Source organism: Oncorhynchus mykiss, chromosome 26 (assembly GCF_057628025.1).
Source record: "Oncorhynchus mykiss isolate SJ-2025 chromosome 26, ASM5762802v1, whole genome shotgun sequence".
Classification (NCBI taxonomy): domain Eukaryota; kingdom Metazoa; phylum Chordata; class Actinopteri; order Salmoniformes; family Salmonidae; genus Oncorhynchus; species Oncorhynchus mykiss.
This window is the reverse complement of record NC_143047.1, coordinates 16,059,976-16,177,310: the sequence shown is the minus strand read 5'-3', so window position 1 is coordinate 16,177,310 and position 117,335 is coordinate 16,059,976. Positions and strand designations below refer to the sequence as shown.

Below are 117,335 nucleotides of genomic sequence, written 5' to 3'. Positions count from 1 at the left end.
CCATCTCTGCCTTGGGTGAAATGTTACACTTTTTTTTTTGTACATTTTGTGTGCAGCAGGAAAGGTGCACATAGTGATGTTACTGCCTGGTGGGTAGGGAGAGAAGCAGGAGGAGTGAGTGTTAGTCAGGGCCATACCTGAGAGGACTGGTCCGTCTGGGTGTTGGAGGTATGGAGGGGAGGATTGGGCCTGGTGGCACTGTGGCAGTGCCAGCTGATAGGACAAGAGAAAGAACCTAGAGCCTCAGGTGGTCTGCTGTGGAAGTTCTGGACAGGGCTGGCGCAGAGAAGAAGCCAGGTACTGGGACCCAACTTTCTCCCTCCAAGCAGTGACACTGCCAGCCATTAGAGGGAATGAAAAGTCAAACTTTCTTTGCTAAGACTCATTAAGACATCTTTCTCTGTTTCCAGCATGGCCCTCAAGGTCAAGAAGAGGGCATGCGTGCCTCTGAACTGAAGACTAATCAGGCAGGCTCACAGATCTGACAGAGATGTGCTGAAGGACACGAGGGTTGGCATAGTGTGGGATGGGACCAGGGGCCCTGGGGGGATTGCGTTTGAGATTGGAAGACGTCATTCAGTAAAGAGACTGTTGATGAGATGAGCCGAGTCAGGACGTTGGCATGCAGGAAGCCAGGCGGGGGCTTCATTAATTCACCACGGCCAGGACGTTGGCATGCAGGAAGCCAGGCGGGGGCTTCATTAATTCACCACGGCCAGGACGATTGCCTTCCATTCCTATCACTTCTCACTGAGTGCTTATTTGATTAAAATTTCATGCATCATCTCTGTCTGACTGTGTCCCTGGCTTTGTCACTGACAGAGCTGGGGGAGTGTTGGGGGCTGGGTGGCTATCAGAGATGTCACCGTGGTTGGTTTCCATGGAGCCATGTTGTTGTTGTTGTTGTGTGAAGGTGGCTGATCACAACAGACACTTTTGTCTTTGCACTCCGTCGCATCACTTCATCTTAGCTTTCAGCTGTCAGTAGAAGTGCCCTACTTATGGAGCTGCAATAGCTGTGCATTTCATCCTACAAAACAACATTTCATCTCTGACTTGAGCTTAATGGGAAATACAAATGTCCATGCAGGGAGAGACTGTATAATCCTGTTTTGATTTAGAGGGTTTCTATTTCCTCTTAGACACAGCTGTCCATAAGTGAAATATACTGTGTATCTAGAGCTGAGTGTATTTGGGGGGACTAGTATCACTGTATTAAAGGAGCCACCATACCTCCATCTGTAACTCAAGGTCACTGCAGAGGGAGGAGGGGTGACAGCCAGGCGAGGAGAGGGAGGTGAGCGCCGGGCTGGTGAGGAGAGGAGGTGCCGAGGACAGGGGAGTTTGAGGGAGGCTGGGAGGAGAGCTTGATGAATGTGGGGGAGAGCAAAGTGGGCATGGGACCAATACGTAATTTTGTCAATGGAACGGGATGTACTGACGACTGGGGGCTGCAGTTTTTTCTTTCCATTAAAAAAAGTGTGATAGAGCAGAAGGATAGAGCTGAGGAAGAGACGAGCTAGAAGGCTTTAATGGCAGTCTTTGACCTTCTGCATTGTGCCAACCCTTTGGGAGTCCTATCTGTGTCTGCAGCACATACCATTGGATGAGACTATACCGTAGCTCACTTAGCAGCCCTTCAGTCAGCAGGGAAAGAAAAGGTACAGCCAGCCATAGAGAGAGAGAGAAGGACAATGTATTCAACCTGCACACCATAATTGACAAACAAACAAACAAACCAAAACAAAGGAAAAGTGTTCTCATGATTTGTTGATTTCAAAATAGCTTTTGACTCAATTTGGCATGAGAGTCTGCTATACAAATGGATGGAAAGCGGTGTTGAGGAAAAAACATACGACATTATAAAATCCATGTACATAAACAACAACTATGCAGTTCAAATGGGCAAAAAACACACATTTTGGCCTCCTGGGTGGCGCAGCAGTCTAAGTCACTGCACCGCAGTGCTAGAGGCGTCACTACAGACCTGGGTTTGATCCTAGGCACCGGGTTAGGGGAAGGATTGGCCGGGGGGGCTTAACTTGGCTCATCGCACTCTAGCAACTCCTTGTGGTAGGACGGGCGCCTGCAGGCTGACCTCGGTCATCAGGTGAACGGTGTTTCCTCCGACACATTATGCGGTCGGGTGTTAAGAAGCGAAGTTTGGCGGTCCTGTTTCGGAGGACACATCACTTGACCTTCCATTCCCGAGCACGTTGGGGAGTTACAGCGATGAGATGATTGAAATTGGGGAGAAAAAGGGGGTAAAAAAAAATTTAAACACACATATTGCTTTCCACAGGGCCGTGGGGGATGTGGCTTGAGCCCCACCCTCTTCAACATACTGTATATATCAACAAATTGGTGAGGGCACTAGAATAGTCTGCAGCACCCTACTAGAATCTGAAGTCAAATGTCTACTGTTTGCTGATGATCTGGTGCTTCTGTCACCAACCAAGGAGGGCATACAGCAGCACCTAGATCATCTACACAGATTCTGTCAGACCTGGGCCCTGACAGTAAATCTCAGTAAGACAAAAATAATGGTGTTCCACAAAAGGTCCAGTTGCCAGGACCACAAATACAAATTTCATCTAGACACCGTTGCCCTAGAGCACACAAAAAACTAAACCTACCTCAGGCCAAAACATCAGCACCACAGGTAACTTCCACAAAGCTGTGAACGATCTGAGAGACCAGGCAAGAACGGCCTTATACGCCATCAAAAGGAACATAACATTCAACATCCCAATTAGGATCTGGCAAAAAAAATACTTGAATCAGTTATAGAACCCATTGCCCTTGATGTTTGTGACGTCTGGGATCCACTCACCAATCAAGAAGTCACAAAATGTGTCATTCATCAAATTGAGACTCTGGATGCAGAATTATCCGTGTACAATGGAAAAGACCAAATAATGCATGCAGAGCAGAATTAGGCCGATAACCACTAATTATCAAAATCCAGAAAAGTGGCGTTAAATTCTACAACCAACTAAGAGGAAGTGATTCCCAAAACTTTGATAACAAAGCCATCACCTACAGAGAGATTAACCTGGAGAAGAGTCCCCTAAGCAAGCTGATCCGGGGGCTCTGTTCACAAACAGACCCCACAGAGCCCCAGGACAGCAACAGCAACACAATTAGACCAAACAAATCATGAGAAAACTAAAAGATAATTACTTGACACATTGGAAGGAAATTACCAAAAAAACTGAGCAAACTGAAATGCGTTTTGGCCCTAAACAGAGAGTACACAGTGTCAGTATACCTGACCACTGTGACTAACCCAAACTTAAGGAAAACTTTTATTATGTACAGTGAGCATGGCCTTGCTATTGAAAGAGGCCGACGTAGGCAGAAAACAGGCAATGTGCACACTGCCCACAGAATGAGGTGGAAACTGAGCTGCACTTCCCAACCTCCTGCCAAATGTATGACCATATTAAAGACATATATTTCCTTCAGATTACATAGACCCACAAATAATTCCAAAACAAATCAAATTTTGATAAACTTCCATATTGGGTGAAATACCACAGTGTGCCATCACAGCAGCAAGATGTGTGACCTGTTGCCACAAGAAAAGGGCAACCAGTGAAGAACAAACACCATTGTAAATACAACCCATATTTGTGTTGATTTATTTTCCCTTTTGACCTTTAACTATTTGCACATCATTATAACACTGTACATAGACATAATATGGCATTTGAAATGTGTCTATTCCTTTGAAACTTTGTAATGTTTGTAATGTTTACTGTTCAGAGAGAGAGAGAGAGAGAGAGAGAGACAGGGGGGGGTAGAAAGACATCCACATCACATCAGGACACCTGATACGGCTCTTCCTGGCCTGCCGTGGATAACGTGCGGTTTCCATAGGTTTGATATCATTCAAACGAGCCCGTCCTCCTATAGCTCCTCCCACCAGTCTCCTCCGCTACTTTCGTCTGTGGTCCCCGCCTGTGCAGACACTCCTATTTGGTTTTCACCCAAATGCACATGATCCATGGCAGGCCAGGAGGAGTCGTGTCAGGTGTCACTCTCCTGATGTGATTTGGTGTGATGTGGATGTCCTTCCACCAGCAGCAGCTGATAACAGCACTCACATCATAGCAGGAGACAGGAAGAAATATTCCAGACTCTGCAGGAGTGATAGGTGCTAAAGGTTCACTGTGTTGAGGTTAGAGGTGCTTCTCATCTCCCTCAGAGACGTGGAAATGTGATACTGTGGTTTATTATCTGTCCCGTTTCGTTCCAGCCTGTAGTAAATGTTAACAAAGCTCTGATGCAACTAGCATCTGTCTGTGTCATTAAATGGAGCCTGTCCTACTCCGAGAAACTGTTGTCTGTGCCACTGAAGGTAGACACACACTGAAACACACACAGTACACAATTTGAGCCCTTCCATAAAAACCATCCCAGTGCACAGTGGAGACAGTAGTATCTGCAGACTGACTGAGTACAGATTGTGTAAGGAGATATATACCGAGTCCATCACTCGGCTCCCACTGAGTGGGGAGTGTCAGACATGATGAGAGCCAAGAAGGCACAAGAGCAAATACCAACTCCTATCAACCGGTTGATAACAATGTCCTCTTCAGCTTTGGGAGCTTCCAGTATGTTGACCTATCAAACAGTTGATGTGAACATATCAAACAGTAATCTACCAACCAGTTGATAATGTGCCAAGAGACAAGACTAATGTCAACCGCTATCAACTAGTTGATAGTAATGTCCTCCGGTGCTTGGGAAACGTCCATTTCGCGATAGATCCATAACTCCTTGAAGGTCCAGAGGGGTGTATAGAGATGTTGTGTTGGACATGTCAGTACCCTTCCTGGAGCCCTCCTGCTCTGCCCACTCATCTGAACCCATCCGTGGGAGTGAAAACCATAAAGCAGTCTCCACACTTAGCTGTGTTTGTGTTTAATTGCCTGTTATGGCCTGCAATATTTGTATCTGCCGTCCCTTGGCGGAGGGGCGCCATGAGAGGAAGAGTGTGGCCCTGAGTGTGTGTCATGGCTCAGTACACCTCTGACAGCAAAGAGAGAGAGAGCTGCCTGCCTCCCTACCTGCGCTTCATGCACCTGCAAGTAAAACACTGACCCAGCACCTCACCCATGGCACAGAACTGTCACACCCTGATCTGGTTTTCCTGTCCTTGTGATTGTCTCCACCCCCTCCAGGTGTCGCTTATTATCCCCGGTGTATATATACCAGGGCTCTAACTGTATATATACCAGGGCTCTATATAGACAGGGCTCTAACTCCTCTAGCTCCACAATGAAATAGGGTGCAGGCCAGGCAGCAGGCTGTTAGCCAGCCTGCCAGCATAGTGGAGTCTGCCACTAGCACAGTCAGTGTAGTCAGCTCAGCTATCACCATTGAGACCGTGTCTGTGCCTCGACCTAGGTTGGGCAAAACTAAACATGGCGGTGTTCGCCTTAGCAATCTCACTAGGATAAAGACCACCTCCATTCCTGTCATTATTGAAAGAGATCATGATACCTCACATCTCACAATAGGGCTACTTAATGTTAGATCCCTTACTTCAAAGGCAAATATAGTCAATGAACTAATCACTGATCATAATCTTGATGTGATTGGCCTGACTGAAACATGGCTTAAGCCTGATGAATTTACTGTGTTAAATGAGGCCTCACCTCCTGGCTACACTAGTGACCATATCCCCCGTGCATCCTGCAAAGGCGGAGGTGTTGCTAACATTTACGATAGCAAATTTCAATTTACAAAAAAAAAAATGACGTTTTCGTCTTTTGAGCTTCTAGTCATGAAATCTATGCAGCCTACTCAATCACTTTTTATAGCTACTGTTTACAGGCCTCCTGGGCCATATACAGCGTTCCTCACTGAGTTCCCTGAATTCCTATCGGACCTTGTAGTCATAGCAGATAATATTCTAATCTTTGGTGACTTTAATATTCACATGGAAAAGTCCACAGACCCACTCCAAAAGGCTTTCGGAACCATCATCGACTCAGTGGGTTTTGTCCAACATGTCTCTGGACCCACTCACTGTCACAGTCATACGCTGGACCTAGTTTTGTCCCATGGAATAAATGTTGTGGATCTTAATGTTTTTCCTCATAACCCTGGACTATCGGACCACCATTTTATTACGTTTGCAATTGCAACAAATAATCTGCTCAGACCCCAACCAAGGAACATCAAAAGTTGTGCTATAAATTCACAGACAACACAAAGATTCCTTGATGTCCTTCTAGATTCCCTCTGTCTACCCAAGGACGCCAGAGGACAAAAATCAGTTAACCACCTAACTGAGGAACTCACTTTAACCTTACGCAATACCCTAGATGCAGTTGCACCCCTAAAAACTAAAAACATTTCTCATAAGAAACTAGCTCCCTGGTACACAGAAAATACCCGAGCTCTGAAGCAAGCTTCCAGAAAATTGGAACGGAAATGGCACCACACCAAACTGGAAGTCTTCCGACTAGCTTGGAAAGACAGTACTGTGCAGTACCGAAGAGCCCTTACTGCTGCTCGATCATCCTATATTTCTAACTTAATTGAGGAAAATAAGAACAATCCGAAATTCCTTTTTGATACTGTCGCAAAGCTAACTAAAAAGTCGAATTCCCCAAGAGAGGATGACTTTCACTTTAGCAGTGATAAATTCATGAACTTCTTTGAGGAAAAGATTATGATTATTAGAAAGCAAATTACGGACTCCTCTTTAAATCTGCGTATTCCTTCAAAGCTCAGTTGTCCTGAGTCTGCACAACTCTGCCAGGACCTAGGATCAAGAGAGACGCTCAAGTGTTTTAGTACTATATCTCTTGACACAATGATGAAAATAATCATGGCCTCTAAACCTTCAAGCTGCATGGACCCTATTCAAACTAAACTGCTGAAAGAGCTGCTTCCTGTGCATGGGCCTCCTATGTTGAACATAATAAACGGCTCTCTATCCACCGGATGTGTACCAAACTCACTAAAAGTGGCAGTAATAAAGCCTCTCTTGAAAAAGCCAAACCTTGACCCAGAAAATATAAAAAACTATCGGCCTATATCGAATCTTCCATTCCTCTCAAAAATTTTAGAAAAGGCTGTTGCGTAGCAACTCACTGCCTTCCTGAAGACAAACAATGTATACGAAATGCTTCAGTCTGGTTTTAGACCCCATCATAGCACTGAGATGGCACTTGTGAAGGTGGTAAATTACCTTTTAATGGCATCGGACCGAGGCTCTGCATCTGTCCTCGTGCTCCTAGACCTTAGTGCTGCTTTTGATACCATCGATCACCACATTCTTTTGGAGAGATTGGAAACCCAAATTGGTCTACACGGACAAGTTCTGGCCTGGTTTAGATCTTATCTGTCGGAAAGATATCAGTTTGTCTCTGTGAATGGTTTGTCCTCTGACAAATCAACTGTACATTTCGGTGTTCCTCAAGGTTCCGTTTTAGGACCACTATTGTTTTCACTATATATTTTATATTTTTAACTTTCACTGCTATGCGGATGACACACAGCTGTACATTTCAATGAAACATGGTGAAGCCCCAAAATTGCCCTTGCTAGAAGCATGTGTTTCAGAAATAAGGAAGTGGATGGCTGCAAACTTTCTACTTTTAAACTCGGACAAAACAAAGATGCTTGTTCTAGGTCCCAAGAAACAAAGAGATCTTCTGTTGAATCTGACAATTAATCTTAATGGTTGTACAGTCGTCTCAAATAAAACTGTGAAGGACCTCGGCGTTACTCTGGACCCTGATCTCTCTTTTGAAGAACATATCAAGACCATTTCAAGGACAGCTTTTTTCCATCTACGTAACATTGCAAAAATCAGAAACTTTCTGTCCAAAATTGATGCAGAAAAATGAATCCATGCTTTTGTCACTTCTAAGTTAGACTACTGCAATGCTCTACTTTCCGGCTACCCGGATAAAGCACTAAATAAACTTCAGTTAGTGCTAAATACGGCTGCTAGAATCCTGACTAGAACCAAAAAAATGTATCATATTACTCCAGTGCTAGCCTCTCTACACTGGCTTCCTGTCAAAGCAAGGGCTGATTTCAAGGTTTTACTGCTAACCTACAAAGCATTACATGGACTTGCTCCTACCTATCTCTCTGACTTGGTCCTGCCGTACATACCTACACGTACGCTACGGTCACAAGACGCAGGCCTCCTAATTGTCCCTAGAATTTCTAAGCAAACAGCTGGAGGCAGGGCTTTCTCCTATAGAGCTCCATTTTTATGGAACGGTCTGCCTACCCATGTCAGAGACGCAAACTCGGTCTCAACCTTTAAGTCTTTACTGAAGACTCATCTCTTCAGTGGGTCATATGATTGAGTGTAGTCTGGCCCAGGAGTGGGAGGGTGAACGGAAAGGCTCTGGAGCAACGAACCGCCCTTGCTGTCTCTGCCTGGCCGGTTCCCCTCTTTCCACTGGGATTCTCTGCCTCTAACCCTATTACAGGGGCTGAGTCACTGGCTACTGGGGCTCTCTCATGCCGTCCCTGGAGGGGGTGCATCACCTGAGTGAGTTGATTCACTGATGTGGTCATCCTGTCTGGGTTGGCGCTCCTGTCTCAGCCTCCAGTATTTATGCTGCAGTAGTTTATGTGTCGGGGGGCTAGGGTCAGTTTGTTATATCTGGAGTACTTCTCCTGTCCTATTCGGTGTCCTGTGTGAATCTAAGTGTGCGTTCTCTAATTCTCTCCTTCTCTCTTTCTTTCTCTCTCTCGGAGGACCTGAGCCCTAGAACCATGCCCCAGGACTACCTGACATGATGACTCCTTGCTGTCCCCAGTCCACCTGGCCGTGCTGCTGCTCCAGTTTCAACTGTTCTGCCTTATTATTATTCGACCATGCTGGTCATTTATGAACATTTGAACATCTTGGCCATGTTCTGTTATAATCTCCACCCGGCACAGCCAGAAGAGGACTGGCCACCCCACATGTGCTCTCTCTAATTCTCTCTTTCTTTCTCTCTCTCGGAGGACCTGAGCCCTAGGACCATGCCCCAGGAATACCTGACATGATGACTCCTTGCTGTTCCCAGTCCACCTGACCGTGCTGCTGCTCCAGTTTCAACTGTTCTGCCTTATTATTATTTGACCATGCTGGTCATTTATGAACATTTGAACATCTTGGCCATGTTCTGTTATAATCTCCACCCAGCACAGCCAGAAGAGGACTGGCCACCCCACATAGCCTGGTTCCTATCTAGGTTTCTTCCTAGGTTTTGGCCTTTCTAGGGAGTTTTTCCTAGCCACCGTGCTTCTACACCTGCATTGCTTGCTGTTTGGGGTTTTAGGCTGGGTTTCTGTACAGCTCTTTGAGATATCAGCTGATGTACGAAGGGCTATATAAATAAATTTGATTTGATTTTGATTTGTTTCCTGTTTCTCTGTGCCAGTTTGTCTTGTTTGCCAAGTCAACCAGTGGTTTTCCTTGCTCCTACTTTTCCCCAGTCTGTTTGTTTCTAGTCCTCCTGGTTTCGACCCTTGCCTGTCCTGACTCCGAACCCGCCTGCCTCACCACTCTGACTGTTCTGACTACCAGCCTGCCTATCCCCTTGTACTGTTTTGGACTCGGATCTGGTTTCTGACCCCTGCCTGACCTGGAGACTGCCTATCATCTGGTACTGTTTAGACTCTGACCTGGTTTATGAACTCTCTTTATGAACTCTTGTTGGTGTAATAAATATTGGAGCTCAACCATCTTCCTCCTGTGCTTTGGTCTCGCCTTGTGCCCTTATAAGAACATCCCATACTCAAAATAAGTTCATGCTTTATAGAGCTCCATAATCATCCTTTCAGAGCTCAGAGTGGGTTATTTACTTGCACCGTTTTAATGATTGATTGTTGTGATGGAAGGATGTTTACTGTACATGTTCTACTGACATGGAAGAGACTTGGAGGGAGGTCTGAAAAAATCCATCATCCCCCCATCTGTTATCAGTGTCAGATATGAAGCGTCTGCCTCTGGGTTTGGCGCACACACACGCACACGCACACGCACACACACACACACACACACACACACACACACACACACACACACACACACACACACCTTCCCGCTGGCTGGCAGTTTTATTAACTGTATGCTTGTCCACAGTCATAGTCGGTTAAGGCTTTGGAGGCTGGTGGAGGGAGAGGTGTTGCTGAGAGCACCAGCGAGAGAAGAGAGGGGGAGAGGAAGAGGGGGAGGGAGATGGCGAGGACACAGAGGAGCCTGTAATGGAATGCCTGAGCCCACTAACTGTGGACCAAGATAAAAACAGGAAAAACCAATTCTCTCCATTTGCCAACTGAGCTGTGGCAGGGATTAGAAACTGGAGTCTGCTCCAGTGTATCTCCCCAGAAGTGTGAGCTGTGTTTTATGTGGGAATTATTGAAATCGTTCGCTGTCTCACTCAGTGGCGGCCTGGGTAATTTGATGACGTTAGCTCCACACTCTGATTGGACATAGTAAATTAGTCATGCCGTCTTACAAAGCTACCATCCCTCAACAAAGTGGGCCAAGCCAGAGAGATATCATGCAAAATGTGCCAAACAGAAATAATAAAAGACAATCAGTGGAATTCATGACTGAAGCTCAAATGCACCAAAACAAATCCTCCATGTGTTATTATAACATCTTGGCCAGAAATGTGTGTTTGGGATCTGAACAAAAGCTGAAGAACATACGCACATCCAGGTACTTTCCGTAGGTGCTGGAGTTTTAGGCCAACTCCTGGAAAACAGGAAGGAAAACGACACGCTGCTGCTCGTGCTCCCAGGTGATTTGACTATAACAGCGTGGATGCCTGATGAAGACCTGAGGGTCAAAACGTTGGTGTGAATAAAATCACCTGGGAGCACGAGCAGCATTGTGCAGCGTTTTCCTGTCTGTTTTCCATGTGTTTGGGATCTTAACCCGTTACGCTCATGGAAATAGGCCTATATGAATCCAGTTTAATGTAAATGTTTGTGGTTTTTGTTTGGAACACAGCCCATCGCACAAGTCCTGTTGTTCCATTATAAATCGCCATCTGGGTTAGGTGGGCATCGTTTGAAAGTTTATTCTATTGCCAACATGACTAGCTAAGTTGTAAAAAGCGATCTGACAGTATAAGGCTTTCAAAAGGCCCTTCAGACAGATTGTAACTTTGGCGCACATAGAATGGAGTCATGGGTGCATTTAATATGTTATGTGGCTCATTTTCTTCACAATACCACAAACATAGGCTCATTCTGTTCAGGACAACCCAGGGTATAACACATGCCATCCTGTAACTGTGGATCAAACATAATGATCATAAACGTTGATAATGTAAATGACGTGAGTTTTCAGATATGGACATGTGAAGTGCACATTTGGACTCATGGGTGTGTGCTTTTCTTGTGTGACATCAAAACGGTATATGTATAATCATTCTCAAAGTCTCATCTTTACGAACATATCGATTCCTCTCAATTAACAGCATTTCCCTCCCTCAGACAACAACAAATGTGCAAAAGTAGCCCAATTAGCTGGAGGGATCATCAAGGGGCATCTTGTGTGTTGCTCACGTTTATAACGGCTGTCAGTCAAAACCCATATAGCACTGTTAAATGGAGAACCTGAACTCTGACATCATGCATAGCATATTACTGTACAGCCACTGTGTTCCAATTTAGGCGCTTATTAATGACTAAATCTGCGATTTTCAACCAGTATATGGGATGACAGTGGCTATGAGTGGAAAGGTCTTCTCAACGTGTTTATGTTTGCTTCTTATACTGTATGAATATACAGTGTAAACTCTTTAAATCCAGTCACCAAAGTACCAGAGGTATATCACACTTCAAAAGAAAGAGGTCCCTTGAAAATGTAAATCAAAAAAGAAACAACCACATGAATGGGGAAACAGACATGGAACCCAGATTCCTCAACAGACCCAGAAACATTGCCTTCTCTTTCAAGAAAATGAAACAAATAGGATGTGCATTAATTATCTGAATCCCTGTGTGGTTGACTCATTACAATCATGAAATATTCAGAGTTTAACACAGTCTCCCTTTTAATCCCAACGGCTGGCGCAGGATAATAACAACCAGAACTGGATGCTCAAAAACACAGCCTCTCTCCCTCCGTCTCTCTCTTCCACATCTCTCTCTCGCTCTTCCTCGTCTCTCTCTAGCTCTCTCTCATATTCATATTCTCCCACAAACTTCCCCTCACAATCCTTCAACCTTGCTCTCTCTCCCCAGATCCCCTCTGCTCTATTTTCTGGGTCCTTTTGTTCTGATACTCTCCCTGCCCTCTCACCCAGTTCATATTGCTCTGGGGGTCTTGGTACAGTAAGGCATCGTTACCGTGAGATGTGTGGTTTAACATAAATGCTACTGAATGAGTATTGCAAACAAAGACAACCCCTGAAGCCCACCAGAAACACCAGCAGTAGTAACATCAAAGGAAGCTTGGAATATATTAGTTCTAAGAATAGTTGAACTATTTTATGCAAATGAGGATCTTCATATTTCAGTGCAATACATGCTCTAATGTTAATGGTTCATCCCTGGGTCTGGCCAGCTCATTTCAGGGTGATCATACTGTTAATCAACCAGAGAGGAAGAGGCAAATCTTGTAACCCAGATGTGAAAGTGAGAGCTCACAATTTATCCCCGGATCAATCAGCTTCAAGGCAAGGAATTGGGTTGTGGCACACCGGGGTGGGCGAGCTCATAGGGAATGTTGACTATACAGCAGCATCACGCTGTGCCATTTATTTTCAATGGAAGTAAAGCGAAGAGAAACTGAGTGGGCAGGGGACTGATTAGCAATGCGAGCACGGGCGAGGGAGCTGAACAGGGTGGGACTAAAGTTAGGGAAAGCTGTACTTTATGCAAATTGTCTGCAATATCGTGGCGCAAGTGACAAATCAAAGCTTTCCATAGCTTCCAGCCTCCACATGAGGCTTGAATGACCCCGAGTTGCCGAGTTTCACCACTGACCTTTTACCTTTTAAGCCAAAAGATAACACATTTGTTATTGACAATTACAACCTTATCAATGGATACATGGATAATGTAGCTAGTCTAACCATATTGTTAATGTTAAGCAAGCTAGCTAACTTTATTCTTAACATTGTTAGCAAGCTTATCAAATCAAATCAAATTTTATTGGTCACATACAGGTGTTTAGCAGATGTTATTGCGGGTGTAGCGAAATGCTTGTAGCTAGCCGTTTCCAGTTTCCTATTTTCTACGAGCACATGAAGCCAGCATGATTAAAGATATCCCATCAAGGCCATTTACCATTGAAAAAAATGGTCACAGTGCTGGTCTACTTAAACCAGGGGTGGCCCTCCCCATAGAGATAGACAGAGGACTCTAGTGCCCAAATGCCAGTTTTAGCATGGGCAGCGTCATTTGGGACTTTCACCTACTGGGTGAGACTTCCTATGGGTTAAGGAAAGATCACATAATTCCATCCAGGTCATCAGGGGAGATGAGCCAATTAATTCTACTCGTGAGCAAACATTACATAACTGCAGGTGGCAGTAAATTGCCAACCTTGACTTTTACCTGTTCAAACAACACACTCCAGGTGGCAGTATGCACCAGTTTGTTTACCAACTCATACAGTTTGTTTACCAACTCCTATTAGAAGAAGAAAATGAACTACTTCAAAATGGAGATGACGCAATGGTGCTGAAAAGATTTTCCCTCTAAAAAAGAGAGAGTTGCAGAGTTGCAAAGAAAAAGCCATATCTCAGACTGGCCAATAAAAATAAAAGATTAAGATGGGCAAAAGAAAACAGACACTGGACAGAGGAACTCTGCCTAGAAGGCCAGCATCCCGGAGTCGCATCTTCACTGTTGACGTTGAGACTGGTGTTTTGCCGGTGCTATTTAATGAAGCTGCCAGTTGAGGACTTGTGAGGCATCTGTTTCTCAGACTAGACACTCAATGTACTTGTCCTCTTGCTCAGTTGTGCACCGGGGCCTCCCACTCCTCTTTCTATTCTGGATAGAGACAGTTTGCACTGTTCTGTAAAGGGAGTAGTACACCGTGTTGGAAGAGATCTTCAGTTTCTTGGCAATTTCTCCCATGGAATAGCCTTCATTTCTCAGGACAAGAATAGACATGAGTTTCAGAAGAATGTTCTTTGTTTCTGGCCATTTTGAGCCTGTAATCGAACCCACAAATGCTGATGCTCCAGATACTCAACTAGTCTAAAGAAGGACAGTTTTATTGCTTCTTTGATCAGAACAACAGTGTTCAGCTGTGCTAATATAATTCCAAAACAATTTTTCTAATGATCAATTAGCCTTTTAAAATGATAAACTTGGATAAGCTAACACAACGTGCCATCGGGAACACAGGAGTGATGGTTGCTGATAATGGGCCTCTGCATGTCTATGTAGATATTCCATAAATAATCAGTCATTTCCAGCCACAGTAGTCATTTACAACATTAACAATGTCTACACTGTATTTCTGATCAATTTGATGTTATTTTAATTGACAAACAAATGTGCTTTTCTTTCAAAAACAAGGACATTTCTAAGTGACCCCAATCTTTTCAACGGTAGTGTACATATGGCTAGTTAACAAGCTAACTTTCAGAGGATAAACTATATGGCTGTAAATCCAAATATTGTTTGATTTGATTGCCATCTATAGTGGTGATGACAGTAGTACAACTGACAACTTTACCAGGATGAGGACTTGCCGATGTCAAACTCTTTCCAAAAGGATAATCTCTGATAAAGCAAGCTACACATGTTGACACATGTTGTTTGCTTAGGTTGCTAGCTACATGGCACATGTTGTTTGCTTAGGTTGCTAGCTAAATTACATGTTGTTTGCTTAGCTAGCTAGCTTTATGCCAAATGGATAGGCTACCCTCACGTATCTGAAAATACATGATAAATTGATATTTACTGATAATGTAAAGCATCCCGTTATTTGCTGTATAACTCTGATGATATAGCTAAATGTGGAAAAATGTTCTTCGGACGATGCTCTTCAAGAGGTGAAGATATTAAAAACAAATAGTTATAACATTTATTTAACAATCCCTTGAAAACGGCACGTAGTTGCCACTGGATTTAGCGTAGCGGAGGACTCCTTGCCCCCCAGCAGGCAAAACGAACACTCTTTTTTTACCCCTTTTTTTTCTTCCCAATTTTGTGAAATCCAATTGGTAGTTCCAGTCTTGTCCCATCGCTGCAACTCCCGTACGGGCTCGGGAGAGGCAAAGGTCGAGAGCCATGCATCCTCCGAAACACGACCCCTGCCAAGCCGCACTGCTTCTTGACACACTGCTCACTTAACCCGGAAGCCAGCCGCACCAATGTGTCGCAGGAAACACCATACAGCAGGCGACCGAAAGAGCGCGATGGGACAAGGACATCCTAGCCAGCCAAACCCTGCCCTAACCCGGACGATGCTTGGCCAATTGTGCTCCGCCTCATGGTCCTCCCGGTCTCGGTCGGCTGCGACACAGGCCGGGATCGAACCAGGATCTGTAATGATGCCTCTAGCACTGCGATGCAGTACCTTAGACCGCTGTGCCACTCGGGAGGCCCGGTCTGCACCTTCTTGTGACGTTTTATTGATAACGCCCTATATATTTACTATTGTTTGGTTATGGCATATTAACTCATTTCAAAATGCCCTTTGCAGCAGAGGCCAGAGGCCCAGCCTAGGTTAATAAAATGAATGCCAATCAGTAGCTAGTATACCATAATTTAGACAATGTATAGTCACTACCTTGCACTTAATTGTCCCCCGCAATGAAATCGGGGATGGGACTGTGGATCTGTCTGTACATTTGTTCATATGTTTGTTAGTCACACGCAAATATCTTTGACAGCACTTAGTCGATTTTGATGAAACTTGGGTGAATGATGCGTCTTGCCATAGAGATCCAGTATATACAAAATTAAACTGATTGGTCTTAGGCGGGGGCTATAGTGATTAACTGAATTTTGTTAGTCAAATGCAACATCTCAATTGGCCCAAGGGGGTGGGGGACGACATGGGGGACGACATGTTTACTGTTGCCTTGTTACACTAGCTCAAGGTCTCTTCCCTCTCTCTCAACCGTCTCTCCTCTTTCCCTTCTTGCCGTTTCCATTTTGTATCTTTCATCATCCCTCTGTCTCTTCTCCTCCACAGCCTGTTCATGTCGAAAGGTCTCCCGTTTAACTTCCCTGTCTATTTTCTATTCTATTTTGGACTCCTATGAGTATTGACAGTTGGGAGAGAATATATGCAGTGTCAGTAAAGACATCTTTTGTCTCTTCTGTGACCACCTCGGGAACAGCAGGCTCCCTCCTTCACCTCCCCACCTCTCTTCTCTCCTCCATCTCTCGGTAAGTGTTTCTGGGTCTTCAGTCACTCCTAACAAAATCTCAGACAATTCAAGGTAATTTGATTTGAGCCCTTCTAGGCTCTCTGACATAATATAACATGGCATATAACATGAGATGACGTTGAACAGAAACTTTCCCTCTGGCTACATATATTCACATGCACCGCATCACATCCACTCTGGCGTCTGTGTCTGTTCATGTTGTGGGACTGGGTTAACGAAGTACATTATGGCTACACATTTCAGAGCACATCAAAAAGGGGAAAGATTTCCGACATCAATGTCACGGTCGGTCGGTTCACCTCCTCTGGATGGCTGGATGATGTTTGTTTGTTTATAGGATGAATGGAGCAGAATAAATTGGTCTCTGACCCATGCGGATTAAGTTAATGAGGCCTTTAGGTTCACTTTCTGTTTTTTTAATACCCATCAAATTCTCTATGGCATTGGGATTCACAACATAAATAGCATGTTTTTTTTCTCTACCCTGATGGCTGGCTGGGTTATTAATTTGAGCATCAGGGTCAAGAGGTGCATTACAGTCTAGGTCGAAAATATACAGGTTAAGACAACGTCATCACAAATCTGGGACCAGCGTTGTTCCTAACTAGCATAGCTGGTCCCATCGTTGCAAAGGGTTATGGGATATTAGAATCCTGTTGTCTTAACCTTTTTCATCTTCAAACTAGACTACAGTGACATCCATGACGCTGGCTCCGGCTGACAACAAAATGGTTCCTCTCCTTCTCTTCTCCAAGAGTAACTGCTGCTCTGCTCTGCTCTGCTCAGTAGAGTGTGGTACTTCTACCAAACTAATTATGGGAGTCATTGATGGCACTTCAAACAACCCTAATTGTTCTGCACAATGAGCGGATAGCCCTGCACATGTAATTAAGCCCCTCTAGATGCACACTGACGATAATTATTTGATTACCCGGCTAGCTCTTCCTGATATCCTTCCCTAGCTTGGCCCAAATTAAATTTGATTTCTATATTTCTTAATTAAGGCCAACAATGAATGAGAAAATAACACTAAATTATAAATGAAGATGAACACAATCCTTTTACTGCTACATTATCCACATGCATTTATCATGAGATCAATATTCAAAAATATTGATGGGAGATTGAACCTGATCCATTATGTTATATAAGTGTTCTAATACTCAAGTAGTCTCTATGACACATACAGTTGAAGTCAGAAGTTTACATACACTTAGGTTGGAGTTTTTCAACCACTCCACAAATTTCTTGTTAACAAACTATAGTTTTGGTAAGTCGGTTAGAACATCTACTTGGTGCATGACACAAGTCATTTTTACAACAATTGTTTACAGACAGATTATTTCACTTATAATTCACTGTATCACAATTTCACCGGGTCAGAAGTTTACATACACTAAGTTGACTGTGGCTTTAAACAGCTTGGAAAATTCCAGAAAATTATGTCATGGCTTAAGAAGCTTCTGATAGGCTAATTGACATCATTTGAGTCAATTGGAGGTGTACCTGTGGGTGTATTACAAGGCCAACCTTCAAACTCAGTGCCTCTTTGTTTGACATCATGGTGATGTCAGTAGTTCACCTTGGCTTTATCTTTGAACATTTGTCACATGTATCCTCTCCTCCAGATGAGTCAGTTCGTGTTGCAGACTTACAGTAGGTGTATAACTTGGTTCCATTAGGCTACCTTAAGCCGAGGCACCAGGCGCGTAGAACAAGAGAGGGGGGCCAAAACTATAGTTTGTTAACAAGAAATTTGTGGAGTGATTGAAAAACAAGTTTTAATGACTCCAACCTAAGTGTATGTAAACTTCTGACTTCAACTGTAGCTTCATTCTTGTGTTTCATTTCTCATTATTTTTTTGTACATCTTTTTTTTCTCTCATGATTTTCCATTGTTGGGAAAGACCTTGTAAATAAGCATTTCACTGTAAGGTCAACACCTGTGGTATTCGGCGCATTGAAGCCATGGAAGGCCACAATACAGTTTCTTATGAAGAGATTAACTTATAAAACCGAACATACATTTTTTTTTTTATCAAGGGTGCATATAATTTGAGGTGACTGTATAAGAATACACAACGGGACTTTTCAAAGCTCTCTTCACCCCACTTGACCCCTGTCTCTTCACTTGCGCATGTCTGTCACTTTTGATTTCTTTTAGAACGTCTGATGGCCTTAAATGTGTGTCTGTGGTGATTGTGATGAATGTGCGCTGTTTTCAGTGCCCCCACTTCTCACTGATAAGCGGTGAAAGAGAGAGAGATGGAAATGTTGGGCTCTGTCTATCAGAAGCGATTGGTAATCTTATCCTCAGATGCTCTAAACTGCTCCTTCTGGGGCTCAGAGGTTGAGATACAGAAAGATGTTTTCTCCCCCTGAATAGTTTAAGTAAAGGAAAGGTAAAGGCACCATTTCAGGGACACAAGCCTGCCTACTTTACAGGTGTTCCAGAAGCTCTGCTACAGTAGGTGATATTGGTGTACAAGCCAAGGCCATTTACGCTTTCTTCAAATTATTTGAGTCTACATGATTTATGGTATGGCCGTCTAGCCACCCAGGTCTGTTTTCTCCTGCTCGGTTGAAGGAAGACCCTGTTACAGAGATGCTCAAGAGCTTGGGCTAATATGATAAGCAGGGAACTGGGAGCAGGGGACAGTGGGGGCTTCTGTTGAGGAGCATTTACCCTTCTGTCACAAACAGAGCGAGAGAGAGAGGAGGGTGTCACGCCCTGGCCATAAAGGCTTTTATTCTCTATTTTGGTTATGTCAGGGTGTGACTTGGGTGGGCATTCTATGTTAATTTTCTATGCTTTGTATTTCTTTGTTGTTTGCCGGTGTGGTTCTCAGAGGCAGCTGTCTATCGTTGTCTCTGATTGAGAACCATACTTAGGTAGCTTTTTCCCACATTGGTTTTGTGGGTAGTTTTCTGTTTAGAGTTTTTCACCTTTAAGGACTGTTTCTGTTATTCCCTTTGAACACTGAATACAAAAATAACAGTGTCAATAAACAAACATGAACACGTACCACGCTGCACCTTGGTCCTCCCCTTCTTCCACCAACAGCCGTTACAGAGGGTCAGAAGAGAGGAATCTTTCCAGAGCCACGGGGGAGACGGCTATGGAGATCCTTCCTCACCATGCCCAGGGCTTAGCTCAGGAAGGTGGGAGGAGGACACTGTGCAGGGATCACCAGACACAAATAATTATTGTTATTGAAGTTAGATTAAATAAGAAAATGTTTCTTAAACCAATTTTGTCTATTTAATTTTTTTACTCCAAAGTAGCCAATTTTAGAGGTTGACTGAATGATACGGAAATTATCCAGAGCTCAAGAAGATAGTAAAACAAATGAACTGTAGCTAATATGAGGATAAAAAACGGACAGGCAGTCAGAACTAGAGTTTTAGCATTACAGGACCAGGGAGTTTATACAGAAGCATTCCTAGAAAAAAGGCAGACAGGGCTATGTGAAGTGAGCATTAACAGACATTAGATTAGTAGGCATGAATATGTTAGCTTAGCATAAGGCATAAAAATTAGCGCTTACCTGTTATACTGAATTTCTTAACACAAACTCTGTATTTCTTAATGTGTTTTCTTCTTTTGAGTGGCAGCCTATGGGTACATGTTTTATAAACCTATAATTTGAAATGGATAATGTACATGTACCCCCCCCCCCCCCCCCCCCCCCCCCCCAAAAAAAAAAAAGCATTATGTGGGGTTAGCATTAGTGAGCTAGCTAGCTACAGTAGTATTGTGTGCTGGCTGAGTGAGGCAGGCAGGCTCTCATAAACAGACAGTGAGGACTGTTAGCAGACGCGAGGGTAATGATTTGAGCAGTTTGTCCTCGTGTTGTCATCTCTCAGGGGATTGCAGCTCAAGGCAAAACATCCTTTCTGAAATGGTCCATGAGACAGTGCTATACAGTAGCTGCTGGGATCTCGGATGAATTGAGCACAAGCACATTCAAAGAGATATTATCTCCAATGATTCTAATACTGACCCATGACCTGTACAACAGTAAAATACACTCTAACCTACAATAAAGCTTATGAGTTACGGCACAGCTCCTATGTTGAGCTAATGCTCATGCGAAATGTCACACAATTCCCAGAGCAGCACACGTCATAACAGTAAAGACCTTTTCCCTAAAGTGGACCAACTCACAGATAGTCCAGTTATGTCACTTGTCTCGTTCTCCTAATTCTAAATAGGGCAGGCATGTACCCATCCATGAACATTGACAAGTTTTATAGGGAGAAATTACCATTTTTGTGTGAAAATGAGGATCAGGTTGGGTGGCCTGTGGCCATCTTAATCTCATGGTTTATCACGCATACACTTCCCCAAACCCTAAGGAGCTACCCCACAAAATAAACACATCGACACAAAAAATGAAAAACTTTCAGCCGTGCGCATCAAAGGCTGGAGCCTTGCTAAGTTGGACTTTTGACAATATTTGTGAACATGCTGGCAGATGTCAAAAGGCTTTGACGGTAGGATTTTATAGGGGGGGAAAAAACAACTAATACGGATGTGCTGTAGTTTCTGTGTGTTACTGAGTGTTCTATGTCTGGGACTGCCAAAAAAACAAGGGGGCAGGCCAGCATGCTTCAGCATGGCCTGAGAAGATCTGCAGAGAAGGGATGAGTAGTCAATTCAAAGCCAGTCTTCTCCTTTTACAAGGGGATATTGGATAACAAACATAACATTAAGGATTCTTAACCGTATAATGATGAATCTTTGTTGTGCTCATGTACATTTCTATAATGATAGGTTATTCATTTTGATCCAGAGCAGAACTGTAGCATAGCTCTTAGACTTTTAGCATACTTAAATTTCATCCCTCTGGTTTGTTGAAATCCACTCTAATCCCCATGTCCCCTGAAATGCCACTATGAAAACATTTTAATTTATGTGAAAGTCAAGGCCTGCTTACTGCCCCCTCCATGACCACAGAATGCTCCGGCATAGAGAGAGAGAGTCTAAATGGTCATCTGGAAAGGAGGGAAGACTTGAGAGAAACAGACACACACACACACACAGCCGCTCTACCCCAGCCTCGGCCTCACAGGGCAATGAGTGGGATTAATTACTGTTGAGTTTGAACCAAGGAGGCCCAGAACAGATTATCCCAGATGCTTCACAAAAAGGCATAAGCGCTAGCTGTCCATCCCACTATGGCAGGAGAAACCGAGATGATGGGCTATGAGGCATTGGGATGGATGTCACTGTGGAGGCACACATATATCCACAGTCGGAGGATATGAGAGTCTCACGTCGGAGAAGTGCTACTCACATGCTGGCTTGCTTGCTATGCAGAGTTTTGTCTCATTTCTGAACATAGGGTTAGTAGGCAGCCGTATGCCAATCTCTGCACACTCCTCACGAGAGGACAATTCTGTATAATTACAAGAGACAATCTAAAACAAAAGGCCTTCACTTTCAATGAGTCCCTCTCTCTCCTCTCCCCTCCTCCCAAGGAAGGTTACCTCAAGGGGGAATTCTAATGAAACAGATGGCTGAGTGCTCACAGGGGCAGAGTTAGACAGTCCCCCTTTTACAGTCTGCCATGCAGCATAGCACTCTGAGGAGCCGCACTTCTTCTCACTGCGTGCCTGTGTGCATGTGTGCGAGAGAGAGAGTGAAATAGAGAGGGGAAAAAGTGAGAGAGAGGTGTTGAGTGATGATGAGAACATGTGAAAGGCAGGAGTGTGTACTGAACTGTGTGGCTACATGTACTAGTGAATGTATTGGTTAGGGCATGTGGGAATAAAACAATGAACGGGGGAAAAAACTCAAAGCAGTTGTTCCTTATATTTTATTCGATACCTTTTTAATATTATCCAGTATGTGTGCTTATCAACAACCCCATTTCTGCTTCGCTCCACCCCCCATCATCCACATTGTTCGTGGACAGCGCTGGTCGTGCTGATAGCACAGTGGCTGGTAAACACAGCCAGTCACAACATACCTGTACATCTCCCTTATTGCTATATCCCATGGTTCCCATTTTAAACACAGAAAATATATATATTGATATCCATTGATCAATAGCAACGCAGTCAAAAATACTGTCCTCCGCAGAGAGGTGTCTGTGTGAGAGCTGTGGGACTGTCACTGCGGTTACAAAACAGAACAAAGCCATCTGATAGAGAGTGATGTACCGTAGCGCGTCATGTCCCACTCCTGCACATTACCAAAGTCAAAGAGATTATACATTGCAAACAATGTTTCTTTTAAAAACCATAATGATGATATGAATCTGTACATACACACAGTTTGGTGAACATTGCTTATCTTTATCATGGTGATGATGACGTCACTTAAGAATCTAAAATAAATACAGAAATATAAATAGGTCCTATGGAAATATATAAATCTGTATACGTAAATATACATTGACATATGATCCTAAGTATCATCAGAGTATGTGAGATATACATAGTTCAGCAAAACGAAAGCTACAGTAAGAGAGAGAAGCCGGTTGGTTCTGAGCCCTCACCTCCACTCCTTATGCCCTTTCCCCCCTAAGCCAGTGAGGAGGACTGGAGGGTCTTGCTCCAAAGCAGCCTTGTTTGACTAACACCCATGGCGCCTCTGTGTTGCTAGGTGATGCGGTTCTGAATTGCACACTCATGCGCTCCACCCATCCTTGATTTGACGCACTCACATGCTACACTCTCACTAAACTGGGCCATATCCGGGTTGCACCCTTAACACTGCTCCCAACAGCATACTTTGGGATAAAACTCACATAATTATCATGTTATTCATGTTATTCTATCTGACAGAAGTAGAGGGGAAAGAGGTCAGTTGCATCAGGCCCTGCCATAAACAGTAGTTTTAACCACATGCCATTTCTCTATTTGAATTATGTTGCTACATGTGTCCCTGCCTCAGATGCCTACATAGGCTGGGATGGTTTGTTTGTTGAAGGTTAAGAATTAATCTGTGGTTCTAAATGAGCTATGAAGGCGTCTAGTAAACACAACGGTTTTCTCTCTCTCCTTCCCCCCCCCCCAGCCTCCGAAATAGCAGATTCAATTCTGCTGCTGTTACATCTAATCCTCAATCACTGCAGCTGATTTCATTTTAGTGTGCACCACTGGATTCCCCCACCCACATTCACGGCCCAGTAATACAGCACAATGGGAAGTGAGGAGGCAAAGATTAGGTTTGGAAATTGGGAGTGGCCCAAATGGAATCAAAATGTGTTGTGTTACAGAGACCGCCATGAATTGGAAATGCTGCTGGGTATGCCAGGAGAAGCTTCTCCAAGTCTCCCATACAGACAGAGTCCAGGATGAAGCAATACAACCGCAGCACAGAATCCCATTCCCTCCATTTCCTCCATCTCTCCAGCCCTGGCTAGTGCTATAGGACCAGAGCATGCAAACACACTAAGGCCCTGGAGTGATCTGGACAGAGGTGAACACAATGACATACATCTGCAGGCAGAAGGAAGGAGAACCAACTTCCACCCTGCCATTCTACAGTAAACTTATTTGGTGTGTTTTTACTGAATTACAGAAAGACAACATCCAAGGGTTATATCTGCCTACCTTGAAATGAATTCAGAATGGAGGGGCTGTTTGTATTTGGATTGAGTAGTCTTTAGTTGCCATGCTCCCACTGTCCTTGATATGTCCTTCATATGCTTTCTCTGGCATTCCACAACACATCAACCTTCCCATGTTGGATGGATGGTAAAAGGGAAATGGAATGGAAATAACTCTACTGTATATTGAGTCAGTCTCTGATATGTAGAATTCAAACACGGTTCACTGTTTTGTAGAATTGAGTCTATAGTCTACTATAGATGGTCTTTGTGGATGAGCTCTGAAATCTCCAAGGACATAAAGTTGGTATGCCTCTGTTTGCCCTTGTTCCCCACAGACATCCTTAAAGACAATCTATATAAATCTACAAATAGATTAGCAGTAATTAATCAAAGGCTCTGTCTAGATTTGACAGTTCATGCAGCTTTTGTATTCTGATCATGGAGGTCTGATCATGGAGGTCTGAAAACCTCACACGTCTACACCTACATTTAAATGTGTCTACCGTGTCCACATTGTGTCCGGATTCCCTTTTCCCCGTGCTATATTCAAATGCATTCCTCAAATGGTGGAACAGGCTAAATCTGATAATAACAAAACAAATTGATGGCAGTAGCCAACCACTGTAGCTAACTAGCCAGCTAAACTCTGCCAGCAAACTAGCTAGCAAAGCTAAAGGGATTGCAAACAGGTTAGCATAACTTCAGCCAAACAAAACATAAATAAATATATATATTAGCTAGCTGGCTAGCATTTATGAAGCCAGCAAACACGTTCCTCACATGCTAGGTATGTACACTACCGGTCAAAAGTTTTAGAACACCTACTCATTCCAGGGTTTTTCTTTATTTGTACTATTTTATACATAATAGAATAATAGTGAAGACATCAAAACTATAAAATGACACATATTGAATCATGTAGTAACCAAAAAAGTGTAAAACAAATCAAAATATATTTTATACTTGAGATTCTTCAAATAGCCACTGTTTGCCTTGATGGAGGCTTTGCACACTCTTGGCATTCTCTCAACCAGCTTCACCTGGAATGCTTTTACAACAGTTCCCACATATGCTGAGCATTTGTTGGTTGCTTTTCCTTCACTCTCCAGCCCAACTCATCCCAAACCCTCTCAATTTGGTTGAGGTCGGGGGATTGTGGAGGCCAGGTCATCTGATGCAGCACTCCATCACTCTCCTTCTTGGTAAAATAGCCCTTACACAGCCTGGAGGCGTGTTGGGTCATTGTCCTGTTGAAAAACAAATGATAGTCCCACCAAGTGCAAACCAGATGGGATTGCGTATCGCTGCAGAACGCTATGGTAGCCATGCTGGGTAGGAGTGCCTCACAGACAGTGTCACCAGCAAAGCACCCCCACACCATAACACCTCCTCCTCCATGCTTTACGGTGGGAAATACACATGCGGAGATCATCCATTCACCCACAACGCATCTCACAAAGACACTGCGTTTGGAACCAGAAATCTCACATTTTGACTCCAGACCAAAGGACAAATTTCCACCGATCTAATGTCCATTGCTCGTGTTTCTTGGCCAAGCAAGTCTCTTCTTCTTATCGGGGTCCTTTAGTAGTGGTTTCTTTGCAGTAATCCTCTGAACAGTTGATGTTGAGATGTGTCTGTTACTTGAACTCTGTGAAGCATTTATTTGGGCTGCAATTTCTGAGGCTGGTAAGGAACTTGAAGAAACTTTGAAGAAACTCAGAAAGTTTCCCCCATACACACACGCACACACCATGTCACAACGCAACTGGCTCCAACGCATTAAGAAGGAAAGAAATTCCACAAATGAACTTTTAACAAGGCACACCTATTAATTGAAATGCATTCCAGGTGACTACCTCATGAAGCTGGTCGAGGGAATGCCAAGCGTGAGTAAAGCAAATCAAGGCAAAGGGTGTTTATTTGAAGAATCTCAAATATATAAAATATTTTGATTTGTTTAACACTTTTTTGGTTACTACGTGATTCCATATGTGTTTTTTCGTAGTTTTGATGTCTTCACTATTATTCTAATATGTAGAACACAGTAAAAATAAAGAAAAACCCTGGAATGAGAAGGTGTTCTAAAACCTTTGACCGGTATTGTATTTCCTCCAACATTATTATGAAAAGGGGCCTCTCGCACCCAAAACACAGTTTTCTGGGGACTTGTGGGCAGAGTGCTGATGACGTCACTCACTGCATGCTCTTTCTGTAGCCTGATTGTGTCCAGACTGAGGAGAAATCTGCACATAATGCATCCCTGACTCCCTCCTGAAGTGGTCAGCCAGATCTGAACACAACCAAGCCACAATGGGACTTTTGTGTATCTAGACTAGTCTTTTCAATGCGATCTTCCTATTCTGATAGCAGAAGTCACATGTAAGTGTCAAGTGTAGACATGGCCAAAGACAACATAATCCACTTGAAGAATAAATAGCATCAAAGGAAGACCAGACAGTTCAGTGTTAGGGAGGTGGGGCCTAGGTGAGAGACATGTACATTCAGACGGGACACTGACAGCTCCCTGAATGACAGCGGCAGATTGGAATGATTGACACACTATGCACGTCCTTATCTGTGATAATGGCCCAGGTCTTCCAGGTCAGGTCCAGACCCAGCTAATCGATCAGTGTCTTGTGCCTATCTCTCTTTAAGCCATGACCTGTGCCTCCCCTGCCCACCCATCTTCAGACACCGACCACTCCCAGACATCGACCCTGGCGCTGGGCTGAACACGCTGGAATGAGATCTCTCCTACAGACACACACGCACATGTACAAATGCACAGGCACACACACCGTTACCTCAGCAACACCCAAAAGCTGCCTCAACTACCCACAAATCAATATCCTCCTGCCTCCCATGAACCTCCACGAGTGCTCTGGAACAATCATAAGGCAGGGGTGACATGCCTTCAACGTCCCCCAGAAAACAAGCAGCTCGTCAGCCTGCGAACCCCATGGGCAGCCTGTCTACCTGTCAGCGCCCTGTCCGTCTGTCCAACCACGTCATTCCTTCAATCTATCAGCGTATCCTCACATTTACTCCTCTGTCTCAACCACTAGCTCCCTCAACCCCAATCCAAAGTAGTCACATTTCCCAACTCAGACTTAATGAGGTCATATTGTGGAAAATAAACAAACCGGTTGAGGTTCTTGTTGTTTTTTTGTTCAGATGTGAAACAGCCACGGCAGTCTATTGGCTTCGTGTTTTAACAGCTCCAGCAGTCACAGTCTTTAACGATTGCACTGTACACACTACAGACATTAATATTCCTCTGCTGGAGCTGATCACTTCCCTGTTCCCTCCCTGTGTCCAGCCAATCACGCTGCTGAGTGTTCTATCTGAGAGAATAAACGCCTCCCTCCCTCCTTCCCTCCCTGTCTGAGGTGATGTCTGTGGGCTTCCCACCATCAGAGAGGCAGGTGCCACATGTCAGACAGACACAGATAGTGAATAAATATTTCAGAGCTTTCTAGATAGATAGTGCCTCGCTGCAGACGAAGACCAGGTGTAAAACAACAACAACAGAGGGAGAGAGAGAAAGAGAGACGATTTAAAACCGATACTTTAGATCTGCAATCACTCCAATGGGAGAATATAACTCCTTTTAAAAGCCCTTTTAATCAATAGAAATCTTACTGTCCTGTTCAAATTAATTCAATTCAGCACTGCAATTTGCACTGGGAGACTGCCATGGCTTGTGTGTGTGTATGCATGTGCATGGGTGTGTGCATATCCGTGTGCATGCGTTCCTGTGTGTGTGTGTGTGTGATTAGCCCTTGTTACAGGTCTGCTGAGGGAGGTAGTAATGAGAGACTAGAGTGTGGTCAATGTGCACTTCTGTCAACAAGACCATGCTGGCCTACACGTGTCAGAGGTCAGGTGCTGTGTTAAAAAAGAGTGTTGTGGCTGAGTGGAGTGACTGAGATAGAGATGGACCCAGCTGTCTGAACCCAGGGTAACATGCTGCTCCTTATGATGGGCTGTGGAGAGAGGCAGAGGTGATTACTGCTACCTATCTATACAGAACATACAGCCAGGCATATAGCTGGTTGGTTGAAATTACATCATGTTATCTGCTTGAAATGACGTCATGTTATCTGGTTGAAATGACGTCGTGTTATCTGGTTGAAATGACGTCGTGTTATCTGGTTGAAATGACGTCGTGTTATCTGGTTGAAATGACGTCGTGTTATCTGGTTGAAATGACGTCGTGTTATCTGGTTGAAATTACGTCATGTTATCTGGATGGAATGAAGTCATGTTATCTGGATGGAATGAAGTCAGGTTATCTGGATGGAATGAAGTCATGTTATCTGGATGGAATGAAGTCGTGTTATCTGGATGGAATGAAGTCATGTTGTTATCTGGATGGAATGAAGTCATGTTATCTGGATGGAATGAAGTCAGGTTATCTGGATGGAATGAAGTCATGTTATCTGGATGGAATGAAGTCAGGTTATCTGGATGGAATGAAGTCATGTTATCTGGATGGAATGAAGTCATGTTATCTGGATGGAATGAAGTCATGTTATCTGGATGGAATGAAGTCATGTTATCTGGATGGAATGAAGTCATGTTATCTGGATGGAATGAAGTCATGTTATCTGGATGGAATGAAGTCAGGTTATCTGGATGGAATGAAGTCATGTTATCTGGATGGAATGAAGTCGTGTTATCTGGATGGAATGAAGTCATGTTGTTATCTGGATGGAATGAAGTCATGTTATCTGGATGGAATGAAGTCATGTTATCTGGATGGAATGAAGTCAGGTTATCTGGATGGAATGAAGTCAGGTTATCTGGATGGAATGAAGTCATGTTATCTGGATGGAATGAAGTCAGGTTATCTGGATGGAATGAAGTCATGTTATCTGGATGGAATGAAGTCGTGTTATCTGGATGGAATGAAGTCAGGTTATCAGGATGGAATGAAGTCATGTTATCTGGATGGAATGAAGTCAGGTTATCTGGATGGAATGAAGTCACGTTATCTGGATGGAATGAAGTCAGGTTATCTGGATGGAATGAAGTCAGGTTATCTGGATGGAATGAAGTCAGATTATCTGGATGGAATGAAGTCATGTTATCTGGATGGAATGAAGTCATGTTATCTGGATGGAATGAAGTCAGGTTATCTGGATGGAATGAAGTCATGTTATCTGGATGGAATGAAGTCGTGTTATCTGGATGGAATGAAGTCATGTTATCTGGATGGAATGAAGTCATGTTATCTGGATGGAATGAAGTCGTGTTATCTGGATGGAATGAAGTCATGTTATCTGGATGGAATGAAGTCATGTTATCTGGATGGAATGAAGTCATGTTATCTGGATGGAATGAAGTCAGGTTATCTGGATGGAATGAAGTCGTCTTATCTGGATGGAATGAAGTCATGTTATCTGGATGGAATGAAGTCAGGTTATCTGGTTGAAATGACGTCGTGTTATCTGGATGGAATGAAGTCGTGTTATCTGGATGGAATGAAGTCATGTTATCTGGATGGAATGAAGTCAGGTTATCTGGATGGAATGAAGTTGTGTTATCTGGATGGAATGAAGTCGTGTTATCTGGATGGAATGAAGTCATGTTATCTGGATGGAATGAAGTCGTGTTATCTGGATGGAATGAAGTCATGTTATCTGGATGGAATGAAGTCAGGTTATCTGGATGGAATGAAGTCGTGTTATCTGGATGGAATGAAGTCAGGTTATCTGGATGGAATGAAGTCATGTTATCTGGATGGAATGAAGTCATGTTATCTGGATGGAATGAAGTCAGGTTATCTGGATGGAATGAAGTCATGTTATCTGGATGGAATGAAGTCAGATTATCTGGATGGAATGAAGTCATGTTATCTGGATGGAATGAAGTCATGTTATCTGGATGGAATGAAGTCATGTTATCTGGATGGAATGAAGTCAGGTTATCTGGATGGAATGAAGTCATGTTGTTATCTGGATGGAATGAAGTCATGTTATCTGGATGGAATGAAGTCAGGTTATCTGGATGGAATGAAGTCGTGTTATCTGGATGGAATGAAGTCGTGTTATCTGGATGGAATGAAGTCAGGTTATCTGGAATGATGTAATTTCAACCATTCTTGTCCACTGGGATTAAGCTCAACATACAGGACTATGAAATTGTCCACATCTACCATTTCTATTCTGTCATGACCCGTCTTTCTGTCTGTCACTCCTTGATGTAAAACTGCATAACCCATATTTATTCTAAACAAACATAAATGAAATGTACATACATTCAACATGTTCAACTCAACACTGGCATTCAATGTGGGAGAATGTCTACGTTGACCGTACAGCAGCTCTGGGTAGTAATGTGGAGTGGTAAGATCTTTTATATCAAGCAGCACTTCAACAGGTATCTGATATCATTACAATAACAAACGTAATTGCTTATGTCCAAATTGTCTATTTCCTGTGTGTTTGCTACATTATCTGACTGAGAACTATGTGTGATTGATGGCTCTGAGAGCACTAGTGAGTGTAGTCTTTTCTAGCATTGAGAGATTGAAGGGTCCTGAAGGTACACAACTCCACACACAAGCTGGGATGGTAGTCCTAGTTTTGTGAAAAGGCAAAACCCCCCTTGGTTAGTCTGGCAAGCTCTTGCCTTGCATTAGACTCCTCTCCCTCTCTTTCTCTATCTCTCTTAAACACACAGACACACACTCAAACACACACTCACACTCAGTCACTATCACACACACACATAAATGCATACACTCTGTCCACTAGCACACAGATTGCAGGGCTCAACTTGTCCTTGTCCATCCAAAACATTTGCGGCATGATGAGCTTGGAAGACAAAGTGAATTTGTTAGGACAGGGTTGAGGACACTGCAGGAAGCCTATCACTAACACATCATACTTGATGTCTGTCTCACGACAGGGATGGAGGGCCTGTAGCCCACTCAACACCCCCCAATATTACGACAATACAACAATGACACACAGGCCAAAGAGGAGGCAGATTGATCACCCCAGAGGAAAGTATTTTTGGTTTCCTAAAATCTCTTCTCCACCTCGGAAGGTTTCGTGAAGTCTATACAGTGGATAAATAAGTAATCTAATCGATAATAGATGATTAAGGATCAACAATATGTGATCCTGTATGGGATGAAAAAATAAGTCAGTCTGCTCTTATTGAAGCATGTATTTTTCCACTGAAAAGGTTGATTCTGTTCTTTTAAAACACACAAAAAAAGCATCTATACATGCAGGTATTAGTGCATAGGTTCCTGCAAAAAAGTACTATTGTGTTGTCCATCTAACCATCAAACCAAACCCCATCATATGAATTTGGCATAGTTAGAAACAAAGAAATGACCATCTCTTAAATGGATCTCATTTTCTGTTCACACCCTCCTGTCCCTTGATTAGCATATCTTTTAAATATATTTCTAAGTATATACGTATGAATAAAAAAGGGAAGAGGACAAAACAAAAACAAAGAAAGAGTAGTTGTCTAGGGAGCTCAAAGTTACCTGGTTAAGCATCATCTTTTAAATCACAGTAATATTAAGAACGTGGAAATGATAACGATTAGAACACAGTGAAGCCTAGAAGAGAATGACATCATACAGGAAGATCGTTTGTGTACTAATCCAGGGAGGGTGTGATCAAACCTCACAAATTGGAGGTTAGTTTGGAGCGGACAGGTTCTAGTTCAGAGTGGGCTGCCGAGCCTTTCCGTGGCGGCAGGGCCGGGGAGGCCACGGGGGACTGAGTCTGGTGCTGCAGGTGTCCTGGAGACATCTGGGCAGGGACAGGAGGAGTCATGTGCCCTGGCACCGAGCTACAGGGTTTTGGAACTAGGATGGGGGAGGTGTAGGGCGAGGAGAAGCAGTATCCTGGCTCCATGGAGGAGCATGGGGGCGAGGTGCGAGGGGGTGAGGAGCGTGGGGGCGAGGTGCGAGGGGGTGAGGAGCGTGGGAGGGAGGAGTATCCCATGGCCTGGGTCACATCCTGGGGCAGGGAGGTGTTAGAACAGGACAATAGTTTCATATCCTCAGAGAAGCTGCCCAGCCCCAGCAGAGACTCACTGCCGGCTGCGTGCTGCTGGCTAGGGAGGGAGGTCTGGGGCATGAGCAGAGAGCTGTGGGACCCTGTGGCACTGGACGAATCACTGTAGTGGAAAGTCCTTCCTGTGACTGGACTTTGGACCGTGGGGCTAGGCCCCAGGGGGGTGTAGCAGGGCGAGCCGTTAGCTGAGCCGTACTGGGCCAACGAGGCCAGGGCAGACCTCTCCAGGGACAGCTGAGGGACCAGGCCAGACTGGAGGCCTGCCAGGCTGAACTGGGCCAGGGGAGAAGGGGAGCCCTCTGGGGCCTGCTGGGTGGAGGAGGAGGATGGGGAGCCTGGAGGGGGGAGGTGGTAGAACCCACTAGGAGTCCTACCCCCGCCTGCAAACTGCTGCAGGGAGCCCACCTGTGGAGGCTTGGGGGGCAGCTGGCTGTGGAGCAGCTGACAGGGGTTAATGTTGCCGGATGAACCAGTGGACTGGGGGCTGATACTACAACCAGAACTAGAGGTACCCAGAACTCCAATTGTCATTCCACCTGTAGCCCCTCCCATTGCCCCTCCTATATGCCCTCCAGCTGCCCCTCCCATTGCTCCACCAGTAGCTCCTATATGTCCTCCACTAGTTCCTCTAATGTGCCCACCACTAGCCCCTCCTGAGTACCCCCCAGTGGCTCCTCCTAAATGCACTCCAGTAGTATATCCTTCTATAGACCCACGTCTACCCCAACCAGTGGCCCTTCTTATTGTCCCACCCGTGGCCCCCTCAGCAACCCCTCCTATTTCACCTCCGGTAGTGCCTCCTGAAGACCAACCTGTAGCTCCCCCTGTTGCTCCACCCATCCCTGTCCCCACGGCTCCCTCCATGACTCCCTGCTGGAAGAGGGCAGCGAGAGGCGGGGTGGTGCAGCGGAATGGCTGCTGCGTCTGGGGCTGTGAGTGGAGCTGGGCCGTGCTCTGGGCCGTGCTGTGGGAGGGAGAGCCCCCGGAGGAGGAGAAAGGTCCAAAGGGAAAGGCCCCGGTAGGCCCAGGCTGGGTTCCACTGCTGCTGGACGCCTGCTGACTGGAGCTGGCTTCCCCTGACCCCTGAGTCGTGTGGTGGGCCCGGAAGGAGGCCAGCAGGGCTGTGTCCATCCCAGAGCAGTGCAGTTTAGATGGGGTGCTGGAGGGGGAGTCAGGTCCCATGGAGGAGGTGGGCGCTGACGTGTGGAACTTCTTCAGCCGGCCGGGGGGAGGGTCCTGGAGGTTCCTGGAGCCCAGGACCGTGACCGGAGGGCGGAAGAGCGCGGCGGGGAGGTGGGGGAGGTGGGGGTGGTGCGTCAAGGCGATGGCAACAGAGGTGGTGGCGGCAGCAGCCTGCAGGGGTGCCTGGATGAGGGGAGCCCAGATGACGGGAGTGTGCCCCGGAGACGGGGGCTGAGGCGGAGGAATGTTCTGCAGGAGGTGGGCACAGGTGGCCATGTCTCTGTCATGCTGCACAATCTGCTGGATGATCTCGTTCTCCTGGTAGTTGAGAACGCCGGAGCTCAGGTCGTGCTGCACCTTGTGCTGCAGGAGGGAGTTCTTCTTCCCTGTGAGACAGACAGACAGACAGACAGACAGACAGACAGACAGACAGACAGACAGACAGACAGACAGACAGACAGACAGACAGACGGAGGGAGGGAGGGACCAGACAGACAGACAGACAAGACAGACAGACAGACAGACAGACAGACAGACAGACAGACAGAAACAGTACAATTAGCTGGATCGTCCAGTTAGTTAGTTAAACACTCTGGAATTGCATCTGATTTAGAGAGAAATTTTTCCACTTTACAGTTACCCACACACTGCCTGGACCTACTGCACACTAACCAGCTACATCATAATCACCCCTGATCCTGTGAACAAGCAACACATTTGCCAACAAAGGCCACTGAGTGTTACTGAGTTTTAGCCCCTAGGCTGCACATTGACTATTAAAGGGCGTCAGAATGGCTGTGATCAGCCTACTCCCAGACTCCTCTTTGATTCCTATGTCACACCGTTGCTGCATTCTGAAGCACTTCTCCCTAACAGCACCGAGCACAAGGACAGAGCTTGAAAAGAGAATCCCTGGCTGAAATTTTCGATGAAAGAGGGAGACGGAGAGAGAGAGGGGGACGGGGACGTAGCCTACCAAGGAGTATAACACAGAGGAAGCATGATAGTTCCAGCAGGCTGTGTATGTGTTTGTTTGACTAGCTCTTACTGTGGAGCTGTAGATAAGAGGCAAAGTGAATGCAGATGAAACACGGCTCTGAACGGGGACATGGCTGACTGATATGGAAAGAATGAGGGGCTGGTCAGTGTTCACACTAACGTCAGTGATTTCACAGTGTAGGGCAGTGGTCCTCCGCTGTCATTGGATGGCCAGAGCTCCATGGCCAGTGGTGGAGGGGTCAGGGGTCAGCCACTCACCAGATTACAGAGACAGGATGGGGATGGCCTGGAATAGCTCTCTATGACAAGACAAGCTAAGTAACAAAAAGTTGAATTCAACTCTGGCCCTATCTGTCTTGGGTGGACATGCCAGCATTGACAGGGTTAATTCACTGTTTGTTCTAAAGGACTAATCCTGAAAGGCTGGTGCTATGTGGTGCGATTGAAATCGTACAGTACCCGCACGCTCAGCTCGCTACTGTCAATGCAATTAGGCCCAGATCAATCTCTCTCCATTTCAGATATGAGAGCGCTTGCGATTAGAGGGAGCAGTGCTGGGGGCTGTCTCTCGGTCCGCCCTGACCCCGACGCCGCTCGCACGCCGCCGTAGCAGGCCCAGCTCTGATCCGATTGCACAGGGTCCATTAAGACAGTAATTAATTAGTAGGGCATCACTGTGTGAATGACTTCATTATGCAGGAGGGCTGGGGAAAGGTGAACACCATCTATTCACAACATGCAGACACAAAGGCATCAGGCATCAGGACCAGGAGAGGTTGATATCGGAGGCAGGAGGCTTTCCCTCATCGCTTCAAAGCAGCCATTTTCACCAAAGAGCCCCTTGCCTGCAGCCATTGTTCAACATTTCATTAGAGACATACCCAGGGCCGTAATGAAGCATGCAGAGATAGTTCAGTTATGATCGAGGCGTGCTGACATTGATTGTGAATCTTCTATTTGTCTGGGCTGGCTGAGAACTGAATGAAGTGTCATATCAGTGTACACGTCACTGAAGTGGTGCTAGAATGAAAATAACCAGTATTCTATGTACTTAACTACTGTATCCAAACACCTATCTCCCCTGTTCTTCAGGGCCAATACAACAGATGTGAGATGATCCATTCTCATACTGTTAGCATCGGACATTCTATCTGTCATTGTCTGTTATGTAAATTCTATATTACTAACCAAACTAAATACACTACTTTTCACTAGGTCAACTAGGTGAGCTATATATAGTGAGTTCCTCACCACCACCATGGGGTTTTCCTCTCTTTAACTTACATCACTGTCCCTGCCTGGAGAGATTATCACATGAGATGATAAAACAATATCCTGTAGAATAGAGAGAGTTGTCTCCTCTCCTCTCTCTGTGGTGCCCATCCGTCCCTCCTCCCTGGCAGCCAGGGCCCACGGTGCCAGATGTGTGGAGGCCAGCGTGGGAGGGGTGGAGACATCTGAGCTACTATGACACATCTGTTTGCCTGGCCTACTGGTCCAACTGGCCCTGAGCAGGTCACTAACATACAAAAACACTGACTGCACGGCCTCCTCTCCTCTTCGCTGGCTGCTCACTTAGCTGGAAACAGCTCCCCTCCAGAGGATTCCTCAGCTGTGGCACATCTGTGTTTGATTCTGGGACAGACACCTCCATGTACAGTACAGTGACTGGCAGCTAACTCACTTTGTAATTTACTCAGCCAATCCATATCCATTTACTTCAACATCACGTTTCATTTGTTCCATCCGGGATTTTAACCAGTGGCAATCTAGTACAGAGTGCTACCTGGGGACTGTAACACGTCTTTGAACACATTCATACTTCACAATACTTGACAATGGAGAGGCGGATGGTTGGCTGTAACGATCAGCTCAATTACAGTGACACATATGGAGTTGAAAGTCATGTTGTGCTATGTAGTCTCTTACCTATGCGGTCCAGCCGGTCCAGAGCCACGGTCTCGAAGGCCCGTCTCATCATGGGGTACTCTTCCAGGACCTCGTTGAAGTTGTCCACAGACAGAGAGTACAGACGGCAGTAGGTGTCTGCTCTGACGCTGGCTGTTCTTCTACCCCGCGTCAACAGACAGATCTCTGCACAGGACACAGGAAGAGAGGAACGTCGACACTAGGACGGCAGGATGACGTGTTCGCTATGGTCAAGGTAGAGATCCTGTTGTCGTGTAGGGCTGATGCTATGCCAACGCTGGTCCACTTCTTATCACACTTCAGGGCAATCTCTGTGAAGGCTGACTGAACTATTAAGACCTAATGTTTCCTATGACATGTATCACCCCGACTGAATTCTCCCATGTGTGAACTAGACCTGAAGGGATTAGAACAAGCTGCTGGGAAAAATAGATAAATATCACTATTGTCCCACTTACCGTTTATGATGACGAAGATGGGGAACAAACACGTGAACCGCTGAACCAGGGGTAGGCAACCGTGTTCCTGGAGGGCCGCAGGTTCCAACTAGGCACCACACCTGACCAACTGAGCTAATTGATCAATTCAGTGAATGCCTAAATTCAACACACTTGGTCTTCCAGGTGAAAAACATGAAGTGCCTGCGGCCCTCCAGGACCAGGGATTCTGTGTTGAACTGTTTTTTTCCTCTCCTTTTTAGCATTACAAATTAGAATTTTCTGTAATCCACAGCTGGAGCACTAAATGCCATTTTCAAAGCTTAGAGGTCTGCTAGACCTCCTCTGTCATGCCAGATCAGGAGAATAATGTTCCACTTAGCAGGCAGCCGTGCAGTGGAGCTCTGACACCAACAGCACCCCTATGCCGTGTGCCTGCCGCGGACGTGTGTGTTGTTTGTGTGTGAGTGTGTGTGAATTTACAGTATGCTTGCCATGTGCTTTTCTGTCACAACCACACACATCCCACTTGTGGGCCACTCTCCAAGTCTCACTTTCATCTACTCTCACTTTCATCTACTCTCCAACTCTCAGTCCCAATCCCACGATAACACTTAGTCTTTCTCAGAAAAAGCCTTTTCCAACGCCACACTCTCCTTTTCAATTCTCAGTTGGTGCAAAATGAACTTCCTTTCTCCTGCTCCCTATGTAACATTTACTAGGAATCCCTCTTCCATCATATCACTTTGAATCTCACTTCTCACTAATCTGTTTTTCTCTCTCGCTCTCCCCTCTCATACTGCCTCTCTGTGTATTGTACAGTGCATTGCGGGATAGAGAGGATGAGGGCTTCTGCCTTCTCTCTAGTGCAGCCAGATACCCAGCCAGCCAAAGCCTCCTTGTCCCTGACCATGTCTGCCCTAATGAAAAACAACATGTGCAGCTCATCCTGTGTGTGTGTGTGTGTGTGTGTGTGAGGGGGAGTTGTGCTGCTGGGTAACCCCATTTGTGTGTTTGTGTGTGCTCCCAGGTCAGCTCTGGCTCGGGCCTGTGTTGGGGGTCTGTTTTCTGCAGGCCTGCTCTGCTCCGAGTAAATCCCCTCTGGAGAGGAGCGTCCTGCCCTGCCTGGCTGTATTAAATCCTTTTGCCTCGTGGCTTTCTGGCTGAAACCAGCACTGCTGAGATGAGACACTGAGCTGCAGAGCCTTTCTTCCGGCCTTATCTGCCTGTCTTAAGAGAAGAGGATGTAAAGCCCAGACTCTTAGCACTGGTACCTGAACTTTTACTGTAGAAAACCCAGCATGTAGCAATGAGTAGCAGCTAGAGCTCAAAGCTAAACAATGAGAGATTAACACTCAATCCTGGAGAACCAGGGATGAATGGAGGGACAAACCCTGCGACCCTGACAGAGGAACACTGAGTTGGATCCATGTCAGAACTAAAGATGAGTCATTATACATGGACGCCTAGTCATAAACTCAGCAACAACAAAAAAAGTCCCTTTTTCAGGAACCTGTCTTTCGTAAAAATCCAAATAACTTCACAGATCTGTAAAGGGTTTAAACACTGTTTCCCATGCTTGTTCAATGAACCATAAACAATTAATGAACATGCACCTGGGGAACGGTCGTTAAGACACTAACAGCTTACAGACGGTAGGCAATTAAGGTCACAGTTATGAAAACTTAGAAAACTTAGGGTCCCTGCTCATCTGTGTGAATGTGCCTTAGGCATGCTGCAAGGAGGCATGAGGACTGCAGATGTGGCCAGGGAAATAAATTGCAATGTCCGTACTGTGAGACGACTAAGACAGTTCTACAGGGAGACAGGACGGACAGCTGATCGTCCTCGTAGTGGCAGATCACGTGTAACAACACCTGCACAGGATCGGTACATCCGAACATCACACTTGCGGGACAGGTACAGGATGGCAACAACAACTGCTCGAGTTACACCAGGAACGCACAATCCCTCCATCAGTGCTCAGACTGTACAAATAAGCTGAGAGAGGCTGGACTGAGGGCTTGTAGGCCTGTTGTAAGGCAGGTCCTCACCAGACATCACCGGCAACAAGGTTGCCTATGGGCACAAACCCACCATCGCTGGACCAGACAGGACTGGCAAAAAGTGCTCTTCACTGACGAGTCGTGGTTTTGTCTCACCAGGGGTGATGGTCGGATTTGCGTTTATCGTCGAAGGAATGGGCGTTACACCGAGGCCTGTACTCTAGAACGGGATCGATTTGGAGGTGGAGGGTCCGTCATGGTCTGGGGCGGTGTGTCACAGCATCATCGGACTGAGCTTATTGTCATTGCAGGCAATCTCAACGCTGTGCGTTACAGGGAGGACATTCTCCTCCCTCATGTGGTACCCTTCCTGCAGGCTCATCCTGACATGACCCTCCAGCATGACAATGCCACCAGCCATACTGCTCGTTCTGTGTGTGATATCCTGAAAGACAGGAATGTCAGTGTTCTGCCATGGCCAGCAAAGAGCCCGGATCTCAATCCCATTGAGCACGTCTGGGACCTGTTGGATCGGAGGGTGAGGGCTAGGGCCATTCCCCCCAGAAATGTCCGGGAACTTGCAGGTGCCTTGGTGGAAGAGTGGGGCAATATCTCACAGCAAGAACTGGCAAATCTAGTGCAGTCCATGAGGAGGAGATGCACCGCAGTACTTAATGCAGCTGGTGGCCACACCAGACACTGACTGTTACTTTTGATTTTGACCCCCGCTTTGTTCAGGGACATATTATTCAATTTCTGTTAGTCACATGTCCGTGGAACTTGTTCAGTTTATGTCTCAGTTGTTGAATCTTGTTATGTTCATACAAATATTTACACATGTTAAGTTTGCTGAAAATAAACGCAGTTGACAGTGAGAGGACATTTATTTTTTTGCTGAGTTTATTTGAGGAAATGTGTCGCTCCCTATCCATAGGTGTTATTGCTAATACAAGCTATTGACTTTAAAGGCAAACATCCTCATGTGGTTCTTTCTGTGTTTAAACATTGCTGCTCTGCTGTACCGTGAAAGTCCTGAAGCATTAATTGTAATTGACTAATTGATTTTGCTGGCAGCCTACGTCGGCTATGAAACTAACATTTATTCGATGGTGCATCTAAAGGCACTGTGACCTCTGTTCTATCCTGCTCAAGCACAAAGCCCTCTTGGTAGGTCATCATTAACAGTCAAATGATGTATGAATGGTTTAATCTCTATGCTGACTCACTTTTACAGTCTGACGCAATAGTACAAAAATCCTGCATGAAACCACTGAACAGGCTTACTTTGCCCAGGTCTGTGTATATGATTTAGTGGCGTGTTTCCTGCTCTTTTTGGTAATCGTGCTGGAACACTTGTACAGCAACTTCAAGGAAGAAAATTGATTTCATAATTGGAGTGAACCGCATACAGTAACAACTGTCTACTACACTGTGTGCTTAGAGTGTAAATGGAATTGCTCCAATTCAAATCGGATGTGAAATGGGAGAAACAGGAAGGATGCTGTGCATGACTCCAACACCGTCTTTAAGTGTGCCGACGACACGACGGTGGTGGATCACCGACGACTATGAGACCTATAGGGAGGAGGTCATGGACCTGGCAGTGTGGCGCCAGGACAACAACCTCTCCCTCAATGTGGGCAAAACAAAGGAACTTATTGCGGACTGCATCGATGGGGCTGTAGTGGTGCGGTTCAAGAGCTTCAAGTTCCTCGGTGTCCACATCACTAAGGACCTATCATGGTCCAAACACACAAACACAGCTGTAAAGAGGGGCACGACAACATCTCTTCCCACTAAGAACACCGAAAAGATTTGGCATGGGCCCTTAGATCCTCAAAATGTTATACAGCAGCACCATTGAGAGCATCTTGACTGGCAGCATCACCGCTGGCAACTGCTTGGCATCCAACCACAAGGTGCTACAGAGGGAAGTGCGTACGGCCCAATACATCACTGGGGTCAATCAATCAATCAATCAAATTTATTTTATATAGCCCTTCGTACATCAGCTGATATCTCAAAGTGCTGTACAGAAACCCAGCCTAAAACCCCAAACAGCAAGCAATGCAGGTGAAGAAGCACGGTGGCTAGGAAAAACTCCCTAGAAAGGCCAAAACCTAGGAAGAAACCTAGAGAGGAACCAGGCTATGTGGGGTGGCCAGTCCTCTTCTGGCTGTGCCAGGTGGAGATTATAACAAAACATGGTCAAGATGTTCAAATGTTCATAAATGACCAGCATGGTCGAATAATAATAAGGCAGAATAGTTGAAACTGGAGCAGCAGCACAGTCAGGTGGACTGGGGACAGCAAGGAGTCATCATGTCAGGTATTCCTGGGGCATGGTCCTAGGGCTCAGGTCCTCCGAGAGAGAGAAAGAAAGAGAGAATTAGAGAGAGCATATGTGGGATGGCCAGTCCTCTTCTGGCTGTGCCGGGTGGAGATTATAACAGAACATGGCCAAGATGTTCAAATGTTCATAAATGATCAGCATGGTCGAATAATAATAAGGCAGAACAGTTGAAACTGGAGCAGCAGCACAGCCAGGTGGACTCAAGCTTCCTGCCATCCAGGACCTCTATACCAGGCAGAGTAAGGCCCTAAAAATGGTCAAAGACTCCAGCCACCCAAGTCATAGACTGTTCTCTCTGCTACCGTTCGGCAAGTGATCCTGAACAGCTTCTACTCCCAAGCCATAAGACTGCTGAACAGTTGATCAAATAGCTACCCAGACTATTTACATTGATCCCTTTATTATGTTTTGTATCTTCCTTTGTTGCACGGACTCTCTTAATTTGATTTGCTGTTGTACAGTATGACCTTGGTTACACAACACACATAACTGGCTGGCTCACATTGGAAGGGTTTGGGAAGTTACTGGGAAATGATTGGGGTTGGTCTTGGGAAGACTCTGTGTCTGTGTATGTGTGTGTGTTCGTTTATGTGTGTGTATGAGCTGGGTCTCCCATGGTGAGGTATCAGTGTCCTCCGGCCTGGTCTGGGGAGCCTCACCTGGACTCTGGTTCTCTCCTGTCAGCTCCCATCTCCATCGCCCCTGGCAGCCCACAGGCCCTCTGAGAGGACACTCTCTAACCTTTGAAACATCGGCACCGGGCAGCCTGATTCCCCATGACACACTGCGCTCGCTCGCTCCCTCCCAGCATTAGCATAGGGAAATACACACTGGCCTATGATGAGGAGAGGGGTCGGGGAGTGTCTGGTTTAGCCATCACCATAGCTGGTGTCATGTCACTTCTCTCTCCTTCTTCCTCCAATGCTAACAGCAGTACTTATACACTGTTGCTGTTATATCTGTTTGATGCTGCATGGGGCTTAATACAAAAGTTAACCGTGTAGCTCAGTGACTATAATACAGTCTTACAGAATAGATTCACTCTGTTCCTGACACTTTTCCCTTCCCTGTTCCACCTTCTCTAGGAGGAGTGGTGAGGCTGTGTTAAAACGGGTTAAGGGGGCGAGAGGATTACCTGCGACTCCACTGCCAACCCTCTTCAATGACTCACTCAGTCAGGGCAGCCATTTGGCAGCTCTACAGTCTGCTTCTCCACAGAGACAGGGACTGAGATAAGGACAGGGACAGAGACACGAACTGAGACAGGGACAGAGACAAGGGACAGAGACAGGGACAGAGACAGGAGACACGGACTGAGACAGGGACAAGAGACAGGGACTGAGACAAGGACAGAGACACGGACTGAGACAGGGACAGGAATCGGGACAGAGGCAAAGACAGGGACTGAGACAGGAATAGAGACTTAGGCAGAGACAGGGACTGAGACAGGAATAGAGACATAGGCAGAGACAGGGACTGAGACAGGAATAGAGACATAGGCAGAGACAGGGACTGAGACAGGAATAGAGACATAGGCAGAGACAGGGCTCAGAGCAGAAGCCTGGGTACCAGAAAGCTCTTCTTTGCAGCCTGGACTTTAAGAGTCTAGAGATTAAGAGGAGCTGGCTCAGAGAGGACTAGCCTGAGCTCAGTCCAGGCACAAGATGACACGAGAGATTTCAGTCGGTACAGTTGATTCTTTCCTCCTCCACCGCCCCCGCCCCCTCCCTCAACCCCGCCACAGCTCACTTGAAGGAAAAGTGATCAAAGTTGCCTCTTGATAAGCACCAGGGTCTGATGGACTTCTCCAGCCACGGGTCACTCTACTGATGTAACTGTCCAGGAGAGCTGCAGTTCAACCAGTCACACAGTAATTACACAAGGATGACCTATACTAACACAGTAACACGCCCAGTCTGGGGAGGGAGGGGGTCTTCTAGATGCTGTCCAGATAGGAGAGTCTGAATGCAGCCCCACAGTGGCGGGGTGGTGTGTGTGTGTGTGTGTGAGCCCAGAGGAGAGACCAGTGAGTGGGCCTGGCTATGCTCCATGTGTCCTTTGGCTTGAATACTGCAGTCACATTATATGTCCACCTCCCCTGGATTGCTATATTTCTGCCCAGCACTCGAATCCACAACATGCCACACGCAATCCCCATATTAGGCTCTCCAGAGAAAGCTGATCCTACAGTTAGTTAACAGGAGCAGACTACTGAGCATATACAGTGCCATGCGAAAGTATTCGGCCCCCTTGAACTTTGCGACCTTTTGCCACATTTCAGGCTTCAAACATAAATATATAAAACTGTATTTTTTTGTGAATAATCAACAACAAGTGGGACACAATCATGAAGTGGAACGACATTTATTGGATATTTCAAACTTTTTTAACAATTCAAAAACTGAAAAATTGGGCGTGCAAAATTATTCAGCCCCTTTACTTTCAGTGCAGCAAACTCTCTCCAGAAGTTCAGTGAGGATCTCTGAATGATCCAATGTTGACCTAAATGACTAATGATGATAAATACAATCCACCTTTGTGTAATCAAGTCTCCGTATAAATGTACCTGCACTGTGATAGTCTCAGAGGTCCGTTAAAAGCGCATAGAGCATCATGAAGAACAAGGAACACACCAGGCAGGTCCGAGATACTGTTGTGAAGAAGTTTAAAGCCGGATTTGGATACAAAAAGATTTCCCAAGCTTTAAACATCCCAAGGAGCACTGTGCAAGCGATAATATTGAAATGGAAGGAGTATCAGACCACTGCAAATCTACCAAGACCTGGCCGTCCCTCTAAACTTTCAGCTCATACAAGGAGAAGACTGATCAGAGATGCAGCCAAGAGGCCCATGATCACTCTGGATGAACTGCAGAGATCTACAGCTGAGGTGGGAGACTCTGTCCATAGGACAACAATCAGTCGTATATTGCACAAATCTGGCCTTTATGGAAGAGTGGCAAGAAGAAAGCCATTTCTTAAAGATATCCATAAAAAGTGTTGTTTAAAGTTTGCCACAAGCCACCTGGGAGACACACCAAACAAAATTGAACAAATTTAACTTTTTGGCAACAATGCAAAACGTTATGTTTGGCGTAAAAGCAACACAGCTCATCACCCTGAACACACCATCCCCACTGTCAAACATGGTGGTGGCAGCATCATGGTTTGGGCCTGCTTTTCTTCAGCAGGGACAGGGAAGATGGTTAAAATTGATGGGAAGATGGATGGAGCCAAAAACAGGACCATTCTGGAAGAAAACCTGATGGAGTCTGCAAAAGACCTGAGACTGGGACGGAGATTTGTCTTCCAACAAGACAATGATCCAAAACATAAAGCAAAATCTACAATGGAATGGTTCAAAAATAAACATATCCAGGTGTTAGAATGGCCAAGTCAAAGTCCAGACCTGAATCCAATCGAGAATCTGTGGAAAGAACTGAAAACTGCTGTTCACAAATGCTCTCCATCCAACCTCACTGAGCTCGAGCTGTTTTGCAAGGAGGAATGGGAAAAAATTTCAGTCTCTCGATGTGCAAAACTGATAGAGACATACCCCAAGCGACTTACAGCTGTAATCGCAGCAAAAGGTGGCGCTACAAAGTATTAATTTAAGGGGGCTGAATAATTTTGCACACCCAATTTTTCAGTTTTTGATTTGTTAAAAACGTTTGAAATATCCAATAAATGTCGTTCCACTTCATGATTGTGTCCCACTTGTTGTTGATTCTTCACAAAAAAATACAGTTTTATATCTTTATGTTTGAAGCCTGAAATGTGGCAAAAGGTCGCAAAGTTCAAGGGGGCCGAATACTTTCGCAAGGCACTGTATTAATGCATACTGTTACTGATGACAAGCATGTACTGTACAGGACATTAATGATCTTACACACATACATCTACAGTATAGTCATCAATACAGAAAATGCGCACATTCAGAGTGTCCACCCCCCTCTGCCCCTTGGTGTTTGTTTCTTGGAAATGCTCACTTTCTCTCATTCCTGTTTGGTAGGGCTGAGAGAGGGAGAGAGGGGGAGAGAGATGGAGGGAGAAGGAGCGAGAGGGAGCGAGATGGAGAGGGAGGGAGAGGGAGAGAGAGGGAGAGAGAGGGAGAGAGAGAGAGAGAGAGAGAGAGAGAGAGAGAGAGAGAGAGGGAGCGAGCGAGAGGGAGGGAGAGAGAGGGAGAGAAAGGGAGGGAGAAGGAGCAAGAGGGAGAGAGAGGGAGCGAGAGAGAGAGAGAGAGGGAGCGAGCGAGAGGGAGGGAGAGAGAGGGAGAGAAAGGGAGGGAGAAGGAGCAAGAGGGAGAGAGAGGGAGCGAGAGAGAGAGAGAGAGGGGGGAGAGAGGGAGAGGGAGGGAGGGAGAGAGAGGGAGAGAGGGAGAGAGGGAGAGAGGGAGAGAGAGAGAGAGAGAGAGAGAGAGAGAGAGAGAGGGAGCGAGCGAGAGGGAGGGAGAGAGAGGGAGAGAAAGGGAGGGAGAAGGAGCAAGAGGGAGAGAGAGGGAGCGAGAGAGAGAGAGAGAGGGGGGAGAGAGGGAGAGGGAGGGAGGGAGAGAGAGGGAGAGAGGGAGAGAGGGAGAGAGGGAGAGAGAGAGAGAGAGAGAGAGAGAGAGAGAGAGAGAGAGAGAGAGAGAGAGAGAGAGAGAGGGAGAAGTGACATATCCCTGGTGTTCCTCTTACATCAATTCATTTCATGAATGACTAACTCATGTTTGGTAACAAACTCCCTATGGCTGCATGGTGGGCTTGGGTTGGTCGGCCTTGCCTCCCCCTGGAGCAGCCAGTCTGGTCCTGGATGCTAGGAATAGCTGCCGGATAATGGAGTCAAAACCTGCAAAGCCCAGCGCATCTAACGCGTTTGGGGGAAATAATTGCAGATCCAGGGCTTAAATATTTAATGCGAGGCAACCAGTTCCGTTCCAAAAACGGTGCATTTGCAGTGGCAGTGGTGCTTCGTGTTGATCCATGCAATTCAGGCGTAAGTCAAAATAAATGTTTAAATAGAGGGAAATCAACAACAAAGAAAGATGATGCTCCACTCCTCCCTCACCCAGGGAGACACACCAGGCAGGCTGAAATGTTGATTCATCCTGGCATACACACACACACGACACACACACACACACACACACACACACACACACACACACACACACACACACACACACACACACACACACACACACACACACACACAGGCAGAGATAGATTGCTTCCCATCTCTCTATTATTTGCGGCGCCCCCCAGGGAGAGGGCACGGAGACGGTCCAGAGCAGGGAGCGACGTAATTAAACTTCGGCAGGCAGGTCATGTGCTGTTAAATGCTTCACTGCGGTTTCTCATTACTTAAACAGTGTCTTGTCAATGATACACTGTCACTGTCACTGTCCAAATGAATTGGTATTTGGTAAGAGGACTGGCTAGAGCTAAGTCATTCACGTGTCATACACTCCCTGACACCATAAGAAGAGCTATCTGACCCTGTTGGTGGAAAGAACAAATAGCACGTGATTTTTCTGTAAAACCTTGGAAATGCAGGACTGAAAAGCCTGAAAGCATTTTAGCCTTATTTACCTTTTGACAAGTATTTTACCATAAACCGTACACTGTATATCAGGGGTTGGAACTGGTTAATAGTGGTATTTTACCATAAACCCTACACTGTATATCAGGGGTTGGAACTGGTTAATAGTGGTATTTTACCATAAACCGTACACTGTATATCAGGGGTTGGAACTGGTTAATAGTGCTATTTTACCATAAACCCTACACTGTATATCAGGGGTTGGAACTGGTTAATAGTGGTATTTTATCATAAACCCTACACTGTATATCAGGGGTTGGAACTGGTTAATAGTGGTATTTTATCATAAACCGTACACTGTATATCAGGGGTTGGAACTGGTTAATAGTGGTATTTTACCATAAACCCTACACTGTATATCAGGGGTTGGAACTGGTTAATAGTGGTATTTTACCATAAACCGTACACTGTATATCAGGGGTTGGAACTGGTTAATAGTGGTATTTTACCATAAACCCTACACTGTATATCAGGGGTTGGAACTGGTTAATAGTGGTATTTTATCATAAACCCTACACTGTATATCAGGGGTTGGAACTGGTTAATAGTGCTATTTCTATGAAAAAAACATCTACAAAGTTCCTATGCAAATCCCTCACTCTGTAACTCAGAAACGTATTTGAGTGTCTGCCTGCAAGCTGAAAATCTTTGCCAGTATGTGTGCTACCGGCCCCTCCCCCCTCAGAACCATAGTACTGTACTGATGTTACAAGAGGGATTCAGAAGATAGGGAGAGATATTTATCACAGTTTTACAGTTGACAGTTTAGTCATTCAGTTTAGTCATTCAGGAGCAATTAGGGTTAAGTGCCTTGTTCAAGGGCACTTTGACAGATTTTTCACCTAGTTGGCTCGGGGAATTTGACCAGCAACATTTTAGTTACTGGTTAGTTACTCAACGCTCTTAACCGCTATGCTACCTGCCGCCCATTTCTTTAGCTAGAGAAGAATGGATTCACTTTTTCCAGTGGTGGAAAAAGTGCCTGATTTGTCAAACTTGAGTAAAAGTAAAGATACTTTAATAGACTCAAGTAAATGATGTCCAGGGATGATCTCTTTATAAGTTGGTGAATTGGACAATTTTCCTGTCCTGCTAAGCATTCAAAATGTAACAAGTACTTTTGGGTGTCGGGGAAACTGTATGGAGTAAAAAAATACATAATTTTCTTTTCGGAATGTAGTGAAATAAAAGTAAAAGTTGTCAAAAATATAAAGAGTAAAGAACAGATATCAACAAAAAACGACTTAAGTAGAACCTAAAATGATTTTTTACCTAAGTACTTTACACCACTGACTTTTTCAATGCTAGTAGTTAAGGATACTATAGGCCTAGTTATCGCATAGGATTTATTAACTACAAAAATGTAAGACATGTTTTTAATTCTAGTGCCATTCTGCACACACAGGCTTGTTAGCCAGCTAGCTCAAAGGACATTAAAAGTTCCTCCATTGAAGCCGCTCCTCCCAGGTATAATTCTGTGGACCTAATTCAGATAATGCATGTCATAACAAGATGCCCAGTATAATAAATCATTTTAAAAAAGTACTTTTCTGGAGTTCCAACCAGTTCTGAACTTTATTGTTCTGGTCGGAACAGTGGAACTGAACAAAAAAAATAGTGGTTCTGTTCAGAATGAAACGATTGGAAAATAATTTCAGCTCCAACCCCTGTACAGTGGGACAAAAAAGTATTTAGTCAGCCACCAATTGTGCAAGTTCTCCCACTTAAAAAGATGAGAGAGGCCTGTAATTTTCCTCATAGGTACACTTCAACTATGACAAATGAGAAAAAAAAATGCAGAAGATCACATTGTAGGATTTTTAATGAATTTATTTGCAAATTATGGTGGAAAATAAGTATTTGGTCACCTACAAACAAGCAAGATTTCTGTCTCTCACAGACCTGTAACTTCTTCTTTAAGAGGCTCCTCTGTCCCCCACTTGTTACCTGTATTAATGACACCTGTTTGAACTTGCTATCAGTATAAAAGACCTGTCCACAACCTCAAACAGTCACACTCCAAACTCCACTATGGCCAAGACCAAAGAGCCGTCAAAGGACACCAGAAATAAAATTGTAGACCTGCACCAGGCTGGGAAGACTGAATCTGCACTAGGTAAGCAGCGTGGTTTGAAGAAATCAACTGTGGGAGCAATTATTAGGAAATGGAAGACATACAAGACCACTGATAATCTCCCTCGATCTGGGGCTCCACGCAAGATCTCACCCCGTGGGGTCAAAATGATCACAAGAACGGTGAGCAAAAATCCCAGAACCACACGGAGGGACCTAGTGAATGACCTGCAGAGAGCTGGGACCAAAGTAACAATACTTACCATCAGTAACACACTACACCGCCAGGGACTCAAATCCTGCAGTGCCAAACGTGTCCCCCTGCTTAAGCCAGTACATGTCCAGGCCCGTCTGAAGTTTGCAAGAGAGCATTTGGATGATCCAGAAGAAGATTGGGAGAATGTCATATGGTCAGATGAAACCAAAATAGAAGTTTTTGGTAGAAACTCAACTCATCGTGTTTGGAGGACAAAGAATGCTGAGTTGCATCCAAAGAACACCATACCTACTGTGAAGCATGGGGGTGGAAACATCATGCTTTGGGGCTGTTTTTCTGCAAAGGGACCAGGACGACGGATCCGTGTAAAGGAAAGAATGAATGGGGCCATGTATCGTGAGATTTTGAGTGAAAACCTCCTTCCATCAGCAAGGGCATTGAAGATGAAACGTGGCTGGGTCTTTCAGCATGACAATGATCCCAAACACACCGCCCGGGCAAAGAAGGAGTGGCTTCGTAAGAAGCATTTCAAGGTCCTGGAGCGGCCTAGACAGTCTCCAGATCTCAACCCCATAGAAAATCTTTGGAGGGAGTTGAAAGTCTGTGTTGCCCAGCAACAGCCCCAAAACATCCCTGCTCTAGAGGAGATCTGCATGGAGGAATGGGCCAAAATACCAGCAACAGTGTGTGAAAACCTTGTGAAGACTTACAGAAAACGTTTGACCTCTGTCATTGCCAACAAAGGGTATATAACAAAGTATTGAGATAAACTTTTGTTATTGACCAAATACTTATTTTCCACCATAATTTGCAAATAATTCATAAAAAATCCTACAATGTGATTCTCTGGATTTTTTTTCTCATTTTGTCTGTCATAGTTGAAGTGTACCTATGATGAAAATTACAGGCCTCTCTCATCTTTTTAAATGGGAGAACTTGCACAATTGGTGGCTGACTAAATACTTTTTTGCCCCACTGTATATGTCAACTATGTTCTTCTTTATAAAATACAGCTCATATTGATCATTGGAAGAGTAAACAGCCTCACATAAAACATATCAAATCAGCAGGCACCCTGCAGAATGACAGGCAGAATAATGAGTAATGCTTTAGACAACCCTGTTATCAGGGCCAGCTCGTGAGAGACAAGAACAGAGCAGAAATTCCATTTACACTCATGCAGTTGTGCAGTGTGCCTGAAAGCAGACCTAGGCTGACCTCTTAAGAAGCTAATTTGTGCTGTTGTCTTTTTCCAGGCCACCATTATGAATATTAAAGCTGAAGAGGGTTTAAGCTCTGCAGCACAATGTGTGTGTGTGACCTTTCTTCTGCCCTGGTACACTCTTCATCTTACCCCCGAAGTAGGATCCGTCTAACAGCTTGGTTTCCTTGTTGCCCTTGGTGAGAACGCTGACCACTCCGTGCTGGATGAAGTACATCTTCTTGCCGATGGTGCCCTCTCTGATGATGTAGTCTCCGGGCTGGAACACCTCGAAGCGCAGCTTGGTCAGCATGGAGGTCACAAAGTTGGGGTCCGCGTTGGCAAACAGTGGCATGGAAGCCACCAGCTTTCGACAGTTAAAGTTAACGATTTCCTGCAAACAGGAACACACATTCACACACGCACACGCACACACAGAGGAAGATGGATGCTTTAGTTTACAGCCCCTCAGAGAGACAGAAAGTGCTCAGAGAATAATTCATCCCAACGTTGAAAGAGTGATTATCAGCAGTTATGGCACTTCAAAATCACGACCCACACAACAATTTCCCTTTGCGATTAATACGTATTCTATTTTAACACCCACACACAACCCCCAGCCCTCTCCCACCTCTCTGAGTGGCTCGTTGAGTTCTCCCAGGATGCTCTCCTCGTCAAACATCTTGCCTTGGTAGCGATGCTCGTAGTAGTCATGGATCCTCTGCCTCATATCAGCCGGCAGCTTGTGGAAGGACATGTACTGCTCCACCTGTTTGTACTGCCGGCCAGGGAGAGAGAGAGAGATGAAACACAATAAGGTCAGTCCAAGGTCACCGCCCCCACAGCACTGTGACTAAGTCATACCCTACAGGTTACTAAAGGCTTAGAGGTCAAGCCCTCCATACAACACATCAGATATACACACAGCACACAAGACTGCTTGTACATTTTTCCCCACACAAAAGAAAAGCAGAAAATAGCAGATGTTTATAATACGGTATATTTCCATTCTGAATATGCACTGGCTGGCAGCTCAGAGGAGGAATCAGTGGATAGAGAGAGAGAGAGAGAGAGAGAGGGGGGGGAGAGAGAGAGAGAGACAGAGAGAGAGACAGAGAGAGAGAGAGAGAGAGAGAGAGAGAGAGAGAGAGAGAGAGGGGGGGGAGAGAGAGAGAGAGAGAGAGAGAGAGAGAGAGAGAGAAAACGATGGGGAGAGGCACTGATTGGGAACACATTTCCCTAAGTACTGTACTGTATCTGATTGCAAGCAGAATCCATTGATGAGAAAAGGGAGAAGATTGAAGGGGGAAATCACACAGGAACCTCCTACGCACGCACGTACGCACACACACAGAACAATCACATGTGGACCACCAAACACCACAGGGTCATGAGCCAACTCAGCAGAGACAGTTGAGACCTTGTTAATCGGGCGGGGGGTATAGAGGTGACACAGGTCTATTTGTGGCACAAGATGTGGCGCGGGCGGGGTAGTGGGAGTAATCACAGTTGGGTAATTAGCAGAGTTACTACGGGGACACAGATAAGGTGAGTGTCATTCAGACCACACACAGAAAGACATTGGGATAGCTCCATTTAGTCACAGACACCGGCTTCGTTCGGGTTTCCTTTCTCAGTGCATCGACTTCTGAGGTGGATGAACAGAGCAGAGGGGGGAAGAAAAGATGGCGGGTGGAAGGAAAAGAAAGAGAGAGAAAGAAAGTTTCTTAATATGAGATTCACAACAGTATGAATGAAAGAATCCACTGAGGGAGCTGGGATGAGACTGTATTCAGAGCACGCCTCCAAAACCACTGTCTGCAAACAGAGGAAGAGAGAACCGGAGAGAGACAGCATTCAGAGCACGCCTCCAGAACCACTGTCTGCTAACAGAGGAAGAGAGAACTGGAGAGAGAGACAGCATTCAGAGCACGCCACCAAAACCACTGTCTGCAAACAGAGGAAGAGAGAACCGGAGAGAGACAGCATTCAGAGCACGCCACCAGAACCACTGTCTGCTAACAGAGGAAGAGAGAACCAGAGAGAGAGACAGCATTCAGAGCACGCCTCCAGAACCACTGTCTGCAAACAGAGGAAGAGAGAACCGGAGAGAGAGACAGCATTCAGAGCACGCCTCCAGAACCACTGTCTGCAAACAGAGGAAGAGAGAACCGGAGAGAGAGAGAGCATTCAGAGCACGCCTCCAAAACCACTGTCTGCAAACAGAGGAAGAGAGAACCGGAGAGAGACAGCATTCAGAGCACGCCTCCAAAACCACTGTCTGCAAACAGAGGAAGAGAGAACCGGAGAGAGAGACAGCATTCAGAGCACGCCTCCAAAACCACTGTCTGCAAACAGAGGAAGAGAGAACCGGAGAGAGACAGCATTCAGAGCACGCCTCCAGAACCACTGTCTGCAAACAGAGGAAGAGAGAACCGGAGAGAGAGACAGCATTCAGAGCACGCCTCCAAAACCACTGTCTGCAAACAGAGGAAGAGAGAACCGGAGAGAGACAGCATTCAGAGCACGCCTCCAGAACCACTGTCTGCAAACAGAGGAAGAGAGAACCGGAGAGAGAGACAGCATTCAGAGCACGCCTCCAAAACCACTGTCTGCAAACAGAGGAAGAGAGTACCGGAGAGAGAGAGAGAGCATTCAGAGCACGCCTCCAGAACCACTGTCTGCTAACAGAAGAAGAGAGAACCGGAGAGAGAGAGAGAGAGCATTCAGAGCACTCCTCCAGAACCACTGTCTGCAAACAGAGGAAGAGAGAACCGGAGAGAGACAGCATTCAGAGCACGCCTCCAAAACCACTGTCTGCAAACAGAGGAAGAGAGAACCGGAGAGAGACAGCATTCAGAGCACTCCTCCAGAACCACTGTCTGCAAACAGAGGAAGAGAGAACCGGAGAGAGACAGCATTCAGAGCACGCCTCCAAAACCACTGTCTGCAAACAGAGGAAGAGAGAACCGGAGAGAGACAGCATTCAGAGCACTCCTCCAGAACCACTGTCTGCAAACAGAGGAAGAGAGAACCGGAGAGAGAGAGAGAGCATTCAGAGCACGCCTCCAGAACCACTGTCTGCAAACAGAGGAAGAGAGAACCGGAGAGAGAGACAGCATTCAGAGCACGCCTCCAGAACCACTGTCTGCAAACAGAGGAAGAGAGAACCGGAGAGAGAGACAGCATTCAGAGCACGCCTCCAGAACCACTGTCTGCAAACAGAGGAAGAGAGAACCGGAGAGAGAGAGAGAGAGCATTCAGAGCACGCCTCCAGAACCACTGTCTGCTAACAGAGGAAGAGAGAACCGGAGAGAGAGAGAGAGCATTCAGAGCACGCCTCCAGAACCACTGTCTGCAAACAGAGGAAGAGAGAACCGGAGAGAGAGACAGCATTCAGAGCACTCCTCCAGAACCACTGTCTGCAAACAGAGGAAGAGAGAACCGGAGAGAGAGACAGCATTCAGAGCACGCCTCCAGAACCACTGTCTGCAAACAGAGGAAGAGAGAACCGGAGAGAGAGACAGCATTCAGAGCACGCCTCCAGAACCACTGTCTGCAAACAGAGGAAGAGAGAACCGGAGAGAGAGAGAGAGAGCATTCAGAGCATGCCTCCAGAACCACTGTCTGCAAACAGAGGAAGAGAGAACCGGAGAGAGAGACAGCATTCAGAGCACGCCTCCAGAACCACTGTCTGCAAACAGAGGAAGAGAGAACCGGAGAGAGAGAGAGAGAGAGAGAGAGAGAGCAGTTCAAACAATGGAACAACAGAGCAATGACATGAATTACAAAAACGTCAATACAAGATGCTGGCTGATGGTGTGTGTGTGTGTGTGTGTGTGTGTGTGTGTGTGTCTGTGTGTGTGTGTGTGTGTGTGTTGTACACACATTCATGTGATTTTCCCTCCCTGTGTGTGCCTATGTATCTATGTAAGGTGTTACAATTGGTAACAACAAAATCCCTGTGGCACCTGAGCTAAAATCTACTATCGCATGATTCAACCCCCCAAAAAGAGGAGGAGAGGGGGCTGGTTTTACAGTGAGGACGTGTGTGTGAGGAGGATGAGATCTCTCTGGGCCGATTCACTTGCACCAGGAGAGAGATCAAAGCACACAGAAATAAGAAACAGCAGCAGGTAGAGGAGCATCACAGACCTTCACTACACTAAGCCCAGGCTGAATGGAAAGTCACTATATTCTACTGTTAAGCCTAGGTTACACTTTGATCAACCCTGATACGCTTCATACAGGCATAATACTGTTACAACAGATGGGGGGGGGGGGGGGGGGGGTAACCTTACGTGTCTCTTTCCCCAAGCTGAATGTACAGTCAGAGTGGACAGCCATTTCATCCTCTGAGATGTTCTCCTAAAACATAGATAGCCCTGCGTCAGCCCCGTGTCGGAATGAATTACAAATCAGAGAGGAGAGGCTGTGCAGAAATAATACACACTAACATACGGCACTCGGTGGCCACAGACCTCATGATAACCACACACTCCCTCTCTCCTTCCAACTGTCTCCCGGAGAGAAACCTGTTACCTCCAGCCACTGACCTCAACCACACACTCCCGCTATCTCCCTCCATCCCACCTCTCACCCTCCCTCCCCCTCTCCAGGAGAGAGAGAAACCTGTTACCTCCAGCCACTGACCTCAACCACACACTCCCGCTATCTCCCTCCATCCCACCTCTCACCCTCCCTCCCCCTCTCCAGGAGAGAGAAACCTGTTACCTCCAGGGAGACATCACTAATGACAGTGGGTAGTGACTGGCTCCCTGAGAATCAGACCCCTGTGATGAGGTGCCCGCAGCAGTGCCTGAAGAGAAACATTAGTGCTGCTTACAAAATGGCACCCTGTTACCTCCAGCCACTGACCTCAACCACACACTCCCGCTATCTCCCTCTATCCCACCTCTCACCCTCCCTCCCCCTCTCCAGGAGAGAGAAACCTGTTACCTCCAGGGAGACATCACTAATGACAGTGGGTAGTGACTGGCTCCCTGAGAATCAGACCCCTGTGATGAGGTGCCCGCAGCAGTGCCTGAAGAGAAACATTAGTGCTGCTTACAAAATGGCACCCTATTCCCTATAGTGCCCTGGTCCTGGTCAAAGGTAGTGCACTAAATAGGGAATAGGGTGCCATTAAGGAGGCAACCAGGGCCTGGCCAGTCGGAGGGAGCAGGTCACTCAACGTGAGCGCACAGTGCACAACAGGCTCACTGCTGTCACTGCTGACGCACACACACACAAAAACACATACACACGTCAAGGCAGAAAACGGGAGGGAGCCAGCTAATGAAGTAATGCTCGCTCTCGCTTCATGGAAGAGCAACAACTGCATGTCTGTCTGTCTGTCTGTCTGTCTGTCTGTCTGTCTGTGTCTCTCTCTCTGCGTCTCTCTCTCTATATCTGCCTTTTCAATCCCCTCTCTGCTCTCCTTTTCAACACTCTCCTTTCTAACTGATGTCTTTATAAGGAAGGTCTATAATTCTGACCTCCGCTCAGTTTTCACTTCTGTCTTTCACCTCATCCTCAGATGTAGACAAGTCTCTGTCCGTCTGGATCTAGCCAGAGGCTCCCGAGCCTGCCTTCCGAATCACATTTCTCCTCCTCCATCTCCTCGCCCTCCTCTCCTCTACAGAATGAAGGACAGTCTGGAGCCGAGTGTGAGCCTGTGCATGCGGACGATGCCGAGCGGTCGACCGTGACCAGTCACCTCCAAAATGGTGGCAGGCGGAGGAGCAGGAGCCGCGGTGGCTTTTTAACGTGTTGCATCCCGTGATCACGTTCAAAGGCATACACACACACACATATACGGATGCACACACACACACACACACACACACACATGCATGCACATAATATGTACACCTAAACAAATACTCATGTACACACACAGATGTGCACACCCACACACACGACGCTACAACAGACACAGGAGTTCAAGGGTCGAGCGTCTGAATTAGGATGATGTAGCTGAAAGTGAAAGGTGGAGTTTGAGAGCAAACCACACTCAGATATAGACACTAAATGCACCTGATAAAGGACCTTAAAACAACATGGTCAGAACTGGGGATCATATTCCTTTAATCCTGGTTATACTCTTATAATGCATCATTCATAAATAAAATGGCAGCATTCATAATGCTGTGCCTTGAAAAATCTATGAAAAAAACGCTAATCTGGAAAACTAAATTATAGAACTTCAAAAGAAGAAAGAGATGCAGAAAAAACATGAAGATATTCATTCCCAGGGCATCTGAGAGATGAATTCTAAGCCCTGCCATGAGCTAAGCATGGAATCTATCTCTTATCAGGAAGTCTATTCAAATGAAATCTCTTGGTATAAATTTGAACATTTCCTGATCTGATGATGAACCAGAATGTCACAATCTTCCTCTTCTTCAGAGAACTAGTCCTCCTGTCCAATCCTGTCCAACACAATGAGAAAGTCCTCCTGTCCAATCCTGTCCAACACAATGAGAAAGTCCTCCTGTCCAATCCTGTCCAACAGAATGAGAAAGTCCTCCTGTCCAATCCTGTCCAACACAATGAGAAAGTCCTCCTGTCCAATCCTGTCCAACACAATGAGAAAGTCCTCCTGTCCAATCCTGTCCAACACAATGAGAAAGTCCTCCTGTCCAATCCTGTCCAACAGAATGAGAAAGTCCTCCTGTCCAATCCTGTCCAACACAATGAGAAAGTCCTCCTGTCCAATCCTGTCCAACACAATGAGAAAGTCCTCCTGTCCAATCCTGTCCAACACAATGAGAAAGTCCTCCTGTCCAATCCTGTCCAACACAATGAGAAAGTCCTCCTATCCAATCCTGTCCAACACAATGAGAAAGTCCTCCTGTCCAATCCTGTCCAACACAATGAGAAAGTACTCCTGTGGTACTCCTGAAGATTACAACCTGTCTGTCTTTCTCTGTAACCTGTCTGTCTTTCTCTGTAACCTGCCTGTCTGTCTTTCTCTGTAACATTTCTGTCTGTCTTTCTCTGTAAACTGCCTGTCTGTCTTTTTTTGTAACCTTTCTGTCTGTCTTTCTCTGTAAACTGCCTGTCTGTCTTTCTCTGTAACCTGCCTGTCAGTCTTTCTTTGTAACCTTTCTGTCTGTCTTTCTCTGTAAACTGCCTGTCTGTCTTTCTCTGTAACCTGCCTGTCAGTCTTTCTTTGTAACCTTTCTGTCTGTCTTTCTTTGTAACCTTTCTGTCTGTCTTTCTCTGTAACCTGTCTGCCTGTCTGTCTGTCTGTCTTTCTCTGTAACCTGTCTGTCTGTGTAACCTGTCTGTCTTTCTCTGAAACCTGTCTGTGTCACGCCCTGGTCTTAGTATTTTGTGTTTTCTTTATTATTTTGGTCAGGCCAGGGTGTGACATGGGTTCATTATGTGGTGTGTTTTGACTTGGGGTTTTTTCGTACGTATTGGGATTGTGGCTTAGTGGGGTTTTCTAGGTAAGTCTATGGCTGTCTGGAGGCAGGTGTTTATCGTTGTCTCTGATTGGGAACCATATTTAGGCAGCCATATTCTTTGAGTGTTTGGTGGGTGATTGTTCCTGTCTCTGTGTTTTGCACCAGACAGGGCTGTTTTAGGTTTTCGCACATTTATTGTTTTGTTAGTTATTTCATGTATAGTGTCTTTATAAATGAAAGAACATGAATAACCACCATGCTGCATTTTGGTCCACTTCTTCTTCAGATGAAGAAAACCGTTACAGAATCACCCACCACAACAGGACCAAGCGGCGTGGTGACAGGCAGCGGCAGCAGGTGCTACGAAGTCTGGAGTATACGACTTGGGAGGAGATGGACAGGTGGGCGGTCGACCCAGGGAGAGTGCCGGAGCCCGCCTGGGATTCGCTGGAGCAGTGCGAAAAGGGTTATAGGAGAATGGAGTTGGAAAGACAAGCACGGCGGCGCGGACGGAAGCCCGAGAGTCAGCCCCAAAAATTTATTGGGGGGGGGGGCTCAGGGAGAGTGTGGCAGAGTCAGGAGTCAGACCTGAGCCAACTCCCCCTGTTTATCGTGAGGAGCCAAGGAGGAGACCAGAACCAGAGCCGGTGTTGGAGGTGAGCGAAGCAGAGACTGTGAAGGAGTTAATGGGGAAATTGGAGGAGAGAGTTATGAGGGAGTTGCTGTGTTGGTGCTTTAGGTACGGAATTCCCCCTGACGGAGCGTGTCGGATTTGATGGCACCTGGGTCAGTGCTCCATACTCGTCCTGAGGTGCGTGTTAGTCGGCTGGTGAAGATTGTGCCAGCCTCACGCACTAGGCCTCCTGTGCATCTCCCTAGCCTTACACGTCCTGTGCCAGCCCTGCTCTCAAGATCTCCAGTACGCCTTCACGGTCCGGTCCATCCTGTGCCACCTCCACACACCAGTCCTCCGGTGGCAGCTCCCCGCACCAGGCTTCCTGTGCGTGTTCTCGGCCCAGTACCGCCAGCACCACGCACCAGGCCTACAGTGCGCCTCGCCTGTCCAGCGCTGCCAGAGCCTTCTTCCTCTCCAGCGCTGCCGGAGTCTCCCGCCTGTTCAGCGCAGTCAGAGTCTTCCACCTCTACAGCGCTGCCGGAGTCTCCCGCCTGTTCAGAGCTGCCAGTCTGCATGGAGCTGCCAGTCTGCATGGAGCTGCCAGTCTGCATGGAGCTGCCAGTCTGCATGGAGCTGCCAGTCTGCATGGAGCTGCCAGTCTGCAAGGAGCCGCCAGAGCTGCCAGTCTGCATGGAGCCGCAAGAGCTGCCAGTCTGCATGGAGCTGCCAGTCTGCATGGAGCCGCCAGAGCTGCCAGTCTGCATGGAGCCGCCAGTCTGCATGGAGCCACCAGAGCTGCCAGTCTGCATGGAGCAGCCAGAGCCGCCAGTCAGCCAGGATCTTCCAGATCCGCCAGTCAGCCAGGATCCGCCAGGATCTGCCAGAACTGCCAGTCAGCCAGGATCTGCCAGAACTGCCAGGATCTGCCAGAACCATTAACCTGCCTGAGCTACCCCTCAGTGCCGAGCTACCCCTCAGTGCCGAGCTACCCCTCAGTGCCGAGCTACCCCTCAGTGCCGAGCTACCCCTCAGTCCAGTGGGGCCCTTGCTGAGGACTACTAGGCCAAGGTCGGCGGCGAGGGTCGCCTATCTAAGGACGCAAGGCAAATGGACTAAGACTTTGTTTGAGTGGGGTCCACGTCCCGAGCCAGAGCCGCCACCGTGGACAGACGCCCACCCGGACCCTCCCCTATGGGTTTAGTTGTGCGGCCGGGAGTCTAGTCTAGTTGTGCGGCTGGGGTTTTCTAGGTAAGTCTATGGCTGTCGGGAGTGGTTCTCAGTCAGAGGCAGGTGTTTATCGTTGTCTCTGATGGGAACCATATTTAGGCAGCCATATTCTTTGAGTGTTTGGTGGGTGATTGTTCGTGTCTCTGTGTTTTGCACCAGACAGGGCTGTTTTAGGTTTTCGCACATTTATTGTTTTGTTAGTTATTTCATGTATAGTGTCTTTATAAATGAAAGAACATGAATAACCACCATGCTGCATTTTGGTCCACTTCAGTCTGTCTATGCCCTGTTGACATCTCTCTGTGGGAACTGGGAAGCATCAGATTTATCACAGACATTTGCTCCGTTTCAATGACGACAAGGATTTAGGTTTTCCAGTTGTCTTCTAACCTCCTGTATTCCCATAAAACACTGTCACTGCGGAATTCATCCATTTGTTATTGGCTTTGTAATGCAACACAATTTGATTCCCCTCAGCATGAAAGGGCATTAGCCAAGTGAAAAAAAGTGTCTTTGAAGATAATTCCCTGTTTGTGTTGTGAATCACTAGCACATACATTCTTAGAGAAAAATGTGTTATCTAGAACCTAAAAGGGTTCTTCAGCTGTCGCCATTGGAGAACCCTTTGAAGAACCATTTTTGGTTCCAGGTAGAACAGTTTTGGGAAGGGTTCTCCTATGGGGACAGCCAAAGAACCCCTTTGTAACCCTTTTTGCTAAGAGCGTGGCGACCGCATAGCCACAGCCACCGTCTGTCTCCTCCCCTGGGCTCCAGAGAGAGAGAGACATAGTGGACTAGGGCACTCGCCACTAGGGGATGGATCTCTCTTGAAGTGATGTGGCTGATAACACCCAGTGTGACAGGAAATGATGTTATATCCTCATAGCCATCAGTTCACTAACAAAAGAAACCTTGCTCCTCTTCTGCTACTTAGACAAATCCAATCATTGTCAGTACTGAGAAGCTAATCAGTTCTCCAGGGCATCCACTTTCTAACCGTAAACCTCTGCTGTCCGTATGTGTCAGTCATTTCAATCCAACACTCAGCTCCCATGAGAGAAAGGGATTTAGAGCCCTTGATGCTGTTTTACTGCACAATCCCTCCCTCACTCTCTCATCTCTCTCTACCCACTCTCTACCTTCTCTCTCGCTCTCTCTCTCTCTCCATATGGTCATACTGTGCTCTCGCTGTTTCACTTTCTCCCTCCTATCACTCTCTCTCTGTCTCTCTGCACTCTTAGGTGCTATCTAGAACCAAAAAGGGTTCTCCCATGGGGACAGCCTCGGAACCCTTTTTTTTTTAAGAGTATGTCTCTGTCGATCTCTCCCCAGTAGCCTCCTGTACCTCTCTACTCACTCTCTCCTCCTGGATGCAAATCTTTACCAAATAAAACATGCATAATTGATTTCCCAAAAGAGATGTCAGCCACTTAATTGTAATTTCTAAACATTTCTGTCTCCCCCTCTTCTGTGACTCCCTCTCTCCATCCGTGCCTTCCATATGAGTAAGGTAGACACAGTGTTCATTGAAGCCTTGAACATCTGCACCCTGACACCCTCATTCAGAGCCCTCTACAAGGCAACAGAAAATAAAGGAGCATATAACACTGGCTACACTTCTGATGTGATCTGAATGTTCTGTGTTAAAGGAGAGCTCTACGTGCGCCATGACATTTCAATTCAGGACTTTCGTGCCATTGTCTTGTCGAGGTAGTCCAGATGTAATTGAATTCAGGGCTGTGAGAGCAGAGCAGTCAATGGCAGCAGAAGCAGAAGTTAATCCAGCAGCCAGTGACTGTGAGACAGCCTGTGAAGGAGGATAAGTGATGCTGACGGGGTGACTCCTAGACATTTGAGTGTTTCTGGACTCTACAGAGGCATGTTATCTGTGTCTTCTACAGTGGTGTAACTCATATTCTCGGCATGCCTGTGATATGGTAGCTTCACTCTTGTAATTGGCTATTTTCATAACCGGGGGGGGGCCTCAGGGACGTTTGGATATTCTAACCATTTACATAGCTATGACAAAGAATTACAAGTGTTAAAGAATATTCAGATTTCCCCAATGCAGCATCCCGAGTGGCGCAGCGGTCTAAGGTCTAACATCGCAGTGCTAGAGGCATCATTACAGGTCCGGGTTCGATCCCGGGCTGTGTCGCAGCCGACCGCGACTGGGAGACCCATAAGGCGGCACACAATTGACCCAGCATCATCCGGGTTAAGTGAGCAGTGCGGCTTGGCGGGTCGTGTTTTGGAGGACGCGTGGCTCTGGACCTTCGCCTCTCCCGAGACCGTACGGGAGTTGCAGCGATGGGACAAGACTGTAACAGCTAGTTGGTTATCATAAAAGTACAATAAATAAATACATTTCCCCAATGCACTATTCAGTATTCAATATTATATATATATATATTATATTTGTTTCCAAATTGTATTTTTTACAAGATGTGAAAATATATGATCAAGCAGCTAGCATTTTGAAGGGGTACCTCGGGGCCAAATTAAGAGCTTTAAGAAGTTTCTCTGAGGAGAGGAAGAGAGGGGACTTTAACCTCCTTCAGATTAAAACCACCAACCAGGTCCAGGCTAATGACAATAGCTCTTACGGCAAGACACAAAAAGTTGCTCAACTTGTCCACAGCTATACTCCAAGAAAAAAAGGTGCTATCTAGAACCTAAAAGGATTCTTTGGCTGACCCCATAGGAGATCCCTTTGAAGAACCCTTTTTTGGTTCTAGGTAGAACCACCAACCAGGTTCAGGCCTGGAAAAAGGGTTCTCCTATGGGGACAGCTTAAAAACCCATTTGGAAACCTTTATTCTATGAGTGCAGGCTACTGTTTGTCCGTGGCTTGATTGTCTTTCATTAAATAGCAGAAAACAAATGATCCAGTCGACATGCATACCGGTTATGGACTATGGGGATATTGTCTACATGAATGCAGCTGCCACTGTATTGAAGACATTGGACGCAGTTTATCATAGCGCACTACTTTTTATTACAGATGATAGGTTCAGTACACATCACTGCATTCTGTGTCAGAAAGTAAACCCCCCTGCATACATTTCCACCGTACCTTACTTCATTGTTCATTTATAGACGTATGAGACATCAGACCCGGCCTCAGGGAGATAGATCCCTTCCATCTACACTGAGTTAGGTCAAATCTGATTTTATTTTCTCTGCACCTGCCTTGTGGAATGATCTCCAAGGCTCTCTAAAGCTGGATGAATTGGTGCCTCTAGGGCAATTCAAAAGGCTGACAGGACCTTTTAACTGAAGATTGTGTTTGTTTTATATGATTTTGTTTTGCTTTTAGTGCGTTGATGCGTATTATTGATGTGTATTATTGATGTGTATAGTGTACTCTATATTAATGTTTTTGATGTCTATTATTGATTTTTATAAACTGGGTGGTTCAAGCCCAGAATGCTGATTGTCTGAAAGCCTTGGTATATCAGACCGTATGACAAAACATTTCTTTTTACTGCTCTAATTACATTGGTAACCAGTTTATAATAGCAATAAGGCACCTCGGAGGTTTGTGGTATGTGGCCAATATACCACGATTAAGGGCTGTATCCAGGCACTCTGCTTTGCGTTGTGCATGAGAACAGCCCTTAGCCGTGGTATAATGGCCATATACCACACCCCCTCGTGCTTTCTTGCTTAAGTATATTGTATTTTGATGTGTATTGATGTTTTTGATGTGTTTGCAGGGCTCACCTGAGAAAGAGACCTTGGTCTCAGCATGACGCCCTGTCAAAATAAAGGTTAAATAAAATTGTATGAGCTCTCTAACCTATTCCTTTCTCCTACACCAGGGGTAGGAAACTAGATCCAGCCGCCAGATTGTTTTCAGAGCGGATGGTCGGTAAGCCGGAACATCATTAGAATAATTTGAACATTGCAAATTGAGCCCAACAAAGCCCAAAAAGAGATTGTATTTGAAAAGAACAATCATTTTCTACCTTGATTACATTGACACACGATCTCGTCTCTTTTTTTATTCGTGGGAATACATGGGAACGGGTTTTCTAAATTAAACTAATTTGAGCTTAATTCCTGGTGATTTTACAGTCTTTTTTGTATTACCAAAACTACAATTCCCAAGTTGCTCCCCCCCCCCCCCCTCGCTCCCTTCCTTAACCCATTTAATCCCATCAGTCACAATAGTGAGAGAAAAAAAAAAACAATTAATACATTGAGTCCATGATGCTTGCGGTATTTATACAACATCTTAGAGGTCATATTTGTGACCAATGGGAAAATACAGTGGCTCCACCTTATACAGTGCATTCGGAAAGTTTTCAAACCCCTTGACTTTTTCCACTTTTTGTTACGTTACAGCCTGATTCTAAAATTGACTAAGTTATATATTTTTGCTTATCAATGCACACATAATACCCTATAATGACAAAACAAAATGTTTTTTTTTTTTAGAAATGTCTGCCATTTTCTAGGAAGAGTCTCGGTGGTTCCAAACTTCTTCCATTTAAGAATGATGGAGGACACTGTGTTCTTGGGGACCTTCAATGCTGCAGAAATGTTTTGGTACCCTTCCCCAGATCTGTGCCTCAACACAATCCTGTCTCGGTGCTCTACAGACAATTCCTTCGACCTCATGACTTGGTTTTTGCTCTGACACGCACTATCAATGTAATGGGTGCGTGCTGGTAGCAGGGAAGTCAGGCGCAGGAGAGTGAACTTGGTATAAACGGAGCAGTTTAATAAATGCTAAAAAAAACTCTGAAAACCAATATATACAAAAATAATATAAAAGGGTACAAAACCCATCACACACCAGAACATGACTAGCACAAAACATACAACAAACAATCACAGACAAGGACATGAGGGGAAACAAAGGGTTAAATACAAGACATGTAATTGATGGGATTGGAACCAGGTGTGTAGGAAAACAAGACAAAACCAATGGAAAATGAAAAATGGATCAGCGATGGCTAGAAGGTCGGTGACGTCGACCGCCGAACACCGCCCGAACAAGGAGAGGGACCAACTTCGGCAGAAGTCGTGACAATCAACTGTGGGACCTTTCTGTGTATAAACAGGTGTGCCATTCCAAATCATGTCCAATCAAATGGATTTACCACAGGTGGACTCCAATCAAATTGTAGAAACATCTCAAGGATGATCAATGGAAACAAGATGCACCTGAGCTAAAAATCAAGTCTCATAGCAAAGGGTCTGAATACTTATGTAAATAAGGTATTCCTGTTTTTTTTAACATTTGCAACAATTTCTTTAAACCTGTTTTCGCTTTGTCATTATGGGGTATTGTGTGTAGATTGATGAGGCTAAAAATAATATTTCATCAATTTTAGAATAAAGTAACAAAATGTGTAAAAAGTCAAGGGGTCTGAATACTTTCCAAATGCACCGTATATATTTAATCATAGCAGATTATATATTTTTTCAGTAGATTGAAGTTGAGTTGGGTTATGGATATATTTGATCAAAATGATCTTACAGATCATTTGACCATTATCCATTAGTCTTTACATATGTTTAAATCAATGATTTGGACTGTACAACTTCATATTTTGTTAGTTTAATTGGCCATGTACAGACCCATGAACGGAATAAGTATAATAACTTCACACATATTTTCTGTCAATAAAGTTGTTAAGTGTCTCTTGCACAATGGTAGACCTGGTTGATCAGATTATTGGGACATAGCCACAGGTGTAAACCTGGTTCGTATGGGTATTTGGGCTGAGATATTCCGGTGTAGATCTGGTTTATATTAGTATTGAGACTCAGTCAAAGGTGTAAACCTGGTTCGTATGGGTATTTGGGCTGAGATATTCCAGTGTAGATCTGGTTTATATTAGTATTGGGACTCAGTCACAGGTGTAAACCTGGTTCGTATGGGTATTTGGGCTGAGATATTCCGGTGTAGATCTGGGACTCAGTCACAGGTGTAGACCCGGCAGATTGCCTGCCGTTCTGTACCTTGTCACACCACTCTGGATTACTGACCTCTGCCTGCCCTGACCCCATGACTGCCTGCCGTTCTGTACCTTGTCACACCACTCTGGATTACTGACCTCTGCCTGCCCTGACCCCATGACTGCCTGCCGTTCTGTACCTTGTCACACCACTCTGGATTACTGACCTCTGCCTGCCCTGACCCCATGACTGCCTGCCGTTCTGTACCTTGTCACACCACTCTGGATTACTGACCTCTGCCTGCCCTGACCCCATGACTGCCTGCAGTTCTGTACTTTATGGACTCTGATCTGGATTACTGACCTCTGCCTACCCCTTGACCTGTTGTTTTATCTGACCCCTGTTCTAGTAATAAACGTTTGTTACTTCGACACTGTCTACTCCTGAGTCTTCTCCTGAAATGTGTTAGAAAGTGGGTACCAGGGCTGAGAAAGGCAAGTAACAGGGATGAGGTGTATTGGCAGAGGAACTAGGGTTTATGAGTAATAAATAGAGCATTTAGGGCTAGGAAATGGGTGTATTTGGGAAGAAATGGGTTAATGTACAAAGCACAGTTCCAGTGAATGCACAGTACCCGAGGAGGAACGATGACTATTTCATTGAATAGTTCTGATGGGGGGATTGAAGCTGGGGTGAAGAGAACAGAGGGTCTCTGAAGCCTCAGTAGCACCCAGGATTAATCAGCTTCAGGGCCTTCTTCCATTAGTCCTTCACCAATTAGACCCTGCCTAATTGCCAAGTGTTCATTAGAGATGTACAGGGGAGGGGCTGGACACTGTGCACCATGCACTCACTATCATTTGCTTCTACAGCCATTTGGGGCTGCTGGCATGTCACAACACGCTGCTTAGCCTCCCAACAAAACAAGCCCCTTCTGGGGTTCCCAGGCTACTCTCACAATCCTTACCCAACACCGCCAAGAACCGATAGGATACAAACAAACAAACACAGACACAGAGCAGCAGTGGAAACCCAGAATGCTGGTGTTGTGTCCATTAGCGTCAGGACACTACAGTAGACCCCCCCCCCCCCCCCCCATTGTGATGTGACATGGTTCACATCAGTAAACCCCCCCTCCTCTTCCCAGTTTAGTGAGGGATTAACCAGTGAAGAGACACACTGGGCTCTGGCCTGCCTGGGATCTGGCCTGCCTGGGATCTGGCCTGCCTGCCAAACCGCAATGCAGATAGATGTACTGTCAGGGACTTACCATGTTGACTGCCGGCCACCATTTTGTAATTTACTGTAGTTGAGTGAAAATAAGTGACTGGGGAGAGAGGGAGAGTGCGTACTATGCTGTATACTGAGAATGGTATGATCGTGATGGTCGTGATGGTCTGGGAATAGTAAACGGTTTGGGGTTCAAGATTCTCACTGTCCTGATGCCATAGGAATAGCTTTTGGAATTGACTAAATACCCATCATGATAAAGGAAATAACTACATGCTAACACCAAACATATCAAGGGTTTAGAAAGGTCTCGTTTTTCTGATATCTTGGTAGGAAAATGAGAATATTTTTTCTCCCTGGTTTCTCTCACTTCCATTGTTACATGAGGTTACAGACATGCAGTTGGGGAGGGAAACAGGCATATGCACAGTCCCATAAAGATGTGCTGCTGCCTGTGCCCTCAATCTGGAGAGATGGAATTCCCTTTGTGTGATATGGGTCTCAACATGCCGTAGCTGTGATGCTGGAATCCATGGGGAAATCTGGAGTCTACCCTTTCCAACTCACACCTTAAGATAATTGTAGGCTAGCAGAGACACATGCATGGAGCACGGTAATACTGGGGGTTTGGAGGGAGGGAAGGGGTGAGCTGAGGAACAATCTCATGCACATATTCCCTTTGTGGGATTGAGGGGGGACAGAGGGGCAGGGAGAGGCACAGAGTACGACACCACCTGGGACGCGCACCCCTCCAGGCAATTCTCAAAATGTTGGGATGTTACCAAAAAAAGAGAAAAAAAAAAATACTTGAATGATAAAATCAGCAGAAAGCATTTTCCCTGTTGACTTTGTTTCCCGCTGATTCCGTCTGAACTGAGCGAAGAAGAGTCAGATTGTTGTTGGCTAATATGGAAAAAACCTTGCTCCTGAAATAAATCAAAAGTTTATCTCCTATCTGTCTCCCGTGTCACAGTTCAAGCCACAGCATTTGAGAGTATGATAACTCAGGCTCTCCGCTTTGTACCAGTTACCAGAGTTCCTGCTTCCTTTTAAGGGCTCTTTTAAGCTTGCTTGCTAGCTTCTGACAGCCTGCAGTTTATCACATGGAGGCACATTGTAATAGAACTCTCTATTCACAGCAGATTATACCCAGGCTTTCTGATGATCATTTTATTGCCGTCTTTGTGGAGCATTGCAAACATCCCTCCCATCTTCTTTCTGCAACATACTTCTGAACTATTCACAGATTTACCTCTCTCCCTCCCCTCTCTCTCTCCCCCCTCTCTCTCCCCTCTCTCTTCCCCCTCTCTCTTCCCTCTCTCTCTCTTCCCCCTCTCTCTCTTCCCTCTCTCTCTCTTCCCTCTCTCTCTTTCTTCCCTCTCTCTCTCTTCCCTCCCTCTCTCTTCCCCCTCTCTCTCTTTCTTCCCTCTCTCTGCCCAGAGGGGATATACCCAGACTGTGTTTCTTGGTCAAGTTAAACTGTTACCAGTCTGTCACCTAAAGACTGTCACCATACCACTCCTGCAGCTCTCATCTTGCCCAATGTCCATACATCCCTGTCTGTAGAGGTTCCCTCTCTGTAGCTACCTGTAGCCACTCCCTCCCCCACTATGCTCTAATGACTGTAGGAGCCTGTGAATCTGGTCAGAGTCAGAGGGAGGAAGGGAGACAGCTAACTGAGCAGACAAATGTGGCGTGTTGTGTCGTTTGGCTCTGCATCCCTCTCCTCTGTCCTGGTTTCACTCATTGAGCTGAGGACTCCAGTCTCCTGTGTCCTCTCCTCTCTGTGTAAATGGGAAGGAAGCCTGAACACTGTCCCCTTGGGGTGATCGTGCCTGTTGGTCCACGCCAACAGCAGAACAGAGCAGTTCCACACATAAAGCAGAGTTCTGTCAGAACATAGGCCCACAGACCAACAGTTTAACAGTCCACACGCTTACTGTAGCAATGATGCCCTTCTATCCTGCACCTTTCTGTCCTGCTCACTTCAAATCCGCAGGCTGATCCCAAAGCGAGAGCCTCACCCTGCAGAGCTACCTGCCCTTCCCTCACTGCTAATGTGACCACGTAGAACCACACCCCGTTCTCCAATCCAAGCCTCTGGTAGGACAGGGCCAGTGTGATGACTGGGCGAGTTTGTCCATTGGCTGCTGGTGCAGTGTCAGCTGGTTTCTCTCTAGGCTGGAGGCCCCGGAGACAGAACAGAAACAGCTGTGCCCTTCCATGACACAGATCAGATGGGCAACAACTGGACCACTGGCTGAACATGGCCACCTGTCCTCCCAAAGCTGCAGGGGATTGTGCTGTACGGAGCTTCTTGTCTGGATTATGGCACTAACCTACTACTAGAAATCAGAGTGGATTCTACAGGCCTGGATCCTTTTGTTACACAACACTAACACACACTGACCTAAAAGGCCAATCACGTTGTCACGTTGTCTGTCTGTCTGTCTGTCTGTCTGTCTGTCTGTCTGTCTGTCTGTCTGTCTTTCTAGCATGCAAGCTAGAGACACCAGCCAACATGTCCTGGCCAGGCCACTTCATCTAACACTGCTTGACCTTCAGCACAGCAGTACAGTGGCCACTAATGGTGGAACTGTCTGGTGTCTAGCTACAGCCTCTACAGGGAGAAACAGGGAGCGACAGGGAGAGACAGGGAGAGACAGGGAGCGACAGGGAGAAACAGGGAGAGACAGGGAGTGACAGGGAGAGACAGGGAGTGACAGGGAGAGACAGGGAGAAACAGGGAGAGACAGGGAGAAACAGGGAGAGACAAGGAGAAACAGGGAGAAACAGGGAGCAACAGGGAGTGACAGGGAGAAACAGGGAGAAACAGGGAGAGACAGGGAGAAACAGGGAGAGACAGGGAGAGACAGGGAGAGACAGGGAGAAACAGGGAGCGACAGGGGAAAACAGGGAGTGACAGGGAGAAACAGGGAGAAACAGAGAGAAACAGGGACAGACAGGGAGCGACAGGGAGCGACAGGGAGAGACAGGGAGAAACAGAGAGAAACAGGGACAGACAGGGAGCGACAGGGAGAGACAGGGAGTGACAGGGAGCGACAAGGAGCGACAGGGAGAAACAGGGAGCGACAGGGAGAAACAGGGAGAGACAAGGAGCGACAGGGAGAAACAGAGAGAAACAGGGAGCGACAGGGAGAAACAGAGAGAGACAGGGAGAGACAGGAAGAGACAGGGAGAGACAGGGAGAGACAGGGAGTGACAGGGAGAGACAGGGAGAGACAGGGAGCGACAGGGAAAAACAGGGAGCAACAGGGAGAAACAGGGAGAAACAGGGAGAGACAGGGAGAAACAGGGAGAGACAAGGAGAAACAGGGAGAAACAGGGAGTGACAGGGAGCGACAGGGAGAAACAGGGAGAAACAGGGAGAGACAGGGAGAAACAGAGATGGACAGGGAGAGACAGGGAGTGACAGGGAGAGACAGGGAGAGACAGGGAGAGACAGGGAGCGAAAGGGAGAAACAGAGAGAGACAGGGAGAGACAGGAAGAGACAGGGAGAGACAGGGAGAGACAGGGAGTGACAGGGAGAGACAGGGAGAAACAGGGAGAAACAGGGAGAAACAGGGAGAGACAGGGAGAAACAGGGAGAGACAAGGAGAAACAGGGAGAAACAGGGAGCGACAGGGAGCGACAGGGAGAGACAGGGAGAGACAGGGAGAAACAGGGAGAGACAGGGAGAAACAGGGAGAGACAGGGAGAGACAGGGAGTGACAGGGAGCGACAGGGAGAGACAGGGAGAAACAGGGAGAAACATGGAGAAACAGGGAGAGACAGGGAGCGACAGGGAGCGACAGGGAGAGACAGGGAGAAACAGGGAGAGACAGGGAGAGACAGGGACAGACAGGGAGCGACAGGGAGCGACAGGGAGAGACAGGGAGTGACAGGGAGCGACAAGGAGCGACAGGGAGAAACAGGGAGTGACAGGGAGAAACAGGGAGAGACAAGGAGCGACAGGGAGAAACAGAGAGAAACAGGGAGCGACAGGGAGAAACAGAGAGAGACAGGGAGAGACAGGAAGAGACAGGGAGAGACAGGGAGAGACAGGGAGAGACAGGGAGTGACAGGGAGAGACGGAGAGACAGGGAGCGAAAGGGAAAAACAGGGAGCGACAGGGAGAAACAGGGAGAAACAGAGAGAAACAGGGAGAAACAGGGAGAGACAGGAAGCGACAGGGAGAAACAGGGAGAGACAGGGAGTGACAGGGAGAGACGGAGAGACAAGGAGCGAAAGGGAAAAACAGGGAGCGACAGGGAGAAACAGGGAGAAACAGAGAGAAACAGGGAGAAACAGGGAGAGACAGGGAGCGACAGGGAGAGACAGGGAGAGACAGGGAGCGACAGGGAGAAACAGTGAGAAACAGGGAGAGACAGGAAGCGACAGGGAGAAACAGGGAAAAACAGGGAGTGACAGGGAGAAACAGAGATGGACAGGAAGAAACAGGGAGAGACAGGGAGTGACAGGGAGAGACAGGGAGAGACAGGGAGCGACAGGGAGAAACAGGGAGAAACAGGGAGCGACAGGGAGAAACAGGGAGAGACAAGGACAGACAGGGAGAGACAGGGAGAGACAGGGAGAGACAGGGAGAGACAGGGAGAGACAGGGAGAAACAGGGAGCGACAGGGAGAGACAGGGAGAGACAGGGAGAGACAGGAAGAGACAGGGAGAAACAGGGAGCGACAGGGAGAAACAGAGAGAAACAGGGAGCGACAGGGAGAGACAGGGAGCGACAGGGAGAGACAGGGAGAAACAGAGAGAAACAGGGAGCGACAGGGAGAAACAGAGAGAGACGGGGAGAGACAGGAAGAGACAGGGAGAGACAGGGAGAGACAGGGAGAAACAGGGAGCGACAGGGAGAGACAGGGAGCGACAGGGAGCAACGGGGAGAAACAGGGAGAGACAGGGAGAGACAGGGAGAAACAGGGAGAAACAGGGAGAGACAGGGAGCGACAGGGAGCGACAGGGAGCGACAGGGAGAGACAGGGAGCGACAGGGAGCGACAGGGAGAGACAGGGAGAGACAGGGAGAGACAGGGAGAGACAGTGAGAGACAGGGAGCAACAGGGGAAAACAGGGAGAAACAGGGAGCGACAGGGAGAAACAGGGAGCTACGGAAGGCAGCATCCAGACAGACCGTGCTTAATTATTGGACACAGAAAGATAAATGGGAAAACACACTTAAATATTTATTGCAATTTATAGTGCTAATGTACCTCCAGGCAGACCGAGAGTGGGGAGAATGGGGAGAGGATTCTGAGAGACGTGGGATGGGGCAGGAGGCTGTGGCACAATGGGAAGGTGGCAGCAGGGTGGCATGGTGGCTGAGAATGGGCCCTGCTCCACGTGCTGATCTGTGGTGAGGAGTCCCAGGCGGGACAGCTGTTAATAAGCCTAATATTATTGCCAGCAAGCGGAGCACCTCTAAAGCAGGACTAGACTGAGCGCTGAGCTGCGACGGCTGTCTGCTCCCCTCTAGTTCAACAGGAATTCTGCATCCACAGCAATAGTCATGCAGCCAGTCCACATCCATAGCACAGCAGTTTGGTGGTTGTGTGTCTATCTGGAGACCACATTGGATGCCAGTCTCCTGCCCACGTTGATCCCTCCTGGTGTGAAGGACAGTCTCTTGATTCTTCAAACACCCACACAAATATACAATGTTTCTCGCTCACACACACATACAGTGGGTATCCAGAGACACTGGTTGGCTCTGCTGATTCTGACCTGAACAACTCCCTCACCCATCTCTCTCAGTCTCTCGCTCTCTCTATTTCTCACCAGCACTCCCTCTCTCTCTGAGGGGAGGTGTACAGTATGTGGGGGTCTCTACAGCCCCAGCCACTCTCTCCAGGGGGTCTCCTCCTCTGTCCCTCTCCACAGATGGTGGGCAATGTGGCCGCATGGCAGCAAGGTTCATTATCACCCACACTGGGCCCATGGAGAGGCTGGGGCTAGTTTGAGGTGGGCAGGGAGCTGTAGCTAGGAGCTGGGTAGGGCTTCCATGGCCAACTACCAGGGCCTTTCCCATCCCCACACAGGGGAGCCTGGGACTCTGGCTCTCATGCAGCCCTGAGCACTGCAGCTCACAGGGGTTGAAGGGAGGTGGAGACCTCCATCAATCTGCCCTCATTTAGGTCTGAAACTGAGCTTAACTGTACTGTACTGACTGGCTAATACACATCTTAAGAAGTCTAATCTGTTCAATGCTTTGGGTGTCCAAATGAAGTCTGGTTGGTTTCATTTCCTAACTCTCCTCTGGGTACAGATATACTGTTCTCCTTACATGTTGATCTCCTGCTGCTTATCCAGTTACCCAGTGATATTCCCATCCATTCTGATCAACGTCACTCACCTTCTCCTGGTACTGCCGACGGGAGGAGTCCAGAGACTGGATGAGTGCGGTGGCGTGACCCACGAACATGGCATAGCAGGTGGCGCCCACGATCATGCTGAGGATGGTGAGCCACACGTCCGTCATGCCCACAGGTGGGTACATGCCGTACCCAATACACAGCATGTGGCTCATGGCTTTGAACAGGGCGTAGGAGTACTGCTGGCCCCATGTGTCGTTCTGGATGGGGGGAGAGAGGAAGAGAAACAGTGACAGAGGGAAGAGAGGGATATGGTGATATGGGGGTACTGTTCTCACTCTGCCAGATGCCTGGAGGGAAAAGGTCAGAAAGCACTAAGACCACCAGAGTCCTTCTTATCATTATCATCATCATCGTCAATGTCATCATCATCAACGTCATCATCATTATCATGATCAATGTCATTATCGCCATCATCCTCCTAGTCATCATCATCCATGTCATTATCATCATCATTATCAATGATATTATCGCCATCCTCCTCCTAGTCATCATCAACGTCATTATCATCATCGTCCTCATCCTCATCATTATAATAATCCTCATCATCATGTAAGAGGGTAGCCACAGATGTAAGAGGGTAGCCACATCATGCCTCAATAGGAACATCAACACTTGGCTACATCAACATACACTCTTCTATATGTAAGTATTCAGGGGAGAACTGCCTTAGCTGGGCCTTTTCAGCTCGGAGCAGAAACTAAACACAACCATGAGGGTGACTGAATGGATGGAGCCCGAGACACAAGAGGCCTGCAAGGCAAAAAGTAGGTCAGCTATTTAGAAAAATGTGATTTTTCTTTCCTCGTTTCTCTTTTGTGGATAAATTGGCGTTTTTTTCCTTTAGGTGGTCCAAGCAGAATCAATATCTGCTCTTTCCTGAGGTGACATGTCCAAATTGCTTTCAAACTCATTTCCACAGGGGTAAAACCTGAGAGATAGGAAAGTTATTAGTGCCTCCTAAAAAGGTATAAAACGGATGACCCAATAAGATAATGGGCCAGCTACTGTAAGGAAAGACAAGAGCCACAGCACCACTACCCTCTAATTCTTATCAGGCCCAAACTTTTATGCTCTGGGCAGAAAGACCCAGCTCAGGCAGTTCTCCACAGTTTTTCATCATGGTGTTGTGTAATGCAGAGCAGGAGTTTAAGTCAAAGCGATCCCTCCCTGACAGTAGACAGCTTGCCATGCCAAAGGTGTTCGCTAGGCTACTGTTTCCACTGACTGACTACTGGCCTGTCTGTCTTTAATTACCTAATTAGAATTTGATGTGATTGTTTTTTATTCACAGATCCCAGATTAATCCTCTTTGAGGGCTGGGAGCTGTTTGCCTGCCTTCCGTGAGCTCTACAACAAATCCTCATCATAAATCATCTCTCTCTCTCTCTCTCTCTCTCAAAAGGCCCTGTTCGTTTGGAATATGGCAGGTTATACTGTGCGTCCGTGTGCCGCGGTTGATTCAGGGTCACACCTCAGGTGTCGCAGAGTCCGGTTATATAACCACAAAGAAAACTTAATTACAGAGGAGAGGGAGGTCATTACGAGACATAGGGCTTTCTTTCCAGCGACTCTGACTCTCCCTCTCTTTCGCTCCCTCTCTCTCTCCCTCTCCCTCACTCCCTCTATCTCTCCCCCCCTCTCTCTCCCTCTCTCTCTCTTCCTCTCGCTCCCTCACTCTCTCTCTATCCCTCTCTCTCTATCCCTCTCTCTCTCTCCCTCTCTCTCTCTCCCTCCCTCTCTCTCCCTCCCTCTCTCTCTCCCTTTCTCTCCCTCCCTCTCTCTCTCTCCCTCTCTCTCTCTCTCTCCCTCTCTCTCTCTCTCCCTCCCTCCCTCTCTCTCTCTCCAGCCCTCTCTCTCTCCAGCCCTCTCTCTCTCATCCCTCTCTCTCCCTCTATCCCACTCTCTCTCTCTCCCTCCCTCTCCCTCCCTCTCTCTCTCTCCCTCCCTCTCTCTCCCTCCCTCTCTCTCTCTCTCTCTAGCCTTCTCTCTCTCTCTCTCTCTCTCCTTCTCTCTCTCTCCAGCCCTCTCTCTCTCCCTCCCTCTCTCTCTCTCTCCCTCCCTCTCTCTCTTTCTCTCCCTTCCTCTCTCCCCGAGACATGCAGCAGCAGCGCGGCTAACAATGTGATGAAATTAAAGAACAGCATGAGTGCTCGCTGGAAAATTGTCAATACTTGACCAATATTGGATAAGAGCTTTCTGTCCTCTGAAAGTCATTATTTCATACGAGGCCAAGCTCACCGCCTAGCTCTCACTTTCAGAATACAGAAAACCAAACCATACAGAGCTGGTGGAGAGAGAGAGCTCCAAATAACTGAAGAAAATGCAGCAAATTGAATAAATGTGGGCGAATAAAGGAGAAAGGAAAAATAAACATTTGATTTAGTTGGGAAAACGGACAGATATGCAAGGCAGCCATTTCCCATGATGCTACAGGCTTAGCACAGTAATTACAGAGAGAGAGAGATGAGATAACAGGGAGGGACTAATCTGATTTAGACAGACTTGGGCTCCGTCTGAAGTGGCACCCTATTCCACACAGTGTACTTTTGACCAGAGCCCAGTAGTACACTTCCTAGATATTAGGGTGTCATTTTGGATGCTCACCTAGTATTGGAGCACAGCAAAGCACTACTTACCACCATTTTGTTTTTGGACACCCAGCAGTCCTGGGGGAAGTCCTGCAGCATGGGAACCAGGAACTGCAGACATCCGTCCCAGTGGCATAGCAGCAGCATCATACCAATCAGGTTGACGATACGCACCATGGCACTGGCCAGGTCATAGGTCATATGGAAGATCTGAAGAGCAGGACAGGAAGAGGAAAGGACTGTGTTAGGACATAGGTCATATGGAGGATCTAGAGAGCAGAATACAATACAATACATTATTGTCCATTTTGTGAGAAACAAAAATGTGTCTTCTGTTTAGCGCAAACCCCTCACACATACACACTGAGAGGCACATGGTCAGCCACAGAGCAGCGCCCCTGGATGGAGAGCAGAACAAGAGGAGGAAGGGAATTGTGTTCGAGCACAAAGACATGTGTAGGCTGGCTGGCAGACAAAGCCCTGGATTACAAAGACCCTTTTCTCCAGGGGTGTTGCCTGTTTACTCTGTTCCCTAACCCTTTGGTCGATACTTTTTATAGTCAAGGTGAAGGCCAAGCAGTGGATTTCCTATATGCAACACGTGGGCTGAGCCAGACCACGTTGAGTCTGAATCTGAGCATACGTTCTAGTCCGAGGCCACAGTGTTCTCCATCACACATGCAGGACCCTAGCCTCAACGTACAGCAACATAACGAACTTCATCTTCGATGTAACACTTGTGCTTTTTACAGACGTTGACATGGGTGGTCTGTAGAGGATGGTCAGGATGGTCATGTGAGCATGGCTTAGCCTATGAGGAGGCTTTATTGAATCACTCTAATCAACCCCTTAGGTAAGCACACTAACACAAAGTGGATGGAGGGATGGGCAGGCGTGTGTATGCCTCCCTGCAGACTGAGTGTGGGCAGCACGGGCGAGCTTTGTTAATCCTAATGATAAATAGACTCATAAGCAGCTACAGGACGCCTACTCTACTCTGGTGTGGATTTTAATGGCTTCAACAATTTAAAGCCACTTAATCCCATTGAGGGCCGCGGTGTGCACTGTTAACTGCTGTTCTCCTTATTACAAGCCACTCAGCGCCATTTAAAAGCTTAAGGCTGAGAGAGGGATATTCCATCTCTCTCGTCTTTGCTGGCGAACGTTGGGAAGAGGGGAGAAGAGAAGCCAGCCACAGTCACACACAGGCAGGTGCTTTCCACCATTCCTCCTGACTCAGGCTAGATGTCTCCGGTTGACTCCTAAAGCCCAGTGCTTGTTGATCTGACGTTTCATTGTTTCTATCGGAGTGGCTGTGTGGAAACAACAGACAGGGACCAGGGACTAGTACTGAGACAGGCTGTGTGACGGGCCTCTCTGGGACAGTGTGGACGCTGGGCCATCACATCAGATCACCTCCGTCAGATGGGCCAGCCAGAAAGGGGAGAGACAATAATGTCCCCAAGAAGTTTCTGCTGGGGTAAGAGGGAAGCGTCAGGCCGCCAGGATCCAGAGTGAGTGCATGGCAGAGACATCCAGCTAAAGCTCTGGGCGCTTGTTCAAAGTGTTTAGTCCGTGGTGTATTTACAGTTGAAGTCGGAAGTTAACATACAACTTAGCCAAATATTTGAACTCAGTCTTTCACAATTCCTGACATTTAATCCAAGTAAAAATTCCCTGTTTTAGGTCAGTTAGGATCAACGCTTTATTTTAAGAATGTGAAATGTCAGGATAATAGCAGAGAGAATTATTTATTTCAGCTTTTATTTCTTTCATCACATTCCCAGTGGATCAGAAGTTTACATACACTTAATTAGTATTTGGTAGCATTGCCTTTACATTGTTTAACTTGGGTAAAACGTTTAGCCTTCCACAAGCTTCCCACAGTAAGTTGGGTGAATTTTGGCCCATTCCTCCTGTCAGAGCTGGTGTAACTGAGTCAGGTTTGTAGGCCTCCTTGCTCGCACACGCTTTTTCAGTTCTGCCCACAAATGTTCTAAGGGATTGTGGTCAGGGCTTTATGATGGCCACTCCAATACCTTCACTTTGTTGCCCTTAAGACATTTTGCCACAACTTTGGAAGATGCTTGGGGTCATTGTCCATTTGGAAGACCCATTTGCAACCAAGCTTTAACTTTAACCTGACTGATGTCTTGAGATGTTGCTTCAATATATCCACACAATTTTCCCTCCTAATGATGCCATCTATTCTGTGAAGTGCACCAGTCCCTCCTGCAGCAAAGCACCCCCACAACATGATGCTGCCACCCCCGTGCTTCACGGTTGGGATGGTGTTCTTTGGCTTGCAAGCCTCCCCCTTTTTCCTCCAAACATAACAATGGTCATTATGGCCAAACAGCTCTATTTTTGTTTCATCAGACCAAAGGACATTTCTCCAAAAAGTATGATCTTTGTCCCCATGTGCAGTTGCAAACCGTAGTCTGGCTTTTTAATGGCGGTTTTGGAGCACTGGCTTCTTCCTTGCTGAACGGCCTTTCAGGTTATGTAGATATAGGACTTGTTTTACTGTGGATATTGATACTTTTGTACCTCCAGCATCTTCACAGATTCCTCCAGCATCTTCACAAGGTCCTTTGCTGTTGTTCTGGGATTGATTTTCACTTTTCGCACCAAAGTACATTAATCTCTAGGAGACAGAACGCACCTCCTTCCTGAGCAGTATGACGGCTGCGTGGTCCCATGGTGTTTATACTTGTGTACTATTTTTTGTACAGATGAACGTGGTACCTTCAGGCATTTGGAAATTGCTCCCAAGGATGAACCTGACTTGTGGAGGTCTACAATTTTTTTTTCTGAGGTCTTGGCTGATATCTTTTGATTTTCCCATGATGTCAAGCAAAGAGGCACTGAGTTTGAACGTAGGCCTTGAAATACATCCACAGGTACACCTCCAATTGACTCAAATTATGTCAATCAGGCTATCAGAAGCTTCTAAAGCCATGACGTAATTTTCTGGAATTTTCCAAGCTGTTTAAAGGCACAGTCAACTTAGTGTATGTAAACTTCTGACCCACTGGAATTGTGATACAGGGAATTATAAGTGAAATAATCTCTGTAAACAATTGTTGAAAAAATGAAGTAGATGTTCTAACCGACTTGCCAAAACTCAAGAAATTTGTGGAGTGGATGAAAAACGAGTTTTAATGACTCCAACCTAAGTGTATGTAAACTTCCGACTTCAACTGTACATCATCTGAGCCGAGTCATTCCCCTGGCTGCGTCCTTTTCACTTAATCTACCACTCCCTTCTTCTTCTTCACCTCCTCTCTCCCTCTCTCCTCTCCACAGCTGTGCTCCACTCCAAACACAAGGAGGATATATTGGTTTTTAAAGAGCCCACTCTCTTTCCAAACACAATAATGGTTATGGTAGCTGATACGAAGCAATATATTGTGATGTTGATTCTCCAGCTGGAACTAAATGGCATTCCATTCCATTAAAGAGTTGTCAACATCCCCATGTGTGTCAAATTAAAAACTCATGACCTACCCCATCCAATCTCACACATGAGATTGAGATTTTTTTTTTAATTTGTAAAATTGTTTTTCCAAAAGGGGAGAGTGAGCTCTCTGATACAGTGGATGCGTTCGTAATGCATTTAAATGTAGACATTTCCTGCCCATTAAAAATGGATGATATAAAACATACATTGTTCAAGCCCACAGGATCTCGTTCACAGCAAAACAATGAATGAATTATCTGTTCACACTTCCCGTCCGAGCATCTTATGTCACTAACATTACAATAGTCATGGAGCTAGTCAACGTGAAGTGTCAAGCTAAGAAGGTCGCTTGTTATATATATATGTATTGCTCGATTTGAGTAGGGAAGCTACATAGGTGAGATACAAATACCTGTCCAATACTACTAGTACTGTACAAAGAAAACTCTACTGTCAAATCCCTGTAATTGTTGAAGTTCCATCCCGCTGGGCACACGGGAATCAACGTTGTTGAATCAACGTTGTTTTCACGTCATTTCAATGAAATTACGTTCAACCAACGTGGAATAGACACTGAATTGATGTGTGTGCCCAGTGGGATGTGCCCTTAAAATACTTGTTGAACTTCTGTACTGAATGGAGTATAAAGCTCTCCTGACAGAATAATGCAATGCAAATCTCCAGATAGTACTGGCAAATGAGACAGAAAAAGAGAGCAGGGGCTTTAACTAGTACATTTCAGTGGGGGGGGGGGGGGGGGGGATTCCTAGCTATATATCTTCCTAGCCTATATCCTATACCCCTATATCCTAGCCTTAACTCAATTACAACAAAAATATTCCCATTCCCACTAAATGGAAAAACAACCTGTTCGTTGTTGGGGGCCAAAAAAACAAATGGCTCTGTTGCTAACCCCTGTCTTACACCAAAACAGACCCTGCCTAATTGCCAAGTGTTCATTAGAGATGTACAGGGGAGGGGCTGGACACTGTGCACCATGCACTCACTGTCATTTGCTTCTAAAGTCATTTGGGGCTGCTGGCATGTCACAACATGCAGCTTAGCCACACACACACACACACACACACACACTGCATTGTAGAGTACAACACATTAAAGGGATGATGGATGGCTGGCCTCTTTGTTTTAATTGATAGGGACATACAATAAGCCTGGCCGCATGACTATCCGGCTAAACAACAGAGCCATGAATGACGAGGGCACCCAGACAATCCACAAAGGCATCTTAAGGGCAGGGGTTCTGACATTGGCAGCCACGTTACTCTATCACCTAACCTCATCAGTGCTCTCAATGGAGAGAGCTATGGACGAGCTCTACTCTGTTTGAAACCAAGGCTTTTACCACCTAGGTGACCTTCAATATCCTTTACATTATTACGGTTAATAGCTAGGGAATGTCTACAACAGTTCTAATGACATATCGAACTGTTATGTGTCTGTGTTGTGGTCAAGATGAATAAGAAAAACATTACATCTAATGCGTACTGCACATTCACATGTGCATCATCGTTGTCTTCTCAACAAATCGTAAATGTGGAAGGATCATTGCTGCTTTGTTTCTTTTAGATTAAAAGAAAGCTAAATTGTCTGAGACGTCACAGTGGAAAGAAACAGGACCCAGTCCGGAAAGACAGACATGCCCAGACAAGACATCCATTTGATCAATAGGGAGACACCTGATCGTGTCAGGAAGCTATCTGGGACACACAGGAAGTCACAGTCACAGCTGCAGAGCCATCTCAGACAGATGGAGGGAGAGACGAGTGTGGTCCAGGTGAGAGAGAGAGAGAGAGAGAGAGAGAGAGAGAGAAAGAGAGAGAATAGATGCATACGTCTGTGAGTGAGACACAGTCAATGTAATGCTATGCTGTGGCATCTGGTGTTTCCCGTCCAGGCTGCTAATGATGATGAATGTCTGGCATCGTGTCGACCACCAAATCCAAGAAAAATCCTATTGTTTCACAATGCCACCCTCCCCCCTTTTCTGATTTTAGTTCAACATTGGGCTGGAATTCAGTATAAAAGAACAACATGGGTGACACAGTAAAATGCCCTGACAAAATGCCAGACCCTCATCCACACTGTAATGGTAGACAAGGGAGTTGTGTAGATAAAGAAATGCCCTGACAAAATGCCAGACCCTCATCCACACTGTAATGGTAGACAAGGGAGTTGTGTAGATAAAGAAATGGGGGCGACAGAGAGAAAGAACCACATGGGGCACTCTTTCATCAGCTGTCTATACAAGCCTTGGCCTAGAGGGCTTTTGAGGAAGCCACAGAACGCTTTCATTCAGCTTCCTACCGAGAAGCATCGATGGGTGCGTGCCGGATTACACATTTTAATGTAGAAGTCTTCTGAGGGGCCCTGCTGTAGGTATTAATATCACACAAGGCACATTCACAGACAGTCTTGAGGACCTGTCACTCTTGCTGGCAAGCCTCATTGTGCACTCAATAATACCCCATTAAACCTTTTCTTCTTTCTTATCAGTGAAACAGCAGTCCTTGGCCAAGGTACGGGTCACCAAGTGGAGGACTGATTGGCTGATTTGCATTATTTACATATTTTGTGTGTGCTGATTTATTGGGTGGAAAATGAATGGAAGTGCCCTCCCTCCATCCCTCCCTCGTGGCGTGCCTGCCTGCCTGGCGACCACGTGGCTCACTCTTATCGAAGCACCTTGGGATATCTTTCTGTGGCATATCGGATCCTCCCCCCCCCCCTCCATCCTGCACACAGCCAGTTGGGCAGAAAAGCCATCCATCTTAACAATCCCAGATGCCAATATTAATAGAGATGGACTCCCTGCCTCCATCCACTAAACAAACACAGATGGTGGTGCTCCAAAAGCTCCTGACACCAAGTTCAAAACACTGTGGAATTGTCTGCCATGTTGAAAACGATCCACCGCCGCCCACTAATGTTATTCTTGTTAACTCTAAGTCGGAAAAGTATTTAAGGATGTTCTTTCTCTCTTTCTGCGAAATTAAGTGCAGCTAAGTGCTGACTGAGATTTTAAAAAATCCAAATCTGGGGCTTGATGCTTTGGCTTTTATACTATTTCCACATAAGGCCGTTGACAATTCTGTCTTTTAAACTATTTCCTCGTCAATGCCCCAAATGCCTCTGCATCCCTGCTAAAAGCAGCAAGCAGGGGGATGGTGATGTTGAAGACATCTGGCATGGGAGCTTCTCTCACAAATGAGTCATTAGTGCATTCGTTTGAGTTTGATTTAATAACATGTTGACTAATTTAATTCAAGTCACTGGGTTTGTCTATAGGAGACAACTCCGATGAGGAGGATATTCGGCCAGCGTCTTATTTTTATCCCAATGAAATATGACAATGAGTACAGCCCAGCTGTCTAGACAGGGAGAGATGGGGATAGGAGGACAGACAGGAGAGATGCCATGGCACTGATTGCAGCCTCCTCCCTTTGATATGATGGATATCTGCACACCACTTAGAATATCATTATCTACAACAATGCCCCCCACTCCCCCTCCCCCCCACACACACAACCACCACAACCATCAACCACAGCCTGTTTGTAAGCTGTAAAACACTGTAGTTCACTGAGCCCTCACGGCTATTATGTCTTGGGATGGAATGTTTGATCAATGTTTTTATTCTGTATGCGTTTATTATTGGTTAGTTAATGTTGTGTGGTTTAACAGATAGCTGTTTAAAACTTGAGATGCTGATTTGATAGGATGGGAAGTCCTTTGTGCCATGCAACAAAGGGTCAGAGTTGACTACGGGGCACCAATCAAGACTTGAGATACTGCCCCTAAGCACATGTTACAGTAGCAAGTCATGTAAACACACAGGCACACGCACACACAGAAAATAAAGCCCCTGACATCTTCACAGCCAGGGGGTTCATTTAACCCTTAATGTGAGGGTGTGTGTGGGCCAGGATGTTAGAATATCAGCTGTGATTAGAGGAGACTACGGGCTGAGCTGTTCTGTTGACTGTGACAGTGCTACGGGGAGCTGCCTTGCGGAGGCATTTGTCTTCTGTTCACTATGACAGGTGAGAACATGAAGCCTTCCTTCACTCAGCAGGTCAGAGGGCATCAGACGTCTCCAGGACCAACTATGACAGAGGAACGAGCAATGTCGCTGTGCTGGGGGTAGCAACGGAGTCAACAACATCAAAGACCTTGCAAGTTAAACAGGAAGTACTGTATTTCCTATGGCGCTGTGGATTGCTCTTCAGCTACCAGCAATTTAAGAAGACATATTATTAGAAAAGGTCAAATGATGATGCAGTTTTAAAAATGTCGTAATTTGAAATGTAGTCGTCATCACGAAAAAGTCAAAAAGTCAGTCAGGTGGTGAGATGTGGTCGACAAGTTATTCGGGAGTGCCAGATGACATTTCTGTGGCGTTACCACTGTAGTGTTCCAGCACCGAGGCAGAGCCTGCCTACCCAGCGCCGATCAGCACGCCTTGCGCGCACACACACAGTGGGGCAAAAAAGTATTTAGCCAGCCACCAATTGTGCAAGTTCTCCCACTTATAAAGATGAGAGAGGCCTAGGTACACTTCAACTATGACAGACAAAATGAGAAGAAAAAAATCCAGAAAATCACATTGTAGGATTTTTAATGAATTTATTTGCAAATTATGGTGGAAAATAAGTATTTGGTCAATAACAAAAGTTTATCTCAATACTTTGTTATATACCCTTTGTTGGCAATGACAGAGGTCAAACGTTTTCTGTAAGACTTCACAAGGTTTTCACACACTGTTGCTGGTATTTTGGCCCATTCCTCCAATACAGATCTCCTTTAGAGCAGTGATGTTTTGGGGCTGTTGCTGTGCAACACGGACTTTCAACTCCCTCCAAAGATTTTCTATGGGGTTGAGATCTGGAGACTGGCTAGGCCACTCCATGACCTTGAAATGCTTCTTACGAAGCCACTCCTTCATTGCCCAGGAGGTGTGTTTGGGATCATTGTCATGCTGAAAGACCCAGCCACGTTTCATCTTTAATGCCCTTGCTGATGGAAGGAGGTTTTCACTCAAAATCTCACGATACATGGCTCCATTCATTCTTTCCTTTACACGGATCAGTTGTCCAGGTCCCTTTGCAGAAAAACAGCCCCAAAGCATGATGTTTCCACCCCCATGCTTCACAGTAGGTATGGTGTTCTTTGGATGCAACTCAGCATTCGTTGTCCTCCAAACACGACGAGTTGAGTTTTTACCAAAATGTTATATTTGGTTTCATCTGACCATATGATATTCTCCCAATCTTCTTCTGGATCATCCAAATGCTCTCTAGCAAACTTCAGACGGGCCTGGACATGTACTGGCTTAAGCAGGGGGACACGTCTGGCACTGCAGGATTTGAGTCCCTGGCGGTGTAGTGTGTTACTGATGGTAGGCTTTGTTACTTTGGTCCCAGCTCTCTGCAGGTCATTCACTAGGTCCCTCCGTGTGGTTCTGGGATTTTTGCTCACCGTTCTTGTGATCATTTTGACCCCACGGGGTGAGATCTTGCATGAAGCCCCAGATCGATGGAGATTATCAGTGGTCTTGTATGTCTTCCAGTTCCTAATAATTGCTCCCACAGTTGATTTCTTCAAACCAAGCTGCTTACCTATTGCAGATTCAGTCTTCCCAGCCTGGTGCAGGTCTACCATTTTGTTTCTGGTGTCCTTTGACAGCTCTTTGGTCTTGGCCATAGTGGAGTTTGGAGTGTGACTGTTTGAGGTTGTGGACAGGTGTCTTTTATACTGATAACAAGTTCAAACAGGTGCCATTAATACAGGTAACGAGTGGAGGACAGAGGAGCCTCTTAAAGAATAAGTTACAGGTCTGTGAGAGCCAGAAATCTTGCTTGTTTGTAGGTGACCAAATACTTATTTTCCACCATAATTTGCAAATGCATTCATTAAAAATCCTACAATGTGATTTTCTGGATTTTTTTTCTCTCATTTTGTCTGTCATAGTTGAAGTGTACCTATGATGAAAATTACAGGCCTCTCTCATCTTTTTACGTGGGAAAACTTGCACAATTGGTGGCTGACTAAATACTTTTTTGCCCCACTGTACACACACATACAAATAGAATCTGCCTCTGTGTTGGCTAGTCCCCTCTATCAGTCCCAGTTCCCAGTTCCCATGAAGACATAAAGACAAATGGGTTTGATGGTGATGAGATTCATTTACTATCAATGCTGCCTCTTTGATGTATACTTGACAACCTGAGTGGTATGCTGCCTCAAACTGTCTGTCGATGTGGTTGAAAGGCCCCTTTTAAAATGCCCCTGGGTATGGTGTGGTTTAGTGTTGTGGTCTGTTTGGCAATCAGCCAGCTAATCAAACTCCCCCATTGTTCATGCAAAGTAAAACTCTCAGGTGAACACACCCAGCCGTGATTTGAAGGCATTTTACAGCAACTGTGAAAGAGAGCGCCTCAGTTGGTTTAGAGAGCTGAATAGAGCCGTGATCAAAATACCCTATAGGGATGGACACAATCATTCTGTCTAAGTAGTACTGTAGAAGAGAGAAAGAGAGGGAACCTGTCCTGACAAACATTTCAATGTTACAAACAATGAAGGATGAGACTAAAAACAAACAAAATATAACTATTGTAAAATATACTGTGTCAGTAAAATGTATATAGTATGTATAAGCTGGAAGGAGAAGCCTAAGTGTTGTTGTCTATTAGTTTATTCCAATTAGGCGAGGGGTGGAGGGTTAGGGGTAAATAATAAAGGAAAATATATTTGAAAAAAAAATATGGGGGATTGGAAATTATGCAGACAATTACATTGATAGATTCTGGCTTCTATCTGCAATATTAAAATAAAATAAAAAACAATGCTACACGCTCTTTGAAAAAAAAGTGCTTTCTAGAACCTAAAGGGATTCCTCGGCTGTCCCCATAGGAGATCCCTTTTGGGTTTCAGGCAGAACCCTATTAGGTTCATTGTAGAAACCTTTTCCCAGAGGGTTTTAAATGGAACACAAAAGAGTTCTACTTGGAACTAAAAAGGGTTCTCCTATGGGGACAGCCGAATAACCCTTTTTTTTCTAAGAGTGCATGACAAGGCTTCAAATGGAGTAGCACTATGCAGTTTAGACAAATACAATGTTTGTAGAAGCTAGAGCATGAATGGCAGTGGTTGGGCAGGGAGCCCCATCTGTTGGCTGGTATGTAAATTCACTGTGGCGGTGCCTGGGTCTGTGTGCGCCCTGCTTTCCTGGTGGTGAAGGAGTGTCTCTGTCTCCTTAGTGACTGACTGACTGAATGCATCTCCTGCTGTGCTCTGCTGCTTCACTTTGCACCTCTTACGTCTGGGACAGTGCTCAAGGATACACCCAGGGAGGGACGGGAACATTTCTAATTATTACAGAAATTATAATCATCCCTGTATTTCAGCAGCAGACTCTCTCTCTCTCTCTCTCTCTCTCTCTCTCTCTCTCTCTCTCTCTCTCTCTCTCTCTCTCTCTCTCTCTCTCTCTCTCTCTCTCTCTCTCTCTCTCTCTCTCTCTCTCTCTCTCTCTCTCTCTCTCGACTCCCTTCGTCAGACTGGTAGATAGACTGCTGGTGCACAGAACAGTAATCAACGTTTCTCTCTTCATCATCTCACTGGTGGATGAGGTGAAGCAAAAAGCCTCTTCACCTTGCCTCACTAGTGGATCTAATCAGACACAGCTAGCTAGAGTAGCTTCCTCTAGCCCAACCCCAGGGGAACGGTAACACATTATGGATCTCAGTAAACAACGTTATCTCTCTCTGAGGGGCTATACTCCACAGAGGACAGTCGACTGTAGTAAAGATGGTCTGGGTTCATGTGTAGGTATTCTGTGTTTGGTAGATATACTATGGATTCTAATAATCTCCCATCTCTCACGCGCACATATTGTACGTACGAACACAACACACAAACACACACCCTCATACAGTACCCTACCTCCTCCCACTGGTGGATGTATCGGATGAGCCTGGACAGCCTGAGCAGTCTGAGCAGGCTGAGGATCTTGGTGAAGCGGACGATCCTCAGCGCCCGGGCCGTCTTGTAGAAGTCTGAGTCGATGCGCGTCTCCACGATGAGGAAGATGTAGTCCACAGGTATGGAGGAGATGAAGTCCACCACGAACCAGCTCCTCAGGTACTTGATCTTGATCTGTTGTGGGTCCAGGATGATCTCGGTGTTGTCCTCCTTGACGATGCCCGTGCGGAAGTTGAGCACCAGGTCCATGAGGAAGAAAGTGTCTGAGATCACGTTGAAGATGATCCAGGGGGGCGTGTGTTCGTCTTTGAAGAAGGTGATGCCCACCGGGATGACGATCAGGTTCCCCACCATCAGCAGCAGCATGGTCAGGTCCCAGTAGAACCTAGAACAGGACGAACCACAGAGAGCTTAGAACCTGGGAGAGAACATGAGGAACCACAGATGGCCTAGAACCTAGGAGAGAACAGGAGGAACCACAGATGGCATAGAACCTGGAAGAGAACAGGAGGAACCACATAGGGATGTTGATCAGGTTCCCCACTATCAGTAGCACTATAGTCAACTCCAGCAGCACCTGGGAGAGACAGGAATTGGGTAGAAAGGATTTAGGAGAAAAGATCAACAGCTGCCTCTCCCTGAGAAGTACCGCTACCACTGATCACATTAAATGTACATACTGTAAGCTACAGCAGCTATCTAGGATGAGCGGTTCGTTTTATACCATCACATAGACTGTACTGTACTGAACAGCTTTATACTGCCACTGACATTCAACATGTTCAATAATGAACGTGGTTTAGGATTGTGTACACTATGTGCACTATGTACACTATGTACACTATGGCCATGTGTCTTGACCCGCCACTAAATCCTGTCTTTGAAGGCCTTTTAAAGTTAATGATTCAATATCAAATATTGAATTAAACTAACTGTTAAATCCCCGATACGGCCAGAACCTGTGTGACCCATGGCTGTCACAACATGTGCTCACATGTTATCCGCCTGCGGCTCTCTTGAAGGAGTAATGGCCCACACACGCAGCCTAGCCTACATCTCCCAGTCTGTCTTGATGCGTAACCTATTTGTCTCCTGCTTGTGGTTGCTGGGCGCACATTTAAAAAGGTCAACGAGGGTTAAATGTTGATTACAAAGTGTTGGGTGACGTTGTCCATCTTCCCAGTCGCACAATTTGGTTGTAAATTACACTCTCCGCCCGCTTCGTAATTAAATCCAGATTGGTGGTGTTGTATACAGGTATCCTTGGTGTTCTATAGATGGCACAGAGGGAGCGCGTCCCGCATTGTGAACTAGTTCTTCTGGGCAGGATGATTTAACCACTCAAGTTTAACCGGCCCCATAAAAATCCATCTCAGAGCAAAACCAATTTAAAGCAGAGACCCAGAAGAAATGAAAAATATACTATTCACAATGTTGATGGTTGCTTTGCTGTGATGCCTCTCAGTGGAGATGAACATTCCAATTGCCTCTGAGATCACTGTGCTGCCTGTCTGTGGACACATTACTTTGAAATAAACATTAATTACAGGGATATTACACACACAGCTGTCTAAGACAGTTGAGCCATGGATTATGGTTTACAAAAATACACACACACACCTGCGTGTGCACACACGCACACACACACACACACACACTCACTCACCCACACACACAATGACACACACTAAACCCCATCTCGCTTACACACTGACACACGAAACAGTGGCAGTAATAGGAATTCTTCAAAGTAAAAGGGTATCCACGGTTTCAGTTTCTTGTCAAGCAGAGTTATATTTAGAAAGACGTTTCCGCCACTGTGTTTGCTCATGTTAAGATTTAAAGCCCAAGAGGACAAGACACAACTTCAAAGGAAATAACATGTACACGGGTAATGACATTTGCTCTTCGATGTTCTTCCCATTCCCTCGTATTCCCCATGTCAGGAAGAAGTATGTGAGTTGACACCATGACGACAAAACAGCTTGCTAACGGGCTGGAGGTGCACCAACAGCCCTTAATGTCGCTGCAATCACTATGTGCTAATATATCCATTTATTTTCGTGCCAACACCTGCTCAGTGTCCTCGCCACTTTTCTGCCAGTTTCATGGTGACTTGACTGTTAGTTTAAACTAGGTCGTGAAGAAACAAACAGAGACATCAGGAAGTAGAAAAGGCCCAGCTGGCAGACTGTCTTGTCTGTTTGGACAGAGAGAGAGAGAGAGAGAGAGAGAGAGAGAGAGAGAGGGAGAGAGAGAGAGAAGGCTGAGAAGAGACAGGGGGAGGCTGTAGAGAGGCAGGGGAGGAGGGCTCCTCCACATGCTTACTGGGCCTCAGAATGAGGGAAGGAGGGGTATGTAAGCTACTGTCAGGATCCCCTGAGAGGGCCTGTGGCCAAGAGAGGGGACACACACCTGTGTGAACTCCACCTGTTCCCTTGGATGAAGAAATGGGGTATTTGTGGTCAACAGCCTTCCCAAGCCTCTGGTCATGTACTGTACATACTATAGCCTACTACAGACACCAACCATGTGTCTGTCCCCCGATACCTCATGTCTCTAGGTCTCCTCAATGTCGGAGATTCACAACCGTGGTGATGAAGGTTGTGACCCACGATGAAAATATTGTGGAACAAACAACCAGGTTTCCATCGAACCTTTTTATCCGAAGGTCGGATAAAACATTTCACGACAGGATTGATGTGTCACGTTCTGACCTCTATTTCCTTTGTTTTTGTATTTATTTAGTATGGTCAGGGCGTGAGTTGGGTGGGCCCGGGAGTCAGCCCCAAAAATTTCTTGGGGGGGGGCTAACAGGGAGTATGGCTACGCCAGGTAGGAGACCTGAGCCAACTTCCTGTGGTTACCGGGGGGCTAGAGAGACCGGGCAGGCACCGTGTTATGCTGTGGAGCGCACGGTGTCCCCAGTGCGGGTGCACAGCCCGGTGCGGTACATTCCAGCTCCGCGTATCGGCCGGGCTAGAGTGGGCATCGAGCCAAGTGCCATGAAGCCGGCTCTACGCATCTGGTCTCCAGTGCGTCTCCTTGGGCCGGCTTACATGGCACCAGCCTTGCGCACGGTGTCCCCGGTTCGCCTGCATAGCCCAGTGCGGGCTATTCCACCTCGCCGCACTGGCAGGGCGACCGGGACCATTCAACCGGGTAAGGTTGGGCAGGCTCGGTGCTCAAGAGCTCCAGTGCGCCTGCACGGCCCGGTCTATCCGTCACCACCTCCACACCCCAGCCCTCCGGTGGCAGCTCCCCGTACCAGGCTGTCTCTCCGGCCCATCCGTCCAGAGCCTTCCTCCTCTCCAGCTCTGCCGGAGCCTCCCGCCTGTCCGGCGCCTCTGCCGGAGCCTCCCGCCTGTCCGGCGCCTCTGCCGGAGCCTCCCGCCTGTCCGGCGCCTCTGCCGGAGCCTCCCGCCTGTCCGGCGCCTCTGCCGGAGCCTCCCGCCTGTCCGGCGCCTCTGCCGGAGCCTCCCGCCTGTCCGGCGCCTCTGCCGGAGCCTCCCGCCTGTCCGGCGCCTCTGCCGGAGCCTCCCGCCTGTCCGGCGCCTCTGCCGGAGCCTCCCGCCTGTCCGGCGCCTCTGCCGGAGCTTCCCGTCTGCCCGGCGCCTCTGCCAGAGCTTCGCGTCTGCCCGGCGCCATCGGAGCTTCCCGTCTGCCCAGCGCCGCCAGCGCCGCCCGTCTGCCCAGCGCCGCCAGCGCCGCCCGTCTGCCCAGCGCCGCCAGTGCCGCCCGTCTGCCCAGTGCCGCCCGTCTGCCCAGCGCCGCCAGTGCCGCCCGTCTGCCCAGCGCCGCCAGTGCCGCCCGTCTGCCAGGAGCCGCCAATGCCGCCCGTCAGCCAGGGGCCGCCAGTGCCGCCAGTCAGCCAGGGGCCGCCAGTGCCGCCAGTCAGCCAGGGGCCGCCAGTGCCGCCAGTCAACCAGGGGCCACCAGTGCCGCCAGTCAGCCCAGCGCCAGCGCCGCCAGTCAACCAGGGGCCGCCAGTCAGCCAGGGGCCGCCAGTGCCGCCAGTCAGCCAGGGGCCGCTAGAGCCCCTCCGCCCGGAGCAGCTGTCCCTCTGTCCTGAGCAGCTGTCCCTCTGTCCCGAGCAGCTGTCCCTCTGTCCCGAGCAGCTGTCCCTCTGTCCCGAGCAGCTGTCCCTCTGTCCCGAGCAGCTGTCCCTCTGTCCCGAGCAGCTGTCCCTCTGTCCCGAGAAGCTGCCCCTCTGTCCCAAGCAGCCCCTCTGTCCAGTGGGGTCATTGAGAGGGGTGGGCATGGTGAGTAAGCCACGGAGGCGGACAATAAGGCGGACTGAGACAATGGCGAAGTGGGGTCCGCGTCCCGCGCCAGAGCCGCCACCGCGGACAGACGCCCACCCAGACCCTCCCCTATAGGTCAAGGTTTTGCGGCCGGAGTCCGCACCTTTGGGGGGGGGTACTGTCACGTTCTGACCTCTATTTCCTTTGTTTTTGTATTTATTTAGTATGGTCAGGGCGTGAGTTGGGTGGGCAGTCTGTTTTTCTATGTTTTGGTCTAGTTCTATGTTCGGCCTGATATGGTTCTCAATCAGAGGCAGGTGTTCGTCATTGTCTCTGATTGGGAACCATATTTAGGTAGCCTGGGTTTCACTGTGTGTTTGTGGGTGATTGTTCCTGTTTTTGTGTTTGCACCAGACAGGGCTGTTTTGAGTTCTCACGTTTCTTGTTTTTTTTTTCCGTTAGTTTGTTCATGTATAGTGTCGTCAATAAATACAATGAACAACCACCACGCTGCGCTTTGGTCCGCCTCTACTTCACAAGAAGAGAATCGTTACATGATGGAAACAGCTAATTTGTCGGTAAACGTTCCAGATGTCGACAAAACCAAACACGTTAGACAAGATGGAATCTTTTTGTGTCTGTAAAATTAATTACGCAACAAATGGAAACAAATATTGATTTAATTGATCAACTAGTGAGGATAATATGTTGTGTGGTCCTCCCACTATGACTCTGGAAAGCATGCAGTTTATTAGGCTACAGATGAAATAAATGATGAACTTCACAGGGTGATGAAAGTGCAAGGTGATGAGCTTGATGCTCCTTTCCAATAAATATCGAGGGTCTTATTCTGGTGACATGATGATCGAATCTTGGCTGCTATTTTGGCAAATAAAAATAATCGGTCTCTTTGTCCATAATAATCGCATCATGAAGTAGGCTATACCCGCACTGTATCTGTGACCTGTTGGCTAAAGCGCGCTTGCCAAGAGAAGAGTGGGCACATTCGCTATTTAACGCAATCGCTTTTTGTGGCACAATCATCAGTAGAGTTGAAAATGCAGTGAAAACACATTTAAATGGTGTTTTTGTAGCAGTACATGGGAATTTCAACTCAAAAGGTATTTTTATCTGCACTACATCGCACACAGCGTTTTATCTCTGGTGGAAAAATGTGCATATTGTTTTATACAGACTTGAGAGTATTCGTACTACCATCTGTCGCCAATTGGATGGAAATCTAGCTACTAACCAGGTTCACATCCAACCTTTTTTTGTGAGTAACGTACATGTCGGATTAAAAGAAAGAAAGACAGGCCTGATGGAAACAGCTAATTTGTCAGTAAACTTTCAAATGATGAAACAACTAAAGACAAGGTGAGATATTTTTGTGTCTGTAAAATGTATTATGTGAGAAATTCCTGTAGAAACGCCTTTATGCGCAAATATTGATATAATAACCATCATATCGTAGGAGACTTGGAGGCAAGCAATGATATGGTGTGTGGTCCTCCCACTACGACTTGGGAAAGCATGCAGTCAATTAAACTACAGATGAAATAAGTTATTATGGACTTCACAGGGTGGTGAAAGTGCGCAATGATCTTGATGCTCTTTTCCAATAAATATTGATGGTCTGATTCTGGTGACATGATGATTGATGCTTGGTTGCCGGTTTGACAAATCAAAATGATCTGGCTCTTGTCCATAATAATCTCATCATGTAGGCGAGGAACTGTTGACTAGAGTACCTGTGGCAAGACCAGAGCGGGCACATTTGCTTTATAACAGACATTGTTTTTGTGACAAAACCATCGGTAGAGTTGAAAACTGTATCCATTTAGACGGAAAGACATTTAAAAAAAATATTTTTGCATGAAAAGCTGTCGTCAATTGGATGGAAACCAACGCTATACATACAAAAGTATGTGAACGCCCCTTGAAATGATTTCAGCCACACCCGTTGCTGACAGGTGTATAAAATCGAGCACACTGACATGCAATCTCCATAGACAAACATTGGCAGTAGAATGGCCTTACTGAAGAGCTCAGTGACTTTCAACGTGGCACTGTCATAGGATGCCACCTTTCCAACAAGTCAGTTTGTCAAATGTCTGCCCTGCAAGAGCTGGACTCTGGATTCCACCATTGGACTCTGGAGCAGCAGAAACGTGCCTGTTATAGCAGCAAAGGGGGGGAGGGGGGCAACTCCATATTAATGTTCATGATTTTGGAATAAGATATTTGACGAGCAGGTGTCCATATACTTTTGGTCATGTAGTTAGTGTATGTATTAGTATTTCTATTCAAGAATCAAGGACACATCTGGTTCTGTGTAAATGTGCATGAGTTGTGTCTCTCTGTGTGTGTGTGTGTGTGCTCTTTTTCCTTTTCACTCTTGCTATTGCCTTCTGATGGGGGTCAGCCCACCTAAACATAGCAGGGATCCATTTACTGTGTTTTCTATCCTGACCTAAAGGAACATTGTTCTATAAATATAGATAGACTGAGCAGTGAGTGCAGTGCAGGGCAGGGCAGGGTGGTGGACGAACATCACAAAGGCACAAAATCCCCATCTCTATGTCTGTCTGAAAGCACTGACTTGTGGATTGATAGCTTTTCCCTTCATGAAACAAAAGGCAGCGTCCTTCATGGTGATATCAGTGCAGGCAGGGGTACCTGCTGCGGTGTAGGGAGAGAGGGGGAGGACAAGGATGATAGGGAGAGCGCCATAGAGAGAGGGAGGGAGCGATAGAGAGAGGGAGAGTTTGAGGGAGGAGAGAGAGAGATCCAGAGAGGGAGGGAGCGTTAGAGAGGGAGAGTTTGAGGGAGGAGAGAGAGAGATCCAGAGAGGGAGGGAGCGTTAGAGATGGAGAGTTTGAGGGAGGAGAGAGGGGAAATGACTCCGGTTGCATAGCTTACACCTGAGTTGTTATAGTGCTGGGGAGGGACTGCTCACTGTCATGACGACAGACCGTGACATTTCCATGCCTGCTCGTCTACAGAGACAGAGGTACGGTCCACACCACACCGTCTGCTCTCCTGGGAAGAGACCAAGGACTGCAGACCCATGTTTTTACCCTCAGAGTGCCTCCTGCTACAAGATAAACCTCTCTCCCACTCACCACCCTGTCCTGGAGATAGCTACCTGGGGCCACACTAGCCCAGCCTGGTGTCACTGTCACACTGGGGCTCTGGCATCACCCACAGTGAGCTACTCACACACACTCCTCTCCCCCAACATGAACATGTTGAAAAGGCATAAAGGATCTACAGCCGGTTTGTGTGTGTATGTGTGTGTGTGTGTGTGTGTGTGTGTGTGTGTGTGTGTGTGTGTGTGTGTGTGTGTGTGCGTGCGTTGCCCGCAGGGTGCTGTCTCTACCTGTTGGCAGACACGCTGGGAGAGCGATGGCATGGCATCCAGGCAGGTTGTCTGTCATGTCGGCTACACTAGTCTTGCAGACAGAAACAGCAATGAGGAGCAGTGTGTGTGTGTGTGCTCCTCTTCATTCGGCATGGCGTCAGACTGAATGAGGACAGTAGAACAACAATGTGTGGTGTTCCTGTTCCTCCCTGCTCTTCCTTCCCAGAGAGCAGCAGCACAGTCATTCCCACTGTAAATGTGACTCTGGCTGATTGAATGATTGATGTTGATCTATTTATGAATATGAAAAGCAGTTCCCCTCTTGAATTATGCATGTCCTTGTTTTGTGTGTTTTTTCTCTCCCTTACCTAGTTCTTGTGAGAGGCTGTTTTGTGTGAGGATGAGGAATCCTCGTCAAACGTGCTGATTCGCCATTTGCCTGAGGATGTGGCCCCATGTCACATTAGACACAAGCAGCACACACTGACTGCATCAATATGACTACTGGCCACTGGCTACTCTAACCCGGGTGTCACTACTGTACTGCACAGTGAACAGTTGGCTTGACTGTGTGTGTGTGTGTGTGAAGTGTGTGTGGGTGTGTGTGTGTGTGTGTGTGTGTGTGTGTGTGTGTGTGTGTGTGTGTGTGTGTGTGTGTGTGTGTGTGTGTGTGTGTGTGTGTGTGTGTGTGTGTGTGTGTTGGTGTGTGCAGTGGCGGTAATCCATTAACCCTTAGGCCTGTTCTGACAGGCGAGTGATGAGTGAAAATGAAGCATGTTAGTCTATTACAACACAGCCATACATTTTCCAGACACCACATTTTGCCAAAAGGACAAGACAACACACACACACACATACACATACACACAGAAGGCTACAAAACACATTGCATAGCAATTGTGCAAGACAGTTCTCCATTGGGCCAGATGGCACACTATGAGACAATAACAGGAGGAAATTGAAGTGTCCAGGAGAGAATCGTGTTAAAAGGGTTAATCCTATGTTTGTTGACACCCTGCTCCGATGAACTGCAATGACGGCACTGACTTTGCTAAGCACAGCCGGCGGGCTCACTGCAAGCAGGGAGCACATCACTGACACTGGGCTACACAGTCGAAAGGGACTATTTTTAGGTGAGACTGACCGTTTTATCAGTCCTGAGCAGTGCCGCTGTTGTAAGAAGAATTCACCGTAGAAAAAGCACCAAATCGATTTACTAAACACCAACGTGAGAAAGGGGGAATCTAATGTAAGGAACAGCCCCTTCCAAATAGTGCACAGCATATGAATAATACCATTAATAAGACTACAATAGCCAGGTGCTGCTGGACCACTGCAGGAATTTCATCCAGCTGAAAAACCCTGTTCTGTAAGAGTCTCCCAACTGCACCTAAACTCCAGAGACAGGTTTGACCTCTGATGCTGAAGCTGGTAGAGATCTATACTGTCTCAGGCCTTGTCTGTATTCAAGTCAGAGTTAATAGATCGTATATTCTGGGATTCGACAGCTAAGAAGAGTCTAATCCTTTTGCATATAGACTGAGAATGCATACTGCTAACTGTCAGGCGCATAATGACCTCCACTGTGACCAGTGAAAACACATGTACCACTTATTCATGAAAAATGAACCACTTCCAAAGACAAATACTAAGACCCCATAATAAAACAAAGCCACACAGCAAAGCTAGAGATCAAGCAATAAGCCCATCTAAAATATGTATCAGTTTCGGATACTCAATCGTTCTCTTATGAATATCAACAACCTAATCAACGTAGCCACTGCAGAATAAACTGCAGTACAAGGGAGACGGAACGTTTGAAGGAGTCGGAGAAGACTCTCCACCGCCCAACACCCCTGGAGCATATTACAATTTTTTTCTATTTAAGGTGCTGCTGGCTGCCGCCACCAATAGAGAGGCACAGTGTCCCTGTCCCTGTCCCTGTCCTTGTCCCTGGTCGCAGCGCACACAGCAGAGTCCCTCCCCAGAGCAGAGTAGACGCAGAACAGAGCACGGCCCGTTAGTTACCTGCTCGGGGGAATAAAAGACTCCACAAGGATACTCCGCAAGCAGCGCAGTCAGCAACTCACTGTGCCCTCCACAAAAACAAAAGGACCACTATGCACAGTCCATAGGCCTATCAGAGGAGAACACAGGGCATAGACAACTGCCCAGGGTCTAATAACCTGCCCAGGGACTGAGGTTGAAAATTAGCCGGCTGGCTAAAACCGGCACTTTTACTGAAACGTTGATTAATGTGCACTGTCCCTGTAAAAAGAAAATAAACTCAACTCAACTCAACTCAACACAGGCGGATCCTGAAATGGCATCCAATTCTATATAAATAGTGCACGACTTTTGACCAGGGCCCAAAGAATAATGTGCCACTTGAGATGCACCCACAGACTCCTCTCCAACCTGCTCTCATCCCCCAGACTACATGCAGCTGGATCACCCTTCTCTACTTTCTGCCTGCCTGCCATTTCACCCCCTAATTGCAGCCATCTTTATTATCATGATTCATTGTTATCTATGTACTGTATCTCCCATGTCATGTCTAGGGTTCTTCTATCAGTCAACCACGGAGTGTTGATGTGGGAGAGTGAACAGCGCACTGTGCTGGGTGCCTCCTATACACACGTCACCCTGTTTCCCAGGAGAGAGAGTGAACAGCTGTCTCCTAAACCAGATGAAGAGCTAACCTAATGTACTACCGTAGCTGCCATTATATTAGCAGTCAGTCACATTGCAGGCTACACTGTCACCTTGCCGCTCCCTTCCCCAGCCCCCATGCTCAACCCCCAGCCCCATGTAGCCCCACACCCCAACCTCGGCCCCAGAGCCCACCCTCAGCACTCAGCCCTAGCCTAGCCTAGCTCGAGCCCCAGCCCTCGCCACCTACCCCGAGCCCCCTCACTCCCTTAGCCCCGACCTGTCAATTATCTTCCCCAACCAGGTGATGTAATCAGCAAATGGAGCCACAGAAATGAAAGCCTTTCTATCCATCTCAGAGATGTTGATCCAGGGTCAGAGTGAGAGCGAGGGAGAAAGATAAAAATGTGGAACACAGAGAGAGAGAACCGAGAGTGAAAACAAGATGGTGCAAAACTAATGAGTGGGAGAGAAAGGTTGAGGAGAGAATGAGGGAGGAAGAATTTATCTCCTTATATTCTGCTCAGTGGATAAAGGAGCACATAATCTCTCCTCTTTTCATATACTGAGCCCTGTTGCTCGAAACTCTACAGAAATTGTAAGCACATTTTAGCACACCCTCCCCCCAAAAAGATATGGATAAGAGGGGAAAATATAGCCAAAATTAATGCAGCTTAAAACCCAGCAGTTTATGGAAAACCCTTACTAAGAAGTCATTTTAAGCATAAAATGAAATAAAAATGTGGGACGCGATGCAGAGTTGATCTGGTCTGCGTGAGAAGGCAAAAGCAGAGGCTTATCTGACTGTTAAACCAAATAGGAGCGGATTTATCTTGTTTATTTGTTATTTCTGTCATTTCTTGAGTGTATGTGCTAAATAGTGCAAATGCATTTGATTTAAACATATTTCCCTGCCATCATCTTCCCTATTCAGGTGCTAACAACAGCCCGGAAGAAAATAACCTGATTTACAAATAACAGGGGGAAGAAGATGTCTTTGGAGACGGGGAAGAGAAATGGGAGAGTCACACCAACACTGCATGTCTCTTAATCCAGCCATTTTCCCGAGTCTTCTAGTCAGACGGCCTGCGTAGCGTGAGGGCGGGAGGAGGCTAAACACATTGCGGCTGGGGAATGGGGAAGTACTTCCTGTGAATCATGGCAACCACACAGACAGGGCTCTTTATTCTGCTGGACTCCACTCAATCCCTCCATAAGTGGAGAGGTTGTTGCACTGAGTAGGAGCCCCACTGGTTCCTTATGGTTTAGTAGTACTCTAGCAGGCAGCACTGATACTGCTGCCAACGACCTGGTGAATAGAGGCCAAGTCCGTTTCTCAAACATGACTGGTCTGAGAAAAGGCTAGATAACAAACATTTTGCAAGAGGGTTCTTCTAATAGTCAACAACTGACAGCGGACACTATCTACACACTCATTCTCTATAGACACTCACTATCTACAGACACACACTATCTATAGACATTGTCCATAGACACTCATTCTCTATAGACACTCACTATCTACAGACACACACTATCTATAGACACACACTATCTACAGACACTATCTATAGACAATATATATAGGCACTCAATATCTACAGACACTATCTATAGACACTCACTATCTACAGCCACTCAATATCTACAGACACTCACTATCTATAGACACTATCTATAAACAATATCTATAGACAGTCACTATATATTGACACTATCTATAGACACTATCTACAGTGCCTTGCAAAAGTATTCATCCCCCTTCCTATTTTGTTGCATTACAACCTGTAATTTTACATTTTTGGATTACATGTAATGGACATACACAAAATAGTTCATATTGGTGAAGTGAAATTTAAAAAATTACAGGTTTCAAAAAATTATAACAATAAACAACGGAAAAGTGGTGGGTGCACATGTATTCACCCCCTTGCCTTCAGAAGTCACATAATTAGTTAAAAGTCCACCTGTGTGCAATCTAAGTGTCACATGATCTGTCACATTATCTGAGTATATATACACCTGTTCTGAAAGGCCCCAGAGTCTGCAACACCACTAAGCAAGGGGCACCACCAATATATTAAGTTCAAATAAGTGTTCATTCAGTATTGTTGTAATTGTCATTATTACAAATAAATAAATAAAAATCGGGCGATTAATCGGTATCGGCTTTTTTTGGTCCTCCAATAATCGGTATCGGAGTTGAAAAATTATAATGGGTCGACCTCTACAACATACACTATCTAAAGACACCATCAACAGACACTCACTATCTACAGACACTATCTAAAGACAATATCAACAGACACTATCTACAGACACTCACTTTCTATAGACATTCACTATCAAAATACACTCACTATCAAAAGACACTCACTATCAAAAGACACTCACTATCAAAAGACACCATCTACAGACACATTATCTACGGACACTCACTTTATATAGACACTATCTATATACACTTACTCTCTATAGACACTCACTCTGTATAGACACTCCCTCGCTAGACACTCACTATCTATAGACACTATTTATAGACACTAACTAGCTATAGACACTCACTCTCTATAGTCACTCACTATAGACACTATTTATAGACACTCTCTCTCTATAGACACTCACTCGCTAGACACTCACTATCTACAGACACGCACTATTTATAGACACTATTTATAGACACTATTTATAGACACTAACTAGCTATAGACACTCACTCGCTAGACACTCACTATCTACAGACACTCACTATCTATAGACACTATTTATAGACACTAACTAGCTATAGACACTCACTCTCTATAGACACTCACACTCACTATCTACAGACACGCACTATCTACAGACACTCACTATCTATAGACACTATTTATAGACACTATTTATAGACACTAACTAGCTATAGACACTCACTCGCTAGACACTCACTATCTACAGACACTCACTATCTATAGACACTATTTATAGACACTAACTAGCTATAGACACTCACTCTCTATAGACACTCACTATAGACACTCACACTCACTATCTACAGACACTCACTATCTACAGACACGCACTATCTACAGACACTCACTATCTATAGACACTATTTACAGACACTCACTCTGTATAGACACTCACTATCTACAGACACTCATTATCTACACTGAGTGGACTAAAGATTAGGAACACCTTCCTAATATTGAGTTGCAACCCGGGGCATGGACTCTACAATGTGTCGAAAGATTACCACAGGGATGCTGGCCCATGTTGACTCCAATGCTTCCCACAGTTGTGTTAATTTGGCTGGATGTCCTTTGGGTGGTGGACCATTCTTGATTCACACAGGAAAAAATCCCTGCAGCGTTGCAGTTCTTGACACACTCAAACCGGTGCACCTGGCACCTACTGCCATACCCCGTTCAAAGGCACTTAAATATTTGGTCTTGCCCATTCACCCTCTGAATGGCACACATACACAATCTCTCAATTGTCTTAAGGCTTTAAAATCCTTCTTAAAACCGGTCTCCTCCTCTTCATCTACACTGATTTAAGTGGGTTTAGCAAGTGACATCAATAAGGGATCATAGCTTTCATCTGGTCAGTCTATGTCATGGAAAGAGGTGTGCCTAATGTCTTGTTCTCTCAGTGTATAGACACTCACTCTCTACAGACACTCACTATTAATAGCTTGCTTATGGTAGATGATAACAAAATAGGACTCAAAATATTGTCTCTCTTTTATGCATGCTCCTCTTCAGCAGGAGAGAGAAAGTGTGTGTGTGTGTGTGTGTGTGTGTGTGTGTGTGTGGGGGTGGGTGTGGGTGTGTGTAGAATGGGGCTGTCACGCCCTGACCTTAGAGATCCTTTTTATTCTCTATGTTTGGTTAGGTCAGGGTGTGACTCGGGTGGGAAAGTCTATGTTTTCTATATCTTTGTTTTTGGCCGTTTGTGTATGTATGTGTGTGTGGGTGTGTGGTTCCCAATCAGAGGCAGCTGTCTATCATTGTCTCTGATTGGGGATCACATATAAGTTGTAATTTCCCTTTTGGGTTTTGTGGGATCTTGTTTTCTGTTTAGTGTCTGTACCTGACAGAACTGTGTGCTTTCGTTTTCACTTTTGTTATTTTGTTTGAGTGTTTTTGAAAATAAAAATCATGAACACTTTCCACGCTGCGCTTTGATCCACTCCTTTTGACGAGAGCCGTTACAGGGGCGCTGCCGGAGAGAGACCAGTGAGTGACGTGCAGTCAGGGTAGGCCCTATATTGTTCTAATAAAAAGCTGTATCAAAAGAAATTCAATTATATACAAGAAAAACATCAATTATATACAAAATTGCCATTATTTTATGCAATGTAATGTTTTTTCACAATGAGTTTGGCGTTTTTCATGCCCAAAATCCACAAATGTGCTAAAACTGCATCAAATGCTCTTGTCGACCTGTGCTCATCCATTCAAATCATTGACCGCCGTTCCTGACTGCCGTCACTGTTGATGGACAGGGTAGGTATAGGCCTTGCTGCTTACACTAGCTCCATTTGATGCATTGAGCGGATTTCTTATTTTGCGCTCGTATATTGCCTTTAAGGCTTAAACAAGCTGTGTGGGAAAAGCACTGCTTATTTGGGCGTGTCTACATAATGTGTCGCTCATCTCGTAAACTGCGTAAGGAAGCTTGATAGCGAGTAAAAACAACCTGACCTGTTTGAATGCACTGCATCACAGTGCTGGAGGCGTCACTACAGACCAGGGTTTGATCCCGGGCTGTATCACAACCGGCCATGATTCGGAGTCCCATAGCGCGGCGCACAATTGGCCCAGCATTGTCTGGGTTAGGGGAGGGTTTGGCCGGGGTAGGCCGTCATTGTAAATAAGAATTTGTTATTAACTGACATGCCTAGTTAAATACAGGTTGGCTAAATAAAAAACAGCTGGCTTCCTGACCTTCCTCAGAAGAGGGGCCAGAAAATCATCAGATCGTTTAAACAGGAGTGGTATGAACAAAAAGACTGGCTGTGCTACCAGTAGCCACCTGTACTGTTTCCCCTGCCTGCTCTTCTCATAATTTCATTTTCTGACTATCTCTGAAACTCACTTAGATAATAATACCTTTGATACAGTGATAGCAATACATGGTTATAACATCTACAGAAAAGACAGAAATGCCAATGGTGGAGGTGTTGCTGTTTATATTTAGAGTCATATTCCTGTAAAACCTAGAGAGGATCTCATGTTCAATACTGTTGAAGTAATATGACTACAGGTTCATCTGCCTCACCTAAAGCCCATTCTGGTGGGAAGCTGCTATAGACCACCAAGTGCTAACAGTCAGTATCTGGATAACATGTGTGAAATGCTTGATAATGTATGTCATATCAACAGAGAGGTATATTTTCTGGGTGATTTAAATAATGAGAGTGGCTTTCATCAAGCTGCCCACTCAAGAAAAAGCTTCAAACTGTAACCAGTGCCTGCAACCTGGTTCAGGTTATAAGTCAACCTACCAAGGTAGTTAGAAACAGCACAGGAATGAAATCATTAACATACTGTATATTGATCACATCTTCACTAATGCTGCAGAAATGAGCTTGAAAGCAGTATCTAGATCCATCGGATGTAGTGATCACAATATAGTAGCCATATATAGTAGCCAAAGTTCCAAAGGCTGGGCCTAATATAGTGTATAAGAGGTCATACAATATCTTTTGTAGTGATTGTTGTTAATGTAAATAATATTTGTTGGTACGCGGTGTGTCATGAGGATCAACCAGATGCTGCACTTGACACATTTATGAAATTGCTTATTCTAGTTATTAATACGCATGCACCCATTAAGAAAATTACTGTAAAAACTGTTAAATCCCAGTGGATTGATGAGGAATTTAAAAATGGTATGGTTGAGAGGGATGAGGCATAAGGAACGGCAAATAAATCTGTCTGCACAACCGATTGGCGAACATACTGCAAATTGAGAAATTATGTGACTAGACTAGGCTATGAAACAAAGATAAATGATATAAAGAATGACAGTAAAAAGCTATGGAGAACCTTAAATTACATTTTGGGCAAAAAGACAAACTCAGCTCCATCATTCATTTAATCAGATGGCTCATGCGTCACAAGACCCACGGATATTGCCAATTACTTTCATGATTTTTTCATTGGCAAGATTAGCAAACTTAGGCATGACATGCCAGCAACAGACGCTGACACTACACATCCAAGTATAACTGATCAAATGTTGAAAGACAAGCCTTGTAATTTTGAATTCCGTAAAGTGAGTGTGGAAGAGGTGAAAAAATGATTGTTGTCTATCAACAATGACAAGACACTGTGATCTGACAACTTGGATGGAAAATTATTGCCACTCCTATTTGCAAAAGTCATTCCGCTACCTAAGAATGCTGGCTCAAATAGCCAACCAATCAGCATGTTACCATCCCTAGGTTACCATCCCTAGGTTACCATCCCTAGGTTACCATTCCTAGGTTACCATCCCTTTTGAAAAATGGTGTTTGATCAGGCCCTACAGGTACTAGTTTTGTCACACCTGGACACTGTTCAGTCATGTGGTCACAGCACAGAGAGCTAACATTAATGATATGCATGTCAATCACTCATGGCTCAAAGTGGAGGAGAGATTTACTTCATCACTACTTGTTTTTGTAAGATGTATTGACAAGCTGAATGCACCGAGCTGTCTGTTTAAACTATTAACACACAGCTCGGAGACCCATGCAAAACCCCACAAGACAAATGAGCAGCAAAAACAACATGTGACCATGCACAATGCTAACCCACTGGGCACACATTGGTTGAATCAGTGTTGTTTCCACGTCATTACAATGACGTTACGTTGAATCAATGTGAGTAGACGTTGAATTGACGTCTGTGCCCAGTGGGATGGTAGCCTAAAGGAAAAGAAGGACCTTAGTAAAGCAACATGCTTAGGGGAGCATTTCGTGGTAATGATGAACCCAGACACTTGACGACTTCGTGTTTTTGGGTAGGCCTACATCAAGCAGAATACAGAATGATTTGATTTAAGCAGTCCGTGATGTTAGGACAGATGAATAGACTTTGTTTACAAGTAAAGGTAGACCTGCATTTTTGTTTGCAATTTGCGGGTTAGGGTACTGTTGAATGAATATGAGAATAATTGTTTATTAGCCTTTTCAAACTTGTAAAACGTAACCAGTGCGTGTGAAACTAACTGTGTCCACAAACCGTCTACTTGCCTGTCCACAAACGGTAACAATTATAGATGGCTAGACAGAGGTGCTGTCCATTGAGTACCACAGTTAACCTGCTGAATCCTGGCCACGGCCTCAGCTACCTTATAAAATACTTTCTTCTGAAGGTCATTTTCATCATTGTTCCAGCTCATTCTGTTACGGATACTCCAGGACGTGCTGATTCTGCCGGTACCAGATTACGTTAGAACCTGTCGAAATGTGGAAGCTATACTGTCCACTAGGGGCAATGTGAGCAACTATTACCTTTTAATAGGCTTACAACCTGGTTGTTTTGGATGGGCGTTTAAGCCGCAGACTCCGGCTCTGAGGGTCACGTGTTCAATCGCAGTGCTAGACACTCGTTTTTATTTTTTTAGTTTTAAGCCTTTCCCAAACCTTAACCACTCAGAATTAATGCCTAAACTTAAAGGGATACTTCGGGATTTTGGCATTCTTCCAGATCCGGATCAAACCCGGATCTGTAGTGACGCCTCGATCACTGTGATGCAGTGCCTTAGACCACTGCACCACTCAGGAGGTCCAGGCAATATAGGTTAATAGACCAATAACAAAGAGAGTTTGCCCTTCTCTCTGCCAATAACAACTAGTTATCAGGTTACATATCCCTCCTATTAGGCTCATGCAATTAGGCCCCTCTCTCAGACCAATCCCAGGCAGTCTTCTTGCTTGAGAAATTGCTTTTATTATTTTTTAGCTATTGTATTTTTGTGTTATTTTTGACCACTTCAATTGAAAAACAATTACAGTAACGTACTTAATTGTTACCCAGATATGATTTGATATTGAGATAAAAACGGCTGCATTGGTGTCATGCCCTGATCTGTTTCACCTGTCTTTGTGCTTGTCTCCACCCCCCTCCAGGTGTCGCCCATCTTCCTCATTATCCCCTGTGTATTTATACCTGTGTTCTCCGTTTGTCTGGTGCCAGTTTGTTTTGTTTCATAAAGCCTACCAGAGTTTTCCCCTCTGTTCCTGTCTCTTGATTATTCCTGGTTTTGACCGTTTCTGCCCACCCTGAGCCAGCCTGCCGACCTGTACCTTTGCCCCACTTCTCTGGATTATCGACACCTGCTTGCCTTGACCTGTCATTTGCCTGCCCCGTTGCTGTAATAAACATTGTTACTTCAACACAGTCTGCATTTGGGTCTTGTCTGAAACGTGATAATTGGACAGTTAGAAATTATCATGACACAAGCCGAGACCCAGATGCAGACACAGGAGGCATATGGTTAGTCTTACAATATTTATTAATCCAATAGGGGAAGGCAAGAGAACGGTTGTGTACAGGCAAAAGGGTCAAAACCAGTTCAGAGTCCAAAAGGGACCGAAGGGCAGGCAGAATCAAGGTCAGGCCTGGCAGGATGATCAGGCAGGCGGGAAAGAAGTCCAGAGTCAGGCAGGAGTCAAAACCGGAAGGACTAGCAAAAAGAGAATAGCAAAAGGAGTACGCTGGTTGACTTGACTAACATACAAGACGAGCTGACAGAGAGAGACAGGAAACACAGGGATAAATACACTGGGGGAAACAAGCGACACCTGGAGTGGGTGGAGACAATAACGAGGACAGGTGAAACATATCAGGGTGTGTCAGCAATATTATTAATTATATGTGTGTGTAATAATATTTCTCATAATATTTGTGTACGCTTGCTTGCACGTGCGGTGCTTTGGTGGAATTGTGTCCATATACTGGTATTTTAATGCCACCTATTGTTTGTAATTGTGATTGGCTACACCGGTCTGTGATATGGTGGGGCTGAGTTAAACAGCGTCGGATGATAAGAAATATTTGGCTATCGCTTGTGAATCTTAGCTACATTTGTATTTAGGCCTACATTGGTGAATATTTTTGTCAATTTCGGTTAATAGCCTATGTCACTGTGGTTGTTGGAGCTATCTGTTGTATGGTGAACTTGGGCTTCAGCAAGGTTTATTTGTGAGTAAATCTGGCTTTGATAATAGCTAGTGCCTCACCAGCCACCGACCTCCCCACACGTCACTGATCCACACAGTAATGTGTCACTGGAACCTGCAGCAATGGTAACTACTGATTCAGCTGGCTTTGATGATTACAAATCAAACGTGTATTTCTTCAAGAAAGTTTGCTGTTAATTTCACAAGGCTGCCATCATGTACCCAGATTAAGAAACATCACCACAATGACATCTGACTGTAATCCACATAGATTTTAGTCAGAAAATCTAGACCCCCTCTCCCTTTTCCACCACCTATCTCATGTGGGAATGCTGGTTCATTCTATATTCTCCTATCACAGGTCTTTTATCCAAATGGCCTGGGGATAGTTATGTCTAGCAGGCTGTAGCAGGCAGGTCTGCAGAGCTCTAGGTCACCTAGATGTCACACCAACGGCACACACACACACACACACACACACACACACACACAGGGCTTGAGACTTTCTCCTTCACTGCAGGGTGATGAATAGAGAGAAATAACTTTTTCACATCACACAACACTGCCCCTGAAACGTTGAGATAACTGAAACTGACATATTTACCACTGGTCCGTGGAACAATAATCACAGACGTCTAGCGGCAAGAAAAACACATTTGATAGTGAAAAGTGTTAAAAGAAGAAACTCGTGAATGGATCTGGGCTGTCTGGGGTTGTGAATCCACCTGGTGAGATTATAAATTGATGTTGCAGAGGACAGAGCAATGGGAAGGACACACAACGAACCAACACCATATTTGCCAGGTGACAAAAATACTTCAAAGAAATGTATATCAATCAATATAATCTCACCCCAGCAGATTACCAACGCTATTGTTCATTTCTAATTAAATGACATAATAAGAATACATAAACATACATATCTTCTCAAATGAGGAGTGTTTGCTTTGCGTGTCACGCTCCCACAAGTGTACTGAGGTCACACGGTACATTTCAATCACTCTGCCGCCGTGCCACGTTGACTGGCAGCCCGCCCCCACGGCCCACCCTCAACCTCTCCATCCCATCCTCCCTCCATTAAATAAATTGTGTTGTAATAATCTCTGTGATGTGATGTGTGCTCCTAATATTGGTGGATGGACACGGCAGCAGCCTCTTTTGATTACCCCACTCTCAGGCTCAGCCAGACCCAGAGCTCACGCTAATCCTGTGCTTTACCTTCACTAAATGAAAAAAAGGGTGCAATGACTCCTCCGGCCGCACCCATTTCCCCACTATGGCATCCCCTACGCCATAGTCTATTAGCACTGTACTGTGGTGTGCCGTGCAGAGGAGAGGGGAGACATGCTCCATGGGGGCTGGCTGGGGGCCGGAGCAGGGGGCGACTCTCACTCCCAACACCCACCAATAGGGTTTGAGCAGTCAGACTGAAACTACGGCTGCATGTGGCCACCAAGCAGGGTGGAGAGCCTGCATTATTTCCTCCCAGCTCATTTTCTATAAATCACCCGATGACAAGCTAGAGGTCCCGCAAGACCCAAACAAATCAATATGAAAACGCACCCTCAAATCAACTGTAATCAACCTGGCTGAACGTAGACAACACTGTCATCTGATCCCACCCCCTCCCTTTCTACCTGAGCTACGAGCAAGTCGAGAGCGAGCAATAAAGTGTGTGTGTGCGTGTGTGCGTGCATCCTCAGCAAGCAGAGGAACAGTACTAGAGCATTGCAACCGTGTACTACACCTGTGTCATTTGTCATTCAAATGGCAATTTTCTGAGAGGTTTTAGTACACAGTCACTATAGTGTATTAGAAACAGTCTACTGTACATTGATTTAGTCCATAGCTTTCTCAACCTAGAAACAATCTATGACTGAACAGGCAAAGCTGAATTTCTGTATGACAAGCTATTTGTTGTGCTTCCAACAGACACATTTTATAAAGCACTGTCACGAGATCAATATGACGAGCCACCATACAAATACAGTTCTGCTTTCATTCAATATGCAATCTTCATTTATGTACACAAAATAGAAATGGGGGAGTCAGTTATACGACCTCATTTTGAATTGGGATGCCATTATTGTTTTGATGAACCAAAAGGGGATTCAAACGGAAGCCATTATACACACAGAATACTTGTCTAGACTGTAATACAAGGGACAGTTCATATATTTACTTTTGAGCTGCTGAAACATTTGTATTTCCAGAGCAACAGTTTTGATTCAGCAGCAAGCATTCCCCTTTAGTTTCATAATGACAGCCACAACTCCTATCCCAGTTTTACAGGCTGACCGCTACAGTACATTTCCAAACAGAGGTGTATTTTAGAAACAGGATAATAACCCTGTCATGGAGAGTTAAAGCAAGCTGAACTAATGGGTTTTACCAAATGCATTCAGAAGGAAGTATTTCTGCTAATGCACATTTGGACATAAAGGTGTTTCTTGGCCCTCGAAATGTATTCAACCTACAGTAATGTGCATTCTGTCTTCTAAATCTGCTCTACTTCTCTTTAATGTATTCCAGTGTAAAGGGAACAGGAGGAGAAGGAACTAGAAGATGTCTTTTTAGAGGCCTTTTTTACTGCCGAGTGAAATCTCTTTGGGGAGATGGCGATGGTTATGCAGGATGAATAAAAGGCCAGGTGAGATGTGGGATTTGAAGGTTTGAACAGGGAAACTCCTGGCAGAGGGTGAGGCGGAGGGAGGAAGTCGACTGATTGACAGACACAGCAGGCCAGGTTAACCTCCTCTTCTGATTGGTTTGGGAGCACTGTTTCATGTTTAATAGAGTCTTTAAAACCAAAATAAGCTTTCATGTTAAAAGTATTGTCATTTTCCAACTCCGTGGCGATACGGCAGTATTAAGCAATATACTACTACTGATGATGCATCGTTAAGCGTGCTGCTGAATTACAAGGTTATTAAAAGGTACTTAAAGATTGGAGAACAACGTTTTGCTGTCACATCATCCGTCATTAACCTTGCCAAATCTCTCACTGATTCACCCCATACAAAACAGCAATCAATCACATCTGCTGCAGGCTGGTTGGCTGGCTGGCTGACTACATCACTTCCCCAAAGAAAGGAAGAAGACGCATGTTCAGCAATGAGCAGAAATGAGGCTGTACAGCTTTGGCTCTGGAAATGAGCCTTTAGATTGGATTACGATGCCATTTTTAAGCCGTCTTTTCCCCTCAGAAGATGTGCTGTGCTCCTCCTCTCCCTCTCAACGTTATGCAATAGTTGAGAAGAGAAAATATTGCTGAATTTCTGTAGTCATGATTGTGTGTGACTCCCAGTGACACTTTAATTTGTGCGTATTATGACAATATTAAATAGCAAAGGCTTTGGAGCAGCCAGGGAAATTGAAACTCAATCACAGAGTTCTGACTTCTTCAACCATGCCCTTTACAAGATCCTCCTTCATCTCCTTCTATACTTTAATGTCAGCCATGTGTTTATTCGGTCTCTGATTGTAGTCAATATGCCTGCTTGGGGAACTATTTTGTGTTTTCTGTCTGGGTTGGCGCCCCCCCCTTGGGTTGTGCCGTGGCGGAGATCTTTGTGGGCTATACTCGGCCTTGTCTCAGGATGGTAAGTTGGTGGTTGAAGATATCCCTCTAGTGGTGTGGGGGCTGTGCTTTGGCAAAGTGGGTGGGGTTATATCCTTCCTGTTTGGCCCTGTCCGGGGGTATCATTGGATGGGGCCACAGTGTCTCCTGACCTCTCCTGTCTCAGCCTCCAGTATTTATGCTGCAGAAGTTTATGTGTCGGGGGGCTAGGGTCAGTTTGTTATATCTGGAGTACTTCTCCTGTCTTATCCGGTATCTTGTGTGAATTTCTTTATTTCTCTCTCTCTGGGAGGAGCTGAGCCCTAGGACCATGCCTCAGGACTACCTGGCATGATGACTCCTTGCTGTCCCCAGTCTACCTGGCCGTGCTGCTGCTCCAGTTTCAACTGTTCTGCCTGCGATTACTATTATTTGACCATGCTGGTCATTTATGAACATTTGAACATCTTGGCCATGTTCTGTTATAATCTCCACCCGGCACAGCCAGAAGAGGACTGGCCACCCCTCATAGCCTGGTTCCTCTCTAGGCTTCTTCCTAGGTTTTGGCCTTTCTAGGGAGTTTTTCCTAGCCACCGTGCTTCTACACCTGCATTGCTTGCTGTTTGGGGTTTTAGGCTGGGTTTCTGTACAGCACTTTGAGATATCAGCTGATATACGAAGGGCTATATAAATACATTTGATTTTGATTTTATTTGAACAACACAGAATCAAACACTTCCTCATTATCATAATCTTCCTCTTTTAAAGCTGCAATATGTAGCTTTTTGGGTGACCTGACCAAATTCACATAGAAATGTGAGTTATAGAGATGTCATTCTCATTGAAAGCAAGTCTAAGAAGCAATAGATTGTTCTATGTCCGCTATTTCTATGCTTCCAGTTCTTAAGTTTTGTTTTTACATGTTTTACTTTCGGTTTTGTACACCAGCTTCAAACAGATGAAACTACAATATTTTTGGTTATGGAAAATACATTTCACAGTGATTTAGATGGTACAATGATTCTCCACGCAAACAAGAATTAATCCAATCTCTCACACAAGTCTGTAGCTATGCAACCTGTTAGTGGAGGGTGCTTAGTGGGATGATACTGCAAAAAAGTAGTTTGTTCATCTCATATACATTTAGACAGCTGCACTCATTAGCTATTATCAAAAACCCGACCCTAGGCAACACAGTGACTAGGGTCTGGCTTCGTCACTGCCTACGCAGATAAGGGAAGACAAAAAAATCAGAAGTTTGCAGTCAATACCTTTGCATCAACTACCTTAACTAAAACCTGTGCAAACTAGCTACTTGGGAAACGCACTCGTTAAAAATTGCCTCTGTGATCTCCATCTTGCTAGCAACTGTTTTGTAGTTTATTTAAGCTGATAAAGTAGTAACGTAGGCAGTGACAGTTCCTCTATGCCAAAAGATTCCATCATTGAAACCAGACCCTAGTCACTGTTGCCTAGGGTCGGGTTTTCAAGACTACTCATTAGCAGAGTATTGTACTTCAATGGGGACACTTAAGCTTGCTGAAGCACAGAATGTTCATCGTGACCTATGTTAAGGGTAAAGGCATCAACTGGATGACTAAATTATAACGATAGCAGACCATTTAACAATGAGTCAGGACTGAAAGAGATTTTTAATTGCACAAGTGAGAGGAACGTCCCATATAATCACAGTCAACTGATTTTATTGCGTGTAAACTGCTGTCAGCTAGCTGAAATGTTTCAAATATAATTACGCCGATATACAGTAATACCCTCCCACACACACTGAGCAAGGCAAGTGATTGACCTGATTCTCATGCCACTTGGCAGGCATGGCCACTGGACATTAGGATGTGTTGGATGCCAGGCGGAGTCAGAGACTGTAGCTACAGAGGGAGTGGGTATAATAGAACTGGCAGACTCCTGTCTATAGAGTAACTCTAGCCTCACTTCTTTAGAAGGGGAAAGAGTGAAGTTGGGGGTGTAGGTAATTATAGCAAGAGTGGGAGGCAATTGCAGGTGTGGGAGACAGAGGAGGGACTTTAGTGTAGGAGGTGCTATCTGTAGTGGTACAGGTGGGAGGGGTCACATTGGGAAAGGAGATGATGGCCCTTGTGGTGGGAGAGAGGGGTAACAGCCAGGTAATTGATTGCAGCATCTGTGATCTAGCCCTCGCTGAATACCAATACTCCCCACTGAGAAAGAAATCATCCAATAACATTGGTATGAAATGCGTAAACATAATCAGAATACTGACAATAAGACAAAAGGAATCCAGTGTTCCAGTTACTAAATACTGTGTATTATGAAGGTTACTCAACACTGTTGGAAAATATCCTTGGATAAAACAAATTAAAAATGATGGTACAATAAATCGTATGATTCAACTCCCAACTTACACAGATATGCATTTCTACTATTATATACTGTCACTTGCACAGTGCACACACACACACACACACCTACACACAGACACTTCTTGCAAAGGCAAAGCAAATGACATCCCATTTCTTTTCTTGGCAGCCTGAGCTAAGTAATCCAGGCATCTGAGAAATGTGCACCATCCTGTGATGTGAAGGCAGCAGAATGTCTGTGTAGATTCACAAGACCAATGGGGAAACAAGCAGATAAATCAGTCTGTTTTCCATGGAGTGCCTTCCTTTCCCTGAGACTTCTCTCTCTATCCACAGCCCTGGGCTGTGTCTGCCTGCCTGACACTGCTGCCTGCCTGCTCCCTCTCTCCCTCTCTGGCCGCCAGCCTAGCCTGCCTGTAAACACTCGTCACGCAGACTTGTCTCTCGCATGCGAGACAAACCTGGTCTTGTTCTTGAAGCACTACTGTTATGACACACCTTCTGCTTGTGTGACAGGTGATGGGGTTGGATGAGGCATTACTGTATATCATTATATCAGTGTACAGTAGATGAACCAAAGACAAACTAGCTGGATCAAATCCAATGTCAAGGACAGGGAAAGATCTGCCGGGCAATTAGGCTTCTGCTATTGTCTTTCACAACACTATGATACATTTTTGCACTTAGCGTTTCGTCTGGTAACAATAAAGGCATTAGCCAGCATGTAATATCAATAGCTGGAGGCTTTTATTTTAACTATATGATTAGAGATTGTGTATGTCCAGTTGACAATTCAGTGTCACCTCAAAAGAATAAGGTAAGCATGAGGTCAGAGTTCAACTTTTGAAAAAGTTTTCATGTGCCATTTCACTGTCCTTGAAACGCTGATACAGATCCCCAATATGGCAGCCAGAGACAAAATGTGTCAATGACCTAAATATTTTTGAACGTATCAGAATACTGAAAAGTATGGTGACTAGGTAGGTTAAGATCACCTCTCAAATGTTTCATGAATTTGAGATAATTTGGTTGAACTCATACATGAAAGAACCATAAGGATTCATGTATATTACTATCATTTGTTTCAAATTGTGTTAAACTGTAATATAGTATAATATAATATAGTATGATATTGTACAATATAGTTTAATATAATATAGTATGATATTGTACAATATATATTTACTATTTAAATTATGCATAACAAATATTACTATTGCAATATCAAACTTTGTATCTGGTTGCTGCGATACTTTAATCCACTTTTGGAGAAGAAAAAAAATGTCTTTAATAAAATATTCCCTCCTAATCTATCCTATATTACATGCATGAGCTGAATGATTACAATCCACTAAAGAAATTAAACCTGTGTAAGAGGTTGTTATTAACTTAATTACATTATTGGGATTATAAAGATCACTGCTTATTTTGAAAATGGGTGAAAATGCTTTATAAATGCAGGCTACATTCATATTGGTTTGTGCTGGAACTCCTACTCTCTGTAGCCATGATCCACCCGTTCTATGGATATACTTCACAATTCACTGTATGTTTTTGGACATATGGCCAGTAGGCCCTTGACGTATAGCATCAATAATGGACAATGTCCATAATGCTAAGCAATCCTGTGCTTTACATTCGAAGCCATGCATCACATGCATGCACTGTACTGTATAGCCAATGTCACAGTCAAGGGCAATACTTAATGAATAACAAGAGAATGAGGCTGCACTTCCATGTATACCTCATATGAAAACTTGAAGAATGATACTGGTAATTTATAGGTAGAACTGGTTATGATCATTTTTAACACATGAAACCTGAAACCTTAAATACTAGTGTGTGTGGGGGGGGGGGGGGGGGGGTAATTATTCAGTCATTAGCACATCACCTCACATAAAGCCAATAGAGTTGCTGTACATTGATTAGTGATAAATCATTTCCCTGAATATAACTTGGATTTAATGAAAAAGAGAGAATATTACATTGGTACACTTCTATTGATTGTGTTTAAGAAAATGAACAGACACCTTTGAGAACCATCTATGTGTGTGATGTTTGGCCTGTTCCTGCCACACATTATTCTGATGCCACGTATATATCTGCCTACATTACATTTATTAGACTATTATTAGATTTCCAATGTTGAATAAGTTATTATAGATGATGTCTAATAAATACATTTAAAATGAAGAGTAAGTATCATGGGATTATGTAATTCTCAGACGTGTAAATTATTTTTGATTTGTTTTCAATTCATTAAACAAATTGTTCCACACACATTTATGCACAGAATTAGGGATAAACCAAATGTATCCTTTTATATCCGAGATGATGGCATTTTCTTATGCCATCATTAAATACCCTATCACTAATGCATTTGCCATTGTACCTGATAGTGAGATAGTGAAATTATCAGTTGAAAATAAAGTACCCATTTCATTTGCCTTGAAGGCTAGGTGAGTGTGTATGGACGCATCCTGCCCACACTTCATCCGCGCATGACGCTCTGACGTCTGACCAGAACGCAATGGAGGTAGTTACCTGAAATCACTGTACGGGTGAATTATCCAAAATCCGGCGGATTTAACCCGCTCTTGTTCCCGTTCCACCGCCTTTTCGCTCCCAAACATCCTTAGGGAGAACTTGTTGACCCCCGGTTGCAGCATTGCCCCAAACTGCCTGTGTATGAATCCTGCCTGGTACAATCTCTCGTCGTCCGGCGAAATTTGATCAATACCATCCAACTTTATGAACCCTGATTCCTGGTCAAGAGAAGCATGTTGGGCACCACCAGCACCACCAGCGCTGGCGCCTTGCGCACCTTGGTCCGCCCCACCGCCAATAGCCCCGGGGGGGCTCTCCTCGCTCGGGGTGACGTCCCCTTCCGTGATGAGGCGCCTTTGCTCCGCCGAGTCTGAGTCGTGCACATGCCGACTGGTGATGGAGGAGAAACTGCCACGAAATCTCCGACAATCTCCGTTTAAACTGGTCTTCGTTGGTCTCCCAATGTCTGTCTCCATGATCACCGTGTCTCCACTTCTGGTCTCCCCGATGCCTTTGATGCTTCCTCTGGAGGTTGGTGACGGCAAGGGTTTCATCCTAATACTCTTCCTCCGGGTGTCCTTGTCGCCGTCTTCTCCTTCGCCCATAATATAAGCTTTCTGTCCAATATGCTGTGGCAAACTGTAGAGCCTTTTACGCATGGAGGAGTGCAACCTGTCCATTATGACATTGAGACGGAACGAACAATTTCAAATGCAATAGATGTCCAGAATAGGATGGTTATTGTTGAGAAGTATAGCCACGAACCACACAGCTCCCTATCTGTGAGTGAGAGCGACCAGTCTGGAGCTAATCTCAAACCCTGAAAGCATTACACTGATACACATGACACGGGCGGCTGTGGCTCTTCTGGTGCAAATACAGGAAGAGGCTCCTCTCTCGATCATTACCTTACAGTTTAGATATGCCTTCTCTCGCTGTCCGATTCACCATAACACTCGTGGTAGGCACGTACGCTCAAACCGTGTGCGCACCAAGTGAGGGGGGAAATCTGGTAGAAGCCACCTTAGCATGATATGTGAGGGACGTGCCGACTGACAGAGAGGAGACGAGGAGGTCATGAACGGCGTAAGGAGGGATGCTCTTTTCCTCCAGATTTGTGTCAGCTGCCTCTCAATGATAAACAATGCAATGCAATCACGCACCATAGGCTACATCAGCAGCAGCATCCAAGGACCCGCTGACATCTATTGTCCCAAGCATTCTGGTAGGATGAATATTCATGAAGCTGATGGGTTGCCATAGGAGCCAACGTGGTTTTAGAGCATTTCGTATTACTCTGTAGTCTACATAAATCTGAGACACTCCATTTAGTATGATATTTTACCTTTCATATGGTATGTATTAATTTGTGGATGTCCATCATCCATTTTGTATGATATGTTACAAATTACTATGATATGTTACGACTTGCAATTCATATAATATGTTACGAATATGCAAAAGGGATATGTTACGAATTCCAATTTGTGGTGGCTAATGCTAGCTAGGTGGCTAATACTAGCTAGCATGAGGGGTTAGGGATTAAGGTTAGGAGTTAGGTTAAAGTTAGGGTTCGGGGAAGGGTTAAAGTTAGGGTTAGGTGAAGGGGTGGCTCCAATTTGCCCAGCAGTCTAAGGCACTGCATCTCAATGCAAGAGGCGTCACTGCAGTCCCTGGTTTGAATCCAGGCTGCATCACATCTGACTGTCATTGGGAGGCCCATAGGGCGGTTGGGGGTAACCGTCATTGTAAATAAAGAATGTGTTCTTAACTGACTTGGCTAGTTAAATAAAGGTTTAAAAAAGTGGATCAGGTTAGCTTGACTTGGGCAAGAGCTCACTGAGTACCGGCACCTTAACTGTTCTACTGCTTGAGCTCCTGTTCCTCTTATAGAATATTAGCTGAAAAGTTAAGTGGAGCTCCTGCACCTAAATATAACAGTATCGGCACCTATTTCAGTCCAAGTCAAGCACTGGTTAGCTAACATGCTAAGCATTTAAAAAGTAGCGAAAAATTGTTAAAATGTTGCTAACGTAATTAGATTCAAACACGCCGTTCGCGTTATACATCCACCTCGAACAACCCCACTCCTTTCATTATTTGCCATAAGTAACCTTCTATCTTATGTAACCATGTAACATATCATAGTAATATGACTAGTCTATGAGACCAGTCTGTAGGAGCAGGAACTGCAAATAAGCAAAGCTCTCCCCAATTCTTGAATAGCTATCGTGTCCTTTTAAAGTTACAGTTGAAGTCGGAAGTTTCCATACACCTTAGCCAAATACATTTAAATTCCGTTTTTCACCATTTCTGACATTTAAATCTAGTAAAAATTCCCTGTTTTAGGTCTTTTAGGATCACCACTTTATCACCACTTTATTTTAAGTCTGTGAAATGTCAGAATAATAGTAGAGAGAATGATTTATTTCAGCTTTTATTTCTTTCATCATATTCCCAATGGGTCAGAAGTTTACAAACACTCAATTAGTATTTGATAGCATTGCCTTTACATTGTTTAACTTGGGTCAAACGTTTTGGGTAGCGTTCCACATGCTTCCCACAATAAGTTGGGTGAATTTTGGCCCATTCCTCCTGACAGAGCTGGTGTAACAGAGTCAGGTTTGTAGGCCTCCTTGCTCGCACATGCTTTTTCAGTTCTGCCTACACAT

The 117,335-nt window shown here is 45.8% G+C and overlaps 1 protein-coding gene across 1 annotated transcript; it reads right to left on the bottom strand.

The window, feature by feature from the left end:
* Window positions 1–31,084: 31,084 nt before the first annotated feature.
* On the bottom strand, window positions 31,085–115,450 carry LOC110506093 (potassium/sodium hyperpolarization-activated cyclic nucleotide-gated channel 4-like). Its single transcript, XM_090222248.1, has 8 exons — window positions 114,661–115,450; window positions 86,748–87,171; window positions 75,374–75,535; window positions 72,716–72,934; window positions 50,576–50,722; window positions 50,098–50,338; window positions 36,079–36,243; window positions 31,085–33,536 (listed from the first exon to the last, which is right to left on the bottom strand). Exons 1-8 carry the CDS (start codon window positions 115,341–115,343, stop codon window positions 31,573–31,575), a joined length of 4,005 nt encoding a protein of 1,334 aa, XP_090078374.1. The 5' UTR covers window positions 115,344–115,450; the 3' UTR covers window positions 31,085–31,572.
* Window positions 115,451–117,335: the final 1,885 nt, after the last annotated feature.

What these genes read in the sequence shown, in the direction of transcription:
- LOC110506093 (XM_090222248.1), bottom strand. Translation starts at nt 115,343, where the DNA reads ATGGACAGGTTGCACTCCTCCATGCGTAAAAGGCTCTACAGTTTGCCA. An exon ending in ACATCCACCAGTGGGAGGAG is followed by an intron (nt 75,536 to 86,747) that starts GTAGGGTACTGT and finishes CCTGCTCTTCAG; the next exon opens with ATCTTCCATATGACCTATGA. An exon ending in AGACGGATCCTACTTCGGGG is followed by an intron (nt 36,244 to 50,097) that starts GTAAGATGAAGA and finishes TGTCCTGTGCAG; the next exon opens with AGATCTGTCTGTTGACGCGG.